The sequence below is a fragment of the Sciurus carolinensis genome, chromosome 16, assembly GCF_902686445.1.
Source record: "Sciurus carolinensis chromosome 16, mSciCar1.2, whole genome shotgun sequence".
Taxonomy (NCBI): Eukaryota; Metazoa; Chordata; class Mammalia; order Rodentia; family Sciuridae; genus Sciurus; species Sciurus carolinensis.
The window spans coordinates 48025596-48159918 of NC_062228.1; the positions used below are offsets into that span (position 1 = coordinate 48025596).

Below are 134323 nucleotides of genomic sequence, written 5' to 3' on the forward strand. Positions count from 1 at the left end.
CCGAGGAGTGTGTGCAGAGAGCCTGAAAGAACTTGGCTTCAGTCACACTTACTAACACATTTCCTCCCGTCCCTCAGGCTGCCAGCTCAGCTTTCTCGTTCCCTGATGACCAGTTCCCTGGAGTGTCCTTTTGCACCTTTTCCACCGAAAATGCCTCCTCAGATTTCATCCCTCATATGTATGTGCGTCAGCACTTGCTGATGCTCAGGAATGCGGCCATGGATTTCTCTCAGGAGTTGGGAGAGCCTGGACCGGGGACAGAGGGATTCGTACAGCCCTAGTGCTGGAGAACTAGAGCCACCTCATCTCCCTGGGTGAGAGTCGGAATTTCAACCTAGGAATTCCTGCTTGCTGTTCCTCTCAATTGTTGGATTGTCTTTAAATATCAAGAGGTATTTTTTTTTAAACAATCTTTGAGTCATAGATGGACACATAATTTTATTTCATTTATTTATTTTTATGTGGTGCAGAGGATGGAACTCAATGCCTCACACGTACTAGGCTAGTGCTCTGCCCCTGAGCCACAAGCTCAACCCTGGTTTGTGTTTTACTGACAGCCCACATCATCCTCGGTGACCCAACTTCTCCATCCTTCAGGAATCTTGTGTGCCTTTTTCTTGCCCTGTCATTGTTTCTCTTCCTTAAGAACTAAGGTTCCAGATGGAAATTTTATTCATGTGGTCATGTTTTAATATTTTGACTTCTGGGCAGGGCTGTGCATATATCAGCCAGATGTGCTCTTATTAGAAAAAGGCCAAGAGCCCTGGATGGTTTTGAAGGATGAAGTACTCAGGTGAGCATGGGCTGAAGAGGCACCAGCCAGCCATTGTCACACATGATAGCTCAGCTGCTTGGTGAGGCAGCAGCACCCTTGGAATATCCAGCTGGAATATCACTTCACTGGTCAAAAATCTCTACTGAAGGCCTGCCAAATACACACACAGCCTTTTGTAAGAGAACTTTCTCTTCATTCCAGACGACTCTCCATTTCTATGCTCTCATTATCACCTTGTGTTACAAAATGGAGAACGCGCTTCTATTTTTCTAGTGGTACTTATTTTATGGATGGTATGGGTAAGCTCCTTTCTCTACCTTTTTCATTTATGTATTTGTTAATTTCTTCATTCTCTAAAACAAATTGTGCTTTTGCTTTTTATTTTACCTCGACCTCTTGAGGTCTTCCTATATTACCTACTTTTTCCTTGCTGTATATTTCCTACACTCATTAATTCATGCTTTTAGCTGACATTCTTTTATGTGATTTTTAAATTTTGTTTTGGTTTAGAAGAGTTAACAAAGAGAGTAAGACATATTAAAAAAGCTTTTATGCTTTCCTATGACAAGAACATGGCCACACATCTGCATAATCGATTCTATAGTAAGAAAAGACCCAATAGCCTGCGGGTTGAAATCAGGATAAAACAGTGAAAACAGTTCTGACCAGTAAGGGGGAAGGGACACAAAAGAGGTTAAAGCCGATGGAGGACAACCAGGGGAATACAGTGCAGAAGAGACAGCTGGTTTGTCCAGGTCCCAGGTCCCTAGATTCTCCATTTACTCCTCTAATGATGATGATGATTTCTTACTAGTTGTTCAGCCCTTATTCTGTGCCGAGTGCTTCCTGGAAATGTTGTATGATTCCCTATTCCCTCAAAAGAAACTCTGAGAAGAGATATTTTATCCTCATTCATCATATAGAATAAATGAAGAAGAGCTCTGCCAAGGTCACTGATTCTCCCAACACCAAAAGGTGGTATCAGTAAAATAAAATTATCTGAAACCATGGTCTGTTATCTTTCTGCTGTGGTTCACTGCTCATACCTTGTGACTGAACTGCCTTTGAACTCGTTTGCTTGTTGCTTGAGTCCTTGCTCAGTTCCTAAGAAATTCTGTCCCAAGAAATCTCCCAAGTTCCCAAAAAAAATTTATAGCACAAACAAATGACATTTTTACTGAATCCTAATTACAAATGAAAAATTAAGTCTCTAAAGAGTTAAGACTTCTACATTATTTTAGCTCCTGCCAGATTCGTGTTGCTTCAACAGAATTCTCAAATTATTTTCCTGTTTGAAATATCACCCACAACTAACTCCATCACTGTAAATACAACATACCCTGTGTTGTGGAGTTCCTGCTATAGTGGTAATTTTGGACTACATAGCTTTCCATGTATCAGACTGATGCTCTGTTGTTTCCAACCTTCCTGTATTTTAGCTTAGAATTATATAAGATGTTCATCATAGTGTCTTACATGTTACTTGCAGATTTGTCAGTGTTTTCTGAAATACTTTCCTTGGTCTTGTCTAGAAGGGAAAAAGAAGATCTGGGGAGGGCTTTCAAAGCGTACAGCAACCACACTTTCTATCAAATGGATGAGCAATACTATGATATAAAGAATAAATGAAGCATTCTGGGTGCAATTGTATGACAAAAAGTGATTTGGCTACGCAAGTGGAAGAAATGAGCAAGGTTCAGTATTTACATGTAGAATGGCAAAAGGAGAATGAGAAGGTCTGATCACATTCCTTCACATTTATCTGTGACTACTTATGGCCTGGGTATGCCTTTGTCTCCTGTTCACACAAGGCTTGGGGAAGCACCATGTGTAACAGTTTCCACAGAGATGGAAGGGGTGAAATGGTGAGACAGGTCATATGATGAGACTACTCCATTGGTGGACTTGGTTCCTACTTTTTGTAATGGCATCCTTTACTCCATGCTGTGTACCATTCACCCTCCTTTTTGTCTTGTAATGTGTTTATTCTATAATTATATCCTAATGACTCACATGTGCTAAGGGTTCATGATACCATACTACCTGAAACACAGCCTTAGGTCTTTAGTTTCTTATGCTGTTTTTGAAGTGCATAAAAATGCAGACAATCATTTTTGATCAAACTCCTCAGATGAAGATGACCAAAACAAAAGTTTGTCTCTCATCACCTGACTGAATTTTTGTTACCACTTTAAAAGTTTGACTTCTTTCTGGCCCTTCTTTTCATATTGCACAGAATTTGTGAATTTTAAAACTTATTTCCTTCTTGTGAATCTTAGGGTTTACTTTCTATATTTATACTGGACATTTAATTTCCTTTTGGACAGTAACAGTATGTATTTACCTTCTTGTGTTCCAGTCACACAGCCCAGGTGTCAGACCAAGAAATTACCAAAAACTAACACTTCTGAGAGAGAATTATCCCAGTGGGAGATAATGCAAATTGATAGAAACCACAGCCTTAAAGGTTTGTGTTTTAGAGGTGATTGGGAAGGTAAAGTCAGTTTCAAATACAAGAAGAAAATCAGGAAGAGTACTTCCAGCAGGTGATAGTGACCTATGAAAAAACGCCAACTATGAACCAGCACACAGGTTTTACTCAATATGAGATTCCTTATAGGAGAGACACTGAATGAATTTAAAGAATATGAAAAAAGCCTTCAGTTCTGCTTCACACCATGCTCAACATCAGTTAGTTCATAATGGCAAGAAATTCTGTGAAGCCAGCTTTTAGGGATGGTGGCAGTGGTGAGATGCCCATGTTCTGGGCCTTCACCTGTGATGACTTTTTCCACTTTTAACATTAACTTGGACCCCCTTAGAAAAACCTATGGGATTCCTTTTTATTTACAGTACCTCACCCACTGGCCAGAGTATTTCATCATTGCAGAGGCACCTGGTGGAGAATTAATGGGCTATATTATGGGTAGAGTAGAAGGCTAAGGAGCCAGGTAAGAATGGCATGGGCATGTCATAATACTGTCTCTTGCCCCTGAATTTTGACACCTCTGGCAGCTAAACTTATGGAATTATTAGAGGAGATTTCAGAAATAAAAGGTGGATTTTTTGATGATCTCTTTGTAAGGATATCTAACCAAGTTGCAGTCGACATGTACAAGCAGTTGGGCTATGGTGTGTATAGGACGGTCATGGAGTACTATTCAGCCAGCAACAGGAGCCAAAGAGGATGCTTATGATATGAGTAAGCACTTTCCAGGGACACCAAAAGAAATTCATCATACCACTACCTCATTCTGCGAGGTCTGAAGACACTGAATAACCACAGGTAGTGGTCCTTAGGCTGTTGTTCCAAACAGTTTATGGACAATATTATTTTCACTGAATGATCTTAGGAGTGCTTTTAGGAAAAAAGTAATCATTTATGTCTTAATGACTTTAAGAAAATACAGGTTATAAACATATTTTCAATCTCATTGTTTCCATTTAGCAATATCACACATCTTAAAGCTGTTTGCTTTAATAAAATTCAATCAAGAAGGCAACTAGGTCAGAAGGAAACTATCCACTATCATGGTTAATGTCCACCATGTACCAGGAAGACTTACTCTCACCTCCTAACCTTCTGTGTCTGAAAACCACTGCTGCATGTGTGTGTGCACGGGTGTTTGTGTGCATGCGTGTGTATATATTATATTGTATTGAACTGATAATTGAAGCTTTAAAAGCATATATGAGGGCTGGGGTTGTGGCTCAGTGGTAGCATGCTCACCTAGCATGCTTGAGACCCTGGGTTCGATCCTCAGCATCACATAAAAATAAAGGTATTGTGCCCATCTACAACTAGAAAAAAATTTTTTAAAATAATTCTTAAAAAAGCATATATGAAATGTATAAAACTAAGATGTATAATAAAATACATTTTTGATTCAAAAAAATCGTGATGATAAGGAATGTAGGAAGGCCTTTATTACTGATTCAGAACTTAGTATCAGATAATTCACACTGATAAGAAAACACATGAATGTACAGAATATGGCCAGGCATTAGTTTGCATTCAAGTCTTACTGGTCTTAAGAGAAACCTTTTAAATGTAAAGAATGTGGGAAGGCCTTCAGTTGTGGCTCAGACCTTACTTGCCATCACAGAATTCATATAGGTGAAAAGCCCTATGAAGGTACTCTCTGCAGAAAGTCTCTGCCAAAGATCACATCTCATTAAACATCAGAGAATTCACACTGGTGAAAAACCTTATGAAGGTAAGGAGTGTGGGAAAATACAACTCACAAGTAACTAACATCAGAAAATTCATACTGATGAGAAATCACATCAATGTAGAGAATGTGGAAAAGCCTTTATTCATGGTGCAAATCTAGCCCAACACCAATAGGTTTACGTTGGGAGGAAACCCTCTGCCTGGAGCTCACGCCTTCCTCGACATCAGCGAATTCATACTGGTAGGAAACCGTATGGAAGTAAGTGATTTGGGGAGAATTTTATTTGGGGTTTGTATTTTGCTCAACAGGAGAAAAGTCATCAGAGAAAACTTTATAAATGTTAGGAATGTGGAAGGACATTTCTTCATGGCTCAAGTTTAACAGACATCAGAAAACTTACTGATAAGAGAAATTATGAATGCAAGGAATATGGAAAGACTTTTTTTGTGTGATTCAGAACTGAACTGACATCTGAAAATCCATACTGGAAACAGACCATCTGAAAGTGAAGAATGTGAAAAAGTCTTTCTCTGGGACTCACAACCTGCTCAACATCAGAGAATGCATACTGACAAGGAAGCTTATGAATGTAAAACGTGGGAAATCTTTTATCTGGGGCTCACAGCTCACTCGACATAGGACAATGCATATTGATGCAGAATTCTACAAATATAAGAAAACTGACCAGCTCTTTGGTCACCATATTTACCGAGTATAAAATTCACAGTGGTAAGAATTACTGTAAATGGACAGACTATGAGAACACCTTTAGTCATTACTCAAATTTTGCTCAACATGAGACTATTTACACTTTTGAGATATCCTATGAATATGAAGATTTAGAGACAAGATTTTCCCCAAGCTCTCACTTTATTTCACCATTGTGAAATCTTAAAACATAAGAAAGGCTTTATTCATGACTCATTAATTCAGTCTATTAGTTCCTTCTTTAGAAAAACATCAGAAATATAATACAGGTCATATAGTACATCTGTCATCAGAGAATACATCATGCAATCTGTATTAATTTAGGAAATAATTTGCTTATTATCAATTAAATTCTACTTATCATGGCTATATACTATGAATGACATTATAGTATGAATTCTTTTTTTTTTTTTTTTTCTTGGTACCGGGGATTGAACTTTACCATTGAGCTACATCTTCAGTTCTTTTTATTTTTTGTTTTGAGACAGGATTTCACTAAGTTACTGGAACTGGCTTCAAACTTGCCTCCTGCCTCAGCCTCCTGAATCTCTGGGAGTGCACTGATTTTGAATCATTCTCTAAACAGAGATGTGTTGCACAAAGAATTTATATTTAATTCATGTAGGAAATGGTCCATCACTGCCAGAATCCTGTTGCATTTCCACAAACCTCATACAAAAGCTAAGGTTATACAATCAATTTGGAAAAGCCTTGTTATGTTATCCAGCTTATTTTGCATATCGTGGTTTCAAAACATCCTGCCTCTATATTTGTTGGAAAGTAACTTCAATTGATCTGTTTGCTTTCTCATTTGATTACAAGTATTGGATGACCTTGAAACTTGATGACTTAATGACCACCATTAGTATTAGTACTGCCATTTCTATGAGTGGAGGACTATAAGGGAATAATGATAAGATAAATATGCTGTGTCTTATTATAGCACAATGTTAATTCTGAATGGATACCAGTAAATTATAATGAAAGCTAGAAAGCCTTGATCACTGTTAGTTTCTTATGCTTCAAAAGATCCACACTATAAAGCAAGTCTTTCTTTCTGGTTTTAGTGAGCGTGAAATTGTTGGGTGTTCAGCAGTTGTTTTAAAAAGCATTTGGGAGTTAAGTGTGTTGGCACACACCTGTAATCCCAGTGACGCAAAAAGCTGAGGCAGGATAATCGCAAATTCAAGGCCAGCCTCAGCAAATTAGTGAGACCCTAAGCAACTTAGTGAGAAAATTAAAAAGGACTGGGGATGTAGCTCAGTGGTAAAGTTCCCCTGAGTTCCCTGAGTTCAATCCCCAGTACCACAGGGGCGGGGGAAAAAAAAAGGTATTTGGATGTAATTTGTCCCAACAGTTTATAAAACCAAATGTCATATTTATTTTTTCATCATAGTTAAAATTCAGAAATTAGCAAATGGATAGCCAAATGAATTCTGACCTCTTGGAAATTTAGTATTACCTATATAAACAATTCTTGGCTTAAAGAACAAAAAGTGAAATAACTTACTATTTAGATATGAATGATAATCAGACCTCTGTATTTCAATTTTTATGAATGGGACCAAAGCAGTTCTCAAAAGAAATTGCTCTGTGTGGGCAACCAAGAAGATTGAGGGCAGCCTGTGTTTTGTCACCACTCTTGTGGTTACAAAAATGCCTATAATATTGTAAGATCTCAAAGTATTTGTTGAATTAAATAATGATTACTCAGCAAGCTTCAAGAATAAAGCATCTGTGCTGGGAATGTAGGTCAGTGATAGTGGCTTACCATGTGCAAAATTTGGGACTGAACTCCCAGCACCACAAATCAAAACAAATGCCCCAAATGAATGGATAAGTATGTTTCATGAAAATAAAGAACAAACCAAGGAATGAGGAACAGTACAGAAGGCTTATCCAAACTATTTCTCTGAGGGCTGGGGATGCAGCTGGGTAGAGTGCTTGCCTAGCATGTACTTGGATTGAACCAAGCCCTAGGTTCAATCCCCAGTACCAGATTAAAACAAACAAAAACAAAAACAAAACCTGTTTCTCTGAAGAAAATTATTACCAGATTTGGTAGTGCCTCTGCCTTATAATACAAAAGAAGAAATGGGATGTAACTATATTCTTAAGGATATTGTTTAAATGGTAATGTAAATATATAAAGTATGATTTTTGCATAAAAAGGATTTATTTTCTAGGAAAACATCATTAAATGATTTTTTAAAAAATAGCCCAAAAAGGAAAAAATAAACAATTATAATTAAAAATCATGTGAGACTAGATAATTGTATAGTTACACCCTAAAGGAACAAAAAATTTTACAGCAAATTTGCCAGTTTATGCTTACATAATTCTTATAAGAAAATTAGATGACAATAGCTCCTGAATAACAAATTCAAGAATTTCATTCATGAAGATACTTGAAGAAAACACAGCAGCTGAACCCAGTGTTTAATGAAAGAATAATATATGGAATATTTACCTAGAATGTCTTTAAGCTTTTATCTGGATGGAGAATTCTGAATGAAAATGTACCCTTAGTTCAGAACTTACTCAATTTCTTCTAAGAGCAGTTCTTTTTAAAAAAATTTGCTTGTAGACAGACACAATACCTTTATTTTATTCATTTATTTATATGTGGTGCTGAGGATCAAACCCAGTACCTCACACGTGCTAGGCAAGCGCTCTGCCACTGAGCTTCAAGCCCAGTCCCTAAGTGCAGTTCTTGCTACCTTTTAGAATTACCTGAATTGAGAAGTCGGAGGATGTGTACACGTTTAGTACTTTAACAACTCATATCTTTAACAGGCAGAATTATACAACTTGAGGGAAAAATAATTTATTGTTATATAACTTTATTATGATAAACTGGTCATTTTCATTAATGCTGACAAGTGTGTTGTGGTTCTGGGGATTGAACCCAAGAGCATTTTACCTCTGAGATAAATCTCCAGCCCTTTGTCAGCTTAGTTGCCTAGGCTGGCCTTGAACTTGCAATCCTCCTGCCTCAGCCTCCCAAGTCACTGGGATTACAGGTGTGCAACACCATGCCCCACTATTCTATACTCTTTTAAAGTAATACTAATTCCACGCCTGGCTATTCTATATTTTCTAAAGCAATACTAATCTTTTAAATTGCTTTTAAAGCAATACTAATCCCATCAGGAAAGAATAATTATCAGAATAAAATAATTTTTATTATAATATCAGGATATAATTATAATAATTATTCTAATTTAATTAATAATTTTATAATAATTCTTGCTATTATCAGGAAATAATAATTTCCTGATATAGAAACCAAACAGAACAATTAAATACAGAGTTTTATCTCCTGTTCTAAATATTGACTGGCTCTTTTTTAAAAAATTCCTTTGTTTTATTTATTTATTTTTATGTTGTGCTGAGGATTGAACCCAGTGCCTTATGTGTGCTAGGCAAGTGCTCTATCACTGAGCCACCACCCCAGTCCTTGACTAGCTCTTTATTCTGCTTGTATCATTAATCTGCATTCAAAACTTAAAGGCTCATTAAGTGTTTAATAAACTAGTACTGAATCAAACACTACCAGAGCAAGCAGAACAATATTCATAGTAAAAATGGTCTACTATGGCCTCTACTTTTCATTACCAAAAGCATATGCAGAAACCCCAAATACTGTTTATAGTTCTTGTAGTAGCTGCTATTACAAAAATTAGGTTATCACATAACTTGAATTACTATTATTTAAAATTCATTAAGAGTATATAGCCTATCCATTTCATAGTATTCCTACGTGGAATAAGTGTAACAGAGTGTATTTGTTTACATCCAAGACTTCAAATCAATCATTGGATATTCATCCGTAATGGCTTTAGTAATTGGAGATGTTCTCATCCAAATGCCAATAAGTTTTATAGGATACAGCCCTAATAATCACCTATAGGCTAGGAATAGTGGCACATGCCTGTAATCCCAGTTACTCAAGAGGTTGTGGCAGGAGAATCATAAGTTTGAGGCCAGTCTCAGTAACTTAGCAAGCAAGGCCCTAAGCAATTTAGTGAGACCCTGTCTCAAAAATAAAAAATAAAAAGGGCTGGGGATGTGGCTCAGTGGTAAAGTGCCCTGCGTTAAATCCCTGGTACCCCGCCCCCAAATAAAAAGACCTGGGGAGGTAGCTCAGTGGTAAACCACCCATGGGTTCAATCCCCAGTAATCACCCCCCAAAAAACTCATTTCTGGCCTCACATCATCAATATAATTTTGTCTTACAAAATCAAACTATGAACAAATCTATAGCCAAACTTGAAGACTGAACATTACTACTTTTAATAGCAAATCAAGTACTGGAAAGCTTAACTAACTTACTCTTACTACCAACTATTAACGTAGGTGGAGAATAATTTGTAGGTATAGTTTTATTTTCATGATCAATTTTTTTTTTTTTTTTTTGGTGATCTAATACAAATTGAACCCAGGGCCCAGGGCCTTAATATACAATTATAGCCCTGAATTCCCTGTATATAAACCACAACACAATGAGGAAAATTCCTACATGTCACTAATATCAAAATATCATTCACACAATGATATTTTGTGAATGATATTTTGTGAATAAATGCTCTTTATTTCTACATCTCCTACCACTATAACATCTATCACTTAACCTCAAAATTATTCTAGGACTTATATACTGTAGATAATTTAAATATACACTATAATGTGAATCTAGAGTTGGGGGTGTAACTCAGTGGTAGAGCACTTGCCAAGCATGTGTGAGGCCCTGGGTTTGATCCCCAACACCACCAAAACCAAAAAAGAACCTGAATCTCATAGTGAAAGATTAAAACTCTTTATTTACCAAGAAAGTATGCAAGAACTGCCATGTCATGCCTTCAGATATAACAAATGGCTTTCTCAACTTTCAAAAGATTGAAGTAATCAGTTGGCTTTAGAAGCCAAAAGCATGGTGCAACTCCAAATAAGTGATACATTTATTCTCTTCCCCATAATTTTACTTATTATCTTATTTTAACCAATTACCTTATCAATTACTAACATTTATAAAAATACCTCTTCCCCACACTATGTGAAGACTTATTTCATATGCTTTTGCCACAAGCCTTACTCCAACCCTAATTTTTTTTTTTAAATTTTTTAGTTTTAGATGAACACAATACCTTTATTTTATCTATCTATTTTTTAAATTTGGTGCTGAGGATCAAACCCAGTGACTCACATGTACTAGGCAAGCACTCTACCACTGAGCCACAACCCCAGTTCCCCAACACTAATGTTTATTCATTCAAACCACAAAATAATTATTTCAAACTGAACCTGGATATCTATTCAAACTTTATAATTAATGCTCAATTCAAGTTAGATTGCTTCTCAATAACATCTATATCAGTACCAGTAGCACTTTTTGTTACATGATCTACTATGGAAGTTTCAATGTGATATATACTTGGACGTAGAAATTAATCAATTCTTTTGTATGTGTGTGTGTTACTGGGGATTGAACCCAGGGGTACCCTACCATTGAACTACATCCCAAGTCCTTTTTACATTTCTTTTTTTCCTTTTTACTTTTTGAGACAGAGTCTAATTTGATAACCTTGTATCCTCCTGCCTTAGCCTCCTGATTAGCTTGGATTACAGGTGTGTGCCACCATATCTGGCATTTCTAAAACATTTTAAAACTCTATTTGTATCTTTGAGAGCTCCACAAAAAGGTCTTCAACACTTTAGCCTGGTGAACTAATTAGCCTGGTGAGCTAATTCACTGTCCCACACTATTATTGCTGGCTCATTTCTTCTCTCTCTTTTTAATCCTCTGCAATCAGGTTTTTATTCTTCTCATTTCGAAACCTACTTGTTAGGGTCACCCATATCCTTTGTCTTGCCAAATCCAATAACTAATTCTCAGCCTTAATCTTACTTGACCAATTGGCAGAATCTCTCTTATAGTTAACTAAATTCCTTTTTTTTGGGGGGGGGGGGCGTGGAGGGGTAACCAAGAACTGCACCCAGGGGGATTTAACCAGGGATTAAACTCAGGCACTCAACCACTGAGCCACATCCCCAGTCCTACTTTGTATTTTATTTAGAGATAGTGTCTCACTGAATTGCTTTTGCTGAGGCTGGCTTTAAACTCATGATCCTCCTGCCTAAGCCTCCCAAGCCTCTGTGATTACAGGCTCATGCCACCATGCCTGGCCCATTTTCCTCTTCTTAACTGAATGTTGGACTGCCTATGGTTTAGTCCTTGCACTTTACTTTGCCATCCACCTAAATCAAGTCCTCCATAATCACATCCAGTTCCATGATAAAGAATTAATCCCATATTTATCTCATTGGTCCTGAAGGCTTCTAAATGCTTATCTAACTTCTCCATATGGATGTCCAATAAGCATCTCAACCACACAACTTGACTTCCTTCTGCCAGGTTCTTAACCTTGATGACTCTATTTCCAATCTTCAAAGTATTTGATTTTAAAAGTATTAATTCTATTTTCAAAATATCACTAATTCTCATCTATTAAACCCCATTCTAAGCCACTACCTGCAATGTGGCATTCTGAACTAGTCCTCTGGTCTTCCTGTTTTCATTTTATTTTATTTTTTTAAATATTGTTAGGTATAGATGGACACAATACCTTTATTTTTAAATTTTTTTATGTGGTGCTGAGCATCAAACCCAGTTCCTCATACGTGCATATCCATATCCACACAGCACCTACAGTGACCTTTAAACAAAGATCCCTTACTCAACTGCGCAAAACCAGTCAGGGGCAGGTTTCTATACACAGAATAAAATTTCATTACTTGCAGTGGCCTAGAAGGCCCTACAAGATCAAATCTCTGTCCATTTCTGTGACTTCACCTCTCCTTTCTACCTCGCTCTCAGCTCTAACTGCCCTGACCTTCTTGCTGATCCTCAGATAAGCAAAGCTCAGTCTATCTCAGGGCCTTTGTACTTTTGCTCCCTCTGCCTGAATATATTTCCCTGATTTTTTTTTTTTCATGGCTAACTTCATGCTGGTCCCAATTCAAAGATTACCTCCCCTGAGAGATTATCTCCTGGTTGGATACTTGTCCAAGTTTAAATATAAAAGAATATTGGTAAAAGAATATCTAGGAGAAAAAACAATTCAAAAAATAGATAAAACAATTTTTCCCTGAAAGAAACCAAAGGTAGTTTTCCTTTCTAAAACAAAAGGGGAAATAAGTGAGAAGAGTGATATATGTAAGTTAGGAGGATGGAACTTTAGAAACTCATTCTGATATAACCTGCCTGCTATCCCTAGATTTCAGACCTTCCTTTCTCAGGTCTTTGATGTGAGTTTCAAACAAACATCTTAAAGAGCTGCTACTTCACAGACCAACCATAATAGTCCCAGCAATAGAAGCTTTGGGGTGACTAACCCTTATTCCTTGGTCCAATAAGGAAGACTCTAGGCTTTGGCATCATACTTCCAGCTTAAAAGAAAGAAATGGAACATGATGATTCTATAGGAGTTCCAGAATCAAATCTGGTTCATTGGCCAACTATGAAGAGACAGTGACAGAGGAAGGTATCATGATCTAAAGGATGAGAAATAAAAAAGTCCACAATGAAGCACTTCATTTCTACCTCTACAAACTGAAACCTTTCCTTAGAAATTCACAATAAAAGAGGCAGGAATTATAGGAGGACAGATTCTGATTATTATGAAAGAAGATCTTCTGAGTGAGGTCAGATTGCTACAGCTCTCCAACGTCACATCCCTGTCCCTCTGGGCAAGGTCCAGGCATTCCCATTCCTCCTGAGAGAAGTTGACAGCCACATTCCTGAAAGTCACCAGTCACTGGGACAACAAATTCATTATTTGTGAAAATATGGTAATGATTCTGAGGTGAAATGAGAAAGATGGAGGAGGTCATGGAAGGAAGCAATAGGCCATGACTGATAATATTAATATTAGTGGTCCCTGAAAAAAAATGGGTGCCTAAGCTGTAGCAGCAACATGATTCTCAAGTACTCTTGTTGCTACAAACCTTCTTATGTATAATAGAACAGTTGAATTAACCAGAAAGGACTGGAAATAAAAAAGGGAAGATGAGTACATGAAACACTGAATGCAGTCAGAACATTAAGCTTTCTCATTCTAATAAACAATGAATTCTTTTTCTTTAGTTGTAGAGGGACACAATACCTTTATTTTTATGAGGTGCTGAGGATCGAACCCAGTGCTTCACACGTGCGAGGAAATGCTCTATCACTGAGCCACAACCCCAGTCCAACGACAAATTCTTTATGAAGACAAGTTCTTCCCTTCTCTTCTCCCTTTAAAGAAAAAGATAAACAAAATTGATAGACTCTTTCCAAACAACTTTGACCAAATATCTAGACTAAGAAATAGAATTTGAAGTTCTGGAAAGCTTGGATTCATTATTAAGTTACAAAATTATATCACTGAGTATAATGGATGTAGGAAATTTCCATTTTACATATGAAATGATTTACTTATTTGTATTTAACTAGACAAATTCTCTAATGTCTTTGAGCTCTCAGAATCTATAATTCTCAAGAGAGTATGCATCAGACATATTTTATTTGTTCTACTTTCCATTTTCCTAGGTTACAGCAAGATGATAATGCTACTCCAGATGCTCAGATAATGCTCTGGACTGGCACATTCTGGCCATCTCCAATGCAAACCTCACTGATGACCATCCTTGCTCGATCATTCTTGGGCAAGATGGGTATGATAAGTAGAATAATGTCCCCCTCCACCGACCCTGGTGTCCACATCCTAGTCCTTCAAACCTGTGACTATGTTACCTTATATAGCAAAAGGGACCTGATGTGATAAAGGATGTGATGAAGGATCCTGAGATATGGGAAATTATCCTACATTACCTGGTTGGGCCTAATGTAATCACAATCACAATCATAAGTGATTGAGGAGGCAGGGAAGTCAAAGAAGTAGATATTATGATAAAAGTAGAAGTCAGAATGATAGGATTCCTGATTTTGAGAATGCAAGGGAGCCACAAGCAAAGGACTATGGGCATTCTCTAGAACCTAGAAAACATAAGGAAACAAATTCACCTCTAGAACCTCCAGAAAGAACACAACTTGGCTGATACCCTAATTGAAGTCTGAACCATTTCAGACATCTGACCTCCTTGGTACTGGGGGGTGAACCCAGAGGTACTTTACCACATGCTATATACCCAGCCCTTTATATTTTTTAATTTTGAGTCAGGATCTCACTAAGTTGTAGAAGATGGCCTTGAACTTGTGATCCTCTTGCCTCTGGAGTAGTTGGGATTACAGGCATGAGTCACTGGGTCCAATAATTTGTTGTTGTTTTTAGACAATTTTGTTGTTTTAAATCACTAAGCTTGTATTAATTTGTTACTGCAGTAATAGGAAGCTATACAAGGGCCAAGATCCCTTTCTTCACAGGACTCAGTTCTCACCCAATTTTAAAAGTTTCACAGAAAATCTTGCCATACACTGAGATAACATGCAAAGAAAAATACTGTGACTCCCAAGTGGAAAAACTGTGTTTGTAGAGAAGATCAAGGCTTGCTATGTGCCCCTTGATTCACCTCTACCTCATCAAACCATGTATTAATACTGCTCTTAAGAGGAGGTGTTTCTGCTCCCTCAGTGCTCCTGGAAAAAGACTGTGCATATGAAAAATGTAGGCAGATCTGATGAATAAATATCTAAACACTGGACAGAAGGAAAATGTCTAGAGAAGTCTGTGATTTTTTTTCTACTATCACTTATTGGAATGGAAAATGTTTGGGACCAGTTCTAAAGGGAACCAAAAAAGGCAGAAAATTTTGGGATACATAAAGTCCAATGTTCACATCACAATGAAATGACTGCCCTTCAAGAAGGAAAGACAGAACAATGACTCACATGTGGCCTAGTAAAATTGTCAGAACACACCAATTTTCTGGGTTCCTCTCCTGGAAATGTGCTGAGTTGAGACACCAGTGCTGGAGAAAGAAAAGAAGTCATGAGATCAGACTTGCCTCAGAGCTCACAAAATGAGCAACTCTGAACTACTTAACTTCCCATCTTTGAGGGAATTTGGAAACAGCTCAGCCCTCCCACAAATCCAATGAAAACCAGTTATAGCAGAAGGGATTCAGGATAAAATTTTCCTTAATCCCATGATGGTGAACAGAACCTTACAAGATGCTACCTTCCTAGGGTACAGTCAGCACAGAGCATGCCCAGGAAACCCCACATCCAGGGTCTTGTGCATGGTAGGCAAATACCCTACCACTGATTTACATCCCCAACCACAGAGGCTGGCTTTATAGATAAGGGCTGAAAAAAGTGGAAACACAGCACATCAAACAGATTCATCATTTCAAAGTCCTGTAAAGTGGGGATAGGGGGACAGAACAAAAGAAAAATGATTGGTTAATATTAGATTACTTCATATTTTTTTTTCTTAGTTGTAAATTTTATTTTTATGTGGTGCTGAGGATCAAACCCAGTGTCTCACACATGCCTATCTCTCCTGATTTCTCTGACGATCAGATGACAACTTGTTTTTGGTTTGGAGGCAGGGAACCTCAGCTTGAGTGACTCCATTTTGATATTTAGTATGGTATTCGAGGGTCTAGTGAAGGAGGCTAGTTCAATACTATGGCCTCCTATAATTTTTATCTAATATCAGGAAGGCACTTTACTTATGCTTACCAATTTATTATAAAAAAGTACAACTCAGGAACTACAAAATGGAAAAGATGCATTGAAAAGGTATGAGGGGGAAGAATTTTACCCAGTTTTCATGCCCTTCCCAGAAAAGCTACCATCTTAGGACCTCAACGTATTCTCCAACCCCAAAGACCTCCTGGATCTTGAGTTAGCGTGGTAACAACTCTCTGAACCAGGACTGCAGAGAACATCTCCAGAGCCACTGTCCACATACTCATCCCACTCCCCTGCATCCAGTTCTTTTTTGCCTGTTTGCTCTTTCCTATAAAAGAAAATTCCTTTCTGCCTGACCTCTGAGATGCTTGCAGATCTTATGGTTGTAGTGTTCTCCCAATTGTAGTAATCTCCTTCCCCTTATAGTAATGATCCTTTGAATAAAGTCTTTCCTTTCAACTTTTTACTCAACAGGTTGAATAACTTTTATAAAATAATAAAACTATTTTTATTAATTCACCAAGCTCAGGTCACATACAAAAAGCACTGAGGGTCAAATATGAACAAGATTCACAAGGCGACCAAAATACACACAGCAGGCCACCTTTAGACTTCAAGACTGAAAAAGTGGGCTAGGGCTGTGGCTCAGTGGCACAGTACTTGCCTAGAATATGTGAGGCACTGGGTTTGATCCTTTCACCACATAAAAATAAACAAAGGTATACTGTCCATCTATAACTCCAAAGATAAGAAACAAGAAAACAAATTAATTAAAAAAAAGACTGAACAAGTAAAAGTTCTCGAGTCACAGCCACCTGATTAAAATGTACGAAAGATTAAAAATGTACAAAAGAGCTGAATGTGATGGTGAATACCTGTAATTCCAGCTACTGGAGAGGTTGAGGTAGGAGGATCAAAAGTTTGAGGCCAGCCTGGGCAACTTAGGAAAACCTTTCATGGGCAGTACTCACTTTTTCCCTCCATCAATAACGCATGCTTTAGAAGAAAGGAGAGGGAATTTTATAAAGGAAATATTAAGCAGACAGCACTTGTTTAAGTGCTAATGGATATGACATCACTAGAAGTGGGACACCACACTTTAAGAACCTCTTCATGTGATGCAACAGGAAAAATACAGTACCAACAATGAACTACTTTTGCCTAAAAATGTGATTTAGGTAAAATCTGATCTGCATCTAGATCTAACTACCCTTTTGCAGAAATATGGGGGTTCTAATAAGAAATTTTATAACACTACAAGGAAGTTATTAGCCAAAAGCAAGATGTGGAACAGGCTACAGGAGAGGTGCAGGAGGGACCAGCGGCTACAAGCATTAGCCTACCACAGGTGACCCTACCACGCGGTCCTGCGAGCGCGCACACACATGCATTCAGCTTAAAATACTAGTTACACCCTTCCCTCCTCCGACCCGCTCCCCTTGCCAAGACAACCGTGCGGATTGTGCCCGAGGAGTCGCCAGCGGGTACACTCATCAATTCAGAGCGATGGAACACACCTCGTAGCACCCTGCCCTCGCAGCTCTCGGAACCGAAGTGACAGTGTCAATTTTCCTGGCGGAGAGAGACACCGCTACCCCACTCCGGCGAAGCCGACCTCCTTAACTAGCCGGGAGCACTCAGACCTAGAAGAAAGGCAGTCCGGAGCCAGCGGGTTTCCTCTCCTGTCAGCGCCGAGCCCCTGCCAGTACTCCGCTTTCCCCCGCATTCTATGGGAGCCGTCCCGCGCTCCAACCCTAACAGGGTGCAGGTTTTAGTGAGGGTTTCGGTTCACGTACCGCTGCACACCGGATCCTAGCATCAAGACGTAAGGGCGTACGTGTGCGGAGTGGCGCAGCGACGCAGGGGCCTTCGGGAAACGTGGTTTCAAGCCGGTTTCAAGCTGGTTCAGTGTAATTGTGCACCGCGTGATGGGCGTCCGGATTGACCCCCCGGCTGGAACTATGAATCTCATCTGAGCGGTTTAATTCAGTTGGCTCCCCAGAACTTCTGGAAAATCTCAAACAGAAGAGGTTAGGTCTTCAAGGAAATGTAGTCCGTGACTGGAAAAACGGCAAAAGGCTGCGAGGTAGGGTCCGGATTTTTTTCAGATTTCCGAGTAGTACACAGTTGCCACGGTAACCAGATTGCTGAGCTGGTTAGGGGGTGTGATGCCTGCTTCACAGCCGTGTGTGTGTGTGTGTGTGTGTGTGTGTGTGTCCATCCATCCATCCCACTTTTTTGGGGAAAAGGCTGTGGCTATCCTTTGTGAATGTGATCTGTATCAGCTTGTGTTTAAGACTGAGGGGGATGTTATTGGTCCATTCGGGATTGTACATGAGAGGTCTTTGGGGAAGGACAGATGAGCCTGGACACCCGAAGAATTTTCAGGAAGCAGGTTTGTTTAAGCTGAACCGGTCTAGAGGGGCTAATGCCTAAAAATCTTTGGACCCCGAGTCTGGAAAATTCTTTTAGATTTATAATCAGTGGGGGTTGGAGGTTCCCATAACATTTGCTCTCTGTCCCATATTCTTTTTTTTTTTTTTTTTTTTTGGGGGGGGGAGGGTGCTGGGGATCGAACCCAGGGCCTTGTGCTTGCAAGGCAAGCACTCTACCAACTGAGCTATCTCCCCAGCCCCTGTCCCATATTCTTAGGCTGGATGGAGGTTTCACGTTTTGTCTGGAAACCTGGCATTACAAGAAAGAGGACACTTCAAACCACACTAAGCTTTCTGCATAACTTCTGTGACATCCTGTTGACACTCTTTGTAAAACACTTTCTGACAAGAAAAGAAGCTGAATTATGGCAAGGGTCTTTTGGATGGGGGTATCTGGTCAGCTTCAGGATGACTAACGTTGAGGTTGTTATCTGCGATTAATCAGACTTAGACTGCCACCTAAATTTCTTATAACTTGTTAAGAAAATATGTTTAGGTAGTTATGAATTTAGAATAGATTCTTATGGAATTTTATAAATTAAGTGAATGATACATTGAGAATTCACCTTTGGTAGTGACTTTGGGGAAAGAAGTATGTGAATATAGTATTGTGAGAGTGAGAAAAATTGGTAAGTACTATCATTAAAACTCTTAAACATCAGTTTCCTCACCTGTAAAATAACAACCGTCTTGTGAGGTTTTGAAACACTGCTATCCAGTAGAAAAAAAAAACTGGATCCCATTTTTAATATCTGTGCTGTTCAGTACTGTAGCTACTAATGACATCTGGCTGTTGAGAACCTGAAAATGTGGCTAGTTTGGCTGAGGAACTGAATTTTTAATTTCATTTAATTGAGCATCAATTTGCCTTAAAAGATTTGAAGGGGGTGACTTTAATTCATCTAGCAAATATTTGAAAAATGAAATTTATATTGAAATGAGAAAGAGATGAAAAGGAAATTCAAATTGAGCTTTAGTCTTTTTTTAAATTGAGGAATAATTTATGTAAAGTTCATAAATATTTTATGTTCGCCTCAACTATCCTTTACATACACAGGCAACTGCCACACACAGAGATCAAGAATGCTTCTGTGTGCTGGGCACAATAGTGCATGTCTGTAATCCCAGAGGATTGGAAGGCTGAGGCAAGAGGATCACAAGTTCAAATCCAGCCTCAGCAACTTAGCAAGCCCCTATGCAAGTTAGTGAGATCCTGTCTCTAAATAAAATATAAAAAGGGCAGGGGCTCAGTGGGTTCACAGCCCCTGGGTTCAATCCCCAGTGCCTTAAAAAAAAGAATGCTTCCTTGTGCCCCATCCTTGTCAATCAGATTCCACCCAGACATGACCATTATCTGGACTTCTGACACCCTACGTTAAGTTCTGGGGTCTTCTTTCTCTGTTTTTTGTTGTTGTTGTTGTTTGTTTGTTCGTTCTGTGGTACTGAGTACTGAATCTGGGGTACTCTATCTCTGAGCTACACCTCTAGCCATTGTGATTTTTTTTTTTTTTTTTTTTTTTTTTGATACAGGGTCTTGCTAAATTACCCAGGCTGGTGCTGAACTTGCGGTCCTCCTGCCTCAGTCTTCCAAGTAGCATGTTCCAAAGAGCCCAGCAGTTTTGGGGCATTCTTGAACTTCGTGTGAACGCAGTCAGAGAAATGATGTCTGACTTGTTGCCATCCACAGTATGACTCCAAAATGTCTTTTCTATTGGGTGTAGCAATAATTCCTTCAACCAGCTATTAAATATTTTAGGTTAGGGAACTAATGGTCTCTGTAACATCTGTTTGATCCCTTTAAGTGGCATGAAGGTGGTCACAGACAATATATAAACAAATGATTATGACTGTATTCCAAATAAAGGTTATGAAGCGTTGGAGTTGGTGGCACACACTTGTAATCCCAGCTACTTGGGAGGCCGAGGCAGGAGAATCAAAAGCTTGAGACCAGCTTTGATAACTAAGCAAGGCCCTATTCTCAAAATAAAATTCTGTAAAGGACTGGGGATGTAGTTCAGTGGTAGAGGACCTCTCTAGCATGGGTGATGCCCTGAGTTTAATACCCAATACTAAAAACAAAACAAAACAAAAAACTTTGTGGACATGGAAATTTGAATTTCATATAATTTTTACAGATCAGAAAATACTATTTTTTAACCATTTAAAACTGTAAAACTGTTGTTAGGTTACTGACCATGCAAAAATCCAGTGATGGGCTAGCTTTAGTCTGCCAACTATAGTTGTCCAACCCATATATTTTGTATGGTAGACACTTGTGTGTCTTCTAGTATTTTTGCTATTATGACTAAAGCTGCCTTTAACATTCTTATAATATCTTCTGGTAGACTTAGCATTCATATCTGTTGAGAATCCAAAGTGTAAGGGCTGGGACTTAAGTAGGCATATATTCAATGCTAATGTGTGTGTACATACATATTTACATGTTTGTGTATACTGGCAAAGTATTTATATACCTTCACATACTTTTACAAAGTGGTTGTGCCAATTTACATATCTATCAGTAAAGGGTTTCAGCTGCTCTTGTCAATCTTCTTAAATTTTGCAATATTAGTAGTGGTAATTCAGTATGATTCTTTTTGGGGGGAGTACAGGGGATTGAACTCGGGGACACTTGGCCACTAAGCCACATCCCCAGCCCTATTTTGTGTTTTTATTTAGAGACAGGGTCTGACTGAGTTGCTTTTCGCCTCACTTTTGCTGAGGCTGGCTTTGAATTCACGATCCTCCTGCCTCAGCCTCCCAAACCACTGAGGTTACAGACATGCCCACGGTGTCCAGCCCTCAGTGTGATTTTAATTTGTATTTTTCTGACATTTGGTGGTCATTTAAATATGTTAGCTATTTGAGTATACCCTATGTTGAACTGACTCTTCAGCTCTTGACCATTTTATTAAAATCAATTTGTCTTTTCTCTGTTTATTTATAGGTACTTGCATATCCTGGCAACGAGTCCCTTATAGGACATATGTAATGATACATATTGCAGGTATTTTCCCCCAGGTTATCGATTGCCCTTTCACTCTGATAATGAAGTCTTTCTGAAGAAAATATGTTCTTAATTTGAATGAAATTTAGTTTATTAGTCTTATTTGTAGTTGATGGCTCATTGTTCAAAACTTTTACCTACCATAGCAGATAAAGTGCTATGTTTGAATGTTTTAGTCCCCTACAAAATTCATGTTGAAACTTAATCCCTAATGTAGCAGTTTTGGGAGGTTGGACATAACTGGAGGTATCTAAATTATCAGGGCCCAGTCCTCATGAACATATTAATGCACTATAAAAAGGGCTTGCTGGAGCCAACTGGTCCCCATGGCGGCAGTACAGGAGCCAGGCGAGCCCAGGAAGGGGAAGCCCTTTAAGCTCCTAGGAATTTTAGATGTTGAAAACATTCCCTACACGGGATTCAATATTATATGGTTCGCTGGGATCTGTTGTGGCTGGACTTGGACATTTTTTGTTAACTAGTAGAATTAGAAGATCATGTGATATTGGAGTAGGAGGATTTATCTTGGTGACTTTAGGATGCTGGTTTCCCTGTAGGTATAATTATGCAAAGCAAAGAATCCAGGAAAGAATTGCCAGAGAAGGGATTAAAAATCAGATTTTATATGAAAACTCCCACCTTGATCCTGAAAGAAAACAAATCAACAGCAGAAGCAGCAGCAATTGAACAACTCTGGCATAGAAATCCAAAACATCTCCCTCAAGTCAGTGTGAACACTGGGATCAACCACATAAAATATTATGTACAATAAAATCGAGTAAATGAAAAAAAAAGGGGCTTGCTGGGGCTTCATTCTCTCTTTTGCTCCTCTGCCATATGAGGACACAGCATTTGTCCCCACCTGCCCTTCCGCCTTTCCCTATAGCAAGAAGGCCCTCACCACAAACAGGATGCCAGTGCCTAGATCTTGGACTTCTCATCCTCTGAAATGTAAGGAAATAAATGTCTGTTCTTTGTAAATTACTCAGTCTCAGGTACTATTATACTAGCACAAAATGGACTAAAACATGAGGGTATTCTGTTTTCCTCTTAAAAGCACTATTGTTTTACCTTTCACATTTAGGACTGTAATCCATTCCAAATTAAGTTTTTTGTTTGTTTTTATGTAGAGATCAAGATGTATATTTTTCTAATGTGTATAACTTGTTGCTCTGGCACTGTTTATTGAATTTTGTGCTGGCTTTTTTAACAGATTTGTGATCTTATGTGTGTGGGTCAATTTCTATATTCTACTTTGTCTTATTAATTAATCACATTAATCTTTTACCAGTACCAAATTATCTTTAGAGTAAGTATTGAAATGTTATGATATAAATGTTATAAATTTTAAAGTGTATTCTTTATCAACATTAAAATGGCAACTCTTAGTCCTAGGCATTTCCATATGTATTTCAAGAACCAACTGGTTGATTTACACAAAGAAAACTGGAATTTCCCTGGCTTTTCCTTGACTCTGTAAATACGGGATGAATTGACATCTTAACAAATACCAGACATATAAAAAACTGTTACAACTCAACAATAAAAATAAATAAATAAATAAATAATGGGCAAAAGATTCAAATAGCCATTTCTCCAAAGATAGAAAAATTACTAATAAGCATATGAAAAGATGATCAATTATATAGTCAATGGATACCACTTCATATCTACTAGAATGGGTAGAATCAAAAAGACAAAAAAATAAATATTGTTGATGATGTGAAGAAATTAGAACCCTCATACAATTCTGGTAGAATTTAAAATGGTATAACCACTGTCGGAAATAGGTTAGTTGTCTTCAAAAACTAAGCATAGAGTTATCACATAAGTCAGCAATTCTACTCTAGGGATGCAAGAGAATTGAAAACATTGTTTGAAAACTTGTGTTCACACAAGTTTGTACACAATGCTCCTAGAACGATTATTCATAATGACCAAAAAGTGAACTTAGTTATCTACCCGTGCAACAGAATAATGTTCAGCAACAAAAGAATGACAGACTGACACTTGATACAGCATGAATTAACCTTGAAAACATGTCAAGGAAGAATCAGTCACATATACAAAATACATATATTATATGATTCTATTCATATAAAATTCCCAGAACAAGAAATTCTACAGAAATAGAAGATTAGTAGTTGCTTGGACCTGGAGGGTTTGAGATCAATTGGGAATGACGACTGATGGGCATAGAATTTCTTTTTTAGGTGACAAAAATGTTCTAAAATGAGATTGTGAGAATGGTTGCATGACTGGGAATATTCTAAAAATTAGTGAATATTTTAAATGGGAGCATTTCACATTAATTGCATTTTCAATAAAACTTTTTCAACAAGGTACAAAGCCTGTCCACTAAAATTTACAAAACGGGCTAGGGTTGTCGCTCAGTGGTAGAGCGCTTGCCTAGCATGTGCGAGGCACTGGGTTCAATCCTCAGCACCCCATAAAATAAATAAATAAAATAAAGGTAAAAGTCCATCTATGACTAAAAAATAAAATGTATAAAACATTAGCGAGAGAAACTTAATAAAGACCTAAAAAAATGGAAAGACAGACACACTGTGTTTGTGAACTGGAAAACTTTGTATTTGCTAAGCTGTCCTTTACATTTTCATATGAATTTTAGAATCAGTGCCTCTATCTCTGCCAGAAAGCCAGACTGAATTTTCACTGGGATGATGTTCGATCCCTAGCTCAATTTTGGAAGAATCACTATCTTAAGTCTGTTTTCTTTCTGTTGGCATAATAGAATACCATTAGGTCTTGAGGTCTGAGCCCTCAGGAATTCGATTAGCACCCTTACCAAAGAAACCCAAGAGAAACGCTTCATACCTCCACTACTCGGGGACACACCAAGAAGGCACCGCCTGTGAGGAACTAGGCCTTCATCAGACAGTGAATCTGCAAACACCTTGATTTTGGACCTTTCAGTCTCCAGAACTGTGAGAAATGAATTACTGTTGTTTATAACCCAACCAGTTTATCGTATTTTGTTATAGCAGCTCAGACAGAGTAAGACAATGACCTTTATTAGGTTGAGGACGTTTTTCTCTATTCCAACCTCTTTGAGTATTTTTATCATGAAGAGATGTTAAATGCTTCTTCCTGTGTCTTTGTGTTAATCAAGCTGATTTTCTCTTTATTTTATTAATGTGGTATATTACATTGATTTTTGCATGTTAATCCAAACTTGAATTCTTGGGTCTCCACTTATTTATTCATGTCTATAGTCTGTTTTGTGTTGCTATAAGAAATACCCAAGACTAGGGACTTTATAAAGAGGTTTATTTGAGTTTGGTGAACCTGGTGGCTGGAATGTCCAAACAGTATGGTGCTGGTATCCTGGCAAGGGCCTCCTGGCGGTCTCATACCATGGTGGAGAAACAGTGAGAAATGGAAGTGATGACTTTCTGAGGTAACCTAGAGGGATTCAGGGATCAGGCTTGCTGTTTTTATAACAATCTATTTTCCTCTTGGGTCCCATGGTAACTACATTAATCCCTTCTGAGTATAGCACCCCCAGTGACCTAACCAACTTCCACAAGGTCCCACCTCTTAAAGGTTCCCCCATCTCAATACCACCACTAGGGACCAAGCTTCCCAGCACATGAACCTTGAGACAAACCATAGTACATAGTATATGAGGATTTTTGTGCCTGTTAGTTTTTTGTGGGTTTTTTGTTGGTGTTGTGTCAGGGATTGAACCCAGGGGTGCTTAACCTCTAACCCACATCCCCAAGCTCTTTTTTATATTTTTATCTAGAGACAGGGTGTCACTTAAGTTGTTCAGGGCCTCAGTAAATTGTTGAGGCTGGCTTTGAACTAGCAATCCTCCTGCCTCAGCCTCCCACAGGTGTGCACCATTGAGCACACCTTTTTAATTACTTGATATTAACACGTAGATATATCATTTGTTTTTATGTTTGTTTGCATCTAGTGATCATGCTAAGTGTTCAAATAACTTTAGAATTCCTTTGAATTTTCTGCATATACAAACCATGTCATCTGCAAATATTTCTCTACATCGTCTTTTTCAAGCTCTACATTTTTTCTTTTTCCTGTCTTACTGTACTGGTTTGAGCCTCCAGTATGATCTCAAGTGTAGTAGTTATAGAAGATTTCCTCGTTTCATTCTCTCTAGTAAACCATCAAGTGTTACCTGAAGATTATTTTAAAATGCTCTTAATCAGATTGAGTTCATTTCCTTCTACACTAATTTTGTTGACAGTTTTTCTTTTTTCTTTTTTCTTTTTTTTTTTTTTTTGGAGGTATTGGAGATTGAACCCAGGGCTTTTTTCATGCTAGGCATGCACACTACCGACTGAGCTATATCCCAAGCCATGTTGACAGTTTTTGTGATGATAAATACTGGATTTTTCAAATGTACTACTGTCAAATATGACATGATCATATTTTTCTCCTTTATTCTGCTAAACTGGTAAATTACATTGGTTTTTGAATGTTAAGCCATTTTACATTCCTGGAGTAAATTCTATTTGGTCAGCAGTTATTTTCTTTATTATTTGCTGAATTTGGTTAACTATATTGTTTAATAGTTTGCATCTATGAGAGAGATACTAGCCTCTAATTTTCCTTTCCTGAAATGTCCAAGGTTAGTTTAAAGTATTTTTAGCATAATAAGCTGGGAAGTAGTTCTTTTTCTGTTTGTTTGCAAGAATTTGTACTTGGTATTTTTAATTCCCTCAAACATTTAGAATTCATGAAGGAAAATATGTAGGTTGGGCTGGGGCTGGGGCTCAGAGGTAGAGCATTCGCCTTGCATGTGTGAGGCACTGGGTTCGATCCTCAGCACCACATAAAAATAAAGGTATTGCGTCCATTTACAACTAAAATATTTTAAAATAATAAAATATGTAGGTCTACTTGAATCACAGAGTTTAACTTATTTTAAAGTAGTTTTCTTTGTAGTAAAGTGATATGCTGTGTGTGTGTGTGTGTGTGTTACTAGGGATCAAACCTAGGGGTCTTGCACATGCTGAGTAAGTGCTCTGCCACTGGGCCACATCCCCAGTGGTCTGTTTTTAAGTCTTACTTACCTGCAGTCACCTTCTTTGTGTGTGGGAGGCGGGCAGTGGGTAGGTGTGTTGGGGAACAGCCTAGAGATTTAACCCAGAGGCACTGAACCCTGAGCTAAATCCTCAGCACTTTTTGGGGGGTGGGGGAGCAACCAGGGATTGAACTCAGGGGCACTCAACCATTGAGCCACATCCCCAGCCCTATTTTGTATTTTATTTAGAGATAGGGTCTCACCAAGTTGCTTAGCACCTCGCCATTGCTGAGGCTGGCTTTGAACTTGATATCCTCCAGTCTCAGCCTCCTGAGCCGCTGGGATTACAGGCATGCGCCACTGTGCCTGGCTCCCCAGCACTTTTCATTTTTTTTCATTTGAGACAGGGTCTCACTAAACTTATGGCCTCACTGAGTAACTGAGGCTGACCTTAAACTTGTGATCCTCCTATTTCAGCCTCCCAAGCTGCAGGGATTACAGGTGTGTGTAACCGTGCCAGCTTGCAACCACTTCTGCCAGGAGAGGTGAGAAATGAACTCACCTTTCTGTGCCCCCTTGATAACAAGGCTGTGTGCTGAGTAACAATGTCACTGATCAGCCTTCCAGAAATTGTTTTAAACCTTGCTCCTATCCAGATCTCTACTCTCAGTTTAAGGAATATGGATTTAAAAATAATATTGAAGTTTGATCTCATATTCATAGATATAAATTTTCAATTAAAATTTCATACAAGTGATTAAAGAGACATATCTTAGTCCATTTGTGCTCCTTTGACAGATCATAGGTAATTTATCAAGAACAGAAACTTACTGGCTTACTGCTCAAGAGTCTGGTAAGTCTAATATCAAGGCACTGGCAGGTGTGGCAATTCTGATTCTAAGATGGTACCTTTATTTTGTCCTTAGATGACCTAAGATAAAGTGGCAAAGAGACCAAAGAGGGCTAAATTCACCTTTTTATAAAAGCATTAATCCCACCTGTGAGGGATCACGTCTCTCAATCATTAGTACTGTTACAGTGGCAATTAAATTTCAGTATAAGTTTTAGTGGGACAGACATTCAAATGGTAGCAAGAAACAAGGCCTGGTAGAAGTTTAAATGATTTTCTAGAACTGGTTTATTTGAATCTCTGCAGAATTTTGTGGTAGGAAGATAGAGCTATGGGTATGGCTCTTCCCCAGTATAATTATTGCTCGCTTTCCAGACAGAGCACAGCCCACTATTTGATCTACAACCTATAGCCCAATATCAGAGCCACCAGTGCCCTCTACTTCTATCTAAAAACTACAAAAATATTGGCTCACAGGAAAAACAGCACACTATTTTTAGAGTGGAAATTTGAAGCCCTTGAGCTACAGGGCAGAGCAGAAGGCTAGCTGGGGCACAAAGCCAGGAAACTAGACTGACTGGTCTGTCCCAGAGGAGGCTTACGTCACATTCATTTAGAAGTTGCTTTTCTTTTCCAAACTGTTCTGTTCCCATGGTTTCATTTTCATTTTTTCCAGCTATGTTTATATATCCATGAAATAACTGACGATTATATGTGACATTTAAAAAGTGAATTATTAGTAATCTACATATGAATATTTGTTTTTTAATACTTGAACTCTGGATTTTAATATTTGAATTGTTATGTAAGTATATATAATCTGGCACTGCAGATTATGGAAAATCAATTTATTATGAATATAAGTATTTTCAGTAATATTATCATCAGAATATCATAAAGTTAACATAATGTTCAGAAAATTTGTTATCCATGTGGGAAAGACAATAGATTCTTACTTCACATTAGTTGAAAAAAATAATTCAGTAGGCTTAAGTATGGTAATATAAAAGATAATTATTTAACTCTGTTAAGAAAACAAAATATCTTTACGACTTTATACTAGGAAAGAGTTTCTTAAACAGAATTTCTAATATTTAAAGGGATGGTAAATATTTTTATTGGTCAAAAAGACACCATTAAGAAGGTGAAAGCCAAGTCATGAACTAGGATACCATTGCAAAACTATAAACCAAAGGTAAGTATCCAGAGGATAAAAAATAATTGACACAACTGTATAAGAAAATGACAAAATAGTAGCAAGAACAATAGCCAAAATATTTGAGTGGAAATAGCAATAGCCAATAAATATAAAGTTGCTCAACTTCATTAATCCAGGAAATGTAAATTATGACCAACATGACAGACATATTTTGCTAACAGCTAATTGACCCCCCCCTCAAAAAAAAGGTGTTGTGTTGTCAAGGACCTGGAACAACTCTAAATCATGCTGGAACTAGTGTTTAGTGTTTAAATGATTCTGGAAGGTATTTGATATCACCTAGAGAAGCTGTAGTGGCAGAGGCTCTAAAAGTAAATCCTACTTTTAGGAATTATACTCTAGAGTTATCCTAACACATACACACTTTTAAAGGCACACACAACTGTTCAAAGTAGCACCATTAGTGATGGGCTGGGTGCTGGGAACTAACTCAAATGTCCAAATAAAAATTAGCATATGCACACAGTAGAATACCACCCAGCAGCAAAAAAATGAACTAAGTAGATTTATGGAAAAAATACCCAGAACATAATCTTGGGTTTAAAAAACAGTGATAGACTAGGTATAGTGGTGCACAACTGTAATCCCACTGACTCAAGAGGCCAATGCAGGAGGATCAAAAGTTTAAGGTCAGCCTTAGCAAGTTAGCAAGGCCCTGCACAACTTAGTGAGACCCTATCTCAAAATTTAAAACAAGGGGCTGGGGAGATAGCTCAGTAGGTAGAGTGCTTGCCTTGTAAGCACAAGGCCCTGAGTTCGATCCCCAGCACCAAAAAAAAAAAAATTTAAAACAAAAAAAAAAACAACAGTGCTGGGCACAGTGGTCCACACCTGTAATCCCAGTGGCTCAGGAGGCTGAGATAGAAGGATCATGAATCCAAAGCCAGCCTCAGCAATTTAGCAAGGCTCTAAGCAAATGAGCAAGACCTTATCTCAAAATAAAATATAAAAAGGGTTGGGGATGTGGCTTAGTGGTTAAGCGAACCTGGGTTCAATCCCAGGTACCAAAAATAAAAAGGGTTGGGGGTACAGCACTTGATGGTAAAGCACCCTTGGGTTCAATCCCCAGTATCAAAAAAAAAAAAAAAAATGAAAACAGAAGTGACAGAATACATAGAATGACATTTCACAAAACTTCAAACACCTGCAAATGTGAACTATTTGGGGGGATATGGGAAGGTAAATATAAGGAGAAAATCAGAATGAGTAACACTAAGTTCAAATGATAGTTACCTTTGTGGTAACGAAAAACAGGACTGGTTGGGAAAGAACATATAAGAGGCCTTAATGGAATTGACAATCTTTTTCTTGACCTGGTTTATCGAGCAGGCATAGGCACAGACCTGTACAGTGTAATAATTTTATTCACTCAACTGCACTTGTGTTTATGTGTACATTTGTGTGTGGAATTTTAAGCTAGAGAGTGAGTTCAAAATGAAATGGGGAGAAAATAATGACAGCTGAAGAATCATTTTAGTTGGTTCAGGCCAAAAAATTCTCTTAAAACACACCTTAAAGAGTACAGCAGAACAAGAAAAGAAACCCTTAAAATATATTTAAGAGAACTTGATGAAGATAAAACTAGAAAATAATATAAAATTAAAGAGCACAAGTAACTAGGACACAGTTATGAAAAAATGATCATTATCATAGAAAACAGCAAGACTTGTGTTTACAGTACTCTGTAATGACCCACACATTTATTCCCCATCACATTCCAAAACAGCAATGAGAGCAAAAGCAAATGAGAGAGGGATACTACAATGAATAAGAAAATTTGAGAAATTCTGGTACCAAAAGGACATGAGTGACATAAGAGGGGCAATTCACTGTGCAAAACCCAAGTCCCAGCTGAGCATGACGACACACACCTGTATAATTCCAGCAACTGAGACAGGAGGATCCCAATTTAAAGGCCAGCCTCATCAACTTACTGAGACCCTGTCTTCAAAATTTAAAAAATAAAAACTGGGAGTGTGGCTCAGTGGTAAAGCACCCTGGGTTAAATCCCCAGTGCCAGGAAACAACAAGCCCAAGGTCCGGAATCCACAGAAAGGGCCTTTGGTGAGGTGCACGTGAGGTTGAAAGTTTATACCAACTTGTAGCCCTGCCTCTCCCACTTCACTCTGCTTCCTTGCATAATCAAATATATTAGGTGGTTTGATCTCTGGATAAACTGATCTGGACAAGATATAGGGCCAACTGAGGCACAGATAGACAACAAACCACACTCAGAAGCCTTCTTGGTCTCTTTTCCCAGATACCAGCAACTCAACACTTAGCCCACACAGGTGGAAGTCCTCTAAGGAGAAATTAAATGGCAAAGAGATTAGACCTCAGTGGATCTTGCAAAGAAAAGGCTATAGGACTCTTGTCAGTTGACAAGCTCTAACTCATGATTAGAAAGACCACCATGTATTTGAGAAAAATTCCAATATGAAAGGAAGAGAATAATTCAAACAGGGAAAAGGAATTTAGTCATAAGAGAGAGTACATGGAGCCATGATAACTTCAAATAAATAATAATGAATGTAATTATAAATTAGTAATTCATATGGTTATGAATCAAGCACTAAACATACTGTATAATATTTCAAAATATGTAATTATGTAAGGGAAAATACTGTATCCATACAGAACAGAATAATATGAAGATGGAAAAAGCAAAAACCAGAAAAGAGCTCTAGGAAAGTAAAATATGAATAATATAAAAATTAAATACTATTGAAAGATAAGGTTAATAAAATTTCAAAATCTCTTGAGTTGAATAAAGAGGTAAAAGAAAATAGGAGAAAAATATTTAGAGGCTCAACCCATGAAGTTCTATCAAATAATATAAATTCCAGCAAAAGAGAAGGAAGGAAGGAAGGAAGAATTCAGAAAATTTCTCAGCTCATGAATATGAGAATCTAGAGTGCTTGCCTGGTACCCAGCATAAAAACATTCAAAAAGAAAAAGATGTTCCACACACCCAGACACAAAATTATGAAATTTCAGTACACTGGGAATGTAACTGACACTTCCAGGAAGGCTGGGAACACAAGATTACACACAAATAGGGAACAGATGACAAGAGTCTTTTTATAAACATTAGCTACAAGATTATGAAGTAATGCCTTCAAATTCTGATTTGTAGAATTCTCACCCCAGCAAAAAATGTCCATGTAATAAAGATATTTTCACACAACTTCCAACTTAAAATATTTACATCAATATCATGCATTTTAAGAGAGCTGTTGTAGAGAGGCAGTCAGTAGTAATGAAAAATATGCAAAATCAGCAACACTTAGGACACAGGAATCAGATCAGGAAAAGGGACAAATGAAGCCTTAAAGCAATTCTATAATCCAGATGCGATATGAGATAAGGACTGTGAAAGAGATTCTGCAAGAACAAAAAAGTTACCGAATAAGATTTAAACTTTTAGAAAAAATATTGCTGAGTCTTACATATTTATTGTAATACCTGGAAAAGGGTAGCAATAGGAACACACACAGGGGCTGGGGTTGTGGCTCAGTGGTAGAGCACTTGCCTAGCATGTGTGAGGTACTTGGTTTGATTCTCAGCACTGCGTATAAATAAATGAATAAAATGAAGGTCTATCAATATATATACTGTTCCTTAAAAAAATAGGAATGCACACATACAAAAACCAGCATATACATTCAAGTCAGTTAAATCCAGGAGAAGCAAAAAATATAATTGGCTCCGAGGCCAAAAAAAATATGTAATCAGTTTATAAACGTCAACTATTGCTTTAACCAATAATTGTAATATAGCTGTATTTGAAGGTGGGTCTGGAAAAGAGAAGATTCAAAGTTCTTGTTTTAAATGAAGTCTGAAGTTTTCATCGTTAAATATGACGTCTTTTTTTTTCAGTTGTAGATGGACAGAATACCTTTATTTTATTTATTTTTATATGGTGCTGAAGATCCAACACAGTGCCTCCCACGTACGAGGCAAGCACTCTACCACTGAGCTACAGCCTCAGCCTCAGCTTTTTTTTTTTTTTTTTAAGAGTTAAGATTTCTTATCTAAGAGTGACGCAGGAACTTGTTGGACTCATCTAAGTTTCCTATAGAATCCTGCTTGTTTCAACGTTTTGGTTTGAGGAGGGTACATTCTTATCCTAACACCTTGTAAGTGACGATAAATCTTACTTCCTCCTTTACAATTTTGCCTTAAATTATTTTCTCTAATTGTCAGTCTTGAAGGCAACCTAACCAACCTGGAGTTCATCAGAATGCCACACCCAGTAATCCACACAGTCCCCGTGGAAAACAACCAGAAGCACTAGGTGTCAAAACCATCCCATCTGGTGGGGCGCATTCTCAGATAAACATAGTCTCAGGCGTGCGACAAACCAAGTCACAACCGCACAGACTCCTACATCTGCGTCAGAGTTGAGCTTAACTGCGCAACATTCTCTGCGCAGTCATTGCAGTACATCATTCAAATCACGCAGCAGCCCCACGCACAGGGGGGGAAAATGCAGTCCAATCTTCACACACGCGGTTTGGTACACTGACACCCAATCTCACTAGGGAACACTGGCACCCGGACAACCCGCGGTCAGCTCCGTCGTCCGGATTGAGGCGAAGAACCCCGCCACTGCGAGAGGCGTGGGAGGCGTGGGAAGCGCGTGCACTGCCTTTTGCGCCTGTGCGCTCCACAGTGCACCTAGAATTCCCGGCAGTCTCCGCGGCACGGCCCTCGAGAACCTGGACGCGGAGCCTATGACTAAAGAATAGCCTTGGTCTACGACTTTTCTCGGCCTTGAACTACATTTCCCAGAGGCTTCGGGCCCCTATTATTTTCTGCAGCATCAGTCACGAGTTGATCTTGCAGGTCTGAGTCAGCCCGCGCCTTCGGTCGTCAGCCGCCCGCTCCCTGCGCTGAGGAGGCTGAGGAGGCTCTGACGAGGCTCTGACGAGGCTCAGGGCTTGGACCTGAACTGATACTGGCACGTCGCGGAGCTCCAGCACCGCTGTCCTGGAGCCCCCCACTGCTTGAGATGGTGAGCCCCGTATCCCCATGGCCGCGGATTTTCTGAGAGGAATGAATGCGGGCAGGGCAGGTGTGACTGTTGACTGGAACGAGTAGGGGAGGGCTTGGGGCTTGGCCTGGCTTGTGGGGATGGAGCCTCTGGCTCCTTTACGTTTCAAGTGGGTTCGAGCGTGTTGGCGCGGGTTGGCGCAAGGTTGAGCTCATGTGGCAGTAATTTGATGCAGGGCCCTTTGTGGCGCAGCTCATATCCAAATGCGAGATTGATTCTTGACCTCAGCTCTGAAATCAGCTGCAGAAAAAAATCCTAAGGGGGATGTTGAAGGTGGAACCCCAGAATGAAGGTCCTCAACGAAACGTTGGGGCTTGGACTCAGGGCGGGCAGCTGGGGCTTTAAGGACACGTAGGGACAGTTCCATGGAAAAGGTTAAGGGCAGCTTTCAGCATGGCTAATCTCGGGACGCCAACAGGCTAGTCTTCCCTTGCGCATGCGTGCGGAGTCGTGCCGTGATGGTAGCAGAGACTGGGTTCAAAAAAGGTCAGATGGCTCACGCATCCATATTTTTTCCCTCGCCGGCCCTGCCATTCTCAAAAGAAGGCTGGTGAGGAGGAGAGGAGAATCATTGCTGCATATCTGAAAAATAAATTCAAGGTGAGGTTTGCTTACTTTTTGTTCCACAAATTGCATTTTGTTTTTCAGAATATGGAAACGTCTGGAATCCTTCTGAAATGTAACATGTCCATTAATCTAGTCCTAAGTTTTCCTTCTACAGTGAGTCAGAGGTTGTAGGGGTAGATGCCACTCTTCATTGCAACCACCATGTCTTTCAGGTTATTTATATATTCATTTTGCAAATCTGTTTTTCCTTTTGACTCTCTTATAGAAATACAGCTCCAGAAAATATTAGACCATTATTTTAGGCAGTGACTTGTTAAAGAAGAAAATATACCTACTTGGAAATACATACCACATAGTCTTAATTTTCTGAACAGTCTTGAGTTAGAAAGCAGTGTAAGGTAGTGACAAGGACTTTGCTTTGAGACTTTCAGAAGTAAGAATTTGGTGGTTTGGAGCTGGGGTTGTGGCTCAGTGGCAGAGTGCTTGCCTGGCACGTGTGAGTCATTGAGTGCTGATTCTCAGCACTACATATAAATAAATAAAATAAAGGTTCATCAATGACAAAAAATATTTTTTAAAAATATTTGGTGGTTTGAGCAGGTCTGTTTAAACAAGGGTAGGCATCCAGCCTACTCCAGCAGCAATTCATAGTGAGGTTTTTGTACTACTAATCAGGCAGTATGAATTTGTTTTAGGATATACCTTTGTGTGGTGTATATATAAGCAGCAGTATGGTATTATGGCTAGGAGTATGGATGGAATACCTTGGGGAAACTCCTGGGTCTGAACACTTGCTAGATATGTGAGGTGTAGTAGTAGTTTATTCAACCTCTCTTTGCCATAGTTTCTTAACTGTAAAAATGAGAATAATAATAATAATGGTACCTACCTCATAGAAATATGAGGTTTAGATAAGTTAATAGTGTAAACTCCTTCAGACAATGTCTGGTACATTCTAAATCCTCAGTAAACACTACCTGTTATTCTGATGTGGTGATTCTGGGTCATTCAACCTCAGCTTTCTGTACATCAAGAACAAAAACAATGTGAAATTAATTTTTTGGCATCCACTGGTAAGAAAATGAAATGTTGAAGTCATATAGAAGAGCACTTAACTATAGGTCATTTCCTTTTATTTATATGTTTCCAGAAAACATCAACCCCTTGAAATTGTATACAGGAATTATTGAATATATCTGTTGTGTATATTCATGTGTGAAACTTGTACCTGATAATATGAAAATTGTTAATTTAATCAAAATGTTACAGAATAATATGCAGCTAATAAAAACCTTTAAAGATACAGTCATAGGAAATTATTTGTATGTAATGCTAAACCATATTAATAGTATGAATAAGAATTCTCAAGAAATTGTTAGATTACTTATGAGTCATTATTCATATTGTAATTTGAAGTAATTCTGCAAGAATTATATCTAAGCTGGTTGTTTAATGGAGATCATTTTTATTGAACATTGATTTTGTACCAAACACACTGATGTTTCTCTTGCCTATATTTGCTTAACTGTGACTGAAATTCTCACCCACCTAAATTTCGAACATTCAAAGAATTTTGATACGGAAAGTGTCTCATTGGATTAATGTGATATAGCAAAAGGATGTTCAAGAACAGTTACATGTTTACTTCAGTTCCTTGATTTCCTGTTGGAACCCATATGGGGTTGTTTCTTCAGTTCTCTCAATGAGCAAAACGCACATGGAACAAATTGTATCAATTAATTTAAAGGAGACAGAGGACTGCAAGTTAGTCATAGGTTTATTTTACCTCTGTACATATTAAAAAGGAAATACCCATAATCCTCATTTGATTTGACAAGCCTTCCAAATATTCAAAACCTTTAAAGATGATAGAGATGTCTATTGCCAAGATAGCAAATTAAATAGAACAGTCATCTGAATCGCTTAAATGTTTTTGAGATTTCCAGTTACTCTCAAAAGCTGTGTGGTGGCCATACCTGTAGTTCCAGTGACTTGGGACGTTAAGGCAAGAGAATCACAAGTTCAAGGTCAGCCTGTGCAACTTAGTGAGGCCCTGACTGTAAATAAAATAAAATAAAAGGACTGAGGATACAGCTTAGTGAAAGCACTCCAGGTTCAATCCCTAATATAAAAGAAAAAAAATACTCTCAGATTTTAGCAATAATCTCTGAAATTCAAGTATCTTTCAAAAACTCTTGTAGGGCTGGGGTTGTAGCTCAGTGGTAGAGTGCTTGCCTTGCACATGTGAGGCACTAGGTTTGAATCTCAGCACCACATAAAAAAATAAAGATATTGTATCCATCTACAACTAAAAATATTTTTAAAAAAACTCTTACAGAAACAATTCCAAGAAAAGATTCTTAATAATAGAAAAAAAGAATAAGATAGTAATAACTACAATTATTCATATACCTTGTATTGAACAGGGTAATAAGATTAAGCCTTTAGGTCACGCACCATGGTGCATGTGGCCTGGGAGGCTGAGGCCAGAGGATTGCAAGTTCAAAGCAACCCTCAGGAGACCCTGTCTAAAAAAAATAAGAAGGCTTGGGGTGTGGCTCAGTGGTTAAGCACCTGGTACCAAAAATAATAATAATAATAATAAGCCTTCATTAATGCTCTTGATGTACCATTTGATCGCATCAAAAAATTTTTTTTCCCCCTGAGGCTTGTCTTTCTGTTGCCCAGGCTGGCCCTGAACTCCTAACCTCAAGTAGTCCCCCTGCCTCAGCTTCCTAAGTAGGTGGGACTTCAAGAACTCACCACCATGCTGGGATCATATCAGAATTTTTGAGCCGGTTTAATGATGTAGAATATACCTCTTTCTTTGAAGCTGGGTAGGGGTTATCTTTTTTTCTGAGAAACTTTTTTGCTAATGTCATTAAGAAATACATTCTCCAAACTTAACTCTAAAATTCATAAATTAGCATTTTTAGCCATAATTGTAAATAAAGAAAACCTCAAATAATACAAAAAGAACTCTTAGAATTAATAAGTGGGTTTAGCAGAAGCGCAGGATACAAGCTCATATATAAAAGTTGTCATTTTTATATATACCATTAATGAACATTTAAAAGTTAAAGTTTGGGCTGGGGGTGTGGCACAGTGGTAGAGCACTTGCCTACATCTGAGGCCCTGGGTTCGATCCTCAACACCACATAAAAATAAATAACTAAAAAAAGGTATTGTGTCCATCTACAACTAAAAAATATATTTTAAAAAAATAAAAGTTAAATTTTTTTAAATGTACCATTTTCAGCTGGGCATGGTGATGCACACCTGTAATCCCAGCGACCTGGGAGGCTGAGGCAGGAGGAGCTCGAGTTCAAAGCCAGCCTCAGCAACTTAGTGAGGCCCTAAGTAACTCAGCAAGACCCTGTCTCTAAATAAAATATAAAAAAGGCAGGCTGGGGAGATAGCTCAGCTGGTAGAGTGCTTGCCTTCCAAGCACAAGAGGCCCTGAGTTCAATCCCCAATATATATATAAAAGGCTGGGGATGCAGTTCAGTGGTTAAGTGCCCCTGCGTTCAATCTCCAGTACCAAAAAAAAGTACCATTTTCAATAACAACCCAAAAAGTGAAGTATTTAGAGATAAATCTAACAAAATATGCATCGAATCTTTATGAGGAAAACTGCAAAACACTGATGAAAGAAATAAATGTATTCATGTATTCACATGTAGATTTTTGTTCATGGATTAGACAATGTAATACTAATACACTGTCTTCTAATTTGATCTATATTCAGGTCAATCCCAATCAAAATGACAGCATTTTTGTAGATATCAACAAGCTGATTCTAACATTTTATGGAAAGTCAAAAGAACCAAAATAGCTAACATAATTCTGAAAGGATTCTGGGAGCTTCACTTTATTTCAAGACAATATAAAGGTACAATAATCAAGTACTTTAGTTTTGATCTGCTTTGTCCCTCAAAGGCCCATGTGTGAAAGCCTTGGTCCAAAGCTTGGCGATATTGGGAGACAGTGGAAACTTAAAAGGTGGGAGGTTTTATGTCATTGGGACTGTGCCCTCAAAGGGGACTGTGGAATTCCTAATCCCTTCCTCCTCTTTTTGCATCCTCCTCATGAGGGAGCAGCTTTGCTCTACCATGTTCCCCACCATGATGTGCCTCATCAGAGGCCCCAAAACAATGGGCCCAGTTGACCATGGACTGAAACCTCCCAAACTTGGAGCCAAAATAAGCATTTTATAAGTCAATTATCTCAGGTATTTGTTATCATGACAGAAAGCTAAACTATCAAGGTGATGTAGTATTGATGAGAGAATAATTCCAGATTAGGCTGAGCCCAGAAATAGACTCACATGTCATTTTTAACACTGATACAAAGGCAATTCAGTGGGAAAAGGACAGTCTTTTCAACAAGCAGTCCTGGAATAATGAAACATTCATATGCAAAAGGGGAAAAGAAAAAAAACTTGGTACAGCCTTCACCCTTTACCAAAATAACAACAACAAACAACCTCAAAAGGGATTGTAGACTTAAATGTAAAACATAAAACTCTGAAACTTCTAGAAGGCAGGAAAAAATCCTGTATGAATTTTGTTTGGCATTAAGTAGGTATTTTGTACAATATTCATTAGTTTGAATTTATCTAATATTTTTAATGCCTAGATTAAAGTTCCAGATTTCAGAGGGAAGGACCCTCATGGGTGATGTGCCTTGCCAGCATATCCTATGAGAGGGTAGAAATGTCTTAATTACTAATGGTAATTGATTTTTATGACTTGGTTTAGGAAATGTCTACAGTTTTCCACCATAAAGTTACTACTTTCCCCTTTGTAATTAAAATACATTTGATAAGACACACTTTGAGTCTGTACAGATAGATACCTGTTTCTCATTGAGCTTTCATTATCTAATTTTAACATTCATTGGTGGATCTTGCCTGTAACTTTTTTTTTTTTTTTTTTTTTTTTTTTTTTTTTTGCGGTGCTGGGGATTTGAACCCAGGGCCACTCAACCAACTGAGCTATATCCCCAGCCCAACTTTTTAAAAAATTTTTTTAAGTTGTAGTTGGACACAATACCTTTATTTTGCTTATTTATTTTTATGTGGTGCTGAGGCTTGATTCCAGTGCCTCATACATTCTAAGCAAGTGGTCTACCACTGAGCCACAACCCCATCCTTGTCTGTAACAATTATTACTGGGATGCATTCATGATTATTTTCTCTCTTCCTCATTCCTTCTGCATTTATTAATTGCATTTCTTCTAAAAGAAACTTTTGTACCCTCCCCCCCAATTCTTGCTTTATTCAATCATTTACATTTGTATAGATTCATAAATATTTCTTTATTATACTACATATAATCTAATACTATTATATATATATATAATCCAATATGGCTATTTATTTTGTTGGTCATGTTGTTCTGGCTGTGGCCATTGGGAGTTTTTTATATTAACTTCAATGTTCTTTTGACATAAGGATGCAAAAAATATTTTTAAAAGAGAATTTTAAAAAAAGGTATGGTACTTAAAAGGAAAAATTTACAAGACGGTCTCAACAGCCAATTTGTAGAGAAAAGAACCAGGAAACTTTAGGATGAATCAGTATAGCCCACACTGAGGCCTATAAAGGAAAAAGAAATTTTAAGATGTCTCAGAGCCACATATGTGAGGAATACTATTAAGTGTACCATCATATATAATACAATGACCACACTGTAAGGAGAAGAGGGAGGAAAAAGGCTGAAAAAAATATATGAATAATGGTTGAAAACATAATTGTGATGAAAAACATTAATCTGCATATTTAAAAAGCTTAATGAATTCCAAGTAAGATAAACATTGTTTTGAAAGACAGAGAAATATCTGAAAGCAACAATTTTAAAAAAAAGCTCAACCAGGCATGGTGTCACATGCTTGTAGTTGGCTACTCTGAGGGTTGAGATAGGAGGATCATTTGGGTAACAGTGAAACCCTATCTCAGGGAAAACAAAACAAACTCGTCACCTATAAGGGAGGCAGTGAGATTAAAGCTGTCCTCCTTTTTGAGTTGGGGTCTTGCTGCATTGCCCAGGCTGGCCTCTAACTTGCCATCCTCCTGCCTCAGGCTTCACAGTAGCTGGAATTACAGGTGACTTCTTAACCGGAAGGCAGTGGGATGACACGTTAAAAGTGCTAAAGAAAAAAACTCAACAAGGAGTTTTTAAAGCAAAACTGTTTGGAGACAACAAAGGCTGAGTGAATTACTAGCAAAACTGCCTAACAAGAAATACAAAAGGAAGTTTTTCAGGCTGAGGAAGTTAAAACAGTGCAATAGGATGAAAAAACTCCCCCAAGGAATATCCACCCTTGGAACATGTGAATGTTTACCATAAGTGGCAAATAGGCTTGTGGAAAGAAAAAGACCCAGGAAAGTAGAAAGAGCAAGAGAAAGGCAACCAGGTGAAACTGGAAGCAGAGGAGAACTGAAGTTGTGATGTGAGACCATTAGCCAGGGAATGAGATGGTATCCAGAAGCTCGGAAAGGTGATGAAACATTCTTCTCCAGAACCTCCAGAGAGAAGCAGACTGGTAACCTCTAAGTGTCACCCAGTGAGACCCATCAGAGACCAGGTCTTACAGAACTATAAGAGAATATTTCTGTCATTTTAATTTGTTATAGAATTTGTTATAGTAATAGTAAATCAATACAAGTAGTAATTCTGATGAACAACAAACAAGATGTGCCTATAAAGGTAATTATGTTGATAAATATAGAAGATACATTTTTCTCTTTTCCTTCAACTGAGTTTTAAAAATATATTGCACAAAATAATTACGAAAGTATATTCTGGTGCTTATAAAACAAAGATAACACACTAGAAAAAGAGCAAACTAAAGCAGAAAAAAGGAAATAATAACAAAGCAAAAAATAAGTGACTCAGGAAAAAAATTAGAGCAAAACTCTGGTTTCTTAAAAAGTCTATAAAACATACAAATGTTTAGCTCTATGTAACTTCCTAAAAATCTTGAGGATTTTTGTGTCTATCTTCACAAGGGATTTAGGATATTAGCTAGATTGACCAAGAAAAAAAGCAAAGTACTAAAAACAGGACGGAGGGAACATCTCTACCTACCTTATAAAATAAAAAGGATTATAAGGGTATGTTATAAATGACTGCAAAGACATTAGACAACTATTAGATGGTGTAAATAAATTTCTAGGATACAAATTACCAAAACTGAAGAAATTATAAAAAAAAATAAAATCTGAATGAACCTTTAATAAAGAGATGGGTTTTTAATTTAAAACTTTTTCACTAAGATAACTTCAGACTTATATAGCTGCACTGTAGAATTTTACTGAGCATTTAAGAAATAATAATAATCCCTCAGACTTTTCTAGAAAATAGGGAACTAAACACTTCCAAACCATCTACGAATCCATTATTACACAGCTACAAAAGCCAAATAAAGACAGAAGAAGAAAAGAATACCATAGACCAATATCTCTCATGAATATAGACACAAAAATCCTCAAAATTTTAGGAAGTTACATTGAGTAACACACACAAAAAAATGACCAATGGGATTTATCCTTGAAATATAGGGTTGATTTAACACGGTAAAAATCAATTCTGTCAACATAAAAAGCAAAACCACATGATATCTCAGTAACTGCCGAAAAGTATTTGGCATGAAGTTGACATTTATGCATGGGGGGAAAATCTCAGGTATGAATAAAAAGGGAAGTCCTTTAACATTATCAAGGGCACTTAAAAAAAAAAAAACAAAGAACTACAGCATTAATGATAAAAGAAAAAAAAAAAAAACTAAATGCTTTCCCTTTAGGATCAGGACTAAGAATGTTTGCTCCAACCACGTCTGTTTAGCATTTTGAAAAAAATATAAAAATCATCCAGATTGGAAAAAGAACTGAAATTGTCTATATTATCTGGAGGCATAATCATTTATGTAGAAAATCTTGAAGGAGTATAGACCTACCTACGAGAAATAGTAAAAAGGGTCACCAAGGTCATATACAAGATCTATATGTAAACACTAATTTTATTTCTATGTATTAGCAAGGAACAATGTGAAAATAAAATTAAAATTGTTTTCACACACATATCTAAAAGAATTAAATGGGACTAAAATTAAATGCAAGATGTGTAAACCAAGATACCACCAAAAAAATGCTAGAATAAAATGAAATATCGAAATAAATGTTTAGACAACCCATATTCTGAATTAAAAGACTGAAAGACAATATTAAGATGGCAGTACTGTGCAAAATGATTTGAGAAGTAAACATCATTCCATCAAAATCCCAGCTGCCTTTTTTTTTTTTTCTTCAGAAAATGGCAAGCTAACCCTAAAATCATATGAATATGCAAAGGACCGAGATTAGGCAAAGTGGTTTTTTAAAAAAAACACAGAGCTGCCTAGCATGCACAGGACCCTGGAGCTGATTCCCAGCACCCCACTCACCCACTCATCCACTCATCCACACACCCCCACGCACAGAACAAAAGAGGATTCATACCTCTTGATTTCAAAGCTTAATAGAGGGACTTAAATACCTACGACGTTGGCGCCTATGCCACCGCGCGGCAGTGGGTCCCGCGGCAATTCCGTGGCCATGGTTCCCGAAACCAAGAAGGAGCTGCCCATGGCGTCCCCCTACACAGCACATGTAGGAAATCTACCTTTTAACACGGTTCGCGGTGACACAGATGCTGTCTTTAAGGATCTCAGCATAGGGAGTGTGGCTTATCAGAGACACAAATTTAAAGGACTCTCCGTGAAATTGGATGACTTGAGTCCCTGCCCTCATGTACCATGGCGCACACACACTGTTGGGTGATCCGTCACTTCACGTGGACGCTGCAGAAGGCAGAAACAAGATAAAGATGGCTTTGGATTTAGGAAAGACGGACCAGAGGGCAGAGGAATGGGTGGCTGGGATTCCCGGGATGACATCAATTCCGGCTTCTGGGATGACGTAGGAGACGTGGGTAGTGGCCCGGATGACCCGCGAGCAGGCCCTCCAATGGGGAGTCGCTTCAGAGGTGACTCTCCCTTCCAGGGTCCAACGTGGGTTTCAGAGAATCAACAGAAGAGGACAGGGCGCAGAGATTGCGATACCTCTCAATCTAAGTGACCAGTCCCAACTGCACCATCCTCGGGGCAGCGAGACCCAGAGAGGAAGTCGTTCACAGCAATGAGCTCGCGGTCGGGAGGGAATGGGGCTGTGGGGCAGTCAGAGCAAGACCAGAGTCCGGTGGCCTGGACCAGCCGCCCTGCAGTCACCACTCTTGTGCCTGACATTGTCCTCCACGGAGCTTGTGGCTGCATGTCGGCTGTTAACGAGAGGTTTTAGGACATCCTTGGCTTCGATCGCTCTCGGGTGCCTGTTAGGTGCCCCCGCTTCCCATCTTCCTCCCGCCCCTTCTCCCTGCTCCTTGTTTTCAGCACACAGGGTCTGCAGGATGATGGCTGCGCCGTGTGTCCACCCAGCGGCCGTTTCACATTTTTCCTTCGCCTCCTCTTTTTTACTTTAGACACACCGGTCGGACTGCAGGCACTTCCTTTGATTTCCCTCAGTGCTTCTCTTCCGACCTGCAGGCTGGGTTCTAGGTTGTGTGACTTCCGGGACGAAGCGGAAGTTGTTGGCAGATTGATCAGCATCAAAAACAAACAAAAATTGGCACCTTGTTTTAAAACAAGGGAAAATACTTGCGGATCCCTGCAGATTCCTTCCTGCTCCTATTTAAAAGGGTCTTATCATCATCGCCCTTCCTAGGTGGACTGCCCTGGTCGTAGAGGCTCATCTCAAGGAAAGCCCAAAGAAGAGTAGCGGAAGTCTGATGGGCGCCCAGGTGGTAGTGCTGTGTGCCTTCACGCGGTTTCGCCACCGTTCTTTCAAGACCGTGTCAGAGTAATCCTTCCTGACTTTAGTGTAGCCGGCAGCCACTAATGTGATTCCTCCAGGTGGCGCTAAGCCGTGGCATTGTGCTGAGGTGGCTTTTCCCCGCCTGGGTCTTGTCTGTTTACCCCTCTCCGCTGTGTCCATCTGTTCCCTAGTAAAAGTAACATAATGAGAGACTGTGCTTCCCACCACCCTATGAATTCATAGTGAAAACGGACCTAAAATCCAGTACTTTACTCTATTTCATTTGCAGAATTGAATTTTTTTTAACTATATATAGCTGTCAAAACCCGTAATAGCTGTAGATAATCATAATTGTCTCGGTTTGCTGCCTAATGTTTGGGACAGTCTATTGTTGCCGTGTTCAGTGTTTAGCACTCTCCTGGAGGTAAGGTGTTAGGCAATAGCATTTGACCTTGAACATAGGCTTGTGAACAGATGGAACAGTTTTTAGCTTCTCCAGCCCTAGGGAAGAGAGAGTCCAGGAGGGCTGAGGGTCAAGCGGGGGTCTGGCCTTCACCTTTCTGTGCTTAGGTTTTGGTTCCCAGGTAGCTGTAGTCCTGAGTTACAAGATCTCAGCAATATACTGAACTTGTCTCCTTCCTTCTGCCTGTCATCTCTGCTTCTGAGATAGCCATTTGTGTAACACCAATACTTAAGACATGCATTGTGTGGTTGTAATCAAACCTGATGCTTTCAGATGACCTAAACCCTCAATGTGGAAAAGATAAAGAACAAAACAGTCACTAAATGTAAGAAAAGAATGGAATTCCAAACAACATATGGTATTTTGTGAATGATCTTTTAAATAAAATAAACCCTTACATAACAAAAAAAAATACAAAGCCACAGTAATCTAAAAATAGTATTACCATAAGGAAAAACAGACTAATGGAACAGAATTAAGACTTCAAAAATAAACTTTGCATTTATAGTCAATTGATTTTCTTTCTTTTGTGTGTGTGTGTTGGGGGGGGTCTGTTGATTTTCAGGAAACTTGCCAGGACAATTCAATAGGGAAAGGATAATCCTTTCAACAAATTAAGATGGAACAATTGGAATACATATGTAAATGATGAATTTGAACTCTAACATACCATACACAGAAATTTACAAAATAGATCATAGGTGTAAATGTGAAAGCTAATTATAATGCCCTTGAAGAAAATATAGGAGTAAATTTTCATGACTGGCATATGTGAAAATTTACATATGACTGTAAAAGCACAGGTGATTTTTTTAAAGTGGTTAACTGATCATAAAGATTAAAATTTTTTGTCCTTCAGAAAACACCAAACTGCTCGGAGTGTAGCTTAGTAGTAGAGCACTTACCTAGCATACATGAGTCTCTGGGTTCAAGTCCTAGCACTGCAAAAACCGAAACTAAGAAAGAGTAAAGCCGTCATAGATCAAGAAAAAAATTTTGAAAAAATCATATATAATACATGGTTTGTGTCCAGAACATAAAAAGAAGACTTATAACTCAATAGGAAGATTGGTAATTCAGTTTTAAAGTGTTTAAATGATTTATTTATTTATTTATTTATTTATTTATGTATTTATTTTTGGGTATTAGAGATTGAACTCAGGGGCACTCGACCACTGAGCAACATATCCCCAGCTCTATTTTTGTATTTTATTTAGAGACAGGGTCTTACTGAGTTGCTTAGCACCTTGCTTTTGCTGAGGCTGGCTTTGAACTCTCGATCCTCCTGCCTCAGCCTCCCAAGTTGCTGGGATTACGGTATGTGCCACTGCACCCAGCAATAATTTATTTTTAAAATATTTTTACTTGTAGATGGACACAATACCTTTATTTTATTTATTTTTATGTGGTGCCGAGGATCGAACCCAGTGCCTCACACATATGAGGCAAGTGCTCCACCACTGAGCTACAACCCTCCACCACTGAGCTACAACCCTAGCCCATAAAGTGTGTAAATGATTTAAATAGATATTTCATCAAAGAGTGATAAGGGAATGAATGATGTGCACATGAAGAGATGTTAAATATTATTAGTCATTAAGGAAATATAAGATGAAATGACTCTGTGACTATTTCACACCCTCTTGAAGAGCTATAGTTAGAAACGGTAAGGATGTGTAGGAACTGGAACCTTCGTGTGTGAGAGTGTGTGTGTGTGTGTGTGTGTGTGTGTGCGCGCGCGAGTGTGCAAGGGTGAATTTTTTTTTTTTTTTTTGCAGTTCTGGGAATTGAACCCAGGGGGTCTTTACCATGGAACTATATCCCAAGCCCCTTTTTTATGTTTTATTTTGAACCAAGGTCTTGCTAAGTAACTGAGGTTGGCCTTGAATTTGCTATCCTCCTGCCTCAGCCTCTCAAATCATGGGGATTACACACATGCACCACTGCACCTGGCTCCTTCATATAGTTTTGTGGAAAGGTAATGTGGTATAGATAATTTGAATGGAAATTTCTTAAAATGGTAAACATAGATTGACCGCATTATCCAGCATTAACACTTCTAGTTATCTAGGCAACATACATTCACTCAAAAACTTGTTTGTACATATCAGTGTCAACATTAATTGTAATATCCCAAATGTGGAAACAACTCAAATATCCTATCAGTGGGTGACTAGACAAACAAATGTGGTATATCCATTGAGTGAATACTATTCAGTAATATAGAAGAGTGAAGTACTACCATTTGCAACAGTATTGACAAACCTCAAAGCCATTACACCAAATAATGAATGAAGGACACAAAAGGCTATCTATTGTGCAGTTCCATTTATGTGGAATATCCAGAAGAAACTAAGTTAGATAGAAAGTAAATTGGTAATTGCTCGAAAGTGGAACTGAAAACAGGAGGTGACTACAAATGGTATGAAGTTTATTTTGTGGTAATGAAATATTTTAAAGTCAGATCATGGTAATGGTGACTTGACCTTTAAATTTTCTAAAAATCATTAATAATGCACTTAAGTGGGTAAATATTATGTAAGTCATATCTCCAGTAAAGCTGTATTTTTAAAAGACTTTTAGAAACAAACTTACATACCAGGAAGATATAAACAGGAACCTGCAGGAAGACAATTATCAATTGGTGTAAGATATCTTTCGGGAACTTTTGGCCCTGTCTAGGTATGAAAAACATGCCTAGAAAATCAAATGTAGGAATTATAAAATTGGTTTACATTTTGGGAGCTGAAGAAAAGTACAAAAAGCAATTCATTAAAAGTTCAAGTATGAAGCAGGGTGTGGTGGCACGTGCCTGTAATCCCAGAGACTCGGGAAGCTAAGGCAGAGAGATTGTAAATTCAAGCCCAGCCTCAATAACTTAGCAGGTCCTAAGCAACTTAGTGAGACCCTGTCTCAAAAAAAAAGCTGGGAATGTGGTTCAATGGTAGAGCACAAAGCTGGGAGTTCAATCTTCAGTACTGAAAACATACATATATATATGTATATATATGCACACACACTCACACACAGGCATGGTAATGGATGTATAACTTTCTATACATTTTGCTACCTATTGATGTCTCTGTGACTATTTGATATATATTATGATGTGTATCTTGTTTTATAAACTGATTTTATCCCTGACAAGATACACTGATTTTTTTCCATATTCACAGTCAGTTCTGCAATTTAGCATTTAATAACTATGATCCATTATATGGATTTATTATAATGTATTGAACTAGCTAGCTGTTCTTCCGGGCCTATAAAGCTGAATTATTCCCAATTCCCAGACTGGGAATTTGTGTTTTTCTCTTTCAAACTAGGAACACTTAGGAATGTGGCATTGACTTCTACCAAGTAAAATACACATATAATATCACAGTCGTGATATTATAGGTAGCTAATTTTTAAACCAGTTAGCTGTATTTTACTGATAAAAAAATATTTCCCACACCTGGCTGTATAACCCCTTTTTAAAAAAAATTTTTTTAGATGTTGATAGACCTTTATTTGTTCATTTATTTATATACAGTGCTGATAATCCAGCCCAATGCCTGACACATGCTAGGCAAGCCCTCTACCACTGAGCCACAACCCCAGCCTGTATAATCCCTTTTATAAACATATACAGTAGACAAATTCATAGAGACAAAAAGTAGATTACCAGAAAATGGGGGAAGGAGGAATGGGTAATAATTATTTAATGGATAGTGTTGTATTTTTAGGGGGCAATGATAAAGTTTTGAAACTAGAGAGAGGTTATGGTTACACAATATTGGGAATACACCACTTAATTCTACACTTTTAAATAGTTAATTCTAAGTTACATGAATTTCACATCAGTTAAAAGGGCAATGGGAGGCTGGGGTTGTGGCTCAGTAGCAAAGCTGCATGCCTAGTACATGCGAGGCACTAGATTTGATCCTCAGGTCCACATTAAAAAATAAATAAAATTATTTTTAAAAGGGGTGGGCAATGGGCCGAGCATAGTGGCACAAGCCTGTAATCCCAGCAGCTTGAGAGGATGAGGCAGGAGGATTGCAAGCTCTGAGAATTCTGGTAGTTCAAGTTCAGGTGAGGGTAGGGATCCCAGAAGTACAATTTTGCAATAATATAGGCTGTCATGCATTATCAATAAAGGACCAAATAGTAAATATTTTAGACTTTATAAGTCATACAGCTCTGTTAAATGGTTGTTGGAGCTTTCTGAAAGTAGCCATAGACAAGAGTAAACAAATGGACATGACTGCTCCATTCAAATTTTATTTATATGGTAGACCAGATTTGGTTCATGGGCCATAGTTTGCAGACTCCCAGTCTGTGTTTTTTGTCTTCAAGTCTAGGGAGGCCAGGAAAGGCTTAAAGTGGGGAAAACTGCCATCTGCTTTGGATTATGTGGTTCCTTTTTAGAACTGAGAATCAAAGGAGGAGAATCTAGTCAGGGCGGTTCTGAACATCCCAGTCTCAGGCCTAGATCAGCATCCTCATAATGGGGATTGCCCAGAACTCCGCTGCTGAAGGTACTGATCATGAGTTCTTTATGCATATATATTTTTAGTTGAGTTCTTTATACCTACGTGTGTGTGTGTGTGTGTGTGTGTGTGTAGATGGACACAATACCGTTATTTTATTTATTTATTTTTATGCAGTGCTGAGGACCAAATCCTGTACCTCACATGTGCTAGGCAAGTGCTCTACCACTGGGCCACAACTCCAGCCCCATCATGAGTTCTAATGCAGGTGGGCCTCTGCTCTGTGCCCATCCTTATACAGTAGCCCAACTTCCTTGATAGGGAAAATGTGGGGGGAGAAAGTGAGGGAAGTATGGGTGCAGATGTTTACAAGCAAGAATGGAGAAGAAAAGATTATTTGCATCCTTTTGTTACCTTTGAAACAAGCCTATTCTCATTGTTTCATTTTTTTCTCACCCAACTCAGGCTTCTCAGAACTTTGCTTCTCTAGAAGAACCCTGAGGACAACTGACCAGTTCTTGTGATTCTAAAACCATGGCTCACGTAAGCAGCTGTCTTTCCTTCTTAAGATCTCTTCTAGGATCATGGGAAAGAATTTTCATTCTTTATACTGAACCATCTTATTTAACTGAATTTCTTTCATCCCCCATTGCTTCCGTGCCTCTTATATACCCCTGCCTTCTCTAACCAATGTTCATCTGAGCACTGACTAAATCACCCAGCACGTGCTCTGAATTCGTTCTGTCTGCAGCACAAATGGGGCAGAAAGGAAGTCTCCAGAGGGAAGTATTTGACCATTCCTCATCAGAGCTGAAGTGTAATCAAACGAAGGATAAGCTTCTCTGATGACACATGGAAAAACTAAAGTTTTCCAGGGATCTGTGTCTGTAGGCAAAGTGCAGTTTGGTGTTGATTGGCCTCATTTTCACTATGTGGTTGGATTCTACATATGGAGCAATCAGGATCTTTCCTGGGAATCTCAGAGAGGTGAAAACCCATAAGAGGGGCCCTTTTGAGGTTGAATGGCATGAGCTAGTCTTGACATCTGTGTGATCCTGGCTTATTCTACAGCAAGATTCTGAATCTTGGGGCTGGGATTGTGGCTCAGTGGTGGAGCACTTGCCTAGCATGCATGAGGCACTGAGTTCAATCCTCAGCACCACATATGAAGCTAAATAACGTTTAAAAAAAAGAAAAACTGAAATTCTTTTTAAAAAGTAGTCTTTAAAAATTAAAAAAAGATTCTGAATCTCAGGAACAAAGAATGTGTACAGTATTTATAAGAAAATCACCCAGGGGCATAAATATTAGATCATTCTATTCTTCCATAATTAGAGAAACCTTAGAGAGATTATCTAATATAAATATCTTGGTTTCTGGATTCTATGATTGAGTTTGGTATATTCATAAGATTGCCTTTTTATTCTTATTAATTATTATTATTGTTATTTTTCAGTGCTAGGGATGGAAATCAGGGCCTTGAGCATGCTAGGCAAGTTCTCTACCACTGAGCTACAATTTCAGCCAGGTTGATTATTATATAGCTGGTTAAAATAATTTATAAGATTGGCACAGTGCCTGTAATCCCAGCTGCTTGGAGACAGAGATGGTTAGGATCACCTGAACCCACAAAGTCCAGATCAGCCTACTCAACATAGTGAGACTCTGTCTCAAATGAATGAATGAACAAAATTTATAATAGAATTGTCCAAATAAGGAAAAAAATAGAATAGAATGACATAAAGATTAAGCTGAATATTTTTAAAATTCTTTAATTTTATACAAACCCATTATTCTAGGAGGAATTTTATACAGCATTTAAAAAAAATCTATATAATTTTAATTAAAGGAAAAAAGGATGGATTTGCTTGTATCCGATGTTTAATTTAATCAGGCAACATTTATTTGTTTTCAGAAATGTTTGAGTAATTAAAGAATCCCATACTATATAAGAAATTTTGCATGCAGCAACTAGATTCTTCAGGAAAATAAGACCATTCTACTTGAGAACACCGTGTCATTCCTGTCTCCTACTTTGTCATAGGCTTTCAGTCCTAGCCTTTATTTCGTATAGTCCCCTACTTGCTGCAATGAAATCTTTAATCTCTTCTTTTTCCTCAAGAATGCATTCACCAGTAACATGTTGGCTTCTGGTTTCAGAAACTAGTGAAGTTCAGTGATGTGTCTGTAGTCTTCTCTCAAAGAGAGTGGAAGTGCCTGAATGCTGCTCAGAGGGACTTGTACAGAGATGTGATGCTGGAGAATTATAGCAACTTGGTCTCACTGGGTAAGGCCATTTACCTCAAATAATTTAAACACTGCTCTCTGAAATAATAGCTTTCTCTTCCATGAATTCAGGACATTCATGGTACTGAGGGTTAAACTGAGGGCCTCATCCTACTAAACACATACTTTACCACTAAGCTATACTGCTAGCCCTTTAGGACTGTTTTTTAAGAAAGCAACTGAATTTCTCCCCTGTTCCTCAAGGAATTAACTGTATTGGTTTGTAAATAGCATTTCACCATACTACAGTGATCTTCATGAACTATTTCCTTAATCCATCTTTTGTGATGACTAAGGGACTAGAATTGAATTATGGGATATTTATTCCAAAGTCAATTTCAAATAAATCAGGTTTCACATTGAACTTAAGCTTAGAATTGCTTATGGATGCTCTGGCAGGATAACAGTCCCACCTAGGGTCACAACTATTATGTCATAATTTAAATTAATAAAATGTATTTAAAATTGAAGTGAATGCATTCTGTTTCTCACAACAAACACCTTGGGATTGAAAATTAAAATTTCCATTAACTTAGCATTTAACTTTAAATATCTTATCAAGAACTTCAAATTAGGGGCTGGGGTTGTGGCTCAGTGGTGGAGCACTCAGCTAGCATGCTTTGAAGCCCTGAGTTCGATCCTCAGCACCACATAAAAATAAAATAAAGGTATTATGTCCACCTACAACTAAAACAAAATAATAAAAAAAAGAACTTCAAATTATCTGAGGAAGCTAGCTTTTTTTGCTCCAAATAATTTTATATCAACAAAATACTAATAACTAACAGTACTTACCATATACCAGACACTGTTCTAAATATTAGCCATGAAATAGGTACAACTTTTATTTTCATTTTACAATTGAGAAACCTAAGGCCCAGAGAATTTAAGCGATTTGCTTATAATCATTGGTCAGTAGATGGTAGAGCAGAATCTGAATCTGGCTAGAGTCTGTTCTCAGTACCTAACTCTCAACAAAGTGAGCCTGCAGGAGTTTTAGTTCCAAAATGGGACTTTTTCCCCGCCCATCAAGTCTCTTTATGCTCTAGGATCCTGAGGTAACCCTAATTAGAATATTCTTTAATGTTAGTTTTCTCTGAAGTACTTATTGATATTATGTTGATTGATCCATAGTTTATTGTAAGTTTAATCAAGTCTTAAAATGTTTTTGAACTTGGCATATCATATCACTTTTATATCTTGTTGCATTTCTTTCTCGTGATCAGGATATTCCGCCTCAAAGCCGGAAGTGATCACCTTACTGGAGCAAGGCAAAGAGCCGTACATCGTGTTGGGAGATGTGCAAGGAAGACGGTGTGCGGGTAAGTGAGGGCTCAGCCGGCGCATGCCTACACAGGCCAGCTGTCAAGGCGCAGGCGCAGGTTTGCACGTTGTAAGGGCTAAGACAGGGAAGAAAACAGATTTTCTTAGCCAAAAGAACTTTTAGTGCTTTCTCAGTTATCACTGTCTGTTTTTTTCTCTTCTCATTACCCTCTCATTTCAATAAGGGATTGTCAAGAGGGAAGAAGGGAAGGAAAGAGGAAGTACTGGGAATTGAAACGGAGCAAACTCATATGCATTTCTGAATATATCAAAATGAACCCCACTATTATGTATAACTATAAGACAGTAATTTAAAAAATTCAAAAGCAAATTTGAATTGCACTCTTTCCCAGTGCAACCAATTGTTTTCCATATTTTTTTTCCTGCCTTGATTCTTAAACTTGTTTCCAATTCCTAAAGTTCATTCCTTTACCTATTCCGTATATATTTACTGATTGCCTTCTCTGAGCCAGGCAGTGTGCCAACTATTATTTGTATTTTGTTGAACAAGGCTAAAAACTCCCCACATTAATGAAGTTGACATTGTAGAGTGGGAGACACGCAGTAAACTGTAAACCAGTGAACAGATAATATAACGCGAAATAATGATGCATTCTATGAAGGAAGAGTGTGAAGGGTGAGGTGATGGAGTTGGGCCTGGTACACAGCAAAGTTTTTCTAAGGAGGGGATATTTGTGCAGAGACAAGTAATAAGGGCTCATGTCCTCTGAATATCTGGAAGAAAAATCATTTCATGTGGAGGGGGCAATGAGATTTGTGTGTTTGCTAAACACCAAAAAGCTCAAAGCAGATTTAGAGGGGGAAGAATACTAAATAAGTTTAAAGTTGAGCATGAGCCAAGTCTTAATTTTGGGGGGTTTTCTGCGTTGCTTTTCACAGTGGGAAATTTGAATTTTTCTTTTCAAAGAATGATTGAAAGCTATAATCTCATATATGTTTTTAAATGATGACAATAGATACTATGTGGAGAATACACTAAATGGGGGCAAGACTGGAAGTAGAAAGGTCAGTGAACAAACTGTTTCAGAGGTCACTAGTCATAGCAGTGATGGTAACTTGGATTAGGATGGTGATGGTGAAGGGAGATGTATTCATCTTGTGCTTTGAAAGCAGAGCTAATAAGACCTGCCATGAGGTATAGGTAAAAAAGATGACTAGGATCCAGCTGATCTGGGCAGACAGGAAAGGTTGTTTGGAGGATGGGAATAGGGTCCTGTTTTAGATATCCAGTCATCCCTCAGTGTCCATGGAGGATTGGTTAAGGGTTTTCCCACTGATCTCAAAATCTGTTCAAGTCCCTGTGTAGAACAGCATAGTATTTGCATATGATCTATATATATCTTCCCATACTTTAAGTCATCTCTAGATTACTTATAATACCTAAACCAATGTAAAGTCCTACATAAATAATTCCTACATTATATTGTTTAGGGAATAATGACAAGAAAAAAATGATCTCTATGTATTTGGTACAATTTTTTTTCAAATATTTTACTCTGCATTTGCTTGAATCCATGGATACAGAACCCACAGATACAGAAGGCAACTGTGTAATAGTTAAGATGCCTATTTGTGGGTTGGGAATGTGGCTCAGTGGTAGAGCTCCTGCCTAGTATGTATAAAGCCCTGGTTTCAATCTCCAGTAACACATATACACACATAGATACACACAAAATGCCTATTTGTCATCAAGGATGAGATGTTAAGCAGCCATCTGAAGAAGCAAGTTTAGCACTTAGGGAGAAGTTAGGATTAGTTATATAAATTTGGGTGTCCAACCATGGGACTAGATGAGATACTTAGGGCTGATATAACCTATCACCTGTTTTTATAAATAAGTATTATTGGAACATAGCCATGGCTATTTATTTACATATTGTCTATGGCAGATAAGAGTAGTTGAGGCTCACAGAGCCTGAAATTATTACTGTTTGGCCCTTTACAGAAAAATCTACTGACCCCCCCTCCCCAGGGAATGAGTGCTAAAGGAGGCCAGAAGAGACAGAGAAGATGGAGGCTTCTATTTAGAGAAGGAAGAAGAGGCAGCAAGTAGATTGTGACTGCATAGACCTGAAGAGAGTGGTGCTATGAAACAAATGAGGAAAATGTTTCAGGAGGGAACAGTCATCTACAGGTGGACTGAACTGAGAACCACCCACAGGGTGTGGTAGGAGGATAAGGTTTCAGTAGCACCTGAGGATGAAAATTTGCTAGGTATGACTCAGAACAGGAAGTAAGGCACAGGTAATGGTGAGACAGAAAATCCATTTAATGGAGATTTTGTCAGGAAAAGAACTAGAGGTAGGCTTAAAAACTAGAAGGGATGTGGGGTATGATGAGTCAATTTTAAGATGAGGATGATTCTATAGAAAGAAAAAATATTGAGGCAGGAGGAAGGATTATGATGGAAACTGGGGAGGTGTAGGATCCAGTGCATAAGAAGAATTAAGAGAATTATAAATACAATATGGATACAAGTGAGCTGATGTGACAGAGGGAAGGTTTTCTTTTTAAATGGACATAATACCTCTATTTTTATTCATTTATTTTTATGCAATGCTGAGGATTGAACAAAATGCCTCACATGTGCTAGGCAAGCACTCTACCACTGAGCTACAACCCCAGCCCCCTGTTTTTATTAGAGGAGTAAGAGAAATCATCAGCTAGTAATTGGGAAGGTGGAAGGAAGAGTTGTGTGTTTTAAGTAAAAAGGTGTTAATTTGTTTTTAATATTGGTATTCAGGTTACCTGCACTTCAATAGCTTGTTTACTTTTTATTTTCTGACCAGCAATGGATCATAATAACATTTTCCAGTTGTCTACTCTGGACCACATGTTGTTCAAAGCACTTAATCTACATAGCTCAGGCAGTTCTCATAACAGCTATAAGAAAAGTACTATTAGCTGAGTAGAGTGGTAGCAACTGTAATCCTGTTCCTGATTACAGAAACAGTGACATAGGCCTTAATTCCAGTTAATTGAGAGGCTGAGGTAGGAGGATCACAAGTTTGAGGCCAGCCTTGGCAATTTAGTAAGACTAAACTTCACCGATATTCATTCATGAAATATGTTTCAGTAAATGATAATCTTCTCTTTAATTCCACTGTTGTCAGCCCAGCTCCTTAAGCTATGACCTCTGTCCTTTTGCCGGTACTTACTAATATTTGCAGTCTTCCTTGCATGTTGACACAGAAATCCTGGAGTCACCTCACACCTCACACTTTCCCTCCTTCAGATCAGGAATCTGAGTTCTCCAACAGGCCCAGATTGATATTGGTGGGGAATAATCTTCAGAGAAAACAACTTGAGAGGCATGTTCATTACTTTTAGCTTTTCTGAGAGCTCATTCCTGACAGCCTTCTCTTATTTTTCTAGCAAAATTAATCTATTTAGATGTAATCTCATCTAGGGTTGGTTTTGAACAGTTCTTCTAGAAAACTGTTCATCTATATTCATACTTATTTGCAAAACTATCTTCCTCAATTAAAAATAGTATTCTCTGGTTAGTTTTCCCTTTGTCATTTTTTTAACTTCTTTTTCTTTTTCTTTTTTTCTCCTCAATTAGGTAAGCTAGTGTTTTGTTTCTGCTACTGTTTTTTTTTTTTTAATACCATGAACTGAACCCAGGGCCACAACCATTGAGCTACATTCTAGCCCTTTTATTTATTTTTATTTACGTATTTTTCCAGCCATTTTATTTTATTTGAGACAGGGTCTGGCTGAGTTGCCCAGACTTACCTCAAACTTAACTTGTGATCCTCCTTCCTCAGCCTCCCAAGTAGCCCACAAAACCCAGCACTTGCTGATTTTGTTATCTTTTTTTAAGGATAAACTTTCTAATTTATGTATTCACTCCATCTTTCTGGGTTCCTTTTTTTAACTCATTTCATTTTGCCTTTGTTCCTTTCTTTTGTTTTCCTCTGGTTGACTTTCTTCTTTTTCTGACTTTATGAGGACACTTAATTCATTTTTTCACTCTTACACTTACATTAATATAAGCTGTTAAATATATTCTAATATGGTCTTTTTATCATAAGACTTTTCTATAAATTCTGATATTTTAATTTGTACTTCCTTATTGAACCAACAGTTACTTAGTTAAGTACCTTGTATATAAGAACTTTTGATTTTTCTGCTGTTATCATTTATTCCAGTTTTTATTTCATTAATGTTCAGAGACAGTTATATTTTTCTTCTCCTCCTCCTCCCCCTTCTTTTTATCCTTCTCTCTCTCTCTCTTTATCTCTTTTATATTTACCATACTCTAATCCCAGAAAATTCTTTCTCCACTTTAGATTAAGCCTAATTTATCCAATATTTAGATTATTCTTAGACTTTTTTCTTTTCTGGATTGCCACCTTCTGGCTTGCAATCAATGTATCCTTTTTTAAAAAAATACTTTTTTAGTTGTCGATAGACCTTTCTTTTATCTATTTATTTTTATGTGGTACTGAGGCTTGATCCCAGTGCCTCACACATGCTAGGTAAGTGCTCTGCCACTGAGCTACAACCACAGCCCAACATATCCTTTCTAATGGATTTCTCTGATCTATAAAGGAAGTAAGATAGGAAAGAGTGCATCAATCACTGTAGTGAAGTAGGAGAGGCAGGGAGAAATATTCATAATCATTTCAAAATTACAGAAATTAAGTGATTATTATGAGATTTAGTGGTCTTACACAATGACTTATCTTGGTAATATTTACTTCAAGTGTCATAATAATCTCCTTTCCTTAAGATAATGATTAATTTATTCTACAGTTAATTATTTAACACCTGGTATATACCTAGAGGCTGTTATTCAGTTAAATGAAATAGGATTACATTTTCCTTTGGGAAATTTTTGGGATCAGAACATAAACAAAAGAGCAAAGATAAAAATAAATTGGAGACTGTGTTTGAAGTAGTGGGTGCCCCAACATGTCTCATGGTTCCAGCGCTGGTTTTGACCACCACACTACCATTTTTTTTCCCAAGAGCCAACTTTACCAAGTAGAATATGCTTTTAAGGCTATAAACCAGAGTGGTCTTACATCAGTAGCTGTCAGGGGGAAGGACTGTGCGGTGATTGTCACGCAGAAGAAAGTACCTGACAAATGATTGGATTCCAGTACAGTGACTCACTTATTCAAGATAACTGACAATGTTGGTTATGTGACTGCTGGTAGCAGATCCTAGGTACAAAGGGCAGCGATGAGGCAGCTATTTGGAAATACACTTTGACTATGAGATTCCTATGGACATGGTGTGCAAAAGAATTGCTGATCTTTCTCAGGTCTACACACAGAATGGCCATTTGGTTGTTGTATGACTCTAGTCGGTACAGATGAAGAATGAGGCCCTCAGGTGTAACAGGCGTGATCCTGCAGGTTACTACTGTGGGGTTAAAGCCACCGCAGCAGGAGTTAAACAACCTGAGGCAACCAGCTTCCCTGGGGAAAAAAGTTGAAGAAGAAATTTGATTGGACATTTGAACAGACAGTAGAAACTGCAGTTACGTGTCTGTCTACTGTTCTAGCAATTGATTTCAAACCTTCAGAAATAGAAGTTGGAGTTGTTATAGTTGAAAATCCTAAATTCAGGATTCTTACAGAAGCAGAGATTGATGCTCACCTTGTCGCTCTGGCAGAGAGAGACTAGACATTGTCATTAGTTTACCAAATCCATGATGCCACTTGCCTGTGTGTTTGTTAACAACAAACCAACATTATGGAGGCCCTGGATTGAAAAAGGAGCCTCTCCCACTCCTACTACTCAAGTGGTTAGGACTGTGTATGAATAAAAACAGTGCTTTTGGAAAATAAAAATAATAAATAAATTAACATACATTTGAACATTGCGAAAGGAAGGAAAGAACATGATGCTGGAATTGAGAATAAAGGACATGAACTGACTGACAACCAGCAAGGCCAGCCTTTCTGAGATGTTTGAACTAAGACTGAAAAGTAGGGAGGAGTCAGCCTTTCATAGAGTCCAGCATGGATTTTTAGGAGATGCAATAGCTGTGGAAAGCTGTGCGAAATAGGAAAGATTGTAGCATAATCTGGGAGCTGAGTAGAACCAAGTGTCATATAAGGGAGTTAAAGAGGATGTTATCTTTGAAAGAGGTCTTCAGATAAATCAAAGGCCTTATTATATTCAGTGGTAACATGTTTGGAATTTATTCTGAGAAAAAGAGAAAACAAAATTGTTAAATGGAGATTCTCAAACTTTATCTATATCAGAATCATCTAGTATAGTTATTAAAAATTCACATAGCTGAGCATGGTAGCACATGCTGTAATTCCAGCAATTTGGGAAACTGAGGCATAAGAATCTCAAGTTCAAGGCCAGCCTCAGCAACTTAGTGAGACCCTGTCATGAAATAAAAAATAAAAAGGTCTGGAGGGATAGCTCAGTGGTAAAAGGCTCACAGGTTCAATCCTCTGTACTAAGGAAACAAAAAAATTCAAATAGCTAGCCTCTCCTGTAGATTTGATTCACAGCTTGGAGTGGTACCAGAATAGCAGTATTTATAATAAATTCCCTAGATGATCCTGATCCACTCAGAAATCACATAACCATTGACATCAACTATTTGCCACATAACCACAATTGTATATAATCTGTCATTCTTCAAACTCATATGACCTGCTTTCAAATTAAAGAACTATACCATATTATAAAGTTCTTAAGTCATTTACTTCTTTTTTAAACTTTTTAGTTGTAGATGGACACAGTACCTTTATTTTATTTATTTATGTGATGCTGAGAATCAAACCCAGTGCCCCGCGCATGAGAGTCAAATGCTGTACCACTGAGCCACAACCCCAACCCAAGCCATATACTTCTAATGAGAATTACTTTTACGTGTGTCTACTATTTTGAAGATGGAAGTTTTTATGTTTTTCTGACTAGAGGAAAAATAGTTTTTGTTTACTTTTTTTGTTTTCTTTCAGGTTTGTTCTCCAGATATAAGACTAAGAAATTACCTTCAGGAAAGGACACTGATGAAACTAGTTCGTCCAAATTGGAGACGACAGAAAGAAGAAAAACCGTTGGTCCTAAAGGATCCACCTTGAGAAATGAGTCACAGAGCAAAAGTGAGTTGAAGGGCCAACAGGGACCTCAAGAAAGGTTTCTCAGGCAAATGAAAAGCACCTATAAGAAAAGGCCAACAGAGAGAAAGCATCCATCTTCGAATCAGAAAACTTCTAGTAGTGGGAATACTAGTGAAGATAGGGAACAGGGGAAAAACCTTAGTTCTGGCTCTAATGTGGTTCAAAGTGAGAAAAATCATACTGAGGAAAAGCATGATTGTCCAGAGTGTGGGGAAACTTTGAGTAGTGTCTCCCAACTTAATCTACATCAGAAAATTCATAGTGGTGAAAAGGTCTATAAATGTAAACAATGTGGGAAGTACTTTGGTCATCATTATCAGCTTATTCTGCATCAGAAATTTCATAGTGGAGAGAAACCCTATGAATGTCAAGAATGTGGCCAAATCTTTACTCTTTTCTCACAATTCAGTCGACATCAGAAATTTCATACTGGTGAAAAACCCTATAGATGTAAGAAATGCAAGAAAAGATTTAGTAGTTGTTCAGAACTTTCTCAGCATGAGAAAGAGCATGCTGGTGAGAAGTGTTATGAATGTAAGGAATGTGGAAAAACTTTCAGACTTAATTTCTACCTTACAGAACATCAGAAAACCCACACAGGGGAGAAACCCTATAAATGTAAGGAATGTGGGAAAACTTTTACTGTATGTGGACAACTTACCCGTCATCAGAAAATTCATACCAGTTTAAAACCCTATGAATGTAAGGAATGTGGGAAGTCCTTTAGACTTAGTTTATACCTCACTGAACACAAAAAAATACATACTGGTAAGAAACCTCACGAATGTAAGCAATGTGGGAAAAGCTTTAATGTCCGTGGACAGCTTAATCGGCACGAAACGATTCACAGTGGTGTAAAACCCTTTGAATGTGAGGTGTGTGGGAAGGCTTTTGGTTATAATGGTGACCTTAGAGTACACCACAGAATTCATACCGGTGAGAAACCACATAAATGTAAGGACTGCGGGAAGGCCTTTATGCTCCGTTCAGCCCTTACTGAACATCAGAGAATTCATTCTGGCATAAAGCCCTATGAATGTAAGGAATGTGGGAAGACTTTCAGAGGGCGCTCTCAAGTGAGCCTACATAAGAAATTTCATACTGACTTGAAACCCTACAAGTGTGTAAAATGTGGGAAGACCTTCAGATTTGGTTTCTACCTGAGTGAACATGAGAGAATTCATACTGGGGAAAAGCCCTATAAATGCAAAGAATGTGGAAAGGCTTTTATTCGTAGAGGAAATCTTAAAGAACATCTGAAAATTCATTCAGGTGTAAAACCCTATGAATGTAAAGAATGTGGGAAGTCTTTTAGTTGGCGTGGTCAGTACACTCAGCATCTGAAAATTCACACTGGTGTAAAACCCTTCAAATGTAAGGAATGTGAGAAGGCCTTTAGTCGCAGTGGAGACCTTAGAATACATCAGAGAATTCACACTGGTGAGAAACCCTATGGGTGTAAAGAATGTGGAAAGGCCTTCAGACTTAATTCGCACCTTATTGAACATCAGCGAATTCATACTGGTGAGAAACCCTATGAGTGTAAGGTGTGTAAAAAGGCCTTCAGACAGCGGTCACACCTTTATCAGCATCAGAGAACCCATAATGTAACTTAATTTAAGAATGCCTTTCCATGCATGCTCTGTTTATTAGAATATCAAAGATAGACAGAAATTCTGTCCGTGTGCCAATCTTTCTTTAGATGTGTTAACTTAATAAATGTTTAAGAGCCTTCTAAACAGTCCTTGTTCAACTTAAAGGAATTTGTACTAGAAAATAAACCTGTTGATGTGACAATTGTGGAAAAGTGTTTTTAGCAATGATATACTATCATCATTGCCTCTCCACTACTCTAATACCTGTGTGATATCAAACAAAACATGTAGGTCTTGTTGCCTCTGTTGTAAAATGATACCTACCTAAAAATGTGGCTAGTGGTTTATACATCATCGATAATGGTTATACAGTATACTCTAACCTATGTGATACTGTGAAAATTGTCTGGCCCCAAGCTGTTTCGAATTTATACTGGATATTATCATTGTTATTATTATCAGCATTACTCTTAGTGAATTTAATAGAAAGAAAAAGTGGAGGAAATAAACATAGAAAAATCATTCAAGACTTGCTATGTTTTGGGAAGTCCATCTTTGATAAAAATCTGCTGTGGATTAAATCTTCAGAGTCCACATAGGATATGTAATCCCAATGAGAAGGTATTTGGAAGTGGGGCCTTTGTGGTAATTAGGTCATGAGGGTACAACCTTCACAAATGGGAGTATTTTCCTGATAAGAACATCCCCCAGAGCTAGATATTTCTCTTTCATCTTCTTTCAACCACAGGAAGATACAGTGAGGAATTAGTGGGAAAAATAGTACATTCTGTTATGACGCCCATTTCGCCCGCTGGCTAGATTTGAAAATCTGTGCTTTGCATATTTGCTATTTTTCCTGAAACACACATATATATAAACATACATTTTTTATTTATTTATTTTGGTACTGGGGATTGAACCCAGGCACACTTTACCACTGAACTACATCCCCAATCTTTTGTATTTTTTATTTTGAGACAAGGTCTCACTAAATTGCTTGGAGCCTTGCTAAGTTACTGAGGTTGATCTTAAACTTGCAGTCCTCCTGCCTCAGCATCCTGGATCACTGGGATTACAGGTGTGTATCACCAAACTCAACTATACACACACACACACACACACACACACACACACACAGATGTAGTATATAAGAGTGTGTTATAAACATCACTTTACTGTTAAGTAATCAATATTTCCTAAAAGGGTATTAATTATAATCAAAATACTATAATCACAGCTTAAAAATTAATAATTCCATAGAATCTTGTAATATCCAGTCAATATTGAAATTTCCAGAATTGTTCCAAGAGAATATTTTGATAGACATTTAACAAGAATTCATTCTCCAGGATCATGCATTTGATACATCTGCTCGTCCTGTCGTTTTTAATCTGAATAGTTCCCCTCCCCATTTTATTTTCATGATTCTGGCTTTTTGAAGAGTCCCAGTTGTCTTAGAATATTCTGGGTTCTAGGTTTGTCTAATTTATTTCCTCATAATACTGTTCATCTTGTCCCTCTCTCTCCAAAATAGAACTTAAGTAGATGCTCAATTTTATTCTAGTTAAACATTTTTATCAAGAACAGTTCACAGGTATAGCACGGTTTATACGCACAGGAGACTTTTGGTGTCAGGTTATCCCTTTATTAATGATGCTAAATTTGATCACTGGCTAAGACAGTGATGGCCAGGTCTCTCTATTATTAGGGTACATTATTTTATTTGCAATAAGAAAGTAATTGCGTAGTTATTTGTACCTTCTCTTGAGAACTTACAATCACCTATGTATGATATCAGTCATGAATTAAACTGAGGGGCTGGGGAGATAGTTAAGTCGGTAGAGTGCTTGCCTTGTAAGCACAAAGCCCTGGGTTCGATCCCCAGCACCCAAAAAAAAATAAATAAATAAATAAAAAGATGAATTAAACTGAAGTCAAAATGTAAACTATACATTATTCAAAGAACTGTTAATGCCAGGCATGGTGCACATGTTTACAGTCCCAGCTATTCCAGAAGCCGAGGCAGGAGGATCACAGGTTCAAGGTCAGTCTGGGTAACTTAGCAAGAATCTTTCTCAAAATAAAAAATAAAAAGGGATAGGAGTAAGCTCAGTAGTAGAGTTCTTCTTGGTTCAGTCCCCAATACTGGGGGGTGGGGTGAGGAAGGAATATTAATGAAATGTCTGGGTGTTAGAATTTTGGGGGGTAAACAAAACTGTTCAGTTAGAAGTTGATATCCCTTAATGCATACAGGAGATCACAACTGAAAGAGATATTTTGGGGAATAAGAGCTTTTAAAAGCTCCCAAATATTCCTAGGAATTTAGAAGTAAACATGAGTATGCAGGGCTGAGCACATACTTAGAAAAAAAATGAGATGGCCATAACTTCTTACTCTGTCGGACCTTCAGGTTCTGTTCAAGCAGAAAGTAAAGGCTTAAGTCAGAATTTTAAACTGGTTGAGGATTGAAGGTATGCCCCAACACATAGCCTATCTGCAAAGACTGGAAGTTGTTTTTTTTTAATGTATTTTTATATATTTTTTTATGTGATGCTGAGGATCAAACCCAGTCCCTCACGTGCGTTAGGCAAGTGCTCTACCACTGAGCTATAATCCAAGCCCTGGAAGTTTTTGTTTTATTTTAGGCATTTAAGTTAGCCCTAGCTGAGCAGTAAGTTAATGGAACAGAGATTTCAGTGTTCACACACAACAAAGAATACAGACTCTGAACATCAGTTCAAAAAAGTCACTTAAACTACAACCAGCAATGCCAACAAACACTATGGGGATGGACAACTTAATTTCTATGGTTGCCATATGGTAATATTCAACATGTTCAATTTTATGTGCATGCAGCGTGCACACACACACACAAATTATCAGGCATGCAAGGAAGCATGTGTGAAATATTAATAGAAACTGAAAAACACAGCAATTAGGCTTATTAGACAAAAGGTTTTTTAAAGATTTTTTAGTTATAGATGGACACAATACCTTTATTTTATTTATTTTTTTATGTGGTGCTGAGAATCAAACCCAGTACTTCACATGTGCTAGGCAAGTGCTCTACCATTGAGCTACAACCCAGCACCCAGACAAAAGTTTTAAATCAGCTGTCTTAAATGTCTTCAGTGAGATCAAAGAAACCACGTATGAAAAAACTGAAGAAGACTGAGATTGATGACTCTGTCAATAGAGAATATCAATAAAGAGCTAGAAGATTTTAAAAGGAACTGAGGAGTCTATAGCTGAAAAGTCCAATAACCAAAATGAAAAATTCTCTAGAGGGGTTTAACAGCAGATCTGAGCAGATGGAAGAAAAAAAAAATCAGCAAATTTGAAGCTAGGGCAACTGAAATCATCTAGTCTTAGAAGCAGGAAAAAAAAGTAAAAGTAAAAAACAGACCTTCAGAGACCTAATGGATATCATCAATCCTAAGAATGAATATATACATGTGTATTTGTTTTACGAATAGATAAAGGATACCCAGAAGCTTCTCAGACATAAGAAGGGACAGAAAGAATATTTGAAGAACTAATGACTAAAAAGTTCCAAAATTTGTTAAAAAATGTGAACCTATATATAGGTTGCCCAAGAAACTCCTCAAATCCCAAATAGGATAAATTCAAGAGATCTACATTGAGACACATAATTCAACTCTTGGAGAAGAATCTTGTTTGTTTGTTTGTTTTGATGCTGGGCATTGAACTTAGGACCTCATACATAGTAAGCATATGCTCTACCACTGAGCTACATCCCCAGCCTCAACAACTAAGCAAGGCCCTAAGCAACTCAGTGAGACCCTGTTTCAAAGTAAAAAATAAAAGGGTCTGCATGTGGCTCAGTGATTAAGAACGCTTGGGTTCAACCTCTAGTACCAAAAAAAAGAAAGAAATGAAAAATATACATCTAACACAATAAGGAGACAATAATGGAGGAATTATGGAACAAAAACAGTAAGACTTGGAAAACAAATACTAAAAGGATAGAAACACATTATTCATTAGTAATTACATTAAATGTGAATGGATTAAACTTTCTAATTAAAAGGAAGAAAGTAGCAGAATGGATTTTAAAACAAGTTTTTTAAATGATTCAACTATATGCCATCTATAAGAAACTTTCTTTAAATTAAAAGATACAAAATGAAAGCAAACAGATGCAAAAAGATATTCTATAAAAGAGTAGCCAAAAGAGAGTTAGGGTAGCTATGCATATCAAACAAAATAAACCTTCAATCATTATTTCCGAAGACAAAGAACATTACTTAAGGATCAAAGGGTCAATTCATGGAGATCAAATAACAATTATAAACCTATGCACTTAGCAATGGAGCCCCAAAGAACATGAAGCAAATACAAACAGAATTGAAGGCAAAATAGACAGTCCAACAGTAATTGGAGTCTTCAACACTCCACTTTCACTAATGGATACAGCAACTGGACAGAAAACCAGTAAGGGAATAGAAAACTTGAACAATACTACAAACCAGACCTAACAGACATCTATGGAATGTTCCACCCAACAATAGAATGCACATTCTTCTCAAGTATACATGGAATGTTTTCCAAGATAGATGATGTTAGGCCACAAAACAAGTCTCAATAATTTTTTTTAAAAACCCTGTAAATCATACAAATATTTGGATACTACTCGGCATTAAAAAGGAACAAACTGTTGATACACATAGCAACTTAGATCTCAAGACCAGTATGTTGAAAGCCAAATTCAAAAGGTCACACACTGTCTGATTCCACTTATGTAACATTCCTGAAATGACAAAACTATAAAGAGGTGGAACACATTAGTGGTTGCCAGGGATTGGGGAAGGGTACAGGTGTGATCATGAAGAGGTAGTGTGAGAGACAGCTTTGTGTTGATGGAACAGTTCTGGATCTGGTTTGCAGTGATGGTTGCATGAATGTACATATGTAATAAAATGGCATATAACGACACACATTGTATCAATGTCAAATTCTGTGTTTTGATATTGTACTGTAATTATGTGAGATGTAGCCATTGGCAAAAACTGTGTATACAGGACTTCTGTGAACTATCTTTGCAACTTCCTGTGTATCTGTAATCACATAAAAATAAAGTTTACTTAAAAAAAAAGCTTCAATAAAGATGGACTGAAAATCAGAATGTACACAGCTGAATTATGAATTAGGAAGCCAGAAAGTTAACCCAGAAGGGACCAAATGAAATAAAGAGATGCATAAAACAACTTGACATGAAAGACAGAAATAGAAGTTCCCAAATAGCATCCCAAGAAGAGAGTAGACTTGAGAGGTAATACTTGAAATAGTAACCAAGGAAAATTACCTCAGAATAAAGAAGTATATTAAGCCCTCTTTCAAATTACTTACCAAGTTAGTACAATTTTACATATCATTAATTCTGTCACATATTTTCCATCTGAGCATCTATGAAATTGGAATATCTTATATCTGTGAAATGCCATATTTTAATTGGCACTATTTTCAATGGTAAATAATTTATGGCTTTTAAAAAGTTAAGATAAATTATCTAGACACATTTACCAAAATTTCTAAAAAAAATAAAGGAATGAATATATAAAATACCAAAAGCTCCAAGAAAGATTTTAAATTTGACCTACAAAGGAATTAGGAGCAGCTTAACATTAGCCTTTTATAAGTGTACTTATGTAAGAAGACAATGGAGCAGATCTTGAAAACCAGAAAGAGGCAGTTTTGTACCTACCTGCACTTTCAGACCATGCCAGACTCTCATTTAAGCACCAGCAAAATAAATTATCCATTTCAGAACCCTTCTTTGAATATATTCCTGGAAGCTATAACTGAAAATAAAGGCAAGTAAACAACATAAAGCAGGTGACATGAGAAAAAGTTGTAAAACAAATCAGTTTTTAAAAGAAATTAAGTTTAAACTGGAATTGACTACAAAAATGCAAGGCAACTGTTTCAAAATAAAATTCTATGTGATATCAAAATAGAAAATATGGGTAAGGAAAGGGAACTCCAAATGGAAACAGAGTGTGGTGACTCTTCTCTTATTCAACAGAAGTTCGGATAAGAGTTCTATAGAATTTTTCTTTTTCTTTTCTTTTTTTTTCCTTTCTTTGTGCATGTGTGTGTGTGTGTGTACCAAGGATTGAACTCAGCTGTTCTTAACCACTGAGCCACAACTCCAGCCCTCAGTCTCCTGAGCTGCTAGGATTTACAGGCACACACCACTGCACCCAGCAGAATTTCTCATTTAAAGAATTTTTTTTTTCAATTTAAGCATAAACCTATAACAAACATCCCATTTAATGAAGAGCATAGTAACACTCCCACTCATTAGGAACCAGGGCAAGAGGTGGGAATAAAATGGCTGACTAGAGGTGCCAGGCACATACCTCCACAAGAAAGGACCAAAATGGGGGGAAATCAATAGCTGTTTCTCTGGAGTGTTTGAAGCAGAGCATCAGATTGCCGCAGGGATGTGGCAGAGACGTTGCTGTGCATGGAGATACATGGTCACCTTATAAGAAGGGAACTAAACACAGCATGTACCATTCCCTGTCTCCAGAGATCAAACCTGAACTAAGAGGGACATCACTTAGCAGGGGAAGAAGGGGAAGCAGGAAGCCCCAGGCATGCCTGTGATACCTGAGGCGTTTAGAGCTGGAGGGCTTTCACAGGCCCTGAGCCCACTTTGGGGAGTTGCTAGGCTACCCCACTGCAGCACTATGGGAGAAAGAGCCCAGCCCACATTGTGTCCTCCCCCACCCATCTTGAGTAAGTAGCTGAACAGACCTTTCTGGGTGGCTTGGCTCTCAGAGGCCTCCCAAGAAGCCACCAGGTAGGCCCACTGAGTCCCTGAGAAACAGATGCTAGGCCTCACCCTGGGCCCCAGGAAGCAGCTGGGCAGATTTCCCTGATCAGGTCAGCCCCTAAAGGTCCCTGCAAAGCCACCTATGCAGCCCTCAGACACTGACAGGCTCCCTATCATGGTCACTGCAGCAGCCTGGTCCCTGTAATCCTTAGACACTAATGAGCACCCCCTGCTGCTTCTGGGTGTGTTGTGTGGCAACTACCTGGGTGAAATGCAGTGGCCTCACCCTCACACTGTCACCCTAAGAGGCCGAGGAATCCCATGAGGGGGACCTCAACTTGGGATGGGTGGGGTTCTTGACAAACATTGCAGAAGCGAATTTGAGGATGTATTCACACAACAGGGAATATACATACATTCAAGGGAGAGTGCCAGCCATCTCAAGAGTGAGATGCTTTGGGGGCTCTCGGATTCTTTGAAAGGAAACTAGGTGAAGGGTGAGGATGGGCAGGAATTGGGGATGGCATCAGTGGTGATCACAAGATGGCTTATGGTGGTCTGGCAATTCTCAGGATCCTTAGGCTGATGTGTTTCTCATTATCTCACCAGGAGGTGATGTTGAAAAGTACCCTAGATGATGACTTTCTTAAAATATCATATCTTTCTTTGCTTAACCTATTTATTGCATAGGATAATTAATAATGTTCAAAGTAATTTTTATAAGTAAGTGAATTTCCAATAACTTTAAGATTATGAATATAGATTTTCCAGAAATTTAGTAGTGATGGGTCTGGGAGAAAGAACTGACTGAGGAGGAAATGTGTGCTGAACTTTAGCATAAGCCTTTTAGGTTAAAGGAGTTCCTTTCGACTCCTTTGTACTTATCTCTCTCTCTTTCTCTCTTTCTCTCTTTTTGCAATTTTATTATTTTATTTTACTAATTGTAGAAAAATTAGAATTATCTAGTATCCCTCTCTCAAATACAATAACAAAAGAATATGTATATTTCCTTCTAGTCTTTTTACATTATATAGCATTTTAAAACAAATCTAGGGGCTGGGATTGTAGCTCAGTGGTAGAGCACTTATCTAGCACATGTGAAGCACTGGGTTCAATCCTTGGCACCATGTGAAAATAAATAAATAAGATAAAGGTATTATGTCCATCTACAACCAAAAAAAATTTTAAAATAAACAAATCCAGTGCAGTAAAATGCTTCCTTTTTTTTCCATTTCATAATATACATCTACCATTTCTTTAGAACATTAAATATTACATGAAAACATGATCTTTAGTTGCTTGCTTTACAATCTAATTATAACTAAACCATAATTGACCTTCAATTGTTGGAAATCCAGATTGTTCTGAATACTTGCTATCATAACAATAACTACTAAACATCTCTTTTCATATATAGTTTTTTAATGTATCTCCAATAAGTTTTTAAAGAGAAATTTCTGGGAGTACCCAACAAAGTGCATCATTTCTAAGCCTTCTGATGCATTTTTACCAAACTGCCCTCCAAAAAAGATTGTACCAACTTACAATAAATAGCCAGAGTCCCATTTCTTCCTCATATTCCATGGAAATGTAGGAAAGCAGAATTACCCTTGAACCTTTATTGTTGCAAATTTAATGGGGGAAGTGAGTATTTTCCCCAAAATGTAAGACTTCCCCCAAGCTTATTGTCCATGTGCTTTTCCTCTGTCCTCTGGAGCAGTCTGTCTTTAAGGCGGAGACTCCAATGCGTTCAGTGTCTTTCCACACATACTCTCCTTTTGCAGGCAAGGAAAGAAAGTGGCATGTTTTTCCTAAGTTTTTGTTTGTTTTGTTTTCCCCTCAAGTTAAGCAAAATACCCAAAATGACTGGAAAGTCTTCTTTACTTCTGGGCAGTCACACTGTCTGAGTGTCTTGGTAATAAAACAGAAAACTGGGCCATATTCTTCAGGTTATGGAGGGCTTCTGACCATTCCATGGATCCTCTCTGAGGTATGGCAGTGAGGAGTAAGCTTTTGGCTTTATTGGCATTTTCTTTCAGGGTCTTTAAAACCCAGTCCAATGAAACTGCTTCCTCAGGCTCCTTCCAGCAATCATAATCTGTTGCCACGGCGATGGGTACATAGCAGTTCAGGCCTCCATAGCAAGAACCAAGGAACTGTGGTCATATGGATAATATCTGCCTCCTGGGTGCAGAACAGGAAGCTTTCTGCCCAGGAGTTAAACTGAGTTCCCTCGATTGTGACTATTGTCCCCTTTGAGTGGCACCAGAGTCCTAGCTTCTTAGCAGTCTCTATGAGGCCCTCTCTTGTTTTGGGGCAGAATGGCTTGGCCAATGGAATATGGCATACTCCTCTGGCACAGGAACGACATCCATCATAGAAGGTCTGGGGCCTCATGGTGGTCCTGTTGATGAACTGATTGACAATGATGACCGAGCTGAATCTCCTCCCTCAAGGAGCCACAGGTTGTTGTCACTATGACCCGCGTGCAGCCCTCCTCCTTCAGAGCCCAGATATTCACCAGATAGTTGACTTTTGAAGGCATGATGGTGTGCTGCCTTCTGTGTCTTGCAAGGAGGACGCAATCAACATTTAAAAAAAAAAATTTTAGATGTTGATAGACCTTTATTTTACTTATTTCTTTATATGTGGTGCCGAGAATTGAACCCAGTGCCTCACACGTGCTAGGCAGGTGCTCTATCACTGAGCCACAACCTCCTCTCCAACAATCAACATTTTTTTATCTTCCCCCAAATTAAGGCATCAGATGGCCACATATTTTCCAATTCTTCCTTCTAAAATTTCTCCATCATCCAGGCCTGTTCCACCAATTATTCCAAGCTTCACGCAGTGTTAGCGGCACCCCAGACCCCATCTGCGCTGGGGAGAGGCTGCCAAGGGTGAACGCGCCAGGCCCAGAACGGCAGCGGGGCCAGGCACACGGTGCGGGCTGTACTTATCTTTTATGTTCTTCAACCTCGCATGACCCACAGAAACTGGTGGGGACCCCACATCTGGGAGCACTGCACCCAGAGGTGACAGTAAACCTGCCCACTGAAAGGAGTTGCATCCCAATTTCTCAACACACCCAAGAAATCCCTTCCAGGAACCCCTGATGTAAACCAATGGACCTTTTGCAGAGTTTCTCCTGCATCAAAGCAGAGGTCTGGGCACTTTGGCAGGATTTCCAGCCACTCCCCATTCTGTCCTGGTAAATTCAGCTGTTGTGGTTTAGGTATGAGGTGTCCCCCTGGCCAAAACTCACATGGTGAGACAATGCAAGAATTTTCAGGGAATAAAATAATTAGATTATGAGTGGTATAACCTAATCAGTGGATTAATTCACTGATATGGATTAGCTGGCTGGTAACTGTGGGGTGTGCCTGGAGGAAGTGGGTCACTGGGGATGTGTTTTGGAGTTTATATTTTGTCCCTGGTGCATAGAGCTGTCTGCTTCCTGGTTGCCATGTCCTAAACAGCTTCCCTCTGCCTTGCCCTCCACCATGATGTTAGCCCAGAGCAATGGAATTGATGGAAATTGTGAAACTGTCAGTCAAAATAAACTTTTTTTTTCTCTAAGTATTCTTGTCAGGTCTTTTGGTCACAGCAACAAAAAACTGACTAACACACCAGTCTTGGGTATTTTGTTATAGTAATGGAAAATTAACTAAATATCCAAAAGAATTACAAAATGCCAGATTAAGACCTTTTGAATTCATTGGGCTTTAATTAGATCCTAGCATTGTAATCTGTTAAGAGTTATTTCAGTCTGCTAAGACTGATCATCTCACTCAACAAGAAGGGGGCAGTCAGTGGGAATTTGCTAAACCAGTGTGTTTTAAGTAGTCCCCTAACTGCTGACCTGCCCCAGGAAAAAAGAGACAGGTGGCTCTCACATAAAACATCTGAAGATGAAGGAAAATCTGCTTCCTTATTCTTGGGGGAAGTTGGTAGTTGGGGCTTTGCTCAGATATTGTATTGAGTGGAATCTGTCTACCACCACATCCTTACTGTTTCAAGAAACTTTATTCAAGTAGGAATCAAAGAGATTCATAAAACCCCAAATATTCAGGATACAATAAAGACTTGTTTTAAGAACCAGAAAAAAAAAAATCTCAAAGCACATGATAAAGTATAATCAACAGACACCAGAAAAGATATGTCAAATATACTTGAATTATTTGACAATGATTTTTTTTTTCAATGCTGGGGATGAAACCCAGGGCCTCTCATGCTAACTTAGGTACACCACTAAGCTACATCTCCAACCCCTATGGATTTTAAACTATCATGAAAATGTTTCTCTAAGTGGTAACAAGCACCTTTGAAATAAATGAAAAAAGTAAATAAACAGAAGCTACAAAAAGAAGATCCAAATGAAATTTTAAAACTGAAAACTACAATAAACAAAATGTAAAATTTTCTAGAAAGGGACTGGGGCTGTAACTCAGTGGTCGAGTGCTTGCCTCACATGTGTGAGGCACTGGTTTCAATTCTTAGAACCACAAAAATAAATAAATAAAGATACCATGTCCATCTACAACTACAAAAAAAAAAATTAAACTCACTAGAAAGAAGTGGGGCACAGTGGGGTGCACCTGTAGTCCCACCTAGAGCCTGAGTAGCTTGGCGTGGGGGGAAGCAGTCACCACACTTGGAGTTTTATTCAGAAGCATGTTTGCATCCTGCAATTCTTCCACCAGGATGACTATAGATCAAAAGTGTCATCACAGAACAGGGGCACAACTGTCCAATGAAGAAAAAAAATCTGATGCCACCTGCAAGAATGTGGTAGGTGCCTGCTGCTTTTCCTGTCATGTCATCTCCAGCATTGAACAGAAAACAGGAAGCCCCAGCAGTTGGACAAAGTGTAAAAGCCAGAAGATACAGGCAGAGCTGCAGGACATCTGCGATGAAGTTCTGGAGTCTTGGATTTCCCAGCATATCCCACATGGGCAAGGGAAAGGGTTCCTTAAGAGGAATGGGCTGGCTGCAAAATAAAAAGCTATGAAGTTTACCAGAAACAACGACAGAAGGTAGAATTATCTTAGAAGCAGGGGCATGATTTCAATCAAGCCGTCCATAAGGGTCCGGCTCTAACAAACAAGGAGGCCCGATTTGGTTTATTATAGTGGTACAGATGAAAAAGGGACTGGTAGGAGCTTCTTCCATGAAAAACAGGATGGGGGTGGAGTTAAGCAAGCCATTTGGCTCTAGCCGGTCATTCCCACATCCAGGGCTTTGCATTTGAACTTCAGTGGTGAATCAACACAGGATAACCACATGACTCAGGCAGTTCCTGAGCCCAGATCTTCCTAATAGCTCAACCAAGCTTGGTTCCCATATGAGCCATGGATGGCTTCCGGCAGTTGGACAGGGATCTTATTCCTAATGTCATAGTAAGGTGTTCTGCTTGTAAAGGAGACAACAAACTACCATGTGGAGCATGTGGTTAGTAGGAAAGGAATGCAACTGAGATGCCCAGTTGGACTTGGACTGGCACTTAATTTCTTAGTCTTTTACTTTGAGAGTCAAAACTCTCAAAAGTTTAGTTGCAGATAGACACAATACCTTTCTTTCTTTCTTTCTTTCTTTCTTTCTTTATTTATTTATTTTTATGTGGTGCTAAGGATCAAACCCAGTGCCTCATACATGCTAGGCAAACACTGAGCCACAACCACAGCCCAAGATTGTAAACTCTTTAAAAAAATACCCACAGTCTAACAAATAGGGTACTTTGTGACTGCAGAACTGGATACACTCTTCTTGAGAGTTTTACAAAAACAGTGCCCCAATCACAGTTACTTAGGACAGTCTCACTTTATGGATCTCTGAGATATCCATCAGGGAGGTGAAGGGGAAGTCAGTGAGGGAGAGAACCCATGTCTACTGTGCTTCATGATCTGTTCAGTGTTGCTCCGCACCACCCACATATACCCCTTTGCTCAATTCAAAAAAATAAAATCATGTGTGACCCAATCCTTTCTTTCTTTCCCCCACTCACTTTTTGAATCCTAGTGTTTTCTGCAGTTATCCTGTGCCTGCCCCCATCGTATGTGCGTGTGTCAAGGGAAGATTGCTTATCTCTTCAGGTCATGAGACTTCAGATAGAGAGGAACCATACTTAAGGAACTATATCCTAGAAATTGAATCCGAGGAGACTTAGCCACATCTAGATCTGATTCAGATCAATGCTGAAATGGGAGGAGACTTTGGAAGCCCTGGAGAAGTGCAGGCATGTGGTTTTCATGTGGCGAGATGAGAATTTTTATGACTGTAGGGCATAAAGAGCAGATCATAGTTGGCAAAGATGGATACAACAGTGTTTCCTACACCATGTGGTCCTCTATAGTATGTTCTTACCATTTTCCCATCAGGAGGTGGAATCAAATTCCTGTTCCTTTGAATTTGGGTTGGCTGCCATGCTGCAGTACTCCCCAGACCAAGTCAGAAAGGGCCATGTAGCTTCTACCCAGTTCTCTTAGAACACTCTCTCTTGGGATATTCCTCTTGGAATGAACCATCATGCCATGAGAAACTCAAGACACACGTAGGTGCTCCTGTTGACAGTTCTACCAGATTGTTCTTCAAGACAAGTTCACACTTTAGACAGGAATGGGAAGGACTCATTCCAGCCCTGACTGGACTTCCTCAAATCGCCCCACTAGAGATTCTAAATATCATCTAGCAAAGAAAATCCATTCCTACTGTGTCTTTCTGAATTTTTGCGCCACAGAATCTATAAGCATAATAAAAGAGTCAACTGTCTTATGGTACTCAATTTGGGGTGGTGTGTTATACAACAATAAACAGAATACTTAAGTCTTTTGAAAATTAAAACAAAAAGTGATAACATGGCTTTTCAAAGGGGAATTGATGAAATGGGTTGGATGGGATACAGATTGATGCAAAATATCTCCAAGTATACTTTGTTTTATGATTTTAAAGTCATGGAAATATTTTACATTTTAAAAACATTAAATTGGATATAAAAACAGCAGTCCTTAAACAAGGAAAATAAACAATGAATCTGTGCATCAAGTTAGTGAGAACTATTTTCAAAATTTTTAGTTGTAGATGGACACAATACCTTTATTTATTTATTTATTTTCATGTGGTGCTGAGGAACAAACCCAGTGCCTCACACATGCTAGGCAAGAGCTCTACCACTGAGCTATGACCCCAGCCCTCAAACTACTATTTTGACTCTACTTTCTTAGATAGTGATGTAAAGCTTTTTTTCACTCAGCATTTATTATTAGTATTAGCATTGGTATTAAGTTGCTGCAGCTATTTTGTGCCTCTTAGAGAACATAGCTATGATTGCATTGTTGAAATTCAAGTTTTTTCAATGTAAAAGAAAAAGCTACAAGAAAGTTTAAAAATCATGTGATATTAATCTGAATTGGAAGTAATGTGAACTCATGGTTTTTCTTCCTGTAAGTTAAAAATTTTTAATTAAACTGTTACACAAACATGTATAAATAGATGTACACCTTGAATTTTCACAAACTGAGAGTCAGTTAAATCAGCATCCAACTCAAGTGACACAACATTACTAACATGCTCAGAAAAACCCATGCCTTTTCCATCACTACTACTCCTAAGCCACACACCACCTCCCAACCACTATCCTGGTTTCTAACTACATAGAATTTTTGTATTTTTTTATATGAATGGAACCATACAGCATGTTCTTTTTTAAAACAAAATTATTTAGTTGTTGATGGACCTTTCTTTGATTTATTTATTTACATGTGGTTCTGAGAATTGAACCCAGTGCCTCACACATGCCAGGCAAGCGCTCTACCATTGAGCCACAACCCCAGCCCCAGCATGTTCTCTTTTTTACCTATCTTCTTTTGCCCAAAATTATGCTTTTGAGATTTATCTGTATTGTTGCAGAGTTAGGTAGTTTGTTCTCATTGTAGCGTTGGGTTGACTTACGACTTTCAAATCTGCAGAAAATCATCAATCCCAAATTCAGAAATAGATGATGATAAGACATGTTGCTACAGCCAAGGAAACATATATTGTACCACCTCTAACATAGCTAACCACTTGGAATAAGGTCTAAAATCTCCTGTCTTCCCAGTCACCTATTTTGCTTATAGCAATATCTGATAAAGCGGGTTCATATTCCAAAGAAACATTCATACAATTTCACATCAAGAGTGAAAATGGACATGGTAAAGTTTACTTGAGATAACAAAGTTAAGTAAAGTCAAATGAATTCTCATTACTTCACTCTTTGGATAAGTTTATAGTTTTATTTCTAAAAAAATGAATTGATTTTAATATGCAGTACATACCATCAAGTCCGTTTCCTGGAAAATGGCTTCAAAATAGTGTTTCATATTCCATTTGAGAAATGTTGGATTAATTGTCATATCTTAAAGCCCTCACAAAGGCAAATAGGCTAGATGGGAGTAAAACCACTCAAATTTCGTTCTGTGTTATGTTTGAAAAGTTGATAGATCAATTATGTAATAATGCAATACTCTGAAGTTTGAGTGACACTGCCACTTTGGGCTGGGGTTGTGGCTCAGTGGTAGAGCACTTGCCTAGCACATGTGAGGCACTGGGTTCGATCCTCAGCATCATATTAAAAATAAATAAAGATTTTTTTTTAAAGTCTTCATTATCTTGACAAGGAATTTAAAAGTGTTGGGTTATAATTTTGCAAACATAGAATTCATTCTATCCTTAAATATATAGAAAGCCCCATAAGAATTAAGATATTGGGGCAGAATCTTCTTATACTGTGTCATTCTCAAGGTAGAATGCCTGCAATGTATAATTAAGGTAGGATGGACTAGGCCCAAGATATTCCACACATGATTTACTATATTGATTTAAATAAGCCACTGGATATGATTTATTAGAAGTTTGATTTACTAGATTTATCTTCATAAGGAAAGTCTATATTTTATTTTTGTGGGACCCCTCATCTAGTTTTATAATCAGTTTTAGGCTATTCTCATAAAATAATATGGTAGAAACAATGTAGTAAAGGTTTTTTTTTTTCCTCACAAAAAATCAGATTCTAAATGTATTTTTTAGAAGGGATTTTTTAAAAGTATTTTTTTAGTTGTAGATGGACACAATACATTTATTTTTATTTTTATGTGGTGCTGAGGAGATTGAACCCAGGGCCTCACACATGAGATGCAAGTGCTCTACCACTGAGCTACAACCCCAGTCTCGATATCTTTTTTTTTTAAAACAAAATTCAAATGTTTAATTTTTTCAAAGCTTAACTATAGGGCTGGGGATATAGCTCAGTTGGTAGAGTGCTTGCCTTGCAAGCATGAGGCCCTGGGTTCGATCCCCAGCACCACCAAAAAAAAAAAAGCTTAATTATACTAGTGAAAATAAATTATACACCTTTAATATTTGTATTTCATGTTCATATAACTATACAACTATAACAGTGCTTTCTATACAACAGTGCTTTCAAAAGACATTTTGTAAAGTATATTATTTTCACAATTAAAATGTGTTTCAAAAATATGGCAACATTGGGGCTGGAGGTATAGCTCAGTTGGTAGAGTGCTTGCCTTGCAAACACAAGGCCCTGGGTTCAATCCCCAGCACCTCAAAGAAAAAAAAAATAGGGGAACATTAGTCTGATATATACCTCATAATGCTGAGAGGTATATTGTTCTTTTTCAAATTAACTGTACTTGTATTCAAAATAGCATGGCTTTTAACTAATGACAATTATTTCTTGTCCATTTCAGTGATTTCTTGGATCCAAAACAAAATCTGTGTATTTATTTCTTTAGAAACATCATGGGTGACTGTCCTCTCACTGCCACGGATTGATTTGCCTTCTCAATCCAGTGGATTTATTGGGAGTTTGTGTTTTCTGTGCCACTTTCTCCAACAAGTTCTCACACATTTCATCTGCTGAACCTGACACAAACAGTACGGAAGAGATCTTCATCTCTGAGTGTATGCTGTTGTTTTGGATGGTGCACCGGATAAGATACAAATGAGACCTGGAACCAAACCATCAGCATCTTCCAGCTCAGTATGACTCACTACAGAAGCAGCTGCTCTTGAGCCCACTGACGACCTCCGAGGAAAACACCTTCAAGTTTTGATTCTCCTGAGGTCTTTAGGTAATTCAAAACTGCTTTATGTGCCTTAATTCTATGTACAATATTAAGACCTTTACAGGTAAAACTCGGGCAAAAAAAAAAAAAAAAAAAAAGTCATGAGATGCAAGATGACCAGTGTGACATCAAATGAGGAAGATTCATATTTCCTGATGCTCCATGTGTAAGAATTATTCCGCTAAGTACCAAACAGGCATCCAGTAATTTATCTCCAAAAGCTATTTTTAACTTAACCTCTGTATGGATCATTTGCACTGTCGAATAATGAACCTAAAGTGCATCACATCTGGGAAGCGAAGGTCAGGTCCCCGGCAGGCAAACGCGCAGCCGGCGCCCGACCGCCCTCCTCTTCTCAGCACGAGCACGCTGCCAGCGCCACCCCGCGCCTGTCCCCAGCGGCGCACCGGAGGGAAATCTTTTAACGGTCTTCATTTTTCTTCCATTTATTGGTTTACGTTAAGTTTTCTTCAGCATCGTAAGGCAATTTTGATATTTTTTCCAGAAAATAATTATAAATTTTTGATATTTAAAAATGTGTACAGTGTGTAAATATGGACTCAGATACAAATTTTGTATAGAGTAGAAAAATCTTTTTTATATTTTTAGTTGTAGATGGACACAATACCTTTATTTATTTTTATGCGGTGCTGAGGCTGGAACCCAGTGCCTGACACGTGCTAGGCAACACTTCACTCCACCACTGAGCCACAACCCCAGCCCCAGAACCACTTTTTTAAAAATTGGTACTGTGGATTGAACCCTGCAGTGCTTAACCACTGAACCACATCCCTGGCCCTTTTTATTTTTATTTTGAGACAGGATCTCGCAAAATTGCTCAGGGCCTCACTAAACTGCTGAGGCTGGTTTTGAACTTGCAATCCTCTTCCCTCCACCTCCTGAGTTGCTGGGATTACAAGCCTGTGCACATCCGGCAAGAACAAGTTATAATTTTTAAAATCCATAGCTGTCATTTTCCCATTCATATAGTTTTAATTTTGTCATTTTTCTTATTTGCCTTTTTTGATGAAAACTACCAAGTTCTTGATGTTGTGATGCCCTTTTAAAAGAAAACATCATTGACTAAAGTCTGTGTTTTTATTTTTATACCAGTGCTGACAATAGACATGTGCAAACCCCATAATTTAAAAAATTCCAATAGCCACATTAAAAAGCAACAAGTAGTGAAATTAATCTGAATGTATTTTAAAATGCACTATACTATATCATTGAAATGTATCATGTATTGAGCCATATGTCTAATATATTATCATTTCAATACAAAAAACTGAGATACTTAACATCCTTTTTTAGAACTTGATCTTCAAAATTGTGTTTTTATATTTAACACCATTTTAATTTGGACTGGCCACATTTCAAGTGTTCAATATCTCAATTTCAAGTGATCAACATGTTACTAGTGACTACAACATTAGTGCAGGTCAAGTTCACATTTCCACCTTTAGTCAGTCACTGCTTTTTAAAAAAAAAATTTGTTTTATGTGTAGGTAGACACAATACCTCCATTTCATTTCTATGTGGTGCTGGGGATTGAACCCAGGGCCCCAGGCATGCTAGGCTAGTGCTCTACCACTGAGTCACAACCCCAGCCTGCTGCTTTTCTTTACTTATTTTTTAAACATATGGAATGCCTACTGTGTGACAGATTACTGTAATTGATACAGAGACAAGATATGAAAGAGCAAAATGTGGACCCTCTGTCACAACTTTCTCAATACATTACAGTGTATTTAATATCCCAATGTGCAGACCTTTGGTAACATCCACAAATTTTAATATTTAGGCATTTAAAAATTATCCTTTCAAATTGGCTATAATTTCATTAATTTTCTTTAGAAGAACATTATAGAAATTTTCAAATACATAAAAACTCATAAGAGAATTCAAAAGCAAAACAAATAAAAACCATGTACCCAATATCTAGTTGGCCATCTTTTTACCAATCTTATGTTATAGCCCTCACTTTTTTTTTTTTTTTTTTAATTTGGGATTGAACCCAGGGGTGCTTAACCACAGAGTCACATCCCCAGACCTTTTTATTTTTTTTTTTAAGACAGGGTCTTGCTAAGTTGCTGAGACTGGCCTCAAACTTGTGCTCCTCCTGCCTCAGCCTCCCAAGTTGCTGGCATTACAGGTATGTGCTACCATGCCTGGCTCTCACTTCTTTTGCATGAACATTTAAAGAACATTCCAGACATTATAGCATCTTGTGTATATACATCCCTAATGAATAGACTTTTTTTTTTTTTTTTACATAACCAAAATGCTATTCTTCACACCCAATAAAAACAATTTATTAACACTATCTACTACTAGGAATATTCCCATTTTCCCAATTGTGAAAAAATGTCATGACCTGAAGAACCATTCTTTCATTGCATTTGATTGATATGGCTCTAGTTTTTTCAGTATCTTAGGAGTTCTAGCTCCTTTTCTCAATGTCATTTTATTGGTTGAGAAGCTGGGTCACTTCTCTTGTAGAATCGCCCACATTTAGATTTGCTTCTTGCTGTGTCAAGTAATTATGTTCCTCCATTCCCTACTTTCTCTAAACTTGGAGTTGGATATTCAGGCTTGAATTTAGGTTCAGCATTTTTGGTAAGATGAGTATATTTTATTGCACATTAGGAGGCACATAATATTTTCTTATCCTACTTCTGATCAGTGGATTCAGATGTTGTCAGCCTGATCTGTTCACTGTAAAGTTCAAGTCAACCTTTCACTTAATGGCCTTGACCTCTATGGAGAACTGGTTCTACATCCATTATTACATTATATGCTACATGTTTTTTCTAATAGAACTTTCTAATTCTATAATTCTTTCTGCATTCATTTACTGGAATTCTCTAACAAAGAACTTTACCTCATTAACTTCTGGTTGTCGTGAAATACAGTTTATATAGGAAATTCAGACTAAATGACTTTTCTCTCTTTTCATTTATCCGTTTTCAGAGTGAGATGGTGCCGTGGCGACCTTCACAGGCACACCACACAGATAGAATAGGGATGATGAAAGAACCAAAGCTTTTCCATACTTCTTTAACAAAATTCCTTTCTACAGTCAATTTCCTACAGTTAACATGGCTTGACTGGTGAAAAAAGGCTGCTACATAGTCATTAAGTTAACATATTGTTTCCTTTAAATACAAACTTTATACTAAGTTGTGAGCATGAAGCAAAAGGGATTCCTACATTTGAAAACCTCCCTCTAGAATTTATTTTCTAATGCTCCTTAACACTATGTTCACATTTGAAGGATTCTCATAGTTATTAAGTTACGTTATGAATTCGCTGATGGTAAGTAAGGTGTGAATGTTGTCTGAAGGCCTTCTTACATTCTGAACATTTGTAGGGCTTCTCACCAGAATGAATTCTCTGGTGTTGAATAAGTGATGAATGAAGTCTGAAGGCCTTGCCACACTCCTTACAGTCATAGGGTTTCTCTCCAGTGTGAATGCTCTGATGCTGAGTTAGTTGTGAGAGCAGTCTGAAAGTCTTCTCGCATTCCTTACATTTGTAGGGTTTCTCACCAAAGTGAATGCTCTGGTGTTGAGTGAGTTGTGAGAACAGCCGGAAGGCCTTCCCACATTCCTTACAGTCATAGGGTTTCTCTCCAATATGAATACCTTGATGTGAAATTAGTTCTGAGTACCGACGAAAGAACTTCTGACACTCCTTGCATTCGTAAGGTTTCTCACCTGTATGAATTCTCTGATGGAGAGTCAGGTGATAGCCGCGACTAAAGGTCTTCCCGCACTCCTTGCAATCGTAGGGCTTCTCGCCGGTGTGGATCCTCTGATGCAGAGTCAGCTGCTGCCGCACCCTGAAGGCCTTCCCGCACTCCTTGCAGTCATAGGGCTTCTCGCCGGTGTGGAGTTTGTGATGGATTCGAAGGCCGGTACTGCACAGGAAAGCCTGCCCGCATTCCTTACACTCATAGCACTTCTCGCCAATGTTAAGCCTCTGGTGTCGAGTAAGGTGTGCGTACTGCCTGAAGGTCTTCCCGCACTCCTTACACTCATAGGGCTTCTCACCCGTGTGAATCCGCTGATGGAGAGTAAGTTGGCCCCGCACTCTGAAGGCCTTCCCACATTCCTTACATTCGTAGGGCTTCTCACCAATATGAATCCTCTGATGTACTCGAAGGTCTGAGCTACATGTAAAGATGTTCCCACACTTTTTACACTCATAGAGTTTGTCAGATGTATGAATTCTCTGATGTCTACTCAGGTGGGCACATTGTCTGAAGGCCTTTCCACATTGTTTGCATTCATAGGGCTTCTCCCCAGTATGGATTCTCTGATGGAAAGTAAGTTGCTGGCGAACTCTAAACGCCTTCCCACACTCCCCGCATGCATAGGGCTTCTCTCTATTATGACTTTTCTGATACAGAGCAAGAGATGGGAGTTTTCTATAAGTGGGTATTTTTTCAGGGGTGTTTTTTGTCACTTGCCTGAAGTAGACTTTGTGAGGACCCTCTTGTTCCTCAAACTTTTTATATTCATAGTCTTCTCCAAAAATGGAATAATCAAGGCCACGACTTTTAATTCTTTCCATTATTTCCCACTGAGATAAATTCATTTCACAAATATCCTTTTCTTGAAATAACTTTTTAGTGTCATATTTGGATTCCAAATCTGAAAGAAAACAAGATAAACACAGTATTTTCCTATCCTTGAAGAAATAAGCAAATAAAAACTTTATCACAGAAAACAAAAACACCACAGAAAATAAATCTCACTTGAAGTAAATGGGCTAAAAAAACCTATGTAATTGGGGAAAAATAGCTAAGAGTAATATGAAAGTGATGAGTTAAGATGAGCTTATTTGGATGAAGACTGAAGTTTGAGAATCCCTTCTTAATGTTCTTAGTGATTTGACTTCTTGGAGATAACAAAGTGTAAACACTTCACCAGGCTAGCCAGGCGTCAGCTCACCATCAGGCCTCAGCTCTACCCCGAGTCCCCTTGGCTGCCTCTCTTACTGTCACGCTTGCCTACTTTTCAATTCCTAGAATACAATCTTCATTTCTTACAGCTTTTCACTGCCTGTACAGTGTCCCAGGAATTCCAACTTGGGTTTGGATTCCTTTCAATGGTCATATATTATCTTAAAATTCAGAAAACTATCCCTGCTGACTTCTATTTCATATTCTTTGTTTTCTATCCTAGTCACTTGTTCCTTGCTTAACATTTTCTCAATTTTGTTTTTACTCATGAATATCTCTGCTCCTTATTCTTATTTTCTTACTTTAAACTTTCCCAAAGACAGAAACAAATATTTACTCACCACTGATTAACAGTACCTAGTAACTGCTAATTATTAAATTCCCATAAGTAGTTAACAATGAATATGCAGACCTATCTCTAAACCTATGCCTTGTTAAACATTCTTTTTTCTTTGAATACTAAAGATTGAACCCAGGGCACTGCACATGCTAAGGAAGTGCTCTACCAGTAAGCTCCATCACCAACCTTTCTAATTTTTATTTTTGGACACAGGGTCTTGCTAAGCTGCCTGAACTGGCCTCAGATTTGGCAACCTTCCTGCCTCAGCCTCCTGAGTAGCTGGGATTACAGAAGTGTGCCACTGTGCCTGGCTTGATTAAATATTCTTTTTATTATTTCCTACAGAGGTGGGAAACAAGCACATTTAAGCTATCTTCATCAAATATATAAATGGAAAATGGTGATTTCTTTCCACCTGATGACCCTTTTGACAGCCTCTCTACTTACACTTGTAGACATCTCCACTGCACCTGAACTCCTATTGGTGCAGTCACACGGGTACGTTGCGTCCTTTTATAACCAGGTAACGAGAAGTTTTATTTATTTTACTTGACTTATTTAATGATGCACATCTATGTTATGAATACTCAAACTGTTCAATTCCTTTACACACTTATCCATATATTCCCCGAAGTCCTCATAGCCAAATCCACTTGGGTACTTCTTATAGTATCTTAATGATTTCTTAGGCTTAACAATAGGTTTATGCCATAATAAAAGGTGAGTAAATTCTAAGCAAAAAGTTGGTTTTCTCAACGGTGTATTTTCTTAGCAATTTTGTAATAAGTATTCAATACTTTTTAAAAAGACAGTGTTTTAAATATCTATATATGTATAATAAAGCAATATTATCTGTTATATGCCCAAACTGAAAAGAATTCCAGTGTCCATCAACAGATAAATGGCTAAGTAAATGACGGCACATCAACACAGAACAAGAGCCAACAGCAGAAATGATGACATGCAACCGTGAGCACAAATCCACAAGCGCCTGGTGAGGAAACAAAGGCAGACATAATAGAAAGGATACTGTATGATTTCATCTTTATAAAGTAAAAAGTAAGTGAACTGATTTGTAGTGTTGCCAAAGTCCAACAGTGGTTAACAGCAGAGTGGAGGAATGACTGCCAAGAGTCAGGAGGAGGCCACCGGAGGGATTCCAATAAAGCTCGATTTCTGAGGCTGTTGACAAGAAGGGTGTGATTTCTTTCTTAGAATTCAGTGAACTGCTCACTAATAATTGGTGTATTTTTCTCATGTATATTTATATTTTTAAAAAATCACTTTTGAGCTGGGGTTGTAGCTCAGTGGTAGAGCGCTTGCCTAACGTGTGAAGCACTGGGTTCTATCCTCAGCACCACATAAAAATATATAAATAAAATAAAGGCATTGTGTCCATTTACAACTAAAAAAAATTTTTTTTAAACTTCACTTTTAAAAAGGATATACAGAAGCTAGAAAGGAAAAGGATGGATCTCCTACAAATCAAAGAGAGATCAGAAGAGGAGAGAGATCAAGGGGTGGGAAGAAGGGAGGGAGGGGGGAAATGCTGGGGAGTGATATTGAACAAATGATATTGTTACACTGTGTGTGAACAATATGTACTACTATAATGCACCAATAAAAAAATGTGGAAAATAAAGAGCCGAGGATGTAGCTCTGTGATAGCATGCATGAGGTCCTGGGTTCAAGCCCTAGTACAAAAAAAGAAAAAAGAAAAAGGGGAAAAAAAGGATATACTAAAAAGACATTAAAGGGCAATTAAAATTTAAGTAGGAGCTGGAGTTGTAGCTCAGTGGTAGAGCACTTGCCTAGCATGTGTGAGGCACTGGGTTCGATTCTCAGAACCACATATAAATAAATAAAATAAAGGCCCATTGACAACTAGAAAAATATTTTTAAAAATTTAAGTAGAATGGGTAAAATGTGAGCAGAGAAAATGAATGGTGCACAAAATACTGTGATGAAGATTACATGGCTGTTTCTCTGCTTTCCTATTTAAGAAAACAAAAAATTATTGTAATTTTGTAAAATTTTGAGGAGAAAGTCAATTTAGGGTCTCAATAAGACAAGATATAAGTGATAGAAAAGATGACCAGAACTGGCTATGTAACAGTAGTAAATGAGCAGGCAGTTAAGAAGGCATGAAATGGGAAAGGGGAAGGCAGGAAAAAAGGGCGAGAGGAGACCCCGGGGACTGAAAAGGAGTAAGTTAAATTCCATGCATGTATGATCACGTCAAAATGAACCCAACTATAATGCACCAATAAAAGCAAACAAAAACCAAAAGGTATGATAAACATTAAGAGATAAGATGGTAATTGTGGATACACTTGCAAGTTAAAAATTTTAAATGAGTAATTTAAAAAGGGAAGTCATAATCCAAATAAAAATAAAGTGCTAAAAAAATTCATAAGAAAAGCAAGCAAATGTTAATGTTCACATCATAAAAGCCCCTACAAATTGATACAAGAAACAGTGAAGAATGGAAAAGTAATGGAATAAAGAAAGTGAGCAGACAATGCACAAAATAAATATAAGCATAAAGAAATTTAGAACAAAATGTCTATATTCAGTAGTAAACAAATTAGAACAAGTTATAAAATTTATCCTATAAAATACGAAGTTTTCATGAAAAATACAAAACCTTTCCACTGTTGACATAGCAAACCTCAGACTGTCATGCGTCTCCCACTAAGTGACAAACCAGATTAAGACTATGGCACTGCTGGGCGTGGAGGCACATGCTTGTAATCCTAGCTACTTGGGAGGCTGAGGCAGGAGGATCACAAGTTCTAGGTCACCTAGGCTACTTAAAATAAAATAAAAAGGGCCAGGATGTAGCCAGGTAATAAAGTGCTAGAGTTCCAGATTTTTTTTTTTTACATCTTGGCATTTTGAACTATTTGGAAGAAAAATATGTATTTCCCCCTTCTGCACACTATCCAATCACCCTGTCTGAATCCTTATCATATGCAAACATTTCCTTCATAAATTGGTTCCACTCCCCATTTAACTAAAAGTTTCCACTTTCCATTTAACTAAAAGTCATTGCTTACAAAACTATCTCCTCTTTTTACCTCATCAGTGTTCCTCTCTTTGAAATCATTCCCTTAAGCCTGTGAACATATTCTACTACCTCACATCTTAAAATACGCTCCCTTTATTCTATTTGTCTGCTTCCCCTTTATGGCAGAATTTTTCCAGAGAATTGTTTTATTTCTCCTACAGCCTCACCTCCCTACCTCTTGATTGCCTTTCTTCCTTTATTCTTTTTTAATTTCCCAAGAATTCTTAAAAGAAAACATTACTACACTGTAATCACAGTGACTCAGGAAATCACAAGTTCAAGGCCAGCTTCAGTAACTTAGTGAGGCACTAAGCAACTTAGCAAGATCCTTTCCTAAAGTAAAATATAAAAAGGGCTGAGGATATGGCTCAGTGGTTAAGTGCCCCTAGGTTCAATCCCTAGTACCAAAAACACAATGAAACAAAAAAAAGAAAACATTATTAGGGTTTATAACATACACAAAATTAGCACAGCATGATATATCTCCATGTATTCAGTACCAACAACCATCAACCCATTCCCAATAATAGCCTATGTGCATTTCAATCTACTTTCCTCACATTATTTGAAGCAAATCTCAGATATTATACAATTTCATCTGTAATTATTTCAGTACTTATCTCTAAAAGGACTTTTAACATAACCACAACACCACTATCCAACCCTAAAAAATAATAATAATTCTTTAATATTATCAAAAATCAATGTTTACTTCCAACAGTCTTAAAATTATAAACCATTTTAAAACAATTCATCTAAAGTTCATAAAGTACAACTAATTGGCATATTTTTTCATCTCTTTTTACCTACAGGTTCTCTCACCATCTTTTGATTTCTCTTGTACATGTTTAAAAAAGCAGTTTTAGTTCTATAGATTCCCACATTCTGAATTTTGCTAGCTATATTCCTAAGGGGTAGAACATGTTCCTTTGTCTTCTTCCCATGAATTGGGAGGTGGCTTTAGAAGCTTGATCATCTACTCAGGATCAATTATATTCTCAAAGTTACTTTATAGGTGATGCTGTGTTCTTCAGTTAGAGGAAACACAATGTCTGAGTATCTACTTCTGTGCTACTATCAGCACTGATATTCAATACTGAGATCCAGTATCATTAGGAGTTCCAATTTGGTAACATTCTATCATTCCTTCTTCATTCACTGAATAACTTTATGAAGAGAAACATACTTCCATCTACCATCTACTGGTATATTTCTTCTAACAAAGGCAGGATAAATGCTTCTTTTCCTTTGAGTTTGTTTTTAAAATTAGTTAACACTTGAGTATATTCCAATGGCCAAAAATTTCCTATTAATAACATTAAGAATTTATGGAGGGGGTTGGAGGTGTACCTCAGTGGTAGAGTGCTTGCTTCCCATGCTTGAGGCCATGAATTGAATCCCCAGCACCCCAGTGCCCACACACAAAATTATGGAATTAAGTATATTTTATGTGTTAGAAGCATTACTGTTATTAAAAGTGTTAATACTCAAATGATCCCATGTTCAGTCAATTGGAGCTTCTTCAAATTGGTTCTTCTTCCCTGACCACTCTACCTAAAATTCACTCATTCTAATTCTCCATATCATTACCTTATTCACTTATATTTATACTACTTAATCATTTCCGTATATTTAGTAAGCCTCTTATTTGCTTTGTCTTGAAGTGCTAGGGATCAAACTCAGGGCCTCACATATGCTAGGCAAGTACTCTATACTCCAGCCCAGGTTGTTCATGTGTTTACTTGTTGGTTTGTAGACTCCTCCACTACAGTGTAAACTCAACGAAAAGAGAGCAACAAAGAAATATAAAAGTTAAAATACAAAAGAAGAGTTAAAAGGAATTAGATCCAAAATACAGGTAAAATGGTTACTACTAGGGAAAAAAGTTTACCCCTATTGAAATGGGAGGGAAATATGAGTATGAAGAAACAAGTAATAAGGTGAGTGAGGATGAAATTTCTTTGGTAACTCATACTGAGAAGATCTAAGTTTTCTTCTCAAGTTTTAGGTCTCCCCTTCACATACAAGATCTATGGGGCGGGGGGAGGTTCCTTCTAGAAACCTTCCCAGCAGGTGTGTGCCATGCTATAACACCCAATAGCATTCACTCACCTAGGTTCCATCTTCTGTTCTCATCCCTCACAATCATCCAGGGCTCCTTCCCTTGTTCCAACAGGGTAATCACATCTGGCTTAGAAATGGGACATCCTGCTTGACAGAAGAAAATCAAACACATTACAGAAAGAATTTATTTGATCAAGTTTTCAGAATAAAAAAAGTTATTAGGATTGAAACCATTCAAATTATAATTACTTCAGGAAGCCCAAGTTTGAATTAGGAAAAACCATGAAGCTTCTTGGTGAAAGTAGTAGTTCAGGAAATGCTACTGGAGATGAGACAGGTATTAAAGTTGAACAAGCTGACGGATATGAACCACCAGTTCGAGAATCTGTTTAAAATTCAGATTTTTAATAGTGACAAATAAAAAATCCTATTTGTGGAAAAAAAAAAAGGGTTGGGGATGTAACTCAGTGGCAGAGCACTTGCTTAGCATATGTGAGGGCCTGGGTTCCATTACTAAGACTGCAAAAAAGAAATAAAAAAACATAAAATCCTTATATACCTGTAAGAAATACATATGTTTTATATATATATATATATATACTTATATTTTATATATATATATATATATATATACATATATATGTTTTATACACACACACACACATTATATATAATTACTTCAGGATCACAAAGAAAAACAAGATCTGAGAGGTAGGTACATGGTTTTATTTTAATTTAAACTCATATTAGGCTGTCCTTTGAGAGAAATAGTTGAGAAGACTGGTTTTGAATCCTGCCTCTGAGAGTTGGGTTACCAGAGCAAATAATATGATCTCTCTGTGGCTCAATTTGCTCAGTTGTAAAAAGGAGATAAAGATATAGTGTATATGGGGCTGGGGAGATAGCGCAGCTGGTAGAGTACTTGCCTCACAAGCACAAGGCCCTGAGTTCGATACCCAGTACCACAAAAAAAAAACCAAACAAACAAAAAAAGATATAGTGTATACACAGGATTGTTGTGAGGCTTGATTTAATATGTGTTAAGATGACTCCTAGAGTATCACAACCATATGCTTATTAGTAATATTTTTGAATATTATTTTGCTGACAGAAAAATAATAAGCTTTGTGCCAGGATATTCACCTAATGTTAAATGCAAAGTTCATGTATTTTAGACTTTTAAGCACAAAGCAGTTGTAAAATAATGTCAGCTGGGCATAGGGTGTGTATCCCAGTAATTTGGGAGGCTGAGGCAAGAGGATCACAAGTTCAAGGCCAGCCTCAGCAACTTAGCAAGACTCTTTCTCAAAATAAAAAATAAAAAGGTGTGGGGATGTAGCTCAGTGGTAGAGCGTCCCTAGGTTCCATCCCCACTACTGAAAAATAGAAAAGAAAAAAGAAAGAAAAAAAAGCTAATATGTCTATTTTAGGAAACTGAATATGTCTACTTGAGTTTTTGGTTTTTTGTTTTTTTGGTTGTTTTTTTGGGTTTTTGTTTTTTTTATTTGGTACTGGGGATTGAACCCAAGGGGTTACAGGCGTCCAATAGAGTTTTGACAAACTGTGGATTCAACCCCAGCACCATGTACATTGTACAGACTCTTTTAATAGACAGGCAGAGCCAGAACCTCTATCTTCCTATTCTCATTACAGGTGAGTCCACAAATAACATGAACCAGCAGTATGAAATTTAATTTCATATATACATATACACATATATATGTTGTACATGGACATAATACATTTATTTATTTATATGTGGTGCTGAGGATTGAACCTAGTGCCTCATCTGTGCTAGGCAAGTGCTCTACCACTGAGCCAGAACCCCAGCCCCTGAAATTTGATTTCTTTGACAGTACTTTTGTTGTATTTTAAGAATTTATATCCAGCTGCTATTAAAGAGCAGTAATAACAGCTGGGCATGGTAGCACACACCTGTAATCCCAGTGACTTGGGAGGATTCGGGAAGAGGATCCCAAGTTCAAAGCAAGCCTCAGCCATTTAGTGAGGCCCTAAGCAATTCAGGGAGATCCTGTCTCTAAATAAAATATTAAAAAAAGGGGGCTGGGATAAATAAAATAAAGGTCCATCAACAACAACAACAAAAAAAAGGGGGTTAGGGATGTGGTTTAGTGGTAAAGCACTCCTGGATTCAATCCCTGTCTTTAAAAAAAAAAAAAAATGAAGACACAGTAAGACAAAGGAAAATGTAACAGTCACTGAATTTTGGGAGAAGATAAAAGTGCTTAATAGAAGATACCTATTTCTAAACCAAAAAGAGATTTTCAGCTAGCTTTTAGAAAGAAAGCCTTGAAATTCAGTCTTGTTAATTTCTAAATTATTTCATACAGATAAGCTTACCCAAGAATAACAAGTTGCTATAGTTTTCTAAAATCACATCTCTGTACAAATTCCTCTGATAGGAGTTCAGGCATTCCCACTCCTCCTGAGAAAAGTCTACAGTCACATCTCTGAACATCACCAAATCCTGAAATGACAAACCCATGTATTGTTGGTAAGATAAAAGAACATTTTCAAGGTGGAAAAAGAATCTTGATTATCTGCTCATTTTATATGTTAAGTGAATAAGCCAAAGCTGGACACCCATGATATGGGTAAGTGGGAACAAGGAAATAAGCATGACCAAAACAGAGTATCTACATGTTCTTGAAGATTTCCTCCTTTCCCTCTCTTTCTGGTGCCAGGGACTGAACCCAGGGCTTTGCACTCTACCACTGAGCTACATTCCCAGTCCTCTTGAAGGTTTCTTAATGAATACAAGGGGTTGGCAAGCATTTTCCATAAGAGGCCAATAATGTAGGCTTTGCATACCACACATCATCTCTGTTGCATATTCCTTTTTTAAAAACAGTTCTTTCAAAATGTCATCTGCTTGTAGGCTGTACAAATACAGTTCCTGGGCCAAATGTACAAATGCATAGAATTTGTAGTTTGCCCACGATTACTACAGCTAAAACTTACATATAAAATGGATACCTAATTTATTTCCAGACATCAAGATTTCCCTATTAACTGAAATAGGTTCATAAGAATACTGCTTACAAAGAGCCTAAAATTACCTTGATAAATATGATTTACTCTATTCTCTGTTCCTTTAAGGATTAGAAAAGAAAATTAATGGAAATTTTCCCCTAATGAACTGTAAAAATCTCTATTTTTAAAAAATAGTGTTTATATAAAGAATTTTTTCCAGACCTAACTTTATCATTAAATTGCATCATTTGCATTTTTCCTTATCACACCTTTTTAATTAAAAAAATTTTTTTAGTTTTTGATGGACCTTTATTTTTATTTATTTATATGTGATGCTAAGAATCGAACCTAGTGCCTTACACATGCTAGGCGAGTGCTCTACCACTGAGCCACAACTCCAGCCCATCCTTATTATAACAAATTTTAAAATTGAACACATAATAGTCAATTTTTTGATGTTAGACTTAATAATTCTATTAGATATTTTTATACTTTTAAATATATTAAATTATACTTTGAATTTACATTATGCACAATTCTAAAGTTTCAATGTCAAACATGCTAGCTTAGAAACATGGTTACTGAGCAGTTAATTTGTGACTAGTCCATATCAGGTGTGCTGTATGTACTAAATATAGACCATACAGTAAAGATTTTAGAAAGGAAAAAAGGATGTAAAATATATCAATTTTTATATTGATTATACTTTGAAATGATAATATTTTGGTTATATTGGGTTAAATAAAACATTAAAATTAACTGCACCTGTTTTTTCAGTGTGACTACTAAAGTATTTAAGATTATATATGTGTCTTGCATATCCTTCTATATGTTTAGAATGTGATTATTAGAAAATTTAAACTTATAGATATAACTAACATTATATTCTTTTGGGCAGTGTTCTTAGGATCAGAGTTTTCTAACACTAAGAGTCTCAGATCAAATACCAACCCCCACCCTAGGGACTTTATTTCTGCATCACCTGCTCTAGGCACAGACCAAGCACAATAGAGATGCTGAATAATTTGGTCGATGTACTGGTGGACACAGGTGAAAAAGAGAGGGGTACACAGGAGGCACCTGAGATGCTCCCTCACTAGGGAGTAGGTGTTGGATGAGGCTCTGTTAGGGAGTCTCAGAGCAACACTGAAAATGTTCACATAACCTGAAAAAAAAATGGAATTTCAAATAGAGAAACCAACTTACATGAGCCATGATTTTAGAATTGCAAGAAATGGTCAGTTTTCCTCAAGGTTCATTGACTGAAGAAGTAGAGTCCACAGAAAGGCCAGAGCTGTAGGAACAATGTGCAGTCATAAGAAATAGTTTTCAAATTTTAAAAACCATATATACTAGAGCTGCAGATATAGCTCAGTTGGTAGAGTGTGTAGTGCCTCACATGCACAAGGTCTTGGGTTTAATTGCCAGCACCACACACACACACACACAAACCAAATAGGCCATTTCTCCATCCCTGCCTGCAATCCTGGCTCCCAAGACACAAAGTCATGAAAGTAAGAGGTAATACATACTCTTCCCCAAACTATAGGGAAGTCAGCTGTACAAGAAACAGACACAGAGCAGACTCTTCTGCATCAAAGCACATGCTCAGACACTCTAACAGGAGGGCTTCCAGGAAGTCTCTGTCCCACAGCCAGGGAGGAGGATCTGGACATGACAATGTGCTGCACGGAGTCCTGAGTAGATCCTCCTCCCTCCATTCCCACTTTCTTGGTTGAGAGCAGTCTACACCCTCTAAACCAGAACTTCCTTCTTGGATTTAGAAATCTGTTTGACCTCCTCAAATCTGAAGAGAGAAAACAGCAGGACAAAATTTTGTTATAAACTTTGTTATAAATCAGATCACCTAGAGGTCTTTAAAATATACTGACTCCCATTGGAAACATTTTGATTTAATTAGTATAGCATAAGACCTGGGAATCAGGATTTTAAAAGACCTCAACAGGTTTTTATAAAATCTCCCTTTGGAGCTTATTATAGGCAGCAAAATTTGGTAACCAAACTTCAGTGCATATCAGAATCAACTGGAGGACTAGTTAAAATAGACTGCTGAGGGCTTGGGTTATAGCTCAGTGGTAGAGCGCTTGCCTGGCATGTGTGAGGCCCTGGGTTTGATTCCCAGCACCACATATAAAAAAATAAAGGTTCATCAACAACTAAAAAAAAATTGTTACAGGAAAAAAAAAAAAAAAAAAAAAAAAAAAAAAACAGGGCTGGGGATATAGCTCAGTTGGCAGAGTGCTGGTCTTGCATACACAAGGCCCTGGGTTCAATCCCCAGCACCAGAAAAAACAACAACAAAATGAAAAAAAAAAAAAAAAAACAACAGACTGCCGAATATGGAAATGCCTCAAGACACTAGGAGTGCAACCACCATTTGACCCAGTTCTACCACTCCTCGCTATATATCCAAAGGACTTAAAACCAGCATACCACAGTGACACAGTCACATGAATGTTTACAGCAGCTCAATTCACAATAGCCAAGCTATGGAACCAACCTAGTACCTTCAACAGATGAATGGATAAAGAAAATGTTGTATATACGCACAATGGAGTGTTACTCATCCATTAAAAAGAATGACTTTTTCTGGTAAATAGATAGATATCTGGAGATTATCACGCTAAATGAAATAAGCCAACACCCCCGCCCCCGCAAAAAAAGGTCAAATGTTCCCTCTGATATGAGAATGCTAAGATGTAAGGTGAGGGGAGAATAGAACTTCAGTAGATTAGACAAAAGGGAATGAAGGGAAGGGAGACAGGAATAAGGAAAACAGTGGAATGAATTGGACATATCTTTCATATACTCATATATGAATACACCACCAGTGAAACTTCACATCATGTTTGACATCAAAAATGGGACCCTAATTAGAATAAATTATGCTCCATGTATGTATAATATGTCAAAATACACTCTACTGTCATGTATATATAAAAAGAACAAATTAAAAATTCCCAGAGTTTGGTATTAAGAAGGTTTGGGATTGCCCTTGTGAATCTGCATTTTTAAAAAGTTCCCAGGTGATGCTGATGCTGCTGGTCCAGAGGCCACATTTCAAGAACCACCTGTACAGATCATGCCTAGAGCCTTTAGCATGGCAAAACAGCAGTGTCCACTGGCATCCCTGTCCCTAGGCTTAACTAGCCCAGAATCCTCAGAGTTCACTGCTCACCATTTTCCTATTCAGGATCATCAGTAATGCCTGCATTATCTCAATTACCATCCAATCTACCTCAATACCCAGACAGCAGAGAAGTAAATATGTGAAACCTGAGCGTGCATTATTCTCTAGGAAGTATCAATAAGTCATCAATTCATTAGTTATAACCTACCAGTAAGTAAGGAGACATATTAAATGAAATGGATTAACAGATCTGAAAAACTGATGATACCTCATATTTTCTAAGGTTTTGGGAAAATAGACACTAAATAGTATGACACAGAAAGAATGAAATGGTGTGCAAATTGTTTATAATGAGACCAAAAAAAAAAAACAACTAAATGTTCTTCAAAAATGTTAGATTATGTATTCTCTGAATGGAAATGAGGCACCCATTAAAATTCTTTTTTTAATATCATGGGAAGATGATCACTACAGGTTTGAAAATAGTACTGTAGTGTGACTATATTTTGGCAAGACTACATACACATGCATACATGTCCATGCGTGTGCATAAAATGACCTAGGAACTGGAATAAAATTTCACTGCTTTACCACTACTAGATGGGATCCCAGGTAATCTTTACTTTGTTCCTTGCTGAAGTTTCTGAATTTTTTAGTTAAAATTTTAGAAGTCTGAATCACATATACCTAGACATAATTCAAAAGAGCTGTAAAAGGGCTCTCCAGGCTTGGGCCTATGTCCCAGCAACACGGCTAAATGCACTAAGCAGGTCAGAATCGTCGGTAAATATGGTACCCCCTACGATGCCTCCCTCCAGAAAATGAAGAAAATTGAAATCAGCCAGCACGCCAAGTACACTTGCTCCTTCCTTGGCAAAACCAAGATGAAGAGAACGGGCTGTGGCGATCTGGCACTGTGGTTCCTGCATGAAAACAGTGGCTGGTGGTGCTTGGACCTACAACACCTCTTCTGCCATCACGGTCAAGTCTGCAATCAGAAGGCTGAAGGAACGAAAGACCAGTAGACGTTCTACCATCCCTGGCCTATAAGAAATGGGTTAATTTATATAATAAAACTGCGGATTGTTGTTACTTGTATTAATTGGCTGTTCTGATGTGCACTGCATTAATATTCATTCATTAATATTGAAAAGAGATTTGTAAATTGAAGCCCTTCTAATTTGAATTGGTAAAATTCACTGAGGTGGGTTATTGTCATTCAGTTTTTTGTGTTTTTTTTTCAGTGGTCAGATGATAATGGCATGAAACTAAGTCCTAAAGGTTAGGTATATGATTAGCCTTTTTAAAGTAACTGTTCAACTTTTCAAATACATTGACATATTTGTACAAATTTGTACAAAATTTGCTTTAAAGGTAAAATATGCTAAAACACACGAAGGATATACATAAATTGCCTCTTTTGCTTTTGCTGTTTCATTTGACTGCACGTTGTATTAATGCCTTTAGAATGTGAAACGATTACACAACAAATTTTGAATGTGAAAAAAAAAAGAGTTGTACAAGGAATATTACAAACTATTACAAAAGGTCCCCAAAGTTCTATCCCTGCTACCCTGACCCTCATCTTCCAAATCTAAAGGCAACATTTTTTACCTTTTTAAGCTTGTTTCTTTTGGTATTTAAACTCTGTACCTCTTTCTTTTTGTGGAGGTGGAAGGCTTTTCACAGTTAAGCAAGCACTCTACCACTGAGCTCTATTCCCTGCCGGTTACATTATATAACACAGTAATAGTGCCACTTCTGAATTTTTGGTTTTAATCATTACTTATTCATTTCCTACTATAAAAGGCATAGTTTAAGCTATTTTTTACTCACCCACCTCAACTCCACATATGCCCAGTTGCAGTTCTTCCAACATGATTTTAATTCCATTTCAGGTAAATGAATATTCAGTTCATTTTATTGTGGTTTTGTCAGTGCCATTATAGACTGAGTTATACTCAGATAACTCTACCTTCCTTGTGCAAGTCTTTTTCTTCTCTGAAATCGAAATAAGTTTGTTTTTCATAAGCTTAGTTTTCTAGAAAATAATTATTGCTCAATGAAGGATGAAATTCCAAAAGGATATGAAGGATAAAATACCAAATGTGAGCTGGGGACATAGCACTTGCCACTCAATCCTCAGTACTGCATAATTAAGTAAATAAAATAGCAAAGCTCTATTTATACTCTAAGAATGTAAAACAATCCTTCTGAAATATAGCCAAATGCTTCAAATACCTGTACCCTACCTGGCAAAAGTCAATGCCACATTCCTGTATGTTCCTATCTCTGAAATCCACATGACCTTGAGATGAATACTTGGTCCAAGACCACAGAAGCCAGAAAGTCTGCTGAAGGAATTGCTTGGCTATTTGGAAATTTCTGACCAACAGCTGATTTCCTAATGATTTAGAAAATATCTCTAAAATTAGATACTAAGATAATCAGTCTGATACTAAGATAATACTAAGTTTCAGAAAAGAGTAAAGGAATGGAAAATATTCAAGATATACAAAAAGAAGATCAGGGGCTGGGGTTGGGGCTCCATGGTTGAGTGCTTGCCTAGCATGTGTGAGGCACTGGGTTCAAATCTCAGCATCACATGTAAATACATAAATTAAAGGTCCATTTACAACTTAAAAAATATTAAAAAAAAAAAGAAAGTCAATTTATAAATCAATATAAAATGTGATTAGAGTTCTAAATCATCAAAGGGAAAAAGACATTAACAGATTTAAAAAAATTTAGAATTTCAATTATGAGATTTAAAAATTACTTTAAGGGCTGGGGTTAATTTAGTTTAGATGGAGTGTCCATCTAAACTAAATTTATATATATATATATATATATATTTTAAAAATTAACTTTAAAACCATAAATTAAAACAACCAAAATCTCTTAATCTAATAATTAGACATATCTAAATGGTTTGTCAAACCAGAGATGGATTAAAGGAATTTTACCTTAAAAATTCTTAAGAGCACTGAATTCCCCTTTTCAACTAGTATTATCCTGTTCTTCAAAAATAAAACCATACACATAAACACATTTGCTTGTAGAAGTATTTTGGGGAAAATACACTCTAAAATATTAATAGTGATTGTTTCTTAATGTTGATACCATTGATAAAATTAATTTTCTTTATGAATTCCTGTTACTAATTATTTCACAAATCTGCATTAATTCTATCAGAAATAGAAGAAAAAGCTAAGCCCATTAAAATTATAATTGAGTGGGAGGAGAGGATAATCTACAGTCACGAAGAAAACTAATTAAATGGGACTGAATAAGTGGTAACAGGGTCTTGCTGAGTTCCTCAGGGCCTCACCAAGTTGCTGTAGTTGCCAAGGCTGGGTTTTAACTTGAGATCCTCCTCCCTCAGCCTCTGAAGTCACTGAACTGCTTCACTCAGCTTGTAGGGAAATTCTTTTAACTGAAAAACGTAATTATTACTAGTTCCTGAATATTTATTTTACCAATTCCCTGATATCCTTCCTTCACGACCACAATCCTGGTTCATAACATTTCCAAAGTGGTTATGAGCCTGGAGCATTTAGCATAAACCTATAATCCCAGCTACTCCGGAGGCTGATGCAAATTCTAGGCCAGCCCAGGCAATTTAGTGAGAGACCCTGTCTGAACAAAAAACAACAGGTTCAGGGGATGTTGCTCAGTGGTAGAGGGCTTGCCTAGCAAGTGTGAAACCCTGGGTTCAATTCCAAATACAGCAAGAAAACAGAAAAAAGAAAAAAAAAGAGAGAGAGAGAATATACAGCAAAGACAAACGCTTAATTTCATAGCAGCTGTTTAATAATTTAGTCTCAAAAATAAAGTTATTAAATATTTGCTCTTTTACTATTAAATTACTGCCAAAATAGCTTATAAGCCTTTATCATAGCATCAAGATTCTTACATAACCTAACAACTTCTTGAAGAATTTTACTCACAACAAGTAATACTTCTTGAAATTACATTTTTCCGGGGGCTGGGGAGATAGCTCAGTTGGTAGAGTGCTTGCCTTGCAAGCACAAGGCCCTGGGTTCGATCCCTAGCATCCCAAAAAAAAAAAAAAAAAGGTGAAATTACATTTTTCCCCTCATAACTAAATGTAAACATAATTTTTATTATTACATAAACCTATCCCTGCATTAAAAAAAAAAAGCCTCCAGTTTTATTATTTCCTCCTATGCTGGGCAAAGTAGTGCCCATGGCTGTAATCCCAGCAACTAGAGAGGCTAAGATATGAGGATCACAAGTTTAAGGCTAGTCAGCAACTCAACAAAATACTGTCTCAAAAAAAATTTTTTTTTTTTTGGAGAAGGGCTGTGGATGTACCTTAAGAGGTTACACCCTGGGTTCAATCCCCAGTGCCCAAAACAAACAAACAAACAAAAAACAAAAAAAATCCCCTTCATGTAATGGAGGAGTGTGATTTAACTCATAGTTAATTGCACATTTTCACTGCCCTTGGAAATACAGAAAGCTGATAGGCAATGACTGAACATCACCCTTTAATAGTAATAGCTGTTATTAATTTGGGATTAAGTGCCAAGTATTTTTCAATGAGTTGTACAGCTATTAATTCATGAAATCATAAAAATTGCCTTTCAAAATATATACTATTACAATTCTGACTTTACAAAACATGAAAAAGCACAAAACAGTCCAAAGTTGCTCAAATTTGAGTCACAGGATTCAAATCCTCTTTTTTGTCCCCTCCTTTAGAATTATTTAATCATAAATGTACAACAGATTATTCACACACATTTAAATTTTTTTTAAAAGAAAAATGTTATATCTTATTACAGCACAATCCTGGCTAATAGTTTTTCAAATCTTTGAGAAAAATCTTAAAAAATGGTTTTACATGTCTCACCTGGAATCTACAAATTGAACATTATCAAAGAAGGAATTCAAATCTCTTAATCTAGGCGCAACTTAGTCACTACTATTTTACCCATTCTCAGTCCATTCACAGATACACCCAAAACAAACTCATGCTGCCCAACCTCAAACCACACCTGGCTGGTACCAAAATTTCTTTTCTTTCTTTTTCTTTCTTTCTTTCTTTTTTTTTAAATAATTGTTTTAGTTGTAGATGGACACAATACCTTTATCTTATTTATTTTTATGTGGTGCTGAGGATCGAACCCAGTGCCTCACAGGTGCCAGGCAAGCGCTCTACCACTGAGCCACAACCCCAGCCTTGGTACCAAAATTTCATTCATGAATTTCCTGTATTAAAAACAACAACAACATCAAAAACAAACAAACAAAAAACTCCACTCCTACTCTGAAATAACTAAGGTATATAAACCCTATATTACTACTTAACAAATCACAGCCAAGAACAAACCATGAACATTAGCCTTCAGTAGGCATATTTCCAGATCATCAGATCATCAGAAACCTTAGAAAACCAGTGCTTATATAATAATCTCTTAATTAGGTCCCTTGTCATTGACTATGTAGGGAAATCCTAAGGCCCAAATCAATTAACAGATCATTCTTTTTTTGGGGGGGGGGGGTACCAGGGGCATTTAATGACTGAGCCACGTCCCCAGCCCTAACAGATCATTCTTAAAGAGGACCTTTCAAGGAAAGGTAATCAAATAATCCTGTGTTCTGAAAATGAAATGCATTTCATAGAAACAAAGAAGCCACACAGACTCACAGGAAATCTGGCTCTTGGAGGAGCAACAGCAATGCGCTTCACCTTTTCAAAGCCCTTTTCTGAGACTGGCAGAACAGCGGAAGCAGAGAGGATTCATGACACCCAGGGTTTGTCTGGACTCTCAGAACCCACCCTCCACACTCCCACGGCTTGGGATAACCCCCGCCGGCATGCATGCAAGAATGCAAACGGGAAGGAGATGGGAGAAGGCCCGCAGTCACCCCTATCTGGGTTCACATCTGTAAATAAGATGTAGCTGGACACCTGAGTCTGCTCCCCCCCGGGATCCACCACCAATTCTGTTCAGAGCTGTCCACCGGGTCCTCCCAGTCCCCAGAGGCCTGACCGGAATCTAGGTCCCACCCAGCGTTTTGCAGGGGGCTTCCACTGTGGCCCTCCAGCTCTGACTTCCCTCTAGGGTCTCCTTCACCGCCAGGCCCAGGTGGCTGAAGCGAGACGGCGGAGGTGCGCGGGGTCTCCGGTTCTCGCATGGCAAGATAGGCCGCACCCACAAACCCGGACCGGCACCGTTACTGCCACACCGGCCCCCGGGGCTCAGGATCCGCAGAGCCTGGCCGGTCCCGCGCTCCTTTCCCCAAGAAAAACGGCAGCCACACCCGATTCTGGCTCACCGCGCTCATTTCTCACCGGACCCCAAGAGCCGCCCAGCCCCGGATTCCGCGACTCGGAGAACTCGGAGAACCCGGAGGGCGCCCGACTCGGTCCGCAGTGCGCAGGCGCCGGACAGGGGCGAGTCCCGGGCTATTCCCGGCTGGAAAGGCGAAGAGACCGAGCAGGGACGCAGTACCTGGGAGGAGCTGGCGTCCTGTGGTGGCCCTGTGAGTGGCCGGTGCTATTGAGGATAATCCGAGTCTGCTCCCTTATGGGTGCTCTGGCCCCAAACCAGAAGGCCGTATAGTCTGGCTTTTCACTGGGTCCTGGGCTTCTCGCCGCTTGCTCAGGAGGCGACCGGGAGGACCCTGGACTTTCGTTTCTGTTCGGCCTGCGCAGGCGCGCGGGGAACCGGCGCAAATCCGCCCCCGCCCCGCGGAGCCCGGGCGGCCGTGGGGCTCCACTTGCTGAGTCTGAAAGAGGAGGTTGAGCCTCAGTGGCTGAATACTTAGGACCCTAACGGTGGTTGGGACGCAGCTAGCCCCGCCCGATGCCGCGAGCGTGGTCCAGCGCGAGGCGATCGGCCTGTGGAGTTTGCTGAGTGACCGCCGGGGGTCCCCTTGTGCCAGGCCAAGCGGGGCTCCGCGGCTGTGTCTCCGTGCTTGGGGCTGCTGCTCAGCGCGTGCCATTCTTTCGGTGGGGATCTGGGACCTGGTGGCCCTTAGGAAATTTCATGATTCTGCCCGATTCTGACGCCGGGTGTTGTCCAGTCTGCGCTTCCATTTGTGAAGTTCCGGAGATTTGGGGGACGTGGCTGTGCCTCATCGTGTGTTATTTGGGGGATGGTTTGCCAGGCCAGCGGCTTCTGGTTCTTGTTTTCCGTGGATTCTGTGGATCTCTGCGAAACCGAGTGCTGGGATTATCCAAATCTGGCCATTAAGTGTGCCCTCCGATTGTGGTGCGGCGACTTAGGCAAATAATGACTGACTCAAAAAAAAAAAAAAAAAAAAGGTTGTAAAGGAAAAGGTCTCATTTTAGTAGTTTAAAATACCTTTAGAAATAAAATTGTTCACTATACTAATCAATAGACTTCCTTGAAAGCAAAACAAAAACCTTGGCTCTCTTCTTTCTCTTTTGACCAGGTCCAAATATAGTTATATCTCAATTGTTGGTTAAGTCAGTATGGAGTAGTTATATTATTTTTGTTTATCAAAAATTTGATTTTTGTACCTGATGCTGCTTTCTAGAAATATTTGAGCACATGATAAATGTTCATGGATTTTTTTTTTAAATCATCGAATCAGTTGTTCAAGCATCTAAGTAGAATCTCAGTCCTTCATTCTGTGTCTCTCATCGGATTGTACCTTGAAATCATCTAGTTTTTATTAAAGTTCTTTTTCCAGTAAGTTTCTTAAGATGCATGTGCTAGAAATAAATTTTTCAAGTTCTTTCATATCTGCAAATGTCTTTATTTTACTATCGCACTTTACCTGGATTTGGAGTTTGGAAGCATCACTTCATGGTCTTCCAATAGTCATGCAATCAAATCTAATTTTGTTGATCACTTGCAGTCTGTCTAGATTCCACCTCTGAGTTTTTCATTTTTTCCTTCTTTCCTCCTCCTCCTCCTGTCTTTTCTTTCTTTTTCACAATCTACTTCAGATATTTTTCTCTTCAGGGAGTTGTTATTTCATGGGAGAACATTTCATGAGTTGTGCCTCTAAAATTTGTTTTCTGGGCTGGGGAGATAGCTCAGTTGGTAGAGTGCTTGCCTTGCAAGCACAAGGTCCTAGTTCGATCCCCAGTACTGCAAAAAATAAAATAAAATAATAAAATAAAATAAAATTTGTTTTCTATTTTCTTTATACCTTTATGCTTAAGAATAATTCTAGCTTTATTATTTGATCATTTCTAATTTCCAAAAACTCTTCCATGTCCATTTTTTTCTTTTCTTTCCAAATTGAATTCCCCTTTCAAAGAAAAGAAAAGAAAAAAGCTTGTTCTCTTTCTTTTATTGGCTACTTTCAACTCTTCAGAACTGATCTTTTTTCCTGGAAGACTGCCCTGTTCTGTACCTTCTCCCTAGAGGACAGCACCAAGCTCCTGAGTTACTGAATGCCCAAGGCATGGGAGGTTGACCTGTCCTCAGAAGCCCTCTGTCCTGGATGTAGTTTTTTATTTAATTTGTCCGTGCCTCCAGTCTTTCTTTGTGTGGGTCTACATTGTGTCTGTATCTATTTATCCACAGATCAGCCTCCTCCCCCATTTAGTGTGCTTGATTACATAAGGGAGGAAAAGTAAAGGGATAAGCAGCCAGTTTATGTTCACACTTTCAGCAAAAGCATTCTCCTATAATCTTCCCCCAATTTACCAATCGTTCATATTTTTCCACATTTGCCTTATAATACTGTCCATATTTATATAATTTATTTATTTATTGCGATGCTGGAGATCGAACCTAGGGATTCAGATGTGCTCAGCAAGTGCTCTACCCCTAAGCTGCATCTCCTGCCCCTAATATATGTATTTATTTATTTTGGTACAGGGGTTGGAACCCAGGGGTGTTTAATCCCTGATCCATATCCCCAACCCTTTTTTATATATATATATTTTTATTTTGGAGACAGGGTCTTGCTAAGTTGTTTAGGACTTTGCTAAGTTGCTGAGGCTGTCTTTGAATTTACAATCCTCCTGCCTCAGCCTCCCAAGCCACTGGGATTATAGGCATGCCTCACAGCTCCCGTCCCCTTACATATTTTTAATGAATCACACAAAAGTAGGTCCCATCATTTTTGTCTTTCATGACAATGACATTATTGGAAAATACTGGCCATTTATTTTTTAAAATATCCTTCAATTGTGTTCATCTAATATTTCCTAATAGTAAGATTCATGTTGTGTGTACTTTGGCAAGTGTACTATGTGCATAGGGCTTTTTCCTTTTTAGTGCATCACATTAGGAAGTCAGTGATGCTAACTTCATTCTCTTGGTTAAGGTGCTCTTACCCAGGCTATGCACTGTACAATTATCAAATTCCCCTTTATAGTAATTCAGTGTTCTCTTGGAAGGTATTTTGAAATTATGTAATATCCTGTTCTTCAGACTCTTACCCACTAGTCTTAGCATCTCCTGATGATTTTTACCTAAGCCATTTAATTTCTCTGATGGTTGTGTTGTGGTTTTCTAATTACTTTTCTTATTATATTTAATAGTTGACATTTTACCGTAAGGAAGATCTTTCCTTTCTCAGCCATCATCTTATGTTATTCAATGAATTGTGACCCATTTACTTCATTTTGATGCTTGGATTATCTAATATTTGGCCACTGGGAGTCCCTCAAGCTGAATATTGTGTCCTTTTGATAATTCCCTGACACTCTACTATTTCCTTACATTGTGGGGAAAAAAAACTGTCTCAGGTTCACCTTGTACTTTCAGTTACCTAACCTAAAGTGTGCAAAGCAAGATAGGGTCCTAAAATAAGGTTGGAGAAATAGAGAGGAGTCATATTTCATCTACAGGTCAGATGAAAGAGTATACAGTTAAGTAATTGAAAACTGTCATATTTCAAAAAGTCAGAATTGTTTATTAAAATGTATATTTTTACATTTTAAAACTCAAAATTAAAAGAAATTATGTATGCAATTTTCTGTATTTCAGCCTAAATGAAATATACATGTTGATATTTCAGTGGAAGCAGAAGAAAACTATTTCATAAAATTAAAACACAAATTAGAGGTAAAAAAACTCTGGGTATAATGGAAAAAAAAATTTGGCAATGTAGGCTATGGACTACAGGAAAGAAAAATGTTTTCTTATGGAAACCAAGATAATACAAGGATGTAATAGAGAAATAATAGAATACAGCATATTTACTGTGGTGCATTGAGATTACTACAAAACATTGCATATATAACTAACTATGGATAAGGTAAGGTATAACATGGAAATTCCTACTGAGGCAAATGAGTCAATTTTTGAATAAAAAAGATAAGGATTCATCTTAGCAGCATGTGATCCAAAATTCAAAAAACATAAAGATGTTTACAGTTAAGTGTATAATAACCAACTTCCTCTTTCCTCATCCATTTTCTTTACTTAGAGAGCAACACTGATATTAGATTTTTACATATCCAAAGATTTTATATTGACTATCAAAAACCATTTGTGTGTTTCCATCCATATTCTATACTTTTAGAAACACTGACTCCTTGTCTACTTTGAAACACTGTATTAAGAATATTAAACTAGTAAGTTTAATACTCTTAAAATAATTGTTTTTCTGAGTGCAGACATAAAATTGAGTAGTTTAGAAATGTAGTTAAATAGAGTTGAAGTTGATGGCTGGGAAAATGATTTTTTTTTTAACCTGTTCCCAATATATCTGGAATTAACTTGATTCTTGTTTTTTAAGAACTTTTGACTGGGTGTGGTGGTGCACCCCTGTAATCCCAGTGACTTGGGAGGCTGAGGCAGCTGGATCACAACTTTGAGGCCAGCCTTGGCAACTTAGTGAGGCCCTAAGCAACTTAGGGCTGGCAGGGGTGGCTCAGTGGTTCAATCTCCAATACCAAAAACAACCAAACTTTTTTTTTTTTTTTTTTTTTGGTGCTGGGGATTGAACCCAGGGCCTTATGCTTGCAAGGCAAGCATTCTACCAACTGAGCTATATCCCCAGCCCCACAACCAAACTTTTAAAAAAGTAATCTTATTACATTAATTACCTTTTTTCTTAAATTATATGATGTCAGGATTTTATGTGTTTGTGTTTGTGTTTGATTTTGCAGTGCTGGGGATGGAACCTAGGGCCTCATGCGTGCTAGGTTAATATTCTACTACTGAGTTACATCCCCAGTCCCAGACTTCTTTTTAATCTGCCTTGTTCTTGCATTTTCCCTTCACTATTTTCAACACTTTTCTTCTCATATTTTCAATGTATCTCTTACATTTCAGGTATTTTTGTTGTTGTTGTTGTTGTTTTTCAGAGCTAGGGATTGAACCTGGGGCTTCTGGCATGCAAGGCAAGTCCTCCACCATTGAGCTACATTCCAGACCTTAATTTTTATTTAGGTGCGTCTAATCTGTTCTCACATCCATCTCTCCAGTTCTTTGCTTCATATTTTGAATGCTTCAGGTATTTGGGGAATACCTTCTGATTGTGGGTTTTTTTTGGTTTTTTTTTTTTTTTTTTTTTTTTTTTAAGTCATAAAGGGTTTTCATTTCCTGTTCCATTCTGTGACATGCCCCTTCCCTATGTCTTTTCACCTGGCCCTGTTTTCGTGTTCCGGTCTGATGAGATCAAGACTATTTGACAGGGACCTTCATTTAGACATCATTTTTTTTCTTTTTACTTCCAGAAAATACTATCTAATATGAAGACTTGAACTTTATGCCCCAGGAGGAGGAATTTTGATCCTTGTCAAGACAGAGGGCTGAGAAAGATTTACCAAGTGAACACAGCAGTGTCAGGTAGGAAAGGAATGGACACACAGCAGGGTATTTCTACCAGGAACCCCAAACTGCAGGCCCAGCATTAACCTGGCAGCAAAGATCCAACAGCTCCTCTAGACAGTTCTAGCCTGCAGGAAGAAAGCATGTGTCAGCATGAAGGAGAATGTCCTTGTGATATCAGAAAGCACCTGAAGTGTCTTTTGGGGACAGGTGGAAATTTGGCACTATCTGTTTTAGAACTCGGTGTTTAGGTCGGTTGAGGCCATGTTGTCACCCTTTTAAAGATACTAGTGTGAGAGAAATTGCAGTAGTAAAGGAAAAAGGCATGAGAGGAAACCAGATACCTGTGTCACAAAGATCTATGCTGAGTCACCTTCTGGCCTTAATTCTGAGGTAACAAGGGCAGGGTAGAAGGAGGGTAGCCTATGTCTTGCCTATTTTCTACAAGAGGGTTCTGACCAACCCTGGTATGGTATGGAACTCTCTCCATGACTGTTTCCTCCAGGGCCAGGCTCAGGGGCCTGAGGGCCAGAACACTTTGACATCTCCAGAAAAATGCTGGAAAAGGCATCTATGGCCCTGTCTCATCCCCACATAGAGTGCACCACCACCTCCCCAGGTCTGCTTCCTTGCTTCCTTCTACCTCCGTCAAGGAATGTACTGGTCACAAGGTCATTGAAGTTCTGGTTCACTCCAAGATGTGGTTCATTCCACCACTCCAAGGTTTGAGCTCTTACCTTCCTCAATGGATTTATGTTTCTGCCCACATCTGATTTCATTCCCATCTATCCCAGGCTGTACTTGGATCCACAGAGGTGTACAGAGTGCCTGTGTCACAGTGTGTGTGGTCAAGAAAGTGGTGTGGTAGCTGAAGTGACCCAGAGGTATAATGACTCTGGCCCTAAATGGAGAAAGTCCGCCTTGCCCACCCTCTACCCCAGCTTCCTAGAGTTGATGTGATGGGCCATTGGTCTGAGCATGCATCACAGTGACCACCAGGGTTGCTAAGCAACAGGTCTGCAAGGATTTGAAGAACAAGAGCTTTCCTGCCAGTGTGGGCAGACTACAGGTCTTGCTTCTTTGTGAAGAACTATGTCCTGAGAACTCCTGATGTTACGGTGGGAGGCTGCAGATTCTTGAAGTACCTGGGACCACCCAATAATGCTGAGAGAAGTCTGGCTGTGGTGCCTCAACACAGGCCTAGTATCCTTTCCTCAGGCCTGAGTGGAGGATGTGTCTGTGAATATCCCTCCAGGGAGTCTGCCCTGGTCCAGGGAGAGTGGGACTACCTGTGAGCTTGTGGCTGCTGTTTCCAGAGGGACCCCAGCATCTGGAGCAGAGCCTGTAGCTGATGGTGTTGCCTCAGTGTGTGTGCTTGTGTGCATGCATGTGGGCACATGCCTGTGTGTGGATCTTCTGGGGATGGATGGGCTCCATGCCTGAAGCTGGAACTTCTCTGTTGTCCACAGTCTTTCTCCTGATCTGATAATACCCTATGTGCCTGTGTTTAGCTTTGGCACCATGTATTTTGCAAAGTTGCTGAGGCTGGCCTTGAACTTGTGATCCTTCTGCCTTAGCCTCCTGAGTGACTTGGATTACACATGTGTGCCACTGGCTACAAACACATTTTGAAGTTACAGAAAGGTGTAAAGAGAGGTAAAAGGAAGTGGTTCTGTCTCTAATCCTACTGTTCTCAACTGTTAATGTCTTAGCTCATGATAGTTTAAGGAAACCAAGAAGAAAGTGGCTTGGGCAGTGTTACTGACCAGAATGCAGACTTTAGGGCACATTTGCTGCTTCGCCAAGGCCCTTTGTTGGACTCCATTTGGCAGATGGTAATGCTATCTCCTCAGCTGCCTCTGCCCTTATGTTGTTCCTCAGTCCTTCCTCATCTTCTGTAAGCTTGGTGAACTTCCATTTTAGGATACTCTTCAGAAGAAAGGTTTTAAGGAACTGAACAGATACTTCACAGAAGATATACAACAAATAAACAAATATATGAAAAAATGTTCAACATCTCTAGCAGTTAGAGAAATGCAAATCAAAACTACTCTTAAGATTTCATCTCACTCCAATCAGAATGGCAATTATCAAGAATACGACAATAAATGTTGGTGAGAATGTGGGAGAAAAGGCACACTTATACATTGCTGGTGGGAGTGCAAAATGGTGCAACCATTATGGAAAGCACTATGGAGATTCCTCAGAAAACTAGGAATGCAACCACCATTTGACCCAGTTATCCCACTCCTTGGTTTATACCCAAAGGAGGTAAAATCAGTGTACTACAGTGACGCAGCTATATCAATGTTTGTAGCAGCCCATTTCACAATGGCTAAACTATGGAACTAACCTAGATGCCCTTCAACAGAAAACTGGATAAAGAAAATGTGGTGTGTGTATACACACACACACACACACACACACACACACAATGGAATATTACTCACCTTTAGCGAAGAATGAAATTCTGGCATTTGCTGGTAAATGGATGGAGGTAGAGAATTTCATGCTAAGTGAAATAAGCCAAACCCAAAAAACCAAAGACTGAATGTTTTTTCAGATATGTGAATGCTAATTCACAATGGGGGGCGTAGGGAAGAACAGAATTACTTTATATTAGGTAAATGGGAATGAAGGAAGGGGAAGGGGCATGGGGGAAGGAATGATAGTAGAGTGAAACAGACATTATTACCTCATGTACATATGACTGCATGACCAATGTGATCCTACAATATGTATAATCAGAAAAATGAGAACTCCATTTTTGTATGATCTATCAAAATGTATAAATGCATTCTACTATAATCTATAACTAATTAGAACAAATAAAATTTTTTTTTTAAAAAAAGAAGGATTTTCCGTGAAAAAAAGTGATGTAATTCTTTGGTATACATACCATTGCTTTCAGCTCAGCAACATCTATTTCTACTAGGCTGATACAATCACTTTAGAGGTGTGGCTTGGCATATTCTTTTTTTTTTTCCTTTAGAATTATTTTATTAAATCATAAATGCACAACACCTTCTTAGCTCTATACATGCACTTAATTTTTTAAAGGAAAAACATTATGTCTTCTTATACCATATCCTGGCTATTATCTTTTCAAAACTTTTATAAAAACCTTCAAAAAGGTTTTACATATTACCTGAAACTTACAAATTTAACATTAGCAACATGCATCTGCTCTGGTGTCTTCTGCCATATCACTGCATATTTATGCATGACTGAGATAAGAGTTTCCATAACATTGTGTTTTTGATAACCCAAAGCTATTCTGTTACCTCTGGGCACTCATCCTCTCCTATTTATACAGTGAAGTGTCGGGGTCTTAAGCCCCCTTGCCCCTCTCGACCAGCGACAAGGGAAGGGGACACTCCCCAACAAGGTCAGACCAGGATAGGTAGGGCTGACTGACCGCCGCCCGCTCCCAGCCCTCCAGGCGGAGTACAATCAGAAGCGTCAGGGAGACCAGTCACAGCAGGAACTCATTTATTGAGGAAATCGCACAGCTTTTATGTAGGGTGGGGACTAGGCGGGAACCAATCAGCTTAAAGGTCAGGAAGGCAGGGGGGGTTCACGCAGGTGAGAGTCCCACTGGACTATATGGCAAGCACAAGCTGATCACGTTTGCGGAACTGTTAACCAATCCCTGATGGTGGTCCAGTTCATCGACATGAACCTTTGAAACTGCCTTTGAGCCTTGATTTTGCTCACTCGCCAGGGAGTAAGGAGTCAGCCTGAGTTAGTTAAAGTGTCATTAGTCCCAACAGTGAAGCCCATGGCAAATAGGATGAAGGTCAGTATTGACTCCTCCCACCATAACCCCCACTTTCTCCTCCTGGACCATAATTTACTCCATCCTATAGTCCCCCATGTTCCTGCTACCACAAGAATTTCCACTCTTCATTGGACCATATTTAGAAGATTGCTGGTTATAATTTCCAAACTCACTATAATTTCCACTTCCATAATTTCCTCCTCCATAGTCATAACCACTTCATAGCCCTCATCCTGGTTGCCATATCCAGGTCTTCCACTACCATATCCTCCTCGTCCTCCTCCATAACCAGGGCTACCTCCAAAATTGCCACCTCCAGGTCCTCCTCCATAACCATTATAGCCATCCCCAAGTCCACATCCACTTCCATATCCATCAGATCTTCCTCTAAAGTTACTTCTTGGTCCTGATCCAAAATTTCCACTGTCACCGAGGGAATCCCCAAAATCAAAGTTGCCTTCTCGTCCACTTCCAGAAATTTGGACTTCTAGCTTTTCTTATCTAGCAAAAGGCTTTCTTACTTCTGCATTATGACCATTGATGGTGCGGCATTTTTACAATACAGTTTGTCCACAGGATCTTGGTCATCAAAAGTAACAAAGCCAAACCCTGTGATAAGTAATTATCTCTATGGTATAAATTTTTCCATATTCTTCAAAGTAATCTCTAAGGTGGTATTCCTTGGTATCTTTTATTCTGCCAACAAACAGCTTCTTCTTTTTTAAAATATTTCTTTAGTCGTCAGTGGACTTTTATTTGCTTATTTATATGTGGTGCCACCAGAACCATTCCTTTTCTTTTTCCTCTCCAAAGCAAAAGTTTCTGAAGTTTTCTCCATCGCGGACTTGGTTGCTTTAGCCCCATTTCCTGCAGCCGAGCGAGACAAGAGAAGTCTCTGTGGACAGACAGGAACTGCACTGGTCCTGGCGCCGGTGTGAGGACTGCCGCTTCTCAAGAAGCAACACCGGGCTGGGGTTGTGGCTCAGTGGCATAGTGCTTACCTGGCATATGTGAGACACTGGGTTCGATTCTCAGCACCACATATAAATAAATGATTAAAATAAAGGTCTATAAACACCTAAATAAAATATTAAAAAAAAAAAAAAAAAAAAGAAGCAACACCACCAAGAACACCTCCAAACGGGACCCGGCGCTGCTGCTACTGCCGCTAGAGCCTCTGCCGCCGCTTTTCTAGAACCTTCTTGGCGTGTGCTTTATATACAGGTAACCTAGGGTTTTACTGCCAATATGACCGTTAAGTGATGTACTAGGGCATGGATCCAGAACTAGTTGTCCTTTGCCTTATTTTTTCCCTTCACTTTCATTTTCATTCAAATCCATTGATGTCTGATTCCAATTTAGGTGTCACTTATGGTTTATGAGCACTTACCTTCCATCTTTCATTGTTTTCATAGAAATGCCCTTGAGGTCTTTAATGTGATGTATGATCATTAGAAATCCCCGTGTTTGTTTTAATTTACTCTTTTGGCTTGCATGGCCTTGGGTAGGCCTTCAGTATATACCTGGTTCTAGTTGTGGTTTTCTTCTTCAGTCTTCCAGGTTTTCATTTTTGACTTTTTGTTTTGTGCGTGTGTGTGGTGCTGGGGATTGAACCCAGGGCCTTGTGCATACAAGGCAAGCACTCTACCAACTGAGCTGTATCCCCAGCCCCAGGTTTTCATTTTTGAAGATGAAATTCTTTGTATCCAGGAACATGCTGTTCAAGTAGGCAGCGGCCCTTCTTTCCTATTACTAGGGCACATATGGTAGAGAAATGCACAGAGGTAAAAGAGAGAAGCCTTAGGAGATTAGAAGCCTTTGACAGAAGTAATCCTGAACAAGCCCCTCCCTGCCCTCTCACTGAACCCCCACATGCAAGGCAGAGTACACCTCCTACTTTTCCTACTTTCCAGTGAAAGTCCAGACTTGCTATCCCCTGGGAATAGACCCTCCCAGGAATCACCTCCTACAGAGAGCATTGACTCAGGAAGCTTCTAAGAAGTGTACTTGCCCCTTAAAGAAGTAAGGCAATACCTGCCAGATACTGTGACTTACCTGGATGACTTGTGCCCACCAGAGCCAAGCCAAACACCTGAATGGGGTCTTTGAGCATTTGCAGAAAAGGTACTGTAAGAGGGAGGGGGTCCCTGAAACTTGTATCGAGAGCAGGGAACTTACTTGTCACATCTAAAGGTGATCCTCATGTCACAGGCAATAACTTATACTTGATACCCTCACTCCTGTACTCAGGGAACTTCCATCCCTGCCTGCCAGATTATACCATTGTCCCATCTGACCTCATCCCCACCCAGCTGGTTCTGGATTCAGATCCACAGAGATATCCTAGGTGACCACAAAGTCTAGCAACTGTGGTGATAACCACAAGTGACCCACGACTTTGGTAAATAGATCTCTGAGATCTCAGAGAACCTCAGCCTCCCACCTACGCCTCTGAGAGTTCAAATGTGTCTTGAACTTCATGTGTGGTTGCATAGACAACAGGAAGCACCTGCATCACAATGGTCACCTGGGTACTGAATCGTGAGTCATTCAGGGTATGGGGCAAGTTTGAGCCCTCTGTGGTGGTGTGCAGGTGCAGATTACAGACATTGTTAAGGCACCTAGCTTTGGCATGTGCATTTTAGTGGGTCAAAGCAGGTGGTTGAGTCCAGGTCACAAAGGTGGATTGGGAACTTGGGTGGGTCTGACTGTGGTTCCTAGCATTGGGACTGCATTGGGGATGTGCACATGACTCTCTTTTGAGGAGTCTGCCTAGTGACTGCACATGTACTTTTGGACTTTTTTGCTCCCTGAGGTGATTTAGTGCCTGGAAAGACCCCACAGCCCAAGTACTGTGCTTTGTGCCCAAGCAGTGGGTGGGACAAGTGCACTTCTTCTGGACCTCAAGTCTGTGGGCCTCTGGACCTTACCTGTTTCTTCTTTTGCCTTGCAGCTGTGTGTGTGATTTTTTTTTTTTTTGAAGTTTTATAAAAATGTGCTTGAGTCCTGTGGTTGCTTGAGAATAAGCATGTGTTGGAAACTTCAGAAAGGGATTTGTTGGAAGGATTTTTAAATTTTAGATTTTGCAGTGCTGGGAATCCAACCCAGTATATCACGCATGCTAGGCAAATATTCTACCACTGTCAGGATTTTGAACCTGTGAGACAGTATCTTACATCATCAGAAGCAAAACACCATTCTCAGGTACACTTTCAAAATCCAAGAAAACAGAAAACCTTATTTTTAATTCATTTTCAGTTTACTTAAAGGGGTAAAAGTATGTTATAAAGTTTGCTCAGAACCCATAATTCCCTCTTTTCATGCTGTTACTATCTTACATAACCACAGTAAAGTTATCAAGAACAGGAGGAGTAATATTGGTACATTATTCTTAAACTACAAACCTCATTGAAAATTCACCAGTTTTCATTAATGTCCCCTTTCTGACCCAAGTTCCACATTTTGGATGCCTCTAGCAATTTTTTCAGTCTTAGCCTGTCTTTCATGACCTTGATCTATTTTACTTTTTCTGTCACTCTTAGCAAGAAAGTATTTTCCCCAAACTATGAAAAAATTATTTGTTAAAAAGGAAATTATCCTTGGGCTGGGGTTGTAGCTCAGTGGTAGAGAGTTTGCCTAGCATTTGGGAAGCACTGGGTTCGATTCTCAGCACCACATATAAATAAGTAAAATAAAGGTCCATCGACAACTTACAATGTTTAAAAAATGGAAGTTTTCCTTACTTGTATGTATAGAAATGATATCTCGGCATATACATATATACATACAAAACTGTTTATCAACATTTTTTTTTTGGTAGCAGGCATTGAACTCAGGGGCACTGAACTATTGAGCCACATGCCCAGCCCTATTTTGTATTTTATTTAGAGACAGGGTCTCACTGAGTTGCTTAGCACCTCACATTTGCTGAAGCTGGTTTTGAACTCACGATCCTCCTGCCTCAGCCTCTCAGGACACTGGGATTATAGGCGTGAGCCATTGCACCTGCCCAATTTATATTCCTTAATAAATGTATCTGTAATATTATAAAATAGTCCTGTTTACATGCTTTCTGCATATAACTTTTTGCTTCAACAAAAAAATTACATTACTATGATTTAAATATGAGATGCATCTTCCCATCCGATGCTTTCTTTACTTTTTAATTCATGATGCTGTGATTTAATCTGTGCAGTGACGGTTTCCATTTCTATCCTTGAGTAACATCAGATTCTAGTTTGGCTGTTAGCTATTTCCTATGCACACCTTCTTTTCTGGCTTCCCTGCTTGATTGAGGAGGCAGTGCCCAGCCCAACTGGTACTCTGTTGAACCCCCTTCCTTTTCCTCTACAGGTTTCTACAGTTTTGTCTTTGGCCACCTCCCAGTTACTTTTGGTTCTGTTCTCTTTTTCTACCCTTGATTTGTTTCTAAAGGGTTTTTGTTGTTGTTGTTGTTGTTACTGGGGATTGAATCCAGCGATGCTTAACCACTGAACCACATCCCCAGCCCTTTTTATTTTTAATTTTGAGACAGGGTCTGGCTAAGTTGCTTGGGCTTCACTAAGTTGCTAAGGCTGAGGCCAGCTTTGAACTTGTGATCCTCTTCTGCCTCAGCCTCCTGAGCTACTGGGATTATAGGCATATACCACCATGCATGGCTCTAAGTGCTTTTTTAAAAAATTAAATTTATTTTTATATGCTAGGTGTTGCTAGGGTCAGCTCTTCATTCTTTAATCTCTGTATATTGCCTCTGAAATGTTCACCATCTCTTATCCTAGGATTCCAGTTCCATGTGCTATATACTGTATTCTTTATACCTTGTGTTTGTACTTTCTCTTCACTATTTCTATTAATTTTTTCCTCATAAAATGACTGGATATAATGCCTTCAATTCTAGCAGGTTAACTTATCCTTAAACTGTGTCTAATAACATTTTTCAACATGTCTATTTAGTTCATTTACTTACTTTAAATTTATGTGTATACCCTTTGTAGCTTTGTTTCTTCTTCTTCTTCTTTTGGTGCTAGGGATCAAAACCAGGGCCTCACACATGCTAAGCAGGCAGCCTACCACTGAGCTGCGCCCCAAGCCCCTGTAGCTTTTCACTTTTTTATAAGGCTTTCTATTCTTTGTCAAAAGTGAAATCTCTGGGCTGGGATTGTAGCTCAGGGGTAGAGTGCTTACCTGGCAAGTGGAAGGCACTGGGTTTGATTCTCAGCACCACATAAAAATAAAGGTATTGTGTTTGTCTACAACTAAAAATTTTTTAAAGTGAAATCTCTTTTAGTGTCTTTTAATAAGTAATTGTAGTTATTTTTGTATCCATCAGGTGTTTTTAAATCAGCTTTATTGTTGTACATGTCAAATGACACACACTACTTTTACACTAGAAGTTTTCATGTGTTTTGACAAAGGGTCCATTCACTATTGCTACCTCAAATGTGGAAGCAGGCAGAACCTAGAAATCCTTTAAGGAAAATAGTAGCAAAACAAAAAGAGCCTGAGAAAAAGGTTTCCTTTTTATTATGTCAACTTATTTAATGATTAAAACCATTTCCCTGTAATCACCATTACAAAGATGACAAAATTATGCACAGAGAATTTAAACCAACAGCCTAATTTCCCCAAGGTTGTAAACATGGGAGAACTATAGCTGGGCTGAATCAACTCCAGAGATCAGACTCCAAGCTGTACTTTCTCCCATTATCTACCTCAAAGTTTGATCTGAAACCAACTCATGCCATCAAACCCTAAAACAGTTCTTACTACAGTGACTCATATTTTCTCTAGATACCTGCCCCCCTTGATAAACCACCCTGAGTGCACACAGCCAGTTACCATGTGTAACATTCTCTCAAAGTGATGTCCTTGTCACCTAAGGACTGAAACAACTCCTGCCTTTCCTCATTTTCAAAATTGTGGAGAAATCAGTCTGCTACTGCTACCCAATAGTTTTCTGCTGTATCTTTCATACCTAAATCTGTCTCTAGCACATAGGGCCTCACAAAAACTGCTTGCTGAGTGAACGACGGAGGGAGGACCCATAGGAGAGCTATCTGGTCAGGCCATGTGTGAAATCATGGCAGTGTGGCTGAGGCGGAGGGACTACTGATATGGAGTGAAGAGAAATATCTGAGAGTTATTCAGGAAGGAAGGTTAACACAATGTGCTGATGGGCTGCATGAGGGTGGAAGAAGAAGGTGGTATCTGGATGTCTTCCAGGTCTCTGATTTGCACAGCAAGATGAAGGATGGTACCAATTCATCCTGGGGGATCACTAGGTGATCACCTGATTTGGAGAGAAGGGCAAGAATTGTTTTGTACACTGGTCATTGTATGGGATATACTAAGTTTATAGATGCCCAGAAGATGCATTTTCTACAATTATTCAAAGATCTTTGTGTTTAGAACAAGGGTGAAAGAATTCATTGTTAGCAGGAGTCTCATAGAGGAATGATTCTCTGTACCTGAACTGGCAGCCTCTCTACCCAATGTTCATTTGCAGCTCCCAACAAAGGATAGGAAACTGACAGTAGCTGTAAGCGAAAATAACCAACATGGTTTTGGCACCATAATGAAAATACAATAACTGGAATGGAAGCAGACCTCAAATGGATCAGCAAGCTTTCTTTGTTCTGCAGTAGAGTCAATCAATCAGGCACTGTAGGGGCTCATTTTCTGGTAGAAAAATGGCTAATGGTTACAGAAAGGGTTTGAGTTTTATAGTATACAATGAGGGTGATTTAATCATTGGAAACCGCAGATGTATTGGTTTGGACAGTCAGGAAAGAACTTGTAAAAAGCCCAGAACTCAATGTCACTGGGCAAAGCTCAGAACTCGGTGTTCCCTGCTTATCTTCTTTCTCTGGGATCCATTGTTACCCAGAGCTTCACTGTTTGCTTTTCTCCTTCCAGGACTCACTGGCAGAGGAAAGGGTAAAAGTCCAGGGCCCAGTGTTTCAGTATCTGCCTCCTCCCTTTTGGACCCATGAATGTTTGCTTTTAGTGGAGATGCTGGGGATGAACCCAGGAAGGGATGAAAGTTTGCTTTCTTTCCCCTGGGGCCTGTTGTTACTGGAAAGGATTTACTGGGAGAGGATTAATGACTGCCTTCCTCTTCCCTCTTCCTCCAGGTCAGACAGTTTTGGGGGGTTGTCATTTTCCATATCCTTTAGTAGCCACGCTTTGTACTGGGCAGAGTACACTTCCTGTGGGCTGCTGTACATAGTGTCTGCTGGCAACTTGGGATGTAGGATATTCCAAGATACTGATGCTGATGGGCTCTCTTGGCAATTGGTTGATCAGATGATGCAACCAAATCCTTTAATAAAATAAATGTGTTCTTTTGAAAAACAAATGCATATGTACCATGAGGTAGGTGTACTATAAAAGCGAGACAAAAAAATAACCTCAAAAAAAGATACCATAAAAAAAGTAGCCTCAAACACCAAATCATTTCTAATATCATAACAGAAATGGATTTATGGCTGTAATATGGGAACCATAGCATTTGACCAAAACTAGGGTTACTAGATTTAGTGAATACAAGAAACCCAGTTTAACTTTGAAATTAAAATAATTATTTGCTGTATGTGATACAATATTTGGGACATATTTATGCTAAAGCTTTGTTATTTATTTGAAATTCAAATTTAAGTGGATGTTCTGTATTTTATCTAACAACCCCAACCAGGAAAAAAAAGTCCTGGGATACTGAGAGAAATGTCCTGGGTGGTGTCACAGTGGAGCAGACAGAGAACAAGCAGGTGTTTTGGTTTGGGCTCTCATTCCATACCCAGTTTCCATTGCTTTGTCATCTGACCTTAAGAACTCAGTTCAACTCATTTCAGTACATTTGGTGCCACACCCAGGGATATAAGCTAAGAGTGAGCTTCATACCACCAACATTGAAGTTTATTAATGAAGACAGGAAATTCCTTTGCATTTGTGGAGTGTAATTTACATGGTAAAATAAGACAAAATGCATTTAGTGTTTAAGTCCTCCAACCCTCACTGTGAATTGTCATAGGTTCACTAGGAAATGATTCACACTCCTTTTTATATTTAGAGAAGGAAGGGGCAAGGGTATTGCCTGGGGAAAGAGTGTAGGTGCAATTTGGTTGGAGAGCCTAAGGGCAAAGTTAGTGAACCCCAGCACAGGATAAGCCCAAGGGCTTCTTGGGATGGTTCTAACTGCAATGGCAAAATAATAATAATAATAATAATAATAATAGGAAACCAAGAAGGATCCTTTCAACATTATCAAGTCCCTAAGTAGAGTAACCTTATAATACATGTAACAAAAATCTGAAGGAAAGGTGCACAGGTAACAGCAGTATTTCTCAGTCACTAAATGATCTGAATATATCTGCTTTGCTTCTTACTGCAAGATTAAGATCAGGTCTTTTAGAAAGAAGTAAACTGTTCATTCTAGGAGCTCAGTTTAGTGAAATAACCAGCCTTCACTATTATCTTCTTATTCTACATAATAGGAAAAGCACTTATCAGACTTAAGTTTCAACAGCCATTCTATGTGTATACACTTGTTCTTCCCAACCTCCAAAGTATTTTCTCTCCCTTTTGTTTTTGTTTTTGTTTTTCTTTGTTTTTAGTGGTGATGGTGGTGGTGGTGTGGTACTGGGGATTGAACCCAGGGCCTTGCACATGCTAGGTAAGCACTCTGCCATGGAATTGTATCCCCAATCCTTTTTATTTTTTGAGACAGGGTTTGTCTGAGTTACTCAAGCTAACCTCAAAATTGCACTCCTCCCGCCTTAGTCTTCTGAGTAGGTGGGATTACAAGTAAGCACATGAGTGCACAAATGACGGAGGTAGGGAGCAGACCTGATCAGCAGGTTTCTCTTTATTCAGAGTCGGGGTTAATGGGACCAACACCTGATGTGACTCATTTTCGGGGGTAAAATGGCTGCTGGCCATGAAATTCTGGGCTTTATATATAGCCTTAGCAGGGCCAGGCCACGGGAGGAGTTACTTTTGGCGGGCCCTTTTTGTGGGCAGGGGGCAGGGCCAGGTTGTGGGAGGAGTTTTGGTGGCAGGATCCTTTAGGGTGGGTAGGGAGGATGGTTAGGTAACCATATTCTTCATTACAGGGGTGCCCACCCTGCCTGCTCCTACTTTTATTTTCTTATAGGAATTACAAATGATTCTTACCAGAGTTAATCCTGCTTCAGTGGTTTCTCACTTTTACCCATTCATAATCTGCCAAAGCTGAATACAGACCAGGTCTACACATCCTGAGCTAGCATGAGTCTACCAAAGATGAGAAATCTAAGTGTCTTCCATATTGAGCTGTGCTTGGAGGTCTGTGCTGTCAGGTCTTTGTCCACTGTGCCTATGACCTATGAATAGGGAAGTAGATGACAAGGGTATTTTATCCTGGAGAAACTGTGCATAGAATTTGAAGTAGTTCTCGAATTCTGGAAGAAATTTGGTTATGAAATTTGGCATGCCTTCTTTTATGAATGAGGGCAACAAACCAGTTATTAGATACACTTTATTGCCAAGAAGAATCAGGTGTCTTCATGTCACATTACAGAGTTAAAGACACCTTGAGATAGCATTTATATTTCATTACTTCGAAACTTAGTAGTTAATAGACTTATTGCCATATTTTCTGTATGTTGATAAATACATAGATTGCAAGGCCTCAAATTTTAAAAAAATTTAGTAAAAATATATAAATTGTTCAGTATGTAGTCATGTGTATATTACTGCATACATTTTAAAACATTCCTGTCTGGATGATGTATGTGTCTTGTCCCACCTACTAGGAAGGCTGAGACTGGAGGATCACTTGAGTCCAGGAGTTCGAGGTCAGCCTGGGCAACTCAGCAAGACTCTGTCTCAAAAAAAAAAAAAAAAAAAAAGATAACAACAACAAATTCCTAGCTATCATAGGCTTCACCAGAATGGCAAAAGGATTAATTATTGTGCCCTGCATGGCTGAACCCTAGAAACTGGCAAGGGGCAATGGGGGATTAAGGAAGACACACAAACATTTATAAAGAGAAAACTGGGACCAGGTGGGACACTGTCCTCTGATGGAGGAACAGTGACCCAGAGCTGGCACAGCATTGTTTATTATTATATAGATTTTATCATTCAAAAGGTTATGTGTGGGAAAGTTTATGTAAAGCAGGCAGGCTTGAAGGCCACTGCATTTGCAAGATATTGTGGTTATCTTGTTATGATCAGAACTCTGTGCCCAGCAGCTGGTATCTGAACTCAAGGTCAAGACTGTTATTATTCCTTGCTTCTGCACCTTGGCACAGAACTTCCTCAGGCAGGGCACTAGTATAGCCCCCCGGGCTATCTCATCCTGCACTTTTGCACAGAATGTTCAGGGCAAAGCGTAGCCACAGCTTCGAGGCAGTCAAAAACCATGGTGCGTGTCACTGTTCTCCACAGTTAATGACACAAATAAATTGAGATAGTACATGTATGAACAAATTCTATAATGAATAAGTTGTGCTTAGCCTTGTACTTGGTGAATTTCTTTCTTGAGGACTATGAAAATGGTCATGACCTAATGCAAATTAAGAATTTATATGTATTACTTGCTAATATATAATACAAAAACGTGCTGTGAGTTTGAGTGGTATGTCTCTTATCAGTTTACTTTGGTAGACTATACTGACAATCTGAAAGTACCCTTTTTATAGATATAATGATTTAGTATAATCTACTTCATGAATATAACAGTTCAATAAAATATGTTGCTTTAGGAGATCATCCTCAGGTACATTTACTGAGGCATATGATAGGAGTTCATTTCCTTGTAAGGTTTATCCTCTATCCAAAGGCCTAGCAGGCTCACCTACTGAGATATGTGGGCCTGTGATCCAGGGTCACTTAATTTTGGAATACTGAGTTGTTTAAAATTTAATATTACAGAATAAGAACAAAATTTTTAAAATGATAGTTGTTCAACACTTACCATATCCTAGAATATATATTAAGCCCCTAACATTAATTTATGCACTTTTCCTTCTTCAATGGTATTGACTACTGCTGCTTGGAAATTTAAGAAGACAGTTTAAAGGAATTTAATATGGAAGACTGGATAGCAGAAATAGCCAGGAACATTGTGCAAAATTAAGAGTAATGCATGAAGCTGGGTGTGGTGGTGCATGCCTGTAATCCCAGCAGCTCAGGAGGCCGAGGCAAGAGGATCCCAAGTTCAAGGTCAGCTTCAGCAACTTAGTGAAGCCCTAAGCAACTTAGTGAGACCCTGTCTCTAAATAAAATATAAAAAGGGCTGGGAATGTGACTCAGTGGTAAAGTGCCTCTGGGTTCAATCCCCAGTACAAAAACAAAACAAAAAACAAAGAGTAATGCATGGAGTGAAGCCTATACCTGCCATCTACCAGAGCATTTTGTAATGCTGGGATTCCAAAATAAATTTGATTATGATACAGGAAGAAATTGTAGATCAACAGGACAAAAGAATAGTCAAGGAAAAGACTCAAATACATACTGCAACTTAGCCTATGATAGTCTGCATTTAAATTTAATAAGATAAAGGTAAACTTTTTGCTTGTTTGTTTGTTTGTTTGTTTGTGTATGGTACTGGGGATTGATGCCAGGGCTTTGTGCCTGCTAGGCAAAGGTAGATATTTAAGTAGATGACACTGAGATAACAATATAGCTATCTACAAAAAAATATTATTTTTCTGCCTAACTCAGTACAGTACCTAAAACTCTGAATAATTATTTACATTTTAAAACATGACCATAAGAGAGGAATACACAAGATAGTAAAAAATATATTCAAGTCATCTCTAAACATAACACCAAAACAGAGGCCATCCAGGTACAAGTTGGTAAATTTATATACAAAATCCCCAAAATTCTCAGTTCTAAGAAACCAAAATAAGATAAATAACAAACCAAAGTCTGGGGGGAAAAGTTAATATCCCTATATTTAGAAGTCTTACAATTAGAAAGATAACCAACACAAAATGACATTAAAAGAACTTCCACAGAAATTGTTAGTATTTAAAAACAGGAAAGCATTTAGTTAAAAATGGAAATTAAAAATATAACATTTGCTACTTAACAGACTAGCAAAAACCAGAGTTTCAAAAATGGTTTTGATAAAAAGTATGGGAAAATGAGCATGCTACTACATCGTAGAAAGAAATGTAAATTAGTAAAACTAAACAAAGGAAATTTGGCCTTTTAAAAACTGCACATATGCGCTAACCCAGCAATTCCACTTCATGGATATAACTTTAATATATTTTCATATGGACACTAAGCAGTATATACAAAGATAGTCATCTCATTTTTATTTCAAAAATATTTATGTACCTCAATAAGGGACTTACTCAACTGGTTTATGCCCACAAGATAACACTACGAAGAGAGAACACTAATAAGGAAGATGTTCTGTACTTTCCTTTAAACATTTCGCTTTCAATAGAGATGTCCTCAAGGAAATCAATTTTCAAGAATTGTAAAATTTAGTTACTTTTTAATACTTAAAAGATTACCCTGGTACCTGTCAGGTCTTGGGGGAATTTTTTTTGTTTTGTTTTGTTTTGGGGTACTGGGGATTGAACTCAGGGGCACCCAACCACTGAGCCACATCCCCAGCCCTATTTTGTATTTTATTTAGATGTAGGGTCTCACTGAGTTGTTTAGCACCTTACTTTTGAGATCCTCCTACCCCGGCCTCCCAAGCTTCTAGGATTACAGGCATGCACCACCGAATCTGGTACCTGTCAACTCTTAATTTAACTAAAAGTCTATATAAAATTTTCCTTCCCACTTAATATTTGTGTCTAATCTATTATTTCCTTTTTTGCATTTTAAAATTCTCTACTATCAGCTTCCTGGAAACATTTTCTACTAGAGAGTACAATTGCATTCAATAGCTTATCAAAGATGAAATAATTTTAGTATAAAAACTTTATTTCCTTTAGAATGTTTTCTTTAATCAATGGTTATTCAGTAGTGTTATTTAAAAGTGTATTTCCAGGTGCTGGGCTTGTGGCTCAGTGGTAGAGTGCTTGCCTAATACGTGTGAGGGAGGCACTGGGTTCCATCCTCAGCACCACATTAAAAAAAAAAATGAATAAAAAAAAAATAAATGTATTACGTTCATATACAACTAAAAAATCTTTTTTTAAAAAAAGTTATATTTTGGGCTGGGGAGATAGCTCAGCTGGTAGAGTGCTTGTCTCGCAATCACAAGGCCCTGAGTTCAATCCCCAGTACCGCAAAAAAAAAAAAAAAAAGTTATATTTTCAGGACTGGGAATATAAATCAGTGATAGGGAGCACTTGCCTAGCACACAGAAGGCCCTGGATTAAATCCTTAGTACTGCAAAAAAAAAGAAAAAAGAAAAAATATTTCCAAACAGATGAAGAGACTTCAAGTCATATGTAAGAGATGTTTTGTATAATTTCAGTCATTTGATATTTGTTCAGACTTGCTTTATGGTTCAAGATACAGTAAATAATTTTTTAAAAAGTTTTTTTAGTTGTTGCTGGGCCTTTATTTTTATTTATTTATATGCAGTGCTGAGAATCAAACCCAGTGCCTCACACATGCTAGGCAAGCACTCTACTACTGAGCAACAACCCCAGCCCCAAACCTTAATTTTCTTTTTCTTTTCTTTTCTTTTTTTTTTTTTTGGTAGATGTGGATGGACAGCATGCCTTTATTTTATGTTTATTTTTATGTGGTGCTAGGGATTGAACCCAGTGCCTCACGAGTGCTAGGCAAGTGCTCTGCCACAGAGCTACAGCCCCAGCCCACAACCCTTAACTTTTTGAGTTTGACTTATTTTGCTTAACATGCTGGTCTCTAGTTCCATCCATTTTCCTGCAAGTGCCATAATTTCATTTTTCTTTATGGCCGAATGAAACTCCATTGTGCATATATAGCACATTTTCTTCATCTGTTCATCTATTGATGGACACCTAGGCTGGTTCCATAGTTTGGCTATTGTGAATTGTGCTGCTATAAACATAGGTATGCATGTATCTGTAGTAAAATACCTTTAATACTTCTAGGTAAATACCGAGAAGTGGTATAGGTGGGTCATATGGTGGTCCCATGCCTAGTCTTAGATACTCTTGGCTATCCAATATTGAGTTTTAGTGAAATCCCTTTTACCCGCCTTGCATAGAAGGAGTACCCCTGCTGCTTGAATCTGGAGTCACAGAGCAACTAGGAATGCAACCTTCCTCTAGCCCACCATCTTGAATCCTCTGCTTTTTTTCTTTTTAAGTAACAATCTTTGTTAATAATATTTCTCTCCGGTATAGATTCTATTATATAAAAGGATAGCTGAGCCGGGCGTGGTGGTGCACACCTGTAATCCCAGCAGTTTTCAAGGCATGAGGCAGGAGGATCATGAGTTCAAAGCCAGCCTCAGCAATTTAGCGAGGCCTTAAGCAACTCAGTGAGACTCTGTCTCTAAATAAAGTACAAAAAGGGCTAGGGATGTGGCTCAGTGGTTAAGTGCCCCTGAGTTCAATCCTTGGTACCAACAAATAATAAATAAAAAGGATAGCTGAGGATCAAAGTTTCCTACATTTCTGATACTTCTAATATTTCTCTCCAACATGTATTTGGTGATGTTAGAAAAAGGATTGTTAAATAAAGACAATATTAAATACACAGAATTTCTCACTTTGTGTGTGGTGTGTGTGTGTGTGTGTGTGTGTGTGTGTGTGTTCTATGGTGCTTTTTCACCTGTGAAAGACTACATTCCCTACCTTCATATGGTTTCTCACCAGTGTGAATTCTCTGGTGTTGAATAGGAGTTGAACAATCAGTAAAAGACTTCTTACATTCTTTATATTCATATGGTTTATCACCAATTCTTTTGAAAATTATTTTTAGTTGTAGATGGACACAGTAACTTTTATTTTTTTATGTGGGGCTAAGGATCGAACCCAGAGCTTCACATGTGTTAGGCAAGTGCTCTATCACTGAGCCATGACCCCAGCCGCACCTGTGTGAATTCTTTGATATTGTGTGAGATGTGCTCTCTGCATAAAGGCCTTCTACTTTCCTGACATTTGTATGGTTTCTCATTAGTATGAGTTCTCTGGTGTTGAATAAATGTTGAATAACAGAAAAGCCTTCTCGCAATCTTTACATTCATAGGATTTTTCAGCAGTGTGAACTTTCTGATGTTTATTCAAGTTTGAAAGCCAAGTGTCTTTCCATTTATTACATTCATAGATTTTCTCACCACTGTGAATTCTTCGATGTCTAATTAGATGTGCGCTCTGCCCAAAGGCCTTTTTCATTCCTGACATTCATAGATCTTCTCTTAGTGTGCATTCCTGAGGTTGAAAAAATATTGAGCAAGAGATAAATGCCTTCCACACTGCCTGCATTCATCGGGTCTTTCACCAGTGTGAATTCTGTGATGCTGAATAAGAGTTGAGAGATAATAAGAGGCCTTCCCACATTCTTTACATTCACAGGATTTCTCATCTGTGTGTCTTCTCTGATGTCCATTGAAGTCAGAAACACAAATGAAAGCCGACACACATTCTTTGCACTCATGTGGTTTCTCATCAGTATGAATTTGATTATGTTCAGCAAGTTGGGCAGGTTTTCTGAAGATTTTTCCACGTATCTAACATAATTTATTTGATTATTGAGTAAGTTGGAAGTCATACACAGGTTCTCCATCATATTCATTATATTCATCACATTTCTTTTCAGTAACACTTTGCTGATGTTTCATTTGATTTATGTAAAATATAAAGGCCTTTTCACACATTTCATTAAGTTTACCACCCATGAATTCTTGCCTGTTGGGTGATTTTTTCACGTTTTTTCTGTGCAGTGTTTCTTTGCAGTGTGAACTGTTTGATTTAGAACAAAAGATGTAGGCTGAATGAATTTGGTTGATATTTTTTCAAATGGAACTCTCACATGCCAGATATATTATTCTTTTGATTCCTATTGTTGCTCAGAGTTCCTTGCATTTTCAATCATCTCCAATAAAAGTTCTCAAGGCAAACACTTCTGACTCTTTCCATTATTTTCCATTTTAATGATTCCTTTTCAAAAATGTCACTCTTCAGAAATAATGCCTTAGTTTCATAACTGGACAGCAAATCTGAAAGAAAATAAATATCCTGTTTTAGGAGAAATTAAATTTTATATTAGAAACAAAGAGAAAATAATGCTCTGAAGAGGTAAATGGATTAGATAACTTTCAAATATTGGCATTCACTTTGGAAAAAATGGAATGGTCGTATTAATATCAGATAAAACAGACTTCAAGATAATCTATGATCAAAGATAATTTTAGGGCTGGGGATATAGCTCAGTTGGTAGAGTGCTTGCCTCACATGCACAAGGGTTCAATCCTCAGCACCACTAAAAAAAAAAGAGAGAGAGATAATTTTATCATAATGATAAATGGGTCTGTTCATCTGGAAGACTTAGTGATTAGAAATGTATAGGTTCATCACAGCAGAGGCCCAAAATATATGAAGCAAAAATCAACAAATGTAAATCAAGAAATACACAATTCTACAATTGTGGTTGGAGCAATAAATTATAGAACAGCCAAAACTCCCCCCAAAAAATGTCAGTAAAGAAATAGAGAAAACATAAATAACACTATTCACCACCTTCAACTAGTTGATATTTATAAAACACATCAAAAACTCAAGAATATGCATTCTGTTTAAGTGCACATACACATTCAAAATAGACCATATGCTGATCCATTAAAGTTGGGTTTTGTTTGTTTTTGTTTTTGTTGTTATTTTTGGTGCTGGGGATTGAACCCAGGGCCTTGTGCATGCAAAGCAAGCACTCAACCAACTGAGCTATATCCCCAGACCCCATTAAAGTTTTAATGCACTGATAAGGACCAAAATCATGCAGAATATGTTCTTTGATTAAATGAAACTAAATTTGAAATAATTAAATATCTAGAAAAACCTCCCAATATTTGAAAATAAACAGTACACTGAGAAAATAGAAGGTATTTATAAATGAACAGTAACAAAATTCTAGTATATTCAAATGTGTGTAATGTAGTTAAGGTAGTACCTAGACATCTATAATTTTAAATGCAGGTTAGAAAAACACAAATGACTTAAGTTCTCCTGAAAGAAGAAAAAGAAAAGCAAAATAAACTCATAGTCAATAGAAGCAAAGAAATAATAAAAATAAGAAATCATTGAATGAAACTGACAAACAGGAGAGACAACAGAGTCAAAAGCTGGTTCAACTGAAAAGATCAACAACTTCATAAATCCCTTAACCAAAGTGATGAAGAAAAAAAGAGAAGAAAAACACAAATATAAGGAATAAAAGAGGATTTCTAAGTACAAATCCTACATGAAATGATTAAAAGAATTGAATAAAATATATGAACTATTTCATGCCCATAAATACAAATAATTAGGGGGGGAAAAAGATCCTTGAAAGACACAAACTATGAAAGATCACTCAAGAAGAAATAGGTGCCATGAGTAGCTGTGTGTCTATCTCAGAACATGAATTTGTAGTAAAAAAGCAATTGCCCCAAGTACAAAAGTGACCCAGATGGCTTCACCGGTAAGTTCTACCAATTAAGGAAAAAATAACACCAGTTCCACACAAGATCTTTTGAAATGTAGAAATGGCTCCCAACTCACAGCAGGAGCCCAAGATTGCATTGCTACTAAAACGGGAAAAAGACACAAGAAATCTATAGATTCCCCCCCACCCCATGGGTATTAGTGCAAAAATTATTTTTAAATACTAGGCATTTAAAATCCTAGGTATTTTTAAAGGCCTGGCCATGGCCAGCTCACTTCTGAACCCCATCATCTAGGCTCACCAATAGTGACCTGCACCGTCTGCTCCTGAGTCTTGTCTGCTGCAGACCCTGCAGCGGAGGCGCCCGCAGTGCCCAGCGGTCCTCAAGCGCACTTGGGGCTTCAGGCGGCCTGCGCCGCTGTCTACCCCAGGGCCGGGGCCACAGCTCCAGCGGCTCTCAGTGCTCATCGCCCCAGTGGAATGGACAGGACACCAGCGGCTCCACTGGCAGCCCCAGAGCGCCCACAGCTCCTCAGACCCTGGTACCCAAACCGGTGGCAGACTATCAACCTGCCATTGACTTTCCCACGAACTGTTTTGTAGGCTTTTCCGTTTTTTGTTTTTTGGTTTTTTGTTTTTTTTTTTTGGTGGTGCTGGAGATTGAACCCAGGGCCTGTGCATGCAAATTAAGCAAGCACTCTACCAACTGAGCTATATCCCCAGTCCTGGCTTTTTCTTTTTTAAGAGAAGATTTGTAAGAAACAGCCAACGATGGTTGGAAACAGAAAAGACAAAGGGAAAACTAAACTCCCCAACAACAGACAGACAGAAATTCCTACCCTCCTGGAACTGACATACTGGTGGCAGCACGGACAATAATACAGTGATGTAATAATGGAAATAATTCCAGTGACAGTCACTGATGGCATAGGATGGTGTAGAGATGGTGACATGTAATGTGAGCTGAAATATCACCATCCTGGAGAACACCTGAAAGAAGAGTATTTCAGGATGAGAAAGGAGATCTCTTGATCTTGATCTTGGGAAAGAGTCAACCTTAGTTTGCATTCAAGTGGAGAAGAATCCAATTGACATTGACTGTGTTGTGGCAGGGTTATTTGAACACCAGCTTACTGTTATAATTCGATTAGGAAAAACACACTTGCTTCAGGTGCCAAGTGTAACAATACATTGCTTTGATGATATGATATCAGAAACTGAGGAATAAGATAGGACTTACTCCCTTGGGAAAGGCTCCACACACAGATGGAGCATGTAACTTTACCTTTAAACCTTTATGCCAGAATTTCTAAGATCCTGATAGGATGGATTGTCCTTCCAGACCATCTGGCAAAATTGGGGATGCCAGTGAATGCAAGGATGGTGCCTAGTGGTTGAGACCGCCCACCAGCTCTGTACTTAATGTAACTCTATACTGTATGAATGGGAATGGATTAAGGAATCAGCACTTGTTAGACTGATATTGCTACTGGAAATCTGGACCAGTACATTGGCTGAACCTAACTTCCAAAGGTGGAGAAGTCTGTATAAATGTCAATGACAAATGGAGAAAAGGGGGAATAGCAGCTGGGGCTGAAGGAATGGATCAGTGGGATAGTCAGGAGGGAAATCCAATATTACATGGGTGCCTTGAGAGACAAGACAATATTCTCTTGCTCTGAGCCTCTCTCAAGCACCAATGTAGATGACTCAATGAACAAATCAAAGAATATTGCCTTTTGGAGTCCACGCAGATTTATGGAATAAAACAAAATCATGCTGACAAATCTCAAACCAGACTTGGTTACTATCGCAAAGTACACTTCAGATAAAACAAGCAAGAAAGTAGTTAATGGAAGAAATAAATTCCACCATACCTTGAACATGGTTTTTAAATCCATAATAGCCATGCTTCCCTGCTCCTTCGGGCAGTTATGGTGAAACACAACTGGAGAAGGAGACTGGAATCAGGAGAAACCAGTTGTGTCTCAAACTAAGATCTGCTCTCCACGCCTGCCTGTGTACACAGGTGAAAGGGGAAGGAGACTCATGTCTTCAACTCACCTTTGTAAGAGAAAGGAAAGTCCAGGTGGAAGCTACCTGGGGCTGCAACTTCTCAGAGGTCTCAGATTCTTACTTGGGACCTGGTGAGCTTCTAAGTGTGATTCCCGCCACCACCCCACCCCCAGAGCTCCCTTCCAAAGATCCACACAAGAGAATTCCTATTCCTGGTGACTCTCAGATGTCTCCCCTTTGTGACATGGGATCTCTTCCAGCTCTAAAATTCTACCCAGGGTCTGTGATGTACCTCAATGGTGGAGCACTTGCCTAGTAGCCCTGGGTTCTATTCCAAGCACTACAAAACTAAATAAAAAATAAAATAATATTCTAGCCCAAGGCCAGAGCTGTGGCTCAGGTTTAATCACTAGTAGTGATTACTTTGACTCCGTGGGTCAATGATTTTAAGAATTTCCCTTGCCCCACACCTGCTCCCATATTAACCTCTCTGCCAATCCTAACCTCACCCCAGAAATTCATACCATATCCCATGCCCTCTACTCCAATAGAGACAGTAGTCTTGTCATGCCATTGTCTATAAAGAGGTTTTTCTGTGGATTCATCTGCATCTGCCTCATGCAAATACAGAGAAAGAGGACTTTGATCTACCTGCTAATTTTGAGTCCTACACCTCTGGAAACCATAAACTTAAACCAAAATAACTCTCAGAAACATGCAAAAGTTTCAGCCAATACTGGTTAGGTGCTATATAGGTTCATATTTTAGTCCTTTTAGGCACTGAAAAAATACCAATGGACAGTAAAGAACAGAAATTTATTTCCAACAGTTAGGGAGACTGAGAAGTTCAATATCAAGGTGTCAAGAGATTTGGTGTCAGGTGAGGACCCATTTCCTGTTCATAGAAGGAGACTTCTTACTGTGTGCTCACATGGTAGAAGGGGGAAAGCTCTTTCATAAGGGCATTAATCCCATCTAATCACCTCCCAAAACCATCACATTGGTGATGAGGTTTCCAATTATGAATTTTGCGGGGCACACAGGTCCAGAGGGGCTTGTTGCTCTCTGAGTAGGCACGCTCAGCTGAAGAGAAGCATGGGTATGTCGGGCAGTCTTAACATTCCCAGCAACGTTTCGCAGAACCTGGGCTGTGGTCCCCTGAAACTTGAGACAGTTCGGGGGTGGGCTGGAGTTCTTTGCTCTGGTAGTTTATTCTGTTACTCTTCCAGCTCTGGACTGTATTTCCTAGAGACCTTCACAGCCCACAAGCTCTGCTCAGGAACTGGGCCACTCTCTGATCTGAGGACCAGATGTGGGAGCCTCAGGCTCTGGGAGTGTGGGAATCACAACCACTGGTTCCCAAAGCAGAGGCATACAAATGTGGGGAACTGAAGACGGCAGTGGGAAGGTCATGTGTATCCTAGGCCATTAAATACACCCTGATCACTCTTTTCCCCCAGGTATAGGGGATTGAACCCTGGGGTGCTCTACCTCTGGGCTACATCCCCAGCACTTTTTATTTTTTATTTTGTGAACAAGGTCTAACCTGCTGAAGCTGGCCTCAAATTTGTGATCCTCTTGTCTCCACTTCCCAAGTAGTTTACAGGAGTGCACCACTGAGTCTGGCCTATGACTGCAAACTTTCTAATTTTCTCAAGGACCTGTCAACCAATCTTCACATTTTGGCTGAAGCAAACAGTAAATTCTCATAGAGCAAACAGTAAATTCTCATAGAATTTTGAGCTTTCTCAGGCAAGCATTTTAAGGGGTGGGGAATGGAGTTATCATAGACAACCTTAAAATACTAGAAAGCCATGCCAAAGTTTGGTGAAGTCTCCAAGGGCAGGCTTTTGGACAGTCTTTGTGCCAAGAGTTTTTGCAGTCCACTTTCCATCATAATATAAAATAATTAGCAAAGTAATTTGTCTTGATAAGGAAAAATATGACATCAGCTGATATGTTTCATAGTAGGAACCATTTTAAAGTGGGCCAATTATTTGTTGGGTGAAACTGTCCTGGCATTACAGAATGCTTAGCATCCCTGGCTCTTAGATAATAAATTCTGCTAGCACACAGTCATTGTAGCAATCCAAAACTTGTTACCATGTGAGCACACAGTAAGAAGTCTCCTTCTATGAACAGGAAATGGGTCCTCACCTGACACCAAATCTCTTGACACCTTGATATTGAATCATTTTCTCGGTGATAAATATGAGTTTATCTGACCAGAAGAATTTATAATGAAGTCTGATGTTAAAGAAATACAGCAACTTGGTCTTTCTGAGTAAGGATATTTACCTACAAATAATTTAGAATTTGCTTTCTGAAATCATTCCTTCATTCCTTGTACAGATCTGTGGACTTAATTTCTACTCTTGTTGATGAGGGAGCAGCTGTTTGCCTTCCCTGTCCAGAGTATCACACCATGTGTCCTTCCTATAATTGTTTCCCTGGTTAAGGAACTGGGTTTTAATTCTAGAGTACCTTCAGCACGATCCTTTATTTCCTCATAAGCAGAACTTTCTATTTCTAAATAGACAGCCTCCCCTTTGGGGCAAGGGAATAGGCTACAAGAAATCACATACACTTTGTAATCCCAGCTACTCAGGAGGTTAAGGATCAAAAAGTTCAAGGACATTTGAAATATTTATTATAAAACAATGACTTCACAGGGTTGTGAGGATAAAGATATTTGTTAAAATCTTGACTACCTTGGGCTGGGGATATAGCTCAGTTGTAGGGTGCTTGCCTCTCAAGCACAAGGCCCTGTGTTTAATCCCCAGCACCGCAAAAAAAAAAAATCTTGACTACCTTGAACATTATAATAAAAAACATGTCTTTTTCTACCTCTTTCATGTAAAAAAAAAGTTCAAAGGCATCCTGGATAATTTAGGGAAACTCTAAACTAATATAAAATAAAAGGGGATAGGGATGTAGCTCAGTGAAAGAGCCTGACACTTGCAAAGCCCTGGGTTCCATCCCCAGTACCAATGAGGGTGGGTGGTGACAAAGAAGAAAAAGATGACAATGATGCACCCTTCTCTGTGCATCATATCAGAAGACCCATGATGATGTGTCTTCTCATGGATAATGTTGACCAAATTGTTTAAGTGGGCAACCTTCAGATTTCTTCATCATAAAGATATTGTTTTTTTCCAGGGGAAAATATTAAATACATTGGAAAGGACACCTCTGCTCCCCACCCCCACAATTAAGTAAGTGCTTTGGGAGTGATACTTTGAAGCTACGCAAAATCCTACGTCTCTTTAAATTTTCACCCAGAAATTTTACTTATTTACTTTGTAATACTGGAGATTAAATCCAGGGCACTTTACCACTGAGCTACACCCCCAGCACTTTTCATCCTTGAGACCAGATCTGGCTTGTCCAGGCTGTCTTTAAACTTGTGATCCTCCTCCCAAGTTGTTGGGATTACAGATGTGCACCACCATGCCCAGCCAGGTGGGAACTCTTTGCTACCCTCCCTATCTGCCAAGGGTTCTGGTTCTGGCCAAGTAGATGCTAGATGCTGGCCTCTCAGAAAATGAATGTCATCTCCATCGCTTTCTTTCTTTCTCAGGGTCAGGTGTCTTCCCAGTCCTTCTTAGCATTCCCAACCCAGTTCAAAAATGCAGAGGACACTAAATGCGTTTCCAAGCTCAGGAGTTGTAGGAAGACTAGAGTGCCTGCTGCCTCCCTAAAGCTGCGCTGCCCATTCACTGCTCCTCACCCAGTGGATTCTCTTAGACTGCAAACCTGTTCCTTTGAGTGCAGTAGGGTATGATGAATGAAACCAGAGGACTATTTCCTGAACAAATACTTCCATGGGACAGTTTGGTCAAAGTCTGTAATGTATACTTCAGCATCTCCATTTTCAGAAATGGTATTGCAAAACATTTTTCAGAATATTTTCCCTTCCTGCTTTTTAATTTGTATTCCAAATTGTTTTTTCCCTTCTGATTTCTGGGGTTAGCATAAAAAGCAAAATTAGATAATTTGTTGGTAAATTTAAAAATTGATTAATTAGATTTAATAGGCAATAAAATGTATGAAAGGAGGGGAAATAATGTTAACATATTTATCATCTGTGACCTGGTAACATACATCTAAGTGTACACACTGTCAATTCTTAGCTCTGCCAGAGCAAGGAGTTTTCACCACCAAAAAGGGATAAGAATGTGAGG

At 38.4% G+C, this 134323-nt stretch overlaps 2 protein-coding genes, 1 long non-coding RNA gene, 1 other non-coding gene and 7 pseudogenes across 13 annotated transcripts; 8 read left to right on the forward strand and 3 right to left on the reverse strand.

The window, feature by feature from the left end:
• LOC124966104 (zinc finger protein 790-like) overlaps nt 1–5837 on the forward strand; it is an 8250-nt pseudogene extending 2413 nt beyond the window's left edge.
• A 12061-nt stretch (nt 5838–17898) lies between these two features.
• On the forward strand, nt 17899–22428 carry LOC124967212 (uncharacterized). Its single transcript, XR_007105491.1, has 3 exons — nt 17899–18380; nt 21677–21736; nt 22294–22428. It is a non-coding gene; the product is annotated as an uncharacterized LOC124967212 (long non-coding RNA).
• Nucleotides 21770–22381, forward strand: LOC124967210 (cytochrome c oxidase assembly protein COX20, mitochondrial-like; annotated as a pseudogene).
• Nucleotides 22429–32885: 10457 nt separating the features above from the next.
• On the forward strand, nt 32886–62513 carry LOC124967179 (zinc finger protein 540-like). 2 transcript variants are annotated; one of them, XM_047529272.1, is made up of 6 exons: nt 32886–33836; nt 34419–34475; nt 49696–49773; nt 51391–51517; nt 52743–52838; nt 59799–62513. In XM_047529272.1, exons 3-6 carry the CDS (start codon nt 49765–49767, stop codon nt 61574–61576), a joined length of 2010 nt encoding a protein of 669 aa, XP_047385228.1. In that variant the 5' UTR covers nt 32886–33836; nt 34419–34475; nt 49696–49764; the 3' UTR covers nt 61577–62513. The 2 variants fall into 2 exon arrangements, with proteins under 2 accessions (XP_047385228.1, XP_047385227.1); XM_047529271.1 differs by having other exon boundaries at nt 32887–33836; nt 34422–34475.
• Nucleotides 33854–44193, forward strand: LOC124966105 (eukaryotic translation initiation factor 4H-like; annotated as a pseudogene).
• On the forward strand, nt 57781–58661 carry LOC124967200 (proteasome subunit alpha type-6-like; annotated as a pseudogene).
• A 7724-nt stretch (nt 62514–70237) lies between the features above and the next one.
• Nucleotides 70238–76714, reverse strand: LOC124966106 (S-methyl-5'-thioadenosine phosphorylase-like; annotated as a pseudogene).
• Nucleotides 76715–77627: 913 nt separating this feature from the next.
• On the forward strand, nt 77628–77700 carry Trnaa-ugc (transfer RNA alanine (anticodon UGC)). The gene has a single exon. It is a non-coding gene; the product is annotated as a tRNA-Ala (tRNA).
• Nucleotides 77701–77730: 30 nt separating this feature from the next.
• LOC124967202 (testis-expressed protein 30-like) lies at nt 77731–79182 on the reverse strand (annotated as a pseudogene).
• A 1522-nt stretch (nt 79183–80704) lies between these two features.
• Nucleotides 80705–101829, reverse strand: LOC124967182 (zinc finger protein 30 homolog). 9 transcript variants are annotated; one of them, XM_047529286.1, is made up of 6 exons: nt 100744–101351; nt 96907–97067; nt 93122–93209; nt 91283–91409; nt 88970–89068; nt 80705–83136 (listed from the first exon to the last, which is right to left on the reverse strand). In XM_047529286.1, exons 3-6 carry the CDS (start codon nt 93128–93130, stop codon nt 81770–81772), a joined length of 1602 nt encoding a protein of 533 aa, XP_047385242.1. In that variant the 5' UTR covers nt 93131–93209; nt 96907–97067; nt 100744–101351; the 3' UTR covers nt 80705–81769. The 9 variants fall into 9 exon arrangements, with proteins under 9 accessions (XP_047385242.1, XP_047385241.1, XP_047385239.1 ...); XM_047529285.1 differs by having other exon boundaries at nt 96903–97067; XM_047529283.1 differs by lacking the exons at nt 96907–97067; nt 100744–101351 and adding an exon at nt 101552–101829.
• Nucleotides 95528–96116, forward strand: LOC124966107 (60S ribosomal protein L37a-like; annotated as a pseudogene).
• Nucleotides 101830–134323: the final 32494 nt, after the last annotated feature.

What these genes read in the sequence shown, in the direction of transcription:
- LOC124967179 (XM_047529272.1), top strand. An exon ending in TAGCAACTTGGTCTCACTGG is followed by an intron (nt 51,518 to 52,742) that starts GTAAGGCCATTT and finishes TCTCGTGATCAG; the next exon opens with GATATTCCGCCTCAAAGCCG. An exon ending in GCAAGGAAGACGGTGTGCGG is followed by an intron (nt 52,839 to 59,798) that starts GTAAGTGAGGGC and finishes GTTTTCTTTCAG; the next exon opens with GTTTGTTCTCCAGATATAAG.
- LOC124967182 (XM_047529281.1), bottom strand. Translation starts at nt 91,427, where the DNA reads ATGGGTTTGTCATTTCAGGATTTGGTGATGTTCAGAGATGTGACTGTA. An exon ending in TAGCAACTTGTTATTCTTGG is followed by an intron (nt 89,069 to 91,282) that starts GTAAGCTTATCT and finishes TCTTCTGTCAAG; the next exon opens with CAGGATGTCCCATTTCTAAG. An exon ending in GAACAGAAGATGGAACCTAG is followed by an intron (nt 83,137 to 88,969) that starts GTGAGTGAATGC and finishes GTTTTCTTTCAG; the next exon opens with ATTTGGAATCCAAATATGAC.